This window comes from Oncorhynchus gorbuscha, linkage group LG09 (genome assembly GCF_021184085.1).
Source record: "Oncorhynchus gorbuscha isolate QuinsamMale2020 ecotype Even-year linkage group LG09, OgorEven_v1.0, whole genome shotgun sequence".
Taxonomy (NCBI): domain Eukaryota; kingdom Metazoa; phylum Chordata; class Actinopteri; order Salmoniformes; family Salmonidae; genus Oncorhynchus; species Oncorhynchus gorbuscha.
In genome coordinates this window covers 74,360,193-74,504,371 of record NC_060181.1, presented here as the reverse complement: position 1 = coordinate 74,504,371, position 144,179 = coordinate 74,360,193, and the positions used below count along the sequence as shown (strand labels likewise).

Here is a 144,179-nt window from a genome sequence, read left to right as displayed (position 1 = left end):
TGTGACATGGGGCTGTGCATTATCATGCTGAAACATGAGGTGATGGTGGCTGAATGCACGACAATGGGACTCAGGATTTCGTCACGGTTTCTCTGTGCATTCAAATTGCCATCGATAAAATGCAATTGTATTTGTTGTCCGTAGCTTATGCCTGCCCTTACCATAACCCCACCGCCACCATGGGGCACACTGTTCACAACATTGACATCAGAAACCCGCTCACCCACATGACACCATACACACTGTCTGCCATCTGCCTGGTACAGTTGAAACCGGGATTAATCCAAGAAGAGCACACTTCTCCAGCGTGCCAGTGGCCATCGAAGGTGAGTATTTGCCCACTGAAGTCGGTTACGTCGACGAACTGTAGTCAGTTCAAGACCCTGGTGAAGACGATGCGCATGCAGATGAGCTTCCCTCTTACAGTTCCTGACAGTTTGTGCAGAAATTCTTTGGTTGTGCAAATCCACAGTTTCATCAGCTGTTCAGGTGGCTGGTCTCAGACGATCCCACAAGTGACAAAGTCGGATGTGGAGGTCCTGGGCTGGCGTGATTACACATGGTCTGCGGTTGTGAGGCCAGTTGGACGTACTGCCAAATTCTCTAAACGATCTCTGGTGAACGTTCCTGCAATCAGCATGCTAATTGCATCTGTGGCATTGTGCTGTATAACAAAACTGCACATTTTAGAGTGGCCTTTTTTGTCCACAGCACAAGGTTCAGCTGTGTAATGATCATGCTGTTTAATCAGTTTCTTGATATGCCACACCTGTCAGGTGGATGTATTATCTTGGCAAAGGAGAAATGCTCACTATGTTCTCGTTGTCTCGGATTGGGAACCGTATTTAGGTAGCCTGAGTTTCACTTTGTATTTTGTGGGTGATTGTTCCTGTCTCTGTGTAGTGTTCACCAGATAGGCTGTAATTAGATTTCACGTTCCGTTTGTTGTTTTGTATTGAGTTATTTCATGTATCGTTTCGTTTTCATTCATTAAAGATCATGAGTAACAAACACGCTGCATTTCGGTCCGACTCTCTTCCTTCAACAGACGAACGCCGTTACACACTAAGGGATGTAAGGGATGTAAAGGGATGTAAACAAATTTATGCACAATATTTGACAGAAATAAGCTTTTTGTGCGTGTGGAAAATTTCTGGGATCTTTTATTTCAGCTCATGAAACACAAACTTTACATGCTATGTTGTGTTAACATGTTGTGTTTATATTTTTGTTCAGTGTATTTAGCAGTTGTATAGCTTGGGGGTAATTATAATAATTAGCTGGGTGCTTACATTTGTCCGATTTCATACATGTACTATAGGGGGCATTCGGAAAGTATTCAGATTCCATACATGTACTATAGGGGGCATTCGGAAACTATTCAGATTCCATACATGTACTATAGGGGGCATTCGGAAAGTATTCAGATTCCATACATGTACTATAGGGGCATTCGGAAAGTATTCAGATTCCATACATGTACTATAGGGGGCATTCGGAAAGTATTCAGATTCCATACATGTACTATAGGGGGCATTCGGAAAGTATTCAGATTCCATACATGTACTATAGGGGGCATTCGGAAAGTATTCAGATTCCATACATGTACTATAGGTGTTATGCAGGTGAATGAGGACCCAAAAGCGACTTGGCGAAAACAGAGTCTTTAATCCAGTAAAGTAAATCTACAATCATAAAGCATAATTCCACTCGTAATGACGAGAACCGACTGGAGACTCGATCATAACTGCAGGTTGCCTCGGGAAGGCACGTGAACGTAGCAGACTCAGACACCTGCTCACCACGCAGCATCTGAGGGAAACACGACACGACAGGGCGATACACAGACACAGCACGGTGAACAATAGACAAGGATCCGACAGGGCAGGAACGGAAAACAAGGGGAGAAATAGGGACTCTAATCAGGGAAAAAGATAGGGAACAGGTGTGGGAAGACTAAATGATTGATTAGGGGAATAGGAACAGCTGGGAGCAGGAACGGAACGATAGAGAGAAGAGAGAGAGGAAGGGAGAGAGAAAAAGGGGAACGAACCTAAAAAGACCAGCAGGGGGAAAACGAACAGAGGGAAAAGCAAAATGACAAGACAATATAAGACAATACATGACAATAGGGGGCATTCGGAAAGTATTCAGATTCCATACATGTACTATAGGGGGCATTCGGAAAGTATTCAGATTCCATACATGTACTATAGGGGGCATTCGGAAAGTATTCAGATTCCATACATGTACTATAGGGGGCATTCGGAAAGTATTCAGATTCCATACATGTACTATAGGGGGCATTCGGAAAGTATTCAGATTCCATACATGTACTATAGGGGGCATTCGGAAAGTATTCAGATTTCCACATTTTTGTTAGTTTACAGACTTATTAGAAAATGGATTACATTGTTGACAAAGCAAAGACAGGTTTTTAGAAATGTTTGAAAATTGATCAAATAAAAAAAAGTTAATATTACTCCTCCAGTCTATGACGGGTGGCTGGAGTCCTTGACAATTTTTTGGGCCTTCCTTTGACACCGCCTGGTGTAGAGGTCCTGGATGGCAGGGAGCTCAGCCCCAGTGATGTACTGGGCCATACTCACTACTCTCTGTAGCGCCTTGCGGTCTGATGTCAAACAGTTGCCATACCAAGCGGTAATGCGGCCAGTCAAGATGCTCTCCAATGGTGCAGCTGTAGAATGTTTTGAGGATCTGAGAGCCATGAATGTTTTCAGCCTCCTGAGGGGAAAGCGGCGTTGTCGTGCCCTCTTCAAAACTGTGAGTGGACATCGAGAAACTTGAAGCTCTCGAACTGTTGCACAACAGCCCTATCTATGTTAATGGAGGCCTGTTCGGCCCTCCTTTTCCTATAGTCCACAATCAGCACATTGAGAGAGAGGTGGTTGTCCTGTCACCACACTGCCAGGTCTCTGACCTCCTCTCTATAGTCTGTCTCATCGTTGTCGGTGATCAGGCCTACCACTGTGGTGTCGTCAGCAAACTTAATGATGGTTTTGGAGTCATCGTGGGTGAACAGGGAGTACAGGAGGGGACTAAGCACGCCCCCCTGAGGGTCCTCTGTGTTGAGGATCAGCGTTGCAGATATGTTGTTGCCTACCCTTACCACCTGACGGCCCGTTAGGATGTCCATGATCCAGTTACAGAGGCAGGTGTTTAGTCCCAGGGTCCTTAGCTTAGTGATGCGCTTTGTGGGCACTATGGTGTTGATCGCTGAGCTGAAGTCAATGAACATCATTATTCTTGTCCAGGTGGGAAAGGGCAGTGTGGAGTACGATTGAGATTGCGTCATCTGTGGATCTGTTGGGGTGGTAAACAGATCTGTTGGAGTGGGTCTAGGGTTCCTGGCATTAGGGTGTTGATGTGAGCCATGATCAGCCTCTTCATAGCACTTCATGGCTACCAACGTGAGTTCTACGCGGTAATCATTTTGGCAGGTTACCTTGCTTTCTTGGGCACAGGGACTATGGTGATCTGTTTTAAACATGTAGGTATTACAGATTCAGTCAGGGAGAGGTTAAACATGTAGGTATTACAGACTCTGCCAGGGAGAGGTTGAACATGTAGGTATTACAGACTCTGCCAGGGAGAGGTTGAACATGTAGGTATTACAGACTCTGCCAGGGAGTGGTTAAACATGTAGGTATTACAGACTCTGCCAGGGAGAGGTTGAACATGTAGGTATTACAGATTCGGTCAGGGAGAGGTTGAACATGTAGGTATTACAGACTCTGCCTGTTATGTTTTGTCATTGGTTATCATGTCTTGTCTCTGTGCTTCCCTTCTATTCGTTTCCCTCTGCTGGTCTTATTAGGTTCTTTCCCTCTTTCTATCCCTCTCTCCCCCTCCCTCTCTCCCTCTCTCGCTCTCTCTCTCTATCGTTCCGTTCCTGCTCCCAGCTGTTCCTCATTCTCCTAACTACCTCATTTACTCTTTTCACACCTGTCCCCTATTTTGCCCTCTGATTAGAGTCCCTATTTCTCCCTCTGTTTTCCGCTTCTGTCCTTGTCGGATCCTTGCTTGATGTTCGCTGTTCTGTGTCCTTGTTCCGCCCTGTCGTGTTTTACCTTCTTCAGATGCTGCGTGTGAGCAGGTGTCAATGTCAGCTACGGCCGGTGCCTTCCCGAAGTGACCTGCAGTCTGTGGTCGCGTCTCCAGTCATTCCTCTCTACTGACGAGTGGATTTCAGTTTTTCTGTTTTTGCATTAGGATTATCGCTTTTGTTTAAGACGTGAATAAAGACTCTGTTTCCGTTAAGTCGCTTTTGGGTCCTCATTCACCAGCATAACAGAAGGATCCGACCAAGAATGGACCCAGCGACTACGGATTCTCGCAACACTGCCGTCGAGATCCAGGGAGCAATGCTCGGCAGACACGAGCAGGAATTGTCTGCTGCTCGTCATGCCGTTGAGACCCTGGCCGCTCAGGTTTCCGACCTCTCAGGACAGTTTCAGAGCCTTCGTCTCGTGCCACCAGCTACTTCCTGGTCTTCAGAGTCTCCGGAACCTAGGGTTAATAACCCACCATGTTACTCTGGGCAGCCCACTGAGTGCCGCTCCTTTCTCACCCAGTGTGATATTGTGTTCTCTCTCCAACCCAACACATACTCAAGAGAGAGAGCTCGGATTGCTTACGTCATTTCACTCCTTACTGGTCGGGCTCGGGAGTGGGGCACAGCTATCTGGGAGGCAAGAGCTGAGTGTTCTAACAATTATCTGAACTATAAAGAGGAGATGATACGGGTTTTTGATCGTTCAGTTTTTGGTAAGGAGGCTTCTAGGGCCCTGGCTTCCCTATGTCAAGGTGATCGATCCATAACGGATTACTCTATAGAGTTTCGCACTCTTGCTGCCTCCAGTGACTGGAACGAGCCGGCGTTGCTCGCTCGTTTTCTGGAGGGACTACACGCTGAGGTTAAAGATGAGATTCTCTCAGCGTGGACTCTTTGATTGCACTCGCCATCCGCATAGAACGACGGGTAGATCTTCGTCACCGAGCTTGTGGAAGAGAGCTCGCGTTAACGGTGTTCCCCCTCTCCGCATCTCAACCATCTCCTCCCTCCGGCTCAGAGACTGAGCCCATGCAGCTGGGGGGTATTCGCATCTCGACTAAGGAGAGGGAACGGAGGATCACCAACCGCCTTTGCCTCTATTGCGGTTCTGCTGGACATTTTGTCATTTCATGTCCAGTAAAAGCCAGAGCTCATCAGTAAGCGGAGGGCTACTGGTGAGCGCTACTACTCAGGTCTCTCCATCAAGATCCTGTACTACCTTGTCGGTCCATCTACGCTGGACCGGTTCGGCTGCTTCCTGCAGTGTCTTGATAGACTCTGGGGCTGAGGGTTGTTTTATGGACGAAGCATGGGCTCGGAAACATGACATTCCTCTCAGACAGTTAGGGAAGCCCACGCCCATGTTCGCCTTAGATGGTAGTCTTCTCCCCAGTATCAGATGTGAGACACTACCTTTAACCCTCACAGTATCTGGTAACCACAGTGAGACCATTTCCTTTTTGATTTTTCGTTCACCTTTTACACCTGTTGTTTTGGGTCATCCCTGGCTAGTATGTCATAATCCTTCTATTAATTGGTCTAGTAATTCTATCCTATCCTGGAACGTTTCTTGTCATGTGAAGTGTTTAATGTCTGCTATCCCTCCTGTTTCTTCTGTCCCCTCTTCTCAGGAGGAACCTGGTGATTTGACAGGAGTGCCGGAGGAATATCATGATCTGCGCACGGTCTTCAGTCGGTCCAGAGCCAACTCCCTTCCTCCTCACCGGTCGTATGATTGTTGTATTGATCTCCTTCCGGGGACCACTCCCCTCGGGGTAGACTATACTCTCTGTCGGCTCCCGAACGTAAGGCTCTCGAGGATTATTTGTCTGTTTCTCTCGACGCCGGTACCGTGGTGCCTTCTTCCTCTCCCGCCGGAGCGGGGTTTTTTTTTGTTAAGAAGAAGGACGGTACTCTGCGCCCCTGCGTGGATTATCGAGGGCTGAATGACATAACGGTTAAGAATCGTTATCCGCTTCCCCTTATGTCGTCAGCCTTCGAAATTCTGCAGGGAGCCAGGTTCTTTACTAAGTTGGACCTTCGTAACGCTTACCATCTCGTGCGCATCAGAGAGGGGGACGAGTGGAAAACGGCGTTTAACACTCCGTTAGGGCATTTTGAATACCGGGTTCTGCCGTTCGGTCTCGCTAATGCTCCAGCTGTCTTTCAGGCATTAGTTAATGACGTACTGAGAGACATGCTGAACATCTTTGTTTTCGTCTACCTTGACGATATCCTGATTTTTTCACCGTCACTCGAGATTCATGTTCAGCACGTTCGACGTGTACTCCAGCGCCTTTTAGAGAATTGTCTCTACGTGAAGGCTGAGAAGTGCGCCTTTCATGTCTCCTCTGTCACATTTCTCGGTTCTGTTATTTCCGCTGAAGGCATTCAGATGGATCCCGCTAAGGTCCAGGCTGTCAGTGATTGGCCCGTTCCAAAGTCACGTGTCGAGTTGCAGCGCTTTCTAGGTTTCGCTAATTTCTATCGGCGTTTCATTCGTAATTTCGGTCAAGTTGCTGCCCCTCTCACAGCTCTTACTTCTGTCAAGACGTGCTTTAAGTGGTCCGGTTCCGCCCAGGGAGCTTTTTATCTCCTCAAGAAGCGTTTTACATCCGCTCCTATCCTTGTTACTCCTGACGTCACTAGACAATTCATTGTCGAGGTTGACGCTTCAGAGGTGGGCGTGGGAGCCATTCTATCCCAGCGCTTCCATTCTGACGATAAGGTCCATCCTTGCGCTTATTTTTCTCATCGCCTGTCGCCATCTGAACGCAACTATGATGTGGGTAACCGCGAACTGCTCGCCATCCGCTTAGCCCTAGGCGAATGGCGACAGTGGTTGGAGGGGGCGACCGTTCCTTTTGTCGTTTGGACTGACCATAAGAACCTTGAGTACATCCGTTCTGCCAAACGACTTAATGCTCGTCAAGCTCGTTGGGCGTTATTTTTCGCTCGTTTCGAGTTCGTGATTTCTTATCGCCCGGGTAATAAGAACACCAAGCCTGATGCCTTAACCCGTCTCTTTAGTTCTTCTGTGGCTTCTACCGACCCCGAGGGGATTCTCCCTGAAGGGCGTGTTGTCGGGTTGACTGTCTGGGGATTTGAGAGACAGGTAAAGCAAGCACTCACTCACACTGCGTCGCCGCGCGCTTGTCCTAGTAACCTTCTTTTCGTTCCTGTCTCTACTCGTCTGGCTGTTCTTCAGTGGGCTCACTCTGCCAAGTTAGCTGGTCACCCCGGCGTTCGGGGCACGCTTGCTTCTATTCGCCAGCGGTTTTGGTGGCCTACTCAGGAGCGTGACACGCGCCGTTTCGTGGCTGCTTGTTCGGACTGCGCGCAGACTAAGTCAGGTAACTCTCCTCCTGCCGGTCGTCTCAGACCGCTTCCCATTCCTTCTCGACCATGGTCTCACATCGCCTTAGACTTTATTACCGGTCTTCCTTCGTCTGCGGGGAAGACTGTGATTCTTACGGTTGTCGATAGGTTCTCTAAGGCGGCACATTTCATTCCCCTCGCTAAGCTTCCTTCCGCTAAGGAGACGGCACAAATCATCATTGAGAATGTGTTCAGAATTCATGGCCTCCCGTTAGACGCCGTTTCAGACAGAGGTCCGCAATTCACGTCACAGTTTTGGAGGGAGTTCTGTCGTTTGATTGGTGCTTCCGTCAGTCTCACTTCCGGTTTTCATCCCCAGTCTAACGGTCAAGCAGAAAGGGCCAATCAGACGATTGGTCGCATATTACGCAGCCTTTCTTTTAGAAACCCTGCGTCTTGGGCAGAACAGCTCCCCTGGGCAGAATACGCTCACAACTCGCTTCCTTCGTCTGCTACCGGGCTATCTCCGTTTCAGAGTAGTCTTGGGTACCAGCCTCCTCTGTTCTCGTCCCAACTCGCCGAGTCCAGCGTTCCCTCCGCTCAGGCTTTTGTCCAACGTTGTGAGCGCACCTGGAGGAGGGTCAGGTCTGCACTTTGCCGTTACAGGGCGCAGACTGTGAGAGCCGCCAATAAAAGTAGGATTAAGAGTCCTAGGTATTGTCGCGGTCAGAGAGTGTGGCTTTCCACTCGTAACCTTCCCCTTACGACAGCTTCTCGCAAGTTGACTCCGCGGTTCATTGGTCCGTTCCGTGTCTCTCAGGTCGTCAATCCTGTCGCTGTGCGACTGCTTCTTCTGCGACATCTTCGTCGCGTCCACCCTGTCTTCCATGTCTCCTGTGTCAAGCCTTTTCTTCGCGCCCCCGTTCGTCCCCCCCCCCGTCCTTGTCGAGGGCGCACCTATTTACAAGGTACGGAAGATCATGGACATGCGTTCTCGGGGACGTGGTCACCAGTACTTAGTGGATTGGGAGGGTTACGGTCCTGAGGAGAGGAGTTGGGTTCCATCTCGGGACGTGCTGGACCGTTCGTTGATTGATGATTTCCTCCGTTGCCGACAGGGTTCCTCCTCGAGTGCGCCAGGAGGCGCTCGGTGAGTGGGGGGGTACTGTCATGTTTTGTCATTGGTTATCATGTCTTGTCTCTGTGCTTCCTTTCTATTCGTTTCCCTCTGCTGGTCTTATTAGGTTCTTTCCCTCTTTCTATCCCTCTCTCCCCCTCCCTCTCTCCCTCTCTCGCTCTCTCTCTATCGTTCCGTTCCTGCTCCCAGCTGTTCCTCATTCTCCTAACTACCTCATTTACTCTTTTCACACCTGTCCCCTATTTTGCCCTCTGATTAGAGTCCCTATTTCTCCCTCTGTTTTCCGCTTCTGTCCTTGTCGGATCCTTGCTTGATGTTCGCTGTTCTGTGTCCTTGTTCCGCCCTGTCGTGTTTTACCTTCTTCAGATGCTGCGTGTGAGCAGGTGTCAATGTCAGCTACGGCCGGTGCCTTCCCGAAGCGACCTGCAGTCTGTGGTCGCGTCTCCAGTCATTCCTCTCTACTGACGAGTGGATTTCAGTTTTTCTGTTTTTGTATTAGGATTATCGCTTTTGTTTAAGACGTGAATAAAGACTCTGTTTCCGTTAAGTCGCTTTTGGGTCCTCATTCACCAGCATAACACTGCCAGGGAGAGGTTGAACATGTAGGTATTAGACTGGGTCAGGGAGAGGTTGAACATGTAGGTATTACAGATTCGGTCAGGGAGAGGTTGAACATGTAGGTATTACAGACTCTGCCAGGGAGAGGTTAAACATGTAGGTATTAGACTGGGTCAGGGAGAGGTTGAACATGTAGGTATTACAGATTCGGTCAGGGAGAGGTTGAACATGTAGGTATTAGACTGGGTCAGGGAGAGGTTGAACATGTAGGTATTACAGATTCGGTCAGGGAGAGGTTGAACATGTAGGTATTACAGACTCTGCCAGGGAGAGGTTAAACATGTAGGTATTAGACTGGGTCAGGGAGAGGTTGAACATGTAGGTATTACAGACTCTGCCAGGGAGAGGTTAAACATGTAGGTATTAGACTGGGTCAGGGAGAGGTTGAACATGTAGGTATTACAGATTCGGTCAGGGAGAGGTTGAACAAGCACGCGCAAGCACTAGCGTGCACACAGAAACACACACACACATACGCACACACACAGACACACACACACTCACAGCTTGGAGCTTGATACTAGCTGTAGGTTATCAGTCCTTCAGCGGTCACTGTGAGCTATAGCTCCTCTGGTTTACACAGACGTGTATTTTTTCTCTGAGAGCAGCCGCTTAACATACACACACACACTCACACACACACACACACACTGCTCCAGACACACTACTCCAAAGTGTCATGCACTTATAAATCTGTGTGAGCCGTTTATGTACAAGACTGCTGAATGATATTGACCTGAGTAGCTGCATATATCAACTCTTACTGTATGTGTGCATGTGTGTGTGTGTGTTTATGGTGTGTGTGTGTCTTAATATGAGTTACAGTGCATCATTATTCATAACTCTCCCTCCCTAGGTATCGTGTGGTTGTGCCCTATCCCCCTCAGAGCGAGGCAGAGATCGAGCTGAGAGAGGGAGATGTGGTGTTTGTTCATAAGAAGAGAGAAGATGGCTGGTACAAAGGCACTCTGCAGAGGACTGGACGCACTGGGCTCTTCCCCGGCAGCTTTGTAGAAATCTTCTGAACAGGATCGCCACACACACACACACACACACACACACACACACACACACACACACACACACACACACACACACACACACACACACACACACACACACACACACACACACACACACACACACACACACACACACACACACACACACACACACACACACACACACACACACACACACACACACACACACACACACACACACACACACACACACACACACACACACACACACACACACACACACACACACACACACACACACACACACACACACACACACACACACACACACACACACACACACACACACACACACACACACACAGAGAGCATACAATTGAAGTCGGAAGTTTACATACACTTAGGTTGGAGTCATTAAAACTTGTTTTTGAACCACTCCACAAATGTCTTGTTAACAAACTATAGTCTGTTGTGTCATTTACAAAGTAGATGTCCTGTGTCATTTTTCCAACAATTGTTTACAGACAGATTAATTTCACTTATAATTCACTGTATCACAATTCCAGTGTGTCAGAAGTTTACATACACTACGTTGACTTTGCCTTTAAACAGCTAGGAAAATTCCAGAAAATGATGTCATAGCCGTTAGAAGCTTCTGATGGGCTAATTGACATAATTTGAGTCATTGGAGGTGTACCTGAATGTATTTCAAGGCCTACCTTCAAACTCAGTGCCTCTTTGCTTGACATCATGGGAAAATCAACAAAAATCAGCCAAGACCTCAGAAAATTGTAGACCTCCACAAGTCTGGTTGATACTTGGGAGCAATTTCCAAATGCCTGAATGTACCACATTCATCTGTACAAACAATAGTACGCAAGTATAAACACCATGGGACCACGCAGACGTCATACCACTCAGGAAGGAGACACGTTCTGTCTCCTAGAGATGAACGCACTTTGGTGCGAAAAGTGCAAATCAACCCCAGAACAACAGCAAAGGACCTTGTGAAGGAGGAAACATGTACAAAAGTATCTATATCCACAGTAAAATGAGTCCTATATCAACATGACCTGAAAGGCCACACTGCAAGGAATAAGCCACTGCTCCAAAACCTCCATAAAAAAGCCAGACTACCATTTGCAACTGTACATGGGGACAAAGATCGTACTTTTTGGAGAAATGTCCTCTGGTCTGATGAAACAAAAATAGAACTGTTTGGCCATAATGACCATCGTTATGTTTGGAGGAAAAAGGAGGATGCTTGCAAGCAGAAGAACACCATCCCAACCGTGAAGCACGGTGATGGCAGCATCATGTTGTGGGGGTGCTTTGCTGCAGGAGGGACAGGTGCACTTCACAAAATAGATGGCATAATGAGGAAAATAAAATTATGTGGATATATTGAAGCAACATTTCAAGACATCAGTCAGGAAGTTAAAGCTTGGTCGCAAATGGGTCTTCCAAATGGACAATGACCCCAAGCATACTTCCACATTTGTGGCAAAATGGTTTAAGGACAACAAAGTCAAGGTATTGAAGTGGCCATCACAAAGCACTGAGCTCAATCCTATAGAAAATGTGTGGGCAGAACTGATAAAGCGTGTGCGAGCAAGGAGGCCTACAAACCTGACTCATTTACACCAGCTCTGTCAGGAGGAATGGGACAAAATTCATCCAAGTTATTGTGGGAAGCTTGTGGAAGGCTACCCACAACGTTTGACCCAAGTTAAACAATTTAAAGGCAATGCTACCAAATAGTAATTGAGTGTATGTAAACTTCTGACCCACTGGGAATGTGATGAAAGAAATAAAAGCTGAAATAAATCATTCTCTCCACTATCATTCTGACATTTCACATTCTTAATATGAAGTGGTGATCTAATTGACCTAAGACAGGGATTTTTTACTAGGATTAAATGTCAGGGATTGTGAAAAACTGAGTTTAAATGTATTTGGCTAAGGTGTATGTAAACTTCTGACATCAACTGTATGTTTTACTATCCTTGTGGGGACCTAAAATTGATTTCCATTCAAAATCCTACTTTCCCTAAACCTATTTTCCATAACCCTAACACTAAACCTAACCCTTACCCTAACCTTAACCCCTAACCCTAACCCTGATTGTAACCTTAACCCTAAACCTAACCTCTACGCCTAAAATAGCCTTTGTCTTCATAAGGACCTGGGAAATGTCCCCATGGGGGATAATTTTCCTTTTTTACTATCCTTGTGAAGATTTTCGGTACCCACAAGGATAGTAATACCCACACACACATAACACAACACACACCGCCACCCCAGCTCCAACCAGCCTCAAAGGAGCAGGGGCCTTTATCCACGCAGGCACTCCCAGGACAGCTATGGGATGGGTCCTTCATCAACCTCATCAATGACTTATGATGTTGACATCATCAGGCGGTGCATAGTATTTTTCTACTGCTTCAATGTGTATATGCTCTAAACATGAGTGTCCATATGAATGTGTGGTATGGCTAGAGACAGGCCGGACTGGTTACAGAAGCACCTAAAGACCCTGGCTTACCTTATACTTGTTCCTTCTGGTCGGTGTGTGTGTGTCTGTGTGGGTATGTGTGTGTTTATGTGTGTTTATAAGGTGAATGCACCAATTTGTAAGTCGCTCTGGATAAGAGCGTCTGCTAAATGACTTAAATGTAAAATGTAAATGTGTGTGTGTGCGCACGTGTGTGTGTGAGTGCATGCGCGTGTGACCAGCAGTGGTTAATACCAGCCATGTGGCAGCTCAACAACGGGACAGAAAGCACACCAATGGTCTCAAATGGTCTTAAACATACCTCACGTCTGGCAAGCTACATCAAACCTCCTATTTCACTGGCGAAGCACACAACAGTACTCCTCTTTCATTGGCTAAGCACACAATGGTGGTCCTTTTTTATTGGCTAAGCACACAACAGTACTCCTCTTTCATTGGCTAAGCACACAATGGTGGTCCTTTTTTATTGGCTAAGCACACAGCAGTATTCCTCTCTCATTGGTTAAGCACACAACAGTGGTCCACTCCTATCTATGCACACAACTACTGTTTCCTTGACTCAGCAAAAAACAGCTGTTCAACAACAGAAGTAGGATCAACTGGTTTAGAAGAGTAAAGCAGATAAGTCTACAGGTCAGGAAGACATAGTGAAACAGAAGCACACAGAGTTAGGAAGACCAGAACAAGTTGGCTACAGCACAGATGAGACTAGATCTACAATAGACAGACAGCACACTCCGTCTCAGCACAAAGCACACCCTTGTGTGAGACCATCTGGTTCTGATTCGAGTAGCAGCAGCCGGGGAGTCTGGGTAATCCCCGAGTTGGGTGACAGACAGATGACTTTAAACACCCAAAGATTCAGATGAGATTAGAGTCTTTCCATCAAGCCCTGATACACACACACATACACACCAACACACACACTGTGATGTGAAAGGACTGGATGGGTCCCAGTCCCTCCCCTCCTCCTCCTCCCCCTCAGAGAGAGAATAGAGTGAAACCCGGTCCAGAAGCAACCCTTAGCCCCAGATGAACCAGCTGTAACCCTGTTTCTACTGAACCCAAAATGCCAGCCTGTTTGTCTGTTTCTACTATTTGTCTGTGGATCTAAATCACCTCCTTGTTGGAAATGCAGCACTTCCACATGATTCAGTCACCACACAGCACCCATCTTGCTATTCCTGCTCCCCAGTGTTCCCATGAGTCAGTGTGTTCAGGTCAACTGTCTTTCTGGTTTGTCTGACAAAACATTACAGATTGTCTGGTGTGAGTGCTGTACCACTGATAAGACTTTACATATTGTCTGGTGTGAGTGCTGTACCACTGACAAGACTTTACATATTGTCTGGTGTGAGTGCTGTACCACTGACAAGACTTTACATATTGTCTGGTGTGAGTGCTGTACCACTGACAAGACTTTACATATTGTCTGGTGTGAGTGCTGTACCACTGACAAGACTTTACAGATTGTCTGGTGTGAGTGCTGTACCACTGACAAAACATTACAGATTGTCTGGTGTGAGTGCTGTACCACTGACAAGACTTTACAGATTGTCTGGTGTGAGTGCTGTACCACTGACAAAACATTACAGATTGTCTTGTGTGAGTGCTGTACCACTGACAAGACTTTACATATTGTCTGGTGTGAGTGCTGTACCACTGACAAGACTTTACAGATTGTCTGGTGTGAGTGCTGTACCACTGACAAGACTTTACATATTGTCTGGTGTGAGTGCTGTATCACTGATAAGACTTTACATATTGTCTGGTGTGAGTGCTGTACCACTGACAAGACTTTACATATTGTCTGGTGTGAGTGCTGTACCACTGACAAGACTTTACAGATTGTCTGGTGTGAGTGCTGTACCATTGACAAGACTTTACAGATTGTCTGGTGTGAGTGCTATACCACTGACAAGACTTTACAGATTGTCTGGTGTGAGTGCTGTACCACTGACAAGACTTTACAGATTGTCTGGTGTGAGTGCTGTACCACTGACAAGACTTTACATATTGTCTGGTGTGAGTGCTATACCACTGACAAGACTTTACAGATTGTCTGGTGTGAGTGCTGTACCACTGACAAGACTTTACAGATTGTCTGGTGTGAGTGCTTTACCACTGACAAGACTTTACAGATTGTCTGGTGTGAGTGCTGTACCACTGACAAGACTTTACAGATTGTCTGGTGTGAGTGCTTTACCACTGACAAGACTTTACAGATTGTCTGGTGTGAGTGCTGTACCACTGACAAGACTTTACAGATTGTCTGGTGTGAGTGCTGTACCACTGACAAGACTTTACAGATTGTCTGGTGTGAGTGCTGTACCAATGACAAGACTTTACAGATTGTCTGGTGTGAGTGCTGTACCACTGACAAGACTTTACAGATTGTCTGGTGTGAGTGCTGTACCACTGACAAGACTTTACAGATTGTCTGGTGTGAGTGCTGTACCACTGACAAGACTTTATAGATTGTCTGGTGTGAGTGCTGTACCACTGACAAGACTTTACAGATTGTCTGGTGTGAGTGCTGTACCACTGACAAGACTTTACAGATTGTCTGGTGTGAGTGCTGTACCACTGACAAGACTTTACAGATTGTCTGGTGTGAGTGCTGTACCACTGACAAGACTTTACAGATTGTCTGGTGTGAGTGCTGTACCACTGACAAGACTTTACAGATTGTCTGGTGTGAGTACTGTACCACTGACTTCTCATGCTGAATCTAATGCTGTCTAACTATGAGAGAAGTGTTACAAGAGAAGTGTTACATTACTGCAACAGAAAATAAAGAATATATATATATATTTATACAGTACCAGTCAAAGGTTTAGAACACCTACTCATTCCAGGCTTTTTCTTTATTTGGACTATTTTATACATTGTAGCATAATAGGGAAGACATCAAAACTATGAAATAACACATATGGAATCATGTAGTAAGCAAAAAGGTGTTAAACAAATCAAAATATATGTTATATTTTACATTCTTCAGAGTAGCCACCCTTTGCCTTGATGACAGCTTTGCACACTCTTGGCATTCTCTCAACCAGCTTCAACTGGAATGCTTTTCCAACAGTCTTGAAGGAGTTCCCACTTGTTGCTGAGCACTTGTTGGTTTGTTTTCCTTCACTCTGCGGTCCATCTCGTCCCAAAACATCTCAATTGGGTTGAGGTCGGGTGATTGTGGAGGCAAGGTCATCTGATGCAGCACTCCATCACTCTCCTTCTTGGTCAAATAGCCCTTACACAGCCTAGAGGTGTGTTTTGGGTCATTTTCCTGTAAAAAAAATAAATAAAAACGATAGTCCCACTAAGCACAAAACAGATGGGGTGGCGTATCGATGCAGAATGCTGTGGTAGCCATGCTGGTTGAGTGTGCCTTCAATTCTAAATAAATCACCAACAGTGTCACCAGCAAAGCACCCCATCACACCTCCTCCATGCTTCATGGTGGGAACCACACATGTGGAGATTAGCAGTCTCCTATGAACAGTTGATGTTGAGATGTGTCTGTTACTTGAATTCTGTGGAGCATTTATTTGGGCTGCAATTTCTGAGGCTGGTAAACTAATGAACTTATCCTTTGCAGCAGAGGTAACTTTGGGTCTTCCTTTCCTGTGGCGGTCCTCATGAGAGACAGTTTTGTCATAGCTCTTGACGGTTTCTGAAACTACACTTGAAGAAATTTTCAAAGTTCTTGAAATGTTTCCAAATTAACTGACCTTCATGTCTTAAAAGTATTGATAGACTATTGTTTATATTTGCTTATCTGAGCTGTTCTTGCCATAATATAGACTTGGTCTTTTACCAAATTGGGCTATTTTCTGTATACCACCCCCTATCTTGTCACAACACAATGCATTAAGAAGGAAAACATTTCCACAAATTAACTTTTAACAAGGCACATCTGTTAATTGAAATGCATTCCAGGTGACATGATTCTGGTTGAGAGAATGCTATGAGTGTGCAAAGCTGTCATCAAGGCAAAGAGTGGCTACTTTGAAGAATGTGAAATATAAAATATTTTTTGATTTGTTTAACACTTTTATGGTTACTACATTATTCCATATGTGTTATTTCATAGTTTTGATGCCTTCACTATTATTATACAATGTAGAAAATAGTAAAAAATCAAGAAAAACCCTTGAATGAGTAGCTGTGTCCAAACTTTTGACTGATACTGTATATTGTCCAGATTATTTATATTTTGTGGGTGCCAGAGTGCCCTCCGCTGGTGACCAGCATTCTACCATGTGATCATGTGATCATTAAACATTGTCTCGTAATGATGACCTCGTGGTTTGGTTGGTTTTTCATGTCAAGTGCATTTTTGCAATAAATGCCTTTGTTTTAATACAACCTGTCTCGCCTCGTGCCTGTTGACAAACATGCTATCTCACTACTACCTCCTCTCCATCACTTCCTTCCTCCCTCTCTCTGTCCCGGTGGAGGTAGGTGACAGCAAGGCTGTCAGGAATAATCACCTCACACCTATTTGCATTTAGAGTGAAGCTAAGGCCTGGCTGACACACATGCTATATAGGTGGAGAGGTGTGTGTGTGTGTGTGTGTGTGTGTGTGTTTGACACTGTGTGTGTGTGTGTCATCACAGGGTAGAGAGGTGTGTGTGTGTGTGACACTGTGTGTGTGACACTGTGTGTGTGTGTGTGTGTGTGTGTGTGTGTGTGTGTGTGTGTGTGTGTGTGTGTGTGTGTGTGTGTGTGTGTGTGTGTGTGTGTGTGTGTGTGTGTGTGTGTGTGTGTGTGTGTGTGTGTGTGTGTGTGTGTGTGTGTGTGTGTTTGACACTGTGTGTGTGTGTGTGTCATCACAGGGTAGAGAGGTGTGTGTGTGTTTGACACTGTGTGTGTGTCATCACGGGGTAGAGAGGTGTGTGTGTGTCACCACAGGGTAGAGAGGTGTATGTTTGACACTGTGTGTGTGTCATCATAGGGTAGAGAGGTGTGTGTGTGTGTGTGTGTGTGTGTGTGTGTGTGTGTGTGTGTGTGTGTGTGTGTGTGTGTGTGTGTGTGTGTGTGTGTGTGTGTGTGTGTGTGTGTGTGTGTGTGTGTGTGTGTGTGTGTGTGTGTGTGTCATCACATGGTAGAGAGGTGTGTGTGTGACACTGTGTGTGTGTGTGTCATCACAGGACAGAGAGGTGTGTGTGTGACTCTGTGTGTGTGTGTGTCATCACAGGGTAGAGAGATGTGTGTGTGACACTGTGTGTGTGTGTCATCACAGGGTTGAGAGATGTGTGTGTGACACTGTGTGTGTGTGTGTGTGTGTGTGTGTGTGTGTGTGTGTGTGTGTGTGTGTGTGTGTGTGTGTGTGTGTGTGTGTGTGTGTGTGTGTGTGTGTGTGTGTGTGTGTGTGTGTGTGTGTGTGTGTGTGTGTGTGTGTGTGTGTGTGTGTGTCATCACAGGGTAGAGAGGTGTGTGTGTTTAGGAAACTGGGCTGTAAGGACACTGATCACCATTCTAGTCAACCCTTCTCTGATGCCAATAGCACTTCTACATGCCAGGTTCTGTGTTGGTGTGTTTCTATTCAGGATACATGTCACCCCAACCCAGATATCCCATCCTCCTCAACAAGGTCAACCCAGCCCACGACCCACTCCAACCCACTACCCACGCACATGCTTCATCCACTGTTTCCACGCACACACACACAAACACCCCTGGTCCGGTACAAGATAGGTTTGACCTCATTCAGTCCCTCAACAAGCCTAAAACCTCTATATACAAACAAACACTCACAGCTCAGCTGCTGCAGATACTGTATTTATGTAGATTCCACAGCATCAACTGGCCACATTCCAGATCTGTGTGTGTGGCAGTCAGCCAGGCAGCACAGCAGGGTGTCAGGAGAAGGTGAGAAGGGCATAGAGCTTCATGAAGAGAACACTGAAGATCATAGATAATCTCAATAGGGCAGTAAACACCCTTTAAATAGTCTACAGACCACTAGAAACATAGCTGAAAAGAATAAAGCATACATTCTTCAGAGATTGATGAAAATATCTAGACTTCTTTGTTGATATTCTGAGTGTTCTATTGGTCGTTATTTAATATATAAATTATATAATGAGAATGAGAAATAATTTTGAATCATTTAATTTGTATCATAGCAGTTTCTCTATAGTTTAAAGCAGTTGTTTCGCGCCCTCTAGTGTCTCAGTACTACACTGCAACCACAAATATTTCCATGAGGACAATGGCCAGGGCCACGTTCATTTGCCAAACGTTGCAGATAGAAATGCCAACAGTAATGCCAAATTAATAGAGAAGAAATTATTCCTTGTCGGAGAAGCATGTTTGTTCAAGCTCCATTATATAGTTATATCTGAACATTCCAAAACATTGTATCCTGCTGAATGCGCACCAGGACACAGCAGAGGAAATGTAGAAAAATATCTAATTATTATGATTATGATGATTATTATTATTGATCAGCATAACAATAACACAATAGTTTAGTTGTCCGTGTTTATTATGATTTTAATGGCAAAGCAACATTTAAAATCCAAATATGAGGTAATCTCCCAGCACAGCCCCAAGTCCAATGGTTACATCACCTTGCATGTTGATGTTGATTTTGGTGTGGCAGGGTAGCCTAGTGGTTAGAGCGTTGGACTAGAAACCGAAAGGTTGCAAGTTCAAACCCCCCAGCTGACAAGAGTGTTAACTGAACAGGCAGTTAACACACTGTTCCTAGGCCGTCATTGAAAATAAGAAATTGTTCATAACTGCCTTGCCTATTTACATAAAGGTATAAAAAAAGTTAGTGTGTTGAATGTACTCTGTATGCTATCCATAGCCAGAATCCTTTCGCAGTGCATGGTGATCAAACAGGTTTCCTGTTATATTCATCAGAGGTGTAGGGAGGATGAAGTTTGTGAGTACAGACAATTATAATTATACAGATGATTAACAAAACCTACACATGACAGTATTCATACCTTGGTTTTTGTGGTCAAAAAAAGTATTCACTTTTGACAATGGTTTTCATACACATGACCTTGTCCATAATGTAGAGTCCTTTGGGATCTTCATTGAAGAGTCCTACAAGGTTGTAGAGAAACCTATTACAATTAACTGTAGATGATACACATGATCTGCATAACATTATGCAGCAAACCAATACCAATTGCACATACATTTGTGTGCCTCCTCGTCAGTATACCTGTAGACATAGACACACACAAATAAGGGAGCAGTTTAGTCATCTGCGCCCAATGCAGCAATAGTCTTTATCATATTCTAACTTATACCATGCATTGTTGAATACTCCTTTCAGATAGCCTTGAAGGGCATTCTAAAGCGTGCATTATTTCCCTTTATAAACTGGGTGGTTTGAGCCCTGAATTCTGATTGGCTGAAAGACGTGGTATATCAGACCACCAAGGGTATGACAAAACATTTAGTTTTACTGCTCTAATTACGTTGGTAACCAGTTTATAATAGCAATAAGGCTATTAGACATTTGTAATGTCTTTATTGTTTTGAAACTTCTGTATGTGTAATGTTTACTGTTAATTTTGATTGTTTATTTCACTTTAGTATATTATCTACCCCACTTGCTTTGTGCAATGTTAACACATGTTTCCCATGCCAATAAAGCCCCTTGAATTGAATTGAATATATGGCCAATATCTCACGGCTAAGGGCTGTTCTTAGGCACGGCGCAAGCAAGAATTCGATTTTCATAATAACAAGCAAGCTAGGACTGTTCTTGGAAGAACCTTTTGGAGGCATTTTTCGGTGTCAAGAACCCCAAGGTTCTTCAAGGAACTTTGAGGATCTTAGAAGAACCCTTGTTGAACCCCTATTTTTTTCAACTCTGCAATTCACATAAGTAAAACGCAATTTTAGGCTACATTTCGGGAATTTTTCACTTTCTTTGTGAACAGCAGCGGTTTGTATGATTGCGGATAACGTTGCATTTACATAAATGATTTGTAACCCCTTCTTTAAACACAATGGTATCATCCAAATGAAAACCTCCCACAGCTACCATGGTGGCTCTATCAGGGATGGAACCCCTGTTCATTTCAAACAGAACTTTGGATCCAAAATGGCCAAACAAGTATGCCAGTTTCACTGATCTGTAATCACGTTACTATGGGAGGGGATTATGTTTTGATGCTACTGCGACCCCTGTCTGTCACACACGGTTTGTCTCTCGGAGGAGAGAATCGGAGAGTAGGGATTAGGATGATGGTGATAATGAATATGCTGTTATCGGCGTACTTCATAGACCTGTCAGTGATGCGCGGATGAAACGATGCAACGTGGGAAAGAAACATTTTAAATCGTTATTATTGTGTTGGCTATTTCCACAATTTATTCTAAATGGCGACCGAATGCTCAGAACAAGCCGTCCTGGAGTTCCTAACGGAGAGAGGAGGGTTGGTCAGACATATGGACCTGATTGATCATTTTGAATCCGTGTGGAAAAGTGATGGGTCAAAGAAAACACTGTTCAGTGAAAGGTTGAACCGTCACGTTGACAGCGTTGCTTTCATAAAACTGGAGGATGGAGTGAAATGCGTGTGTTTGAAGGAAAACAGCACAAGCTCGGTGAAGCACACAGACCCTGGCAACGATGGAGAGAGTAACGGCAACGGGGTGTGTGGTAGGGACCGCCCACTATCTGAATCTGGAGAACGGGATGGGAGCAGCAATGTCAGCCGAGATGGAAACGGACATTCTAGTGATAAATGTGATCCACCTGAAAAACACTCAAATGCACCCGAAGCCCTATCTTGGCTTGATAATGGCATGGAATCAAACGGTGATCTTCATCATCCATGCTGCCTAGAGGAAGGTAAAGTTAGTGATGTTACCTCAGGTGGAGTCACAGAGGTGAAGCTTAGAGAAGTTAGTGATGATACCTTCTCAGGTGGAGAGGTGAAGCTAAGAGAAGTTAGTGATGATACCTTCTCAGGTGGAGAGGTGAAGCTAAGAGAAGTTAGTGATGATACCTTCTCAGGTGGAGAGGTGAAGCTAAGAGAAGTTAGTGATGATACCTTCTCAGGTGGAGAGGTGAAGCTAAGAGACAGGAGGAGGAGAGAGTCAGCCCCAGCACTGGGGACAGACTCAATTGTTTTGGCTGGACAGGTGCAGGTGAGGGGAAGTAGGAGGACCTCCCGGGGCTCCCAGAAGGCTCTGCTGACCAGCGCTCTGTCAGAGGACGGTGGGTGGGAGGGACTGGATGGAGACTGGAACACCCCCAAGAGCAGCCGCAGGAACTTCATAGAGCTGATGATGAGCAGTTCCCCACAGGTAGACTACTCACACTTTTATTTTATTCTATTGTATGTACAGATTTGCCACACTGGTTCTGGTCTAAGGTTGTTTAGGCTGCCATTTCTGAGATGTAGCCTACTAATTGTTTTTTTCTGTCTTTGCCTGTCTCCAGGTACGTCGGTCTCTGATCAACCGCGGCTCTCGTCTCAGAGACTCTGTCAGGAGCGACGGTGACTCCACCTCTCTCCTGTCGTCTGCAGACGGGGACTGTGTCTCAGTGGCCCTGGACCCCCTGGAGCACGAGTGGATGCTGTGTGCCTCGGACGGCCAGTGGGACAGTCTGTATCCGCTGCTAATCCTGGACCCCAGCCTGCTGACCAAGAGGGACTTTGTGACGGGCTTCTCCTGCCTCCACTGGGCTGCCAAGCAGGGCAACGAGGAGCTGTTGACACAGCTACTGGAGCATGCCAAGCAGAACAATGTCCCTGTGGATGTTAATGTACGCTCTAGTGCTGGGTACACTCCCCTTCACCTGGCTGCTATGCATGGACACACACAGGTAGGTGCTCTCCTCCTGCTCTGCCCTCCACCCTGCCCTGCCCTGTCCACTGATATTGTTTTCTGTGGAGTGCTTGTTAGGTGGTTTAAATCAAGTTTTCTGTGCTGTGATTGTCAGGTGGTGCATGTGCTGGTAGACCAGTGGTCTGTAGACCCAGAGGCCAGAGACTACAGCGGGAGGAGAGCTGGCCAGTACCTTCCCCCTGGAGCCCCCTCTACTGCAGCCCTGGAGCCAGGGGGTGGGACCAGCCCTGTAGGAGGAGGAGAATCAGACACGGAGAACGCAGACAGTGGGGCACAAGGGCGGTGGAGATTACCCAGAGTTCTCCAGTCCAACCTGAACCCACTGAGGCTGCTGAACGGATCAGGGGAGGGGGGAGAGGTGAGGGGAGGGGGGGCAGGAAGGAGCAAGGCTGTTCAGAGGAAGTCATCTCTGAGTCGGATCAACGCACGGCTCCACCGGGGACGCCATAAGACCCAGATCATCCACAGCACCTCCTTCAGAGGGACGGGGGAGGGAGTGGAGGAGGGAGGAAGGGGGGAGACCAGCCCAACCAGCCCCCTCAAAGGCAGACCAATTTCCAATCTGTTTGGATAAGTCACTGCAGTGTTAGAATCGCACATGCAGTAACAGATCAAAAGCGGCCCTAATAACCAGCCTACTGATTATGATACCATTATGACATGGGATCTAGTACTAAGGGCCCAGTTTCCACCCAACACATATTACATTTAGTCGTGGACTAAAAAACATGAGTTTGCTTTTCCATCCAGGTGTAGGCTTAACCTGGGTCTGGGAACTGTAGGCCTACTTTCAACTTTAGATTTGGCACCATTTACTAGTCACTGGGAAATTAATCCCAGAACTAAAATATTGCGTAATTTGGTCAGATGCTCATACCGTTTATGTTTCTGTAATCTGTCCACAAGAGATTACTGAGAAATAGATCTGGGATCATTTTACTGTACGAAAAATGTTTACTCAATAGATCTGAATCCTGTGAGGATTTAAGGTGCTGCTTACAGTAATTACCTCTACATAATTCTTTAATATATTTAACATAATTATTTAACTTCTACAATTATTATAAAGACAAGTCAAAATAACCACTGAACACCTTCAACACGAATCTCGATGTAACTGCACATGTCACTTTGGAGGTTTAACCAGAATGAAATAGGTGAGTCTATAACCTATGGATTGTGTAGATGTTTTACCAGCAGTAAAGTTAGAAAAACTCTGCACATATTAAGTTACATTCGCTAGACTGTGAATGGTCTATTCCTGAAATGGTCAGGAATAGAAAAAGAAAGGGTCAGAACTCCTAAAATTGAGATGGGGGAAAAAGGAGTCCTCATGTCAAAAAGAAAGGGTCAGAACTCCTAGAATTGAGATGGGGGAAAAAGGAGTCCCCATGTCAAAAAGAAAGGGTCAGAACTCCTAGAATTGAGATGGGGGAAAAAGGAGTCCCCATGTCAAAAAGAAAGGGTCAGAACTCTTAGAATTGAGATGGGGGAAAAAGGAGTCCCCATGTCAAAAAGAAAGGGTCAGAACTCCTAGAATTGAGATGGGGGGAAAAGGAGTCCCCATGTCAAAATGAAAGAAAACGTAATCACTTGGTTTTCTTTACAGCAGATCAAATCCATATAGGCAGAACTGTAGCCAATGAGTAGGACATACTGTACATCTATGGCCCATTCCACAGACCCTGCTCTACAAACAGTCATTCATTCAATCACGTTTTTTACTTGTTCATGAATTTACCATAGAATAAATACATGTTTTCATTCTGTGGAACAAATGTCCCTGAATATTTTTACCTATATTTTCTCACAATAAATGACTGTTAATATTTCAAATGTTTTTGGACATACCCTCAAATTCTCCAACATGATCATCGTAGTGTTGAGCTGAAGTTCCTCACTCATATGTTGCAGTTTAGATGTCGTCATTGTCCTTGTATACTATAGATAAATACTGCATATTGTACAGACCAGTCTGACTGCTGGGAACCTGATGTCACTTTTCCTAATGTGGGATGAATGCAAAGATGCTGTGCACTGCCTGTCTATCTGTGTCTGTCTATGTGTTTTCTTGGTCTGTCTGTCTGTCTGTCTGTCTGTCTGTCTGTCTGTCTGTCTGTCTGTCTGTCTGTCTGTCTGTCTGTCTGTCTGTCTGTCTGTCTGTCTGTCTGTCTGTCTGTCTGTCTGTCTGTCTGTCTGTCTGTCTGTCTGTCTGTCTGTCTGTCTGTCTGTCTGTCTGTCTGATTCCACTCCAGTTTTGAGCCATTGTATATGTATTATATACTTGAATGTTTCTCCTCTCTTCCCAGATTCCTTTCATAGTGCCCCTTCTTTTCACTTTGAATCTTATTGGGGAAATAAAGCAATAACTGTTTTCATACATCTGACGCCTGTGTGTTTTTGTAGTCAAATCAGAAGTATACAATTACTTTACACAGAGGTATTGCTATAGATATTGAATGTCTATACGAGACTAATGCTGAAATGTAATGATAGGTCTGCTGTGGTGTGGTTGAATTATTGATGCTCTTTGATTGGCTATAAACAGTTGAGGTTAATCTAGTATTCATTACTCTGCAGGTGTACAGGCTGTTAGATGGAGCTGCTATGCACCTGTTACTCCCAGTCAGCACCTGTTGTGTTCGTGATGTGTCTCTGCTCTCCTCTTTCCTCTCCTCCCTCATCTCTCGTATCCTCCCTCATTTCTCCTCTCATCCCTAATCAGTGCTTGACTTGAAATAGGTTACAGTACTCATTTTATGTGTTGGTACTGTGTATATTTAGGTGTAAGAGCTCCACAATACTTTTGAGCTAATATTCTATGAGAGGAACATGAGCTCAAGCAGTAGAACATTTGAGGTGCCCAAGTCAAGCGCTGTCCCTAATCTGTACTGAAGGGAGTTTAGTACTGAGTTGCCCCCGCAAAGAAGTTGACCAATTTCTCTTCTTGTAAAAAAAATGACTGAAGTTCAGTTTATCTGTGATGATGACAGAGCAGGGTGCACAGCAGAACAGAACCGGGTGAGTGCTGCCAGGGCCTCATGGCTGCTTGCCTGACCTACATACACACTCAGGGGAATAATGTCTATTATGTAAATTCCTCCACATCTTTTCAGGGAAACTGTGCCAACTTTACTGCCCGGGGCTCTAGCTCTCTATAGCACCGCTGAATCAATGAGAGGGATGAGAGAGGGAGGAAAGAGAGAGCGGGGTGCTGCTCACTGTACTTCACTCTATTTGGGTGCTCACTCTACTTCCCCTACTCTCATGCCTACTCCAGCCGTAGGTTTCCATTTGCAGAAATCTTAGAAAGACGAAAGGAAAAGTCTATTTGCCAATATTTTGTCAAAATGTAATCATAACGTTTGCTGCTCTCTAGTGGATACTTTTGATACCATTTTTTGTTGTTGACAATTTGCAATTTATCCGTGCACGATTTTGTATTTAAAAAAAGAAGAAATGTCATATGTTACATATTCAATCAAAATATTTCTTATTTCGTTAGTAAATCATTACGGTATGCACAAATGCGCTTCAGGAATCGTCGCAAGGTGGCGATAAATGTTTAATTCTACAGTAAAAGGATTTCGTATGTCTATGGTAAGTTCAAAGTTCACCCAACTCTAAAGTTTCCGCCAGTAGCTTCATTTGTTGTGTAGATAACTGCAGTTAACTGACGTATTGTGAATATATTCTCGTTTTAACACATACAAACAACATAAAGTACATATATTTAGCTGCTGGTGAAACAGGTTGGTGTATATACGTCACTAACTGTAAATGATTAGTGTTTGTTTTGAGGATAAAAGTGCTGCGGCCGCATTGGTTACCGTTAGCCAGCTAACGTTACTGTAACTGCTGTGCTAGCTATCTGAAACCACTCGGTCGTAACGTTAGCAGCTAGTCGGCTAGCTATCTTTGGTTTTTAGTTTCAGTGCTAACTAGCTACATATCGGATATTTATCTAGTTTACTACCAAATGTGTCACAGTGATGTCTGCTTTCCAGTGACTCGATAAAAGACGCCAAAATCATGGCTAATGTTTGAAATTAAATACTATTAGCTAACGTTACAGTAGCTAGCAAAATAAATACATTCATTGGCAGTTTCTGTATGAATTATAGTTAGTTGGCTGGCCAGCCAGATATCCAGTGATTGTAGGCAATTAGTGTTTGAAAGACACATCACATCTACACATATTCCACACGGATCCCATTGACTATCTCCACTCTCTCTCACCCCCCTCTTTCTCTTCACCCCCCAGCTTTCTGTAGTCAGGTGTCATGATGACCACCATCGTCCATGACACCACTGAGGCGGTGTGTCTGTGTCAGGATTACAACCTGTTCTTGAAACCCATCGCCAAGATGACGGTGAATGATACACATCTATACTGTCACATACACTTGGACGTAAAGTAGTTCAATGAGCATCTCCAACTTAATGTATTTGACTTCCAGGTGAGCATGTATTGTGATATGTATTGTATGATTTCTCTTTCAGGTGAGTGTGGCACTGCCCCAGCTGAAGCTGCCTGGGAAGAGCATCTCTAACTGGGAGGTGATGGAGAGGTTGAAGGCCATGGTAGCTCCTGAGCAGTTCTCTGCCCTCAGGTAGGCATGGGCCCTATGGGCAATTCCACAGTAACAGTCATGCTGACAATATGCTTTTTCACTTTAAAATGTATGTCAAACATAAACCAATGATTGCAAAACAAACCATACAACTATATGCACAAGGATTAATTTTAACAATTTCCAATTAAAATATTGCAATAACATATTTATTTGAAGAACAGTTCAGATGCAAAGTTTGTTAACATAATGACTGTTTGAGCCATCATTCTGTTACCAAAGAGTTCTTCAAATAAAATTGTACTATTTTCTACACTGTAGAAGATATCAAAACTATGAAGTAACATATGGAATCATGTACTAACCAAAACAGTGTTAAAGAAATCAAATATATTTTATATTTGAGATTCTTCAAAGTAGCTACCCTTTGCCTTTGACAGCTTTGCACACTCTTGGCATTCTCTCAACCAGCTTCATCTGGAATGTTTTCCAATAGTCTTGAAAGAGTTCCCACATATTCTGAGCACTTGTTGGCTGCTTTTCCTTCGCTCCACAGTCCAACTCATCCCAAACCATCTCAATTGGGTTGAGATCGGGTGATTGTGGAGGCCAGGTCATCTGATGCAGCACTCCATCACTCCCCTTCTTTGTCAAATAGCAATTACACAGCCTGGAGTTGTGTTGGGTCATTGTCCTGTTGAAAAAAATATTATAGTCCCACTAAGCCCAAACCAGATGGGATGGTGTATCGCTGCAGAATGTTGTGTTAGCCGTGCAGGTTAAGTGGACCTTGAATTATAAATAAATCACAGACAGTCACCAGCAAAGCACCATCAACACATGCGGAGATCATCTGTTCACCAACTCTGCGTCTCACAAAGACATGGCAGATTGGAATCAAAAATCGCAAAGTTGAACTCCTCAGACCAAAGAACAGATTTTCACCTGTCCATTGCTCGTGTTTCTTGGCCCAAGCAAGTATCTTCTTATTGGTGTCCTTTAGTAGTGGTTTCTTTGCAGCAATTTAACCATGAAGGCCTGATTCACGCATTCTCTGAATAGTTGATGTTGAGATGTGTCTGTTACTTGAACTCTGTGAAGCATTTATTTGGGCTGCAATTTCTGAGACTGGTAACTCTAATGAACTTATCTTCTTCAGCAGAGGTAACTCTGGGTCTTCCATTCCTGTGGCGGTCCTCATGAGAGACAGTTTCATCATAGCGCTTGATGGTTTTTGCGATTGCACTTGAAAAAACGTTCAAAATACTTGACATTTTCCGTATTGACTGACCTTAATGTCTTAAAGTAATGATGGACTGTTCTTCTTGCTGTAATATGGAATTGGTCTCTTACCAAATAGGGCTGTCTTCTGTATGCCACCTCTACCTTGTCACAATGTCACAACACAACTGATTGGCTCAAACTCATTAAGAAGGAAAGAAATTCCACAAATTAACTTTTAACAAGACCCACCTGTTAATTGATTTGCATTCCAGGTGACTACCTCATGAAGCTGGTTGAGAGTGTGCAAAGCTGTCATCAAGGCAAAGGGTGGCTACTTTGAGGAATCTCAAATATAAAATCTGTTTTGATTTGTTTAACACTTTTTGTTGGTTACTACATTATTTCATATGTGTTATTTCATAGGTTTGATATCTTCACTATTATTCTTCAATGTAGAAATAAAGAAAACCCCTTGAATGAGAAGGTTGACTGGTACTCTACACTTTAAAGTGAAACATTTGAGTCTCAGCATCACCCTGTCACCATGCAATTGCCCCTATCTATAGGAACATATTCATACTGTTAGTCATAGGCCACATGTTTTCTATGTGTGGTGTTATAGCTATAACCAAGCTAATAACTCTACAATAACCAACATTAACCTGTGACAATACTGATAATATGGCCAATGGGTTGCCTGGTATCAATATTTTCTGGTACTGATATATGTATTGTATGGAGAGGTAAACATCCCACCTCTGTCTCTGCAGGATCTCTAAGAGCACCATGGACTTCATCCGTTTTGAGGGCGAAGTGGAGAACAGAGGGGTGGTGAAGATCCTGCTGGCCAAACTGGATGGGAAGAGCATCAAACTCAGCGGCTTCACTGACATACTCAAGGTAGCGGAGATAATGTTGTGTAGGCTTGAAAATGTATGGGGGAAATGTAAAGTGTAGCAGTCTGTATTTTTGGTCATGGACAGCCTTCCCCAGGTTCTTGCTAAACAGAAGTCTCTTTCTCCCAATCGACTGATAATAATGAATAATTTCTCTGTGGGATGTCTAGGTGCGTGCGGTAGAGAATAAGATGGACTTCCCGACACGTTATGATTGGGACTCGTTCTTCCGTGACGCCAAGGACATGAACGATACTGTTCCAGGAGAGAGGCCAGACACCATCCACCTGGAGGGCCTGCCCTGTCGCTGGTTTATCCTGCCTGACGGACCCCCCGACCGGCCCTCCGAGACCGCCCTGCAGGCTGTCTTCCAGGTACGGAGGGACGCACCATATACCTAGCAATCACTCAATCCATCATCGATCGATCAATCAATCACCCTAACACACACATCCCCACTAACCCTAACGTACACACCCCCTATCTCCTCCCAGGGTTTTGGTCTGGTGCGTCACGTGGACATCCCCATGCTGGACCCGTACAGAGAGGAGACTCTTGATAAGAACTTCAACACCTTCACCTTCGGCGGCCATCTTAACTTTGAGGCGTATGTCCAGTACCAGGATTACGATGGCTTCGCCAAGGCCATGGACACACTGAGAGGCATGAAGCTCATGTACAAAGGAGAGGATGGCAAGGCTGTGGCCTGCAACATCAAGGTACTGAACTACACACACTATCCATGCTACAATTATTTTAATGCATGTTAACATCAGAAGCCTCCTCCCTAAGTTTGTTTTATTCACTGCTTTAGCACACTCTGCCAACCCTGATGTCCTAGCCGTGTCTGAATCCTGGCTTAGGAATGCCACCAAAAACTCTGAAATTTCCATCCCCAACTACAACATTTTCTGACAAGATAGCACTGCCAAAGGGGGCGGAGTTAGCCTGCAGAGTTCTGTCATACTATCCAGGATGGAGAACTAAGAACAGATATAGCCATTGGTTCACGACATCCTGTTTCGTACTGCATTAGCATCGAATAGCCCCTGTGGTATGCAACTTTTCAGGAAAGTCAGGAACCAATATACACAGTCAGTTAGGAAAGCTAAGGCAAGCTTTTTCAAACAGAAATGTGCATCCTGTAGCACTAATTCCAGAACGTTTTGGGGCACTAAAGTTCATGGAGAATAAGAGCACCTCCTCCCAGCTGCCCCCACTGCACTGAGGCTAGGAAACACCGTCACCACCGATAAATCTACGATAATCAATCATTTTAATAAGTATTTTTCTACGGCTGGCCATGCTTTCCACCTTGGCCAACAGCTCTGCACCCCCCGCAAAAACTTGCCCAAGTCCCTTCCGCTTCTCCGTCATTCAAATCCAGACAGCTGATGTTCTGAAACTTCTCCACTATGCAATCTGGTTTCCAAGCTGGTCATGGGTGCACCTCAGCCACGCTCAAGGTCCTAAATGATATCCTAACTGCCATTGATAAAAGACAGTACTGTGCAGCTGTCTTCATCGACCTGGCCAAGGCTTTCGATTCTGTCAATCACTGCATTCTTATCGGCAGACTCGATATCCTTGGTTTCTCAAATGACTGCCTCGCCTGGTTTACCAACTACTTCTCAGACAGAGTTCAGTGTGTCAAATCGGAGGGAATGTTGTCAGGACCTCTGGCAGTCTCTATGGGGGTGCCACAGGGTTCAATTCTTGGGCAGACTTTTCTCTGTATATATCAATGATGTCGCTCTGGCTGCTGATGACTCTCTGATCCACCTCTATGCAGACTACACCATTCTGTATACATCTGGCCTTTCTTTGGACACTATGTTAACAAACCTCCAAACGAGCTACAATGCCATTCAACACTCCTTCCGTGGCCTCCAACTGATTTTAAATGCTAGTAAAACTAAATGCATGCTCTTCAACCGATTGCTGCCTGCACGACTTGCATCACTACTCTGGACAGTTCTGACTTAGAATATGTGGACAACTACAAATACCTAGGTGTTTGGTTAGACTCTCCTTACAAGACCCACATTAAGCATCTCCAATCCAAAATTAAATCTAGAATCGGCATCCTATTTTGCAACAAAGCCTCCTTCACTCATGCTGCCGAACATACCCTCGTAAAACTGAACTATCCTACCGATCCTTGACTTCAGCGATGTCATTTACAAAATAGCCTCCAACACTCTACTCAGCAAATTGGATGTAGTCTATCACAGTGCCATCCGTTTTGTCACCAAAGCCCCATGTACTTCCCACCACTGAGACCTGTATACTCTCGTTGGCTGGCCCTCACTACATATTTGTCTCCAAACTCACTGGCTCCAGATCATCTATAAGTCTTTGCTAGGTAAAGCCCCTCCTTATCTCAGCTCACTGGTCACCATAGCAGCACCCACCCATAACACGTGCTCCAGCAGGTATATTTCACTGGTCATCCCCAAAGCCAACACCTCCTTTGGCTGCCTCCTTCCAGTTCTCTGTTGCCAATGACTGCAACGAATTGCAAAAATAACTGAGGCTGGAGACTTTTATCTCCCTCTCTAACTTTAAGCATCAGCTGTCAGAGCAGCTTACCAATCACTGTACCTTTACACAGCCCATCTGTAAATAGCACACCCAACTACCTCATCCCCATATGGTTACTTATAAAAAAAATGTTTTGCTCTTTTGCACCCCAGTATCTCCACTTGCACATCATCATCTGTGCATCTATCACTCTGTAAAAGCTAAATTGTAATTATTTATTTCCTTACCTTCCTAATCTTACTACATTTTCACACACTGTACATATATTTCTCTATTGTGTTATTGACTGTACGTTTGTTTTCCCATGTGTTACTTTGTGTTTTTTCTTTTTGTCGCACTGCTGTTTTTTGTTGCACTATTTTGGCCAGGTTGCAGTTGTAAATGAGAACTTGTTCTCAAATGGCCTACCTGGTTAAATAAAGGTGAAAAATAAAAAATAAACCAGCACAAACATACAGTGTCCAAAACTTTAAGAACACCTTCCTAATATTGAATTGCATCCCCCCTTTTCCCTCAGAACAGACTCAATTCTTCAGGGCATGGACTACAAGGTGTCGAAAGTGTCCCATAGGGATGCAGGTCCGTGTTGACTCCAATGCTTCTCACAGTTGGCAAGTTGGGTGGTGGACCATTCTTGATACACACGAGAAACTGTTGAGCTTGAAAAACCCAGCAGATTTGTCGTTGTTGACACAAACTGGTGTGCCTGGCACCTACTACCTTACCTTGTTCAAAGGCACTTAAATATTTTGTCTTGCGTATTCATTCACCCTCTGAATGGCACACATGCACAATCCAAGTCTCAATTGTCTCAAGGCTTAAAAATAGTTATTTAACCAGTCTCCTCTCCTTCATGTACATTGATTGAAGTGGATTTAACAGGTGACATCAATAAGGCTTTCATAGCTTTCACAGGGTCAGTGTGTCATGTAAAGAGCAGGTGTTCTTAATGTTTTGTACACTCAGTGTATATAACCACACTAAGAGGGATGAAACATAATTAGAAGAGAGAGGCGGTAAGGCTGGGTTAGATCTGGGCTAGATCTGGGTTAGGGTTGAGGGGATTGTCCTGTTGTGTGTTAGTTAATGAGAAGGGAGGGTTCGAGTCAGTACAGAAAGGCTTGTGTAGGGCAACAGGTTTAAGGCCTTTTAGTGAAATGAAAGTCAGGGCCGTATTATAATTCTAAGGATCACTGGGCTAAACCAGGGACCTGGTCCCTAATCCAAAACTAAGCCGTACTGCCTTAATGAAGAGGATGGAGAGAAAGAGGGCGGGGCAGAGGGAGAAATGAGGAGAGAGATCTGAGTGTCTAATCCACAGGGGTCAAAGCCTCTCAACCCAAATTAAGAGAATGAGGGGAGGAGATGATGAGGAGGAGATGTGGGGGAGGGGGTGGTAGGAGAGTAGCATGTCTGTCTGTCTGTCTGTCTTTTTGTCAGGTGACCTGAGTGTCACTAGTGCACCCTGCAGTCCTACCCAAACTCTAATTAGGACTCACTGTATTTTTCTATTTGTCTGTCAGGTGACCTTTGACACCAGTAAGCACCTGAGTGACGTGGCTCTGAAGAGACGCCAGCAGGAACGACTGAGAATACAGGAGCTGGAGAGACAGAGGGAGGAGCAGAAACGCAGAGAGAAGGAGGAGGAGGAACGCAAGGAGGAGGAGAGGTATAGTGAGAAAAGAGGAAAATAATTCATGTGCTTGGTCTGAAAACACTGACCCCTGTCTATCTAATCCTTTCTTCCTTACTGTCCCTACCGTTTTCCTAGTCCTTGCTGCTTACGTGTCTCTACCGTGATCTTAGTCATGGTGATGGCTCTTAGGCCGGGATTCAGTCCGAATCGCGCAATAGCACAGGTCAATATACAGCCAACAAAGCGTCTTTCAAAGGCATTAGCCCGACGTTTGCAGGGACTACTTTCATGGTAAACACAGCTCAACCATAAATTACCTTTAAAAGTAAATGACTTAGTCTTCAAGTGTGTAGAGGTGCTTCCACCATATTGTGGTCACCCATCCAGTCCAGATCTGCGAACAGAAGGTGGTAGGAACCAGTGGCGGTCGGTGTCGTTTAAGATGAGGGAGGACGGTTCTTTTTTTCTTTTTTTTGAGCGTGGCCTTATTTCTATTACAGCATATTGGATGACTGTCATTCGTATTCCATTCACCCAGCTCAATGTAACATCAATAGGTTTAGGCTACTACATGATACTCTACATGATACTCATGAGGTTGCTTACAACCCAGCCTGTGAATGAAAGTTTACAATGCAGGTGCACAGGTCGAGAGAAATTTAACTAATCATGGTAAGACTTTGTGCAAGGGAGTATTGAATGTATCAATCTTGCCTGCATCTTGCTGATATAGGGTGTAATCATTGGTCCAACAGTTGCAAATTAGTTTCTTTTGGACCAATTCGGGTATGTTTATCCCCATTTCGTTCCATTTGCTTCAGTTTAAGAAAAGTCTTTCAACAGAATACACCCCAGAACAGAGTGAATACACCCCTGATCACACGCAAACAAAGTTCACTTTCATAGCAGCCACACACAAACAGCATGATCCTTTCAATCATTGGATAATTTGCATCTACACGCTCTCCTCACCTTTTCCTTTCGCTTGTGGACTTCTGTACACAACATATCAGCTGTCTGTGATCAGGCGAGAAACTTTTCAAGCCAAACCTTCATATTATAACCGTTAACCACTACACACAGCCTACATTATTCTCACCATATTAGTTAATGTGAAGTTAACATAGCTACTAGAACTAACGTGTTAGTAAACCTGTTACAATCATGCAGTACAGTGTACAGTTAGCAAGCAGTTTAGCAGTTACACCGGCAGGCCCCGGTGGCAATAAATTATTAAAACCAAAAGCTTACCTTGACATGGAAGAGTTCCCGTGTTGGATAGCCAGAGCCAGCTAGGTAACATAGCATCCCCCTCTGTTTGAGCTTAGTGTTTGAATAGGCTAAATTAGCTAGCGACATTGGCTAGCTAAGTGAAATAGGGGGGGGGGGTGAAATAAAGCTAGCTCTCTCTCTCTTTTGCTTCTTCAATGTTTTTTTTTTTTAACTGTTCAACTACTGTCTCAGTAAACTATTCACCACATTGTTTGCACTGCAGTGCTAGCTAGCTGTAGCTTATGCATTCAGTACTAGATTCATTCTTTGATCCTTTGATTGGATGGACAACATGCTGCAAGAGCTCTGATATGTTGGATGACGTCCTCCGGAAGTTGTCATAATTACTGTGTAAGTCTATGGAAGGGGGTGAGATCCACGAGCCTCCTAAGTTTTTTTATTGAAGTCATTTATTGAGGTACAGAAACTAGCTGTCCTCCAGCTACACCATGGTGCTACCCTACATAGTTGAGGCTACTGTAGTGCTTCATTTCAAAACATAGTGTTTTAATTAATTATTTGGTGCCATGAATATATTAAGTATAGGTTTATCCAAAAAGGATAACTTTTAAGTGTTTCACTATTTTTATTTTTATGAAATTCACTGAGGAGAATTGGTCCTGCCCTTCCTCCTATGAGGAGCCTCCACTGGTAGGAACTAGGATACTGGGGCCTGTATTGGTTGACAGTAGCAGAACTATGTATTAGACTAGATGATGTACCATGCTTCTGCTGTGGTTGTAGGAAACACAAAGAGGTGGAGGAGGAGGAAAAGGTGCAGAGGAAAGTGGAGAGGATACGGAAACGAGAGCAGAAGCTGAGAGAGAGGGAAGAGAAGAAGAACATAAAGAAGGTGAAGCGGAGGCAGGAGGTGGAGCAGAAGAAGTTGCAGTTTAAGATTGCGACGGAGGAGAGAAGGCTGTTGTTGGCTCAGCGGAACCTGGAGTCTATACGCCTTATGGCTGAACTACTGGGCAGGGCCAAGGTACACACACAACGACAGACACTTGATATATGGTGCCATTGAACATTCAGTAGGGAAACATGCTGATAGGAACCACTTAATCATTTCTCCCTTCCCTCAGGCTCTGAAACAGCAGCAGCAGGAGAAAGACAGAGCGGAAAGAGAGGAGCAAGAGAAGGAGGAGTTAGTCAGGCAAAAGGAGGAGTTAGCCCGGCAGAAGCAGCTCGAGGCCTGCAGGCGGGAGCAGGAGGCGGAGCTGAGACGTGTGGAGTTAGAGAAGGGGCGTGCCTTGGATCTGCAGCGCAGAGAGAGGGAGCTGAGGGAGAGACTGGTTAGTAACCTGCTGAAGAAGGCTGGAGGAAAGGGAGAGAACCAGACCTCCAACACCCAGCCCTCTGCCCTGACCATGCCCAGGGGAGAGAGCTCCGACCTGGGGAAGACGGCCAGGGCCCTGGGGGTGAACGGGGTTAGACCAAGGGGAGAGGAGAGCCCCAGAGCTACTGTACGATCACACGTCACTGAGAAACAGATAGGAGAGAGGGAGGAGAGGCGAGGGGGCAGAGCGGACAGGGAAGGAGGCATGGAGGAGAGAAGAGGTTATGGGTTGAGAAGCAGAGAGGTAAGGGAGAGGAGTCGGTCCCACAGCCGGGGCAGGAAGTGGTACAGCCGGAGACGCAGCGGTAGCAGGAAAATAAGAAGCTCTAGTAGAAAGAGGAGTGATAGTCACAGGATAAGGAGTAGTGATAGCAGACGGAGGAGAAGTGGTAGTTCTAAGAAGAAGAGAAGCTATAGCAGGGGGAGGAGTGGTAGTTGTATCCACAGGAGACGCAGTCACCATGGACGGGGCTGCAGCAGCAGGAGCACGAGCCGTGATTGGAGCAGAAGCTCTAGTGGGAGGAGCCACAGCAGAGGGAAGAGGACACATAGACATAGAGACAGCAGGCACAGATCTAGTAGCAGCAGCTCTAGGAGTAGAGAGAGGAGCAGCGAGAAAGACAGGAGCAGGGAGAAGGAGAGGAGTGGAGACAGGAGCAGCGATAGAGACAGGGACTCCAGGAAGCATAGTAGTAGTTATTCCAGACGACACTAAACGGTCAACACAGCCAGAGGAGACAGAAGAGGACCCTATGCCTGGGCCTAGTTAAAGTAATGCACAGTCAGGGGGTCTGGTTCTGTATGCTGCTACACATTGTCTCTGGACCATATCAGCTTCTTACAGTCTCCACACACACACACACCTCTTTCTCTCCCTTCCTCCCTCTCTCCACCAATGCTCTTCGTTCATCTGTAGGTTACAGAATGCTACACTGCTATTATGTTCTGTTTGACACATGTAGTGTAGATGCCATATGTACTGTAGTTTGATCACTTGGTTAGTATGTGTCTCCTTTGAGGAAAGATCGAAAAAATACTTAAACTTTTTAGGGTCACAGTGAATGGCCTGTTTTGTGTTTCAGAATAACAATATTACTGGGTTTCTGGGAACTGTAGTTCAGGATTAGAGCACTTCATCAGGGATCTGTAGTCCTATGGCCAGACACCACACCGTCTCAGTAAATAGACAGCTGAAGTCTAAGTCAAGTGTTTTCCCCTTGGATAAAGAGAACGAAGCCAAAGACAATCAGACAAAAAAATGTCCAACAGCTTAAACAGACACACGTTTCCGAATTCCACGTCTAACTACCAGACTAGACAGCAGTTTCAGTTCTAACTTGATATCACTAGAACCTAGAGTGGTTCTGTGAGATTTAATGATGTCTGGTGACTGTTTTGAAGCACCCATCCCAGACTGAAGCCTAGTGTCACCATGTTAACTTTTTGAATGGTGTTCCTGCTAGTTCAAGCCAGGAGCCTGCTTGTCTGCGTACATTTAATTTGCCTTATTGATGAGTGTGTGAACAGAGCAGAGTGAGTGGGTAACGTTGTATATAGGTTGTATTAAGGTTCAGGGTGTCGTCAATCTGCTGTATATGCTCATGTTTCTCTGTTCTGATGGGTGGCTGCATGTCCTCAACACACTGTGTCATTTTATTTGTTGAAATAAAGAAACGACAGAAAAGATGTGATTTATTTTGGATGAATATTCTGAATGGATGGATGAATATTCTGAATGGATGGATGAATATTCTGAATGGATAACTTAATTCCTACTATATCATTCCTTCTAAACATTTCATTATTCTAGCAAATCTGTGGTTCTATTACAAACTTAAAAATTTTTGTGTGTAGTTATAGTAGTGGGTGTTAAAACAGGCCCCAGTGTAATGACAGTATGAAGCAGAATGAGGTGTGTGTGTAGTGTTTATCAGGGACCCAGTGTATTGAGGTCTGAGCCCCTGACTGTAATCTGGGTAATTTGACTAATCTGATTATTCTGCTCTGACTGGGGCTGCACTCACACACACACAAGACCTATGGGCTATCCGATTAAACTTGAGACTGAGGCAGCAGTGGTCATTAATATTACTCCCTCAGTCGTTTGCACTGCCACACATTTACAAGAGCTATTGGCTGTTTCACTACAACACACACGAGGACTAGCAGCAGTAGCAGAACCAGGATCGACTTGGGACCAACTCCTACAGGATACACTACTAAAGGACTCATACCGATCTCCTTTGACAACAGGAGGCCTCGCAGGAACACTCAGTCTCATACAGCGACAGACACAAACCTAAGCTGGTCAAGCAGAAGTGTCTAGTGAGAGGCTGAGGGACCAGGGAAGACTTTTCTAATGGAGCCAGCTGGTACTACTACTACTGTTACTACTGCTGCTGCCTACCCCCGGAAGATTCTGGACTATATGGAAGGCTTCCTGGTCTCTAAGGTAAAACACACACAGGATTCAAGTCCCATTCTCAACCATTGTTTGATGTGTGTGTTTGAGCCTGCCCTCTCTCCCTAGACCCTGTTCACAGCCTGTGAGCTGGGTGTGTTTGACCTGCTGGCCTCGTCACAGCACCCCCTCTCTCTAGAGGAGGTAGCACTGGGAATCAGGGCCAGCCAGGATGGGACTGAGAGGCTCCTGGCAGCCTGCACCGGGCTGGACCTACTCAATACACACACACTGGAAGGACAAGGTAATGCACACACACACACTGGAAGGACAGGGTAATGCACACACACACACACACTGGACGGACAGGGTAATGCACACACACACTGGAAGGACAGGGTAATGCACACACACACACTGGACGGACAGGGTAATAGACACACACACACAATGGACGGACAGAGTAATGCATGCACACACACACACACACTGGACGGACAGGGTAATGCACACACACACACAGGATGGACAGTGTAATGCACACACTGGACGGACAGGGTAATACACACACCACACACACACACTGGATGGACAGGGTAATACACACACACACACACTGGACGGACAGAGTAATACACACACAGGACGGACAGTGTAATGCACACACACACTGGACAGACAAATACACACACACACACACTTACTGGATGGACAGGGTAATGCAAACACACACTGGATGGACAGGATAATGCACACACACACACTGGACAGACAAATGTACACACACACACAGAGACACACACTGGACGGACAGGGTAGTGCACACACACACACACACTGGATGGACAGGGTAGTGCACACACACACACACACTGGACGGACAGGGTAATACACACACACACACACACTGGACGGACAGGGTAATACACACACACACTGGACCGACAGGGTAATACACACACACACACACACACACACACACACACACACACACACACACACACACACACACACACACACACACACACACACACACACACACACACACACACACACACACACACACACACACTGGACGGACAGGGTAATGCACACACGCACAGACAGACTGGATGGACAGGGTAATACACACAGACAGACTGGATGGGCAGTGTAATACACACAGACAGACTGGATGGGCAGGGTAATACACACACACTGGATGGGCAGGGTAATGCACACACACTGGATGGGCAGGGTAATGCACACACACACAGACAGACTGGATGGACACGGTAATTTTTCTTAATTTTTTATTTATTTCACCTTTATTTAACCAGGTAGGCTAGTTGAGAACAAGTTCTCATTTGCAACTGCGACCTGGCCAAGATAAAGCATAGCAGTGTGAACAGACAACACAGAGTTACACATGGAATAAACAATTAACAAGTCAATAACACAGTAGAATGGGCAGTCTATATACAATGTGTGCAAAAGGCATGAGGAGGTAGGCGAATAATACAGTTTTGCAGATTAACACTGGAGTGATAAATGATCAGATGGTCATGTACAGGTAGAGATATTGGTGTGCAAAAGAGCAGAAAAATAAATAAATAAAAACAGTATAAAAAACAGTATGGGAATGAGGTAGGTGAAAATGGGTGGGCTATTTTCCTATAGAATATGTACAGCTGCAGCGATCGGTTAGCTGCTCGGATAGCTGATGTTTGAAGTTGGTGAGGGAGATAAAAGTCTCCAACTTCAGCGATTTTTGCAATTCGTTCCAGTCACAGGCAGCAGAGTACTGGAACGAAAGGCGGCCAAATGATGTGTTGGCTTTAGGGATGATCAGTGAGATACACCTGCTGGAGCGCGTGCTACGGATGGGTGTTGCCATCGTGACCAGTGAACTGAGATAAGGCGGAGCTTTACCTAGCATGGACTTGTAGATGACCTGGAGCCAGTGGGTCTGGCGACGAATATGTAGTGAGGGCCAGCCGACTAGAGCATACAAGTCGCAGTGGTGGGTGGTATAAGGTGCTTTAGTGACAAAACGGATGGCACTGTGATAGACTGCATCCAGTTTGCTGAGTGTTGGAAGCCATTTTGTAGATGACATCGCCGAAGTCGAGGATCGGTAGGATAGTCAGTTTTACTAGGGTAAGCTTGGCAGCGTGAGTGAAGGAGGCTTTGTTGCGGAATAGAAAGCCGACTCTTGATTTGATTTTCGATTGTAGATGTTTGATGTGGGTCTGGAAGGAGAGTTTGCAGTCTAGCCAGACACCTAGGTACTTATAGATGTCCACATATTCAAGGTCGGAACCATCCAGGGTGGTGATGCTAGTCGGACACAGACAGACTGGATGGACAGGGTTATACACACACACTGGATGGGCAGAGTAATGCACACACACACAGACAGACTGGATGGACAGGGTAACTCTCTCTCACACTCACTCACTCTTTCATATACCCCTCTCTGTGTCTCTAGTGACGTACAGTAACACAGAGCAGTCCAGTGTGTATCTGACCCAGTCCAGTCCAGTGTCCCTGACCCAGTCCATCCACTACAGCTCCAAGACCATCTACCTCTGCTGGCATTACCTGACTGACGCTGTGAGGTGAGTCCTCTCACCTGAGTTGTGTTCACCAAGGAGAACAAATTTGGATTTGGATTGAAACAGGAACCTGACCTTTGTCCCCCCAGGGAGGGCAGTAATCAGTATGAGAAGGCGTTCGGTGTCAAATCTGAACATCTGTTTGAAGCCCTGTACAGGTGACACACTCATACACACACAGCTCTTCATCTCTACTCTACTTTTACTCTCTCTCCATATTCTCCTTCTCCACATATTCTCTCTCTCCCTCTGCTTTCCTGCCTGGAGAAAAAGTGTCAGTGGAATGAGAAATGTTGTGGAATGAGAAATGTTGTGGAATGAGAAATGTTGTGGAATGAGAAATGTTGTGGAATGAGAAATGTTGTGGAATGAGAAATGTTGTGGAATGAGAAATGTTGTGGAATGTTTTCATTTCATTTCATTACAGCACAACGGTTTGATTTGTTTGATCGTAGCTAGCTACATAGCTAGCTACATAGCCGTCTGTGTATCAAAGATAATTGTTGTCGTTCTTTTAACGCAACGTAACGTAATCAACACTGCTAGCTAGCCAGCTAGCCCCCGAATAGCAGCACTGTAGAAACTATTACACTCAACGGAACAACTTGATTAGTGTAGTGTCAACAACGCAGCCACTGCCAGCTAGCCTACAAAGTCAACAACGCAGCCACTGCCAGCTAGCCTACTTCAGCAGTACTGTATCATTTTAATCATTTTAGTCAATAAGATTCTTGCTACGTAAGCTTAACTTTCTGAACATTTGAGACGTGTAGTCCACTTGTCATTCCAATCTCCTTGCATTAGCGTAGCCTCTTCTGTAGCCTGTCAACTATGTGTCTGTCTATCCCTGTTCTCTCCTCTCTGCACAGACCATACAAACGCTCCACACCGCGTGGCCGCTGCCACCCTAATCTGGTGATCCCAGCGCGCACGACCCACGTGGAGTTCCAGGTCTCCGGTAGCCTCTGGAACTGCCGATCTGCAGCCAACAAGGCAGAGTTCATCTCAGCCTATGCCTCCCTCCAGTCCCTCGACTTCTTGGCACTGACAGAAACATGGATCACCACAGATAACACTGCTACTCCTACTGCTCTCTCTTCGTCCGCCCACGTGTTCTCGCACACCCCGAGAGCTTCTGGTCAGCGGGGTGGTGGCATCGGGATCCTTATCTCTCCCAAGTGGTCATTCTCTCTTTCTCCCCTTACCCATCTGTCTATCGCCTCCTTTGAATTTCATGCTGTCACAGTTACCAGCCCTTTCAAGCTTAACATCCTTATCATTTATCGCCCTCCAGGTCCCCTCGGAGAGTTCATCAATGAGCTTGATGCCTTGATAAGCTCCTTTCCTGAGGATGGCTCACCTCTCACAGTTCTGGGCGACTTTAACCTCCCCACGTCTACCTTTGACTCATTCCTCTCTGCCTCCTTCTTTCCACTCCTCTCCTCTTTTGACCTCACCCTCTCACCTTCCCCCTACTCACAAGGCAGGCAATACGCTCGACCTCATCTTTACTAGATGCTGTTTTTCCACTAACCTCATTGCAACTCCCCTCCAAGTCTCCGACCACTACCTTGTATCCTTTTCCCTCTCGCTCTCATCCAACACTTCCCACACTGCCCCTACTCGGATGGTATCGCGCCGTCCCAACCTTCGCTCTCTCTCCCCCGCTACTCTCTCCTCTTCCATCCTATCATCTCTTCCCTCTGCTCAAACCTTCTCCAACCTATCTCCTGATTCTGCCTCCTCAACCCTCCTCTCCTCCCTTTCTGCATCCTTTGACTCTCTATGTCCCCTATCTTCCAGGCCGGCTCGGTCCTCCCCTCCCGCTCCGTGGCTTGACGACTCATTGCGAGCTCACAGAACAGGGCTCCGGGCAGCCGAGCGGAAATGGAGGAAAACTCGCCTCCCTGCGGACCTGACATCCTTTCACTCCCTCCTCTCTACATTTTCCTCCTCTGTCTCTGCTGCTAAAGCCACTTTCTACCACTCTAAATTCCAAGCATCTGCCTCTAACCCTAGGAAGCTCTTTGCCACCTTCTCTCCCTCCCCCCCCTCCCTCTCTGCAGATGACTTCGTCAACCATTTTGAAAAGAAGGTCGACGACATCCGATCCTCGTTTGCTAAGTCAAACGACACCGCTGGTTCTGCTCACAGTGCCCTACCCTGTGCTCTGACCTCTTTCTCCCCTCTCTCTCCAGATGAAATCTCGCGTCTTGTGACGGCCGGCCGCCCAACAACCTGCCCGCTTGACCCTATCCCCTCCTCTCTTCTCCAGACCATTTCCGGAGACCTTCTCCCTTACCTCACCTCGCTCATCAACTTATCCCTGACCGCTGGCTACGTCCCTTCCGTCTTCAAGAGAGCGAGAGTTGCACCCCTTCTGAAAAAACCTACACTCGATCCCTCCGATGTCAACAACTACAGACCAGTATCCCTTCTTTCTTTTCTCTCCAAAACTCTTGAACGTGCCGTCCTTGGTCAGCTCTCCCGCTATCTCTCTCAGAATGACCTTCTTGATCCAAATCAGTCAGGTTTCAAGACTAGTCATTCAACTGAGACTGCTCTTCTCTGTATCACAGAGGCGCTCCGCACCGCTAAAGCTAACTCTCTCTCCTCTGCTCTCATCCTTCTAGACCTATCGGCTGCCTTCGATACTGTGAACCATCAGATCCTCCTCTCCACCCTCTCCGAGTTGGGCATCTCCGGCGTGGCCCACGCTTGGATTGCGTCCTACCTGACAGGTCGCTCCTACCAGGTGGCGTGGCGAGAATCTGTCTCCTCACCATGCGCTCTCACCACTGGTGTCCCCCAGGGCTCTGTTCTAGGCCCTCTCCTATTCTCGCTATACACCAAGTCACTTGGCTCTGTCATAACCTCACATGGTCTCTCCTATCATTGCTATGCAGACGACACACAATTAATCTTCTCCTTTCCCCCTTCTGATGACCAGGTGGCGAATCGCATCTCTGCATGTCTGGCAGACATATCAGTGTGGATGACGGATCACCACCTCAAGCTGAACTTCGGCAAGACGGAGCTGCTCTTCCTCCCGGGGAAGGACTGCCCGTTCCATGATCTCGCCATCACGGTTGACAACTCCATTGTGTCCTCCTCCCAGAGCACTAAGAACCTTGGCGTGATCCTGGACAACACCCTGTCGTTCTCAACTAACATCAAGGCGGTGGCCCGTTCCTGTAGGTTCATGCTCTACAACATCCGCAGAGTACGACCCTGCCTCACACAGGAAGCGGCACAGGTCCTAATCCAGGCACTTGTCATCTCCCGTCTGGATTACTGCAACTCGCTGTTGGCTGGGCTCCCTGCCTGTGCCATTAAACCCCTACAACTCATCCAGAACGCCGCAGCCCGTCTGGTGTTCAACCTTCCCAAGTTCTCTCACGTCACCCCGCTCCTCCACTCTCTCCACTGGCTTCCAGTTGAAGCTCGCATCCGCTACAAGACCATGGTGCTTGCCTACGGAGCTGTGAGGGGAACGGCACCTCAGTACCTCCAGGCTCTGATCAGGCCCTACACCCAAATAAGGGCACTGCGTTCATCCACCTCTGGCCTGCTCGCCTCCCTACCACTGAGGAAGTACAGTTCCCGCTCAGCCCAGTCAAAACTGTTCGCTGCTCTGGCTCCCCAATGGTGGAACAAACTCCCTCACGACGCCAGGACAGCGGAATCAATCACCACCTTCCGGAGACACCTGAAACCCCACCTCTTTAAGGAATACCTAGGATAGGATAAAGTAATCCTTCTCACCCCCCTTAAAATATGTAGATGCACTATTGTAAAGTGGCTGTTCCACTGGATGTCATAAGGTGAATGCACCAATTTGTAAGTCGCTCTGGATAAGAGCGTCTGCTAAATGACTTAAATGTAAATGTAAATGAATGAGAAATGTTGTGGAATGAGAAATGTTGTGGAATGAGAAATGTTGTGGAATGAGAAATGTTGTGGAATGAGAAATGTTGTGGAATGAGAAATGTTGTGGAATGAGAAATGTTGTGGAATGAGAAATGTTGTGGAATGAGAAATGTTGTGGAAGGGCCTTGAGCTTCACAGTCAATCTAATGAGAATGGAATGTTTTATGGTTCAGTGATTTTCAAGGATCACATTTATTTTAGAACAAAACACTTTCTCTTCATTATTCTCTGTCTCTCTCACTCTTTATCTGACTCTATCGGTCAGTCGTTGTTGGTGGTGTAAGAGGCGGGGAAGGACAGAAAGGAGGGAGGAGGAAAAGCAGGAGAAGGAATCAGAGTTGTGAATCATTCAGAGAGCAGTTTATATTTGCTGGGCACAGCTGTCTGGTACTGTATCTGTGAAAAGAGTGTGTGTGTGTGTGTGTGTGTGTGTGTGTGTGTGTGTGTGTGTGTGTGTGTGTGTGTGTGTGTGTGTGTGTGTGTGTGTGTGTGTGTGTGTGTGTGTGTGTGTGTGTGTGTGTGTGTGTGTGTGTGTGTGTGTAGGTCTGAGGAGGAGATGGTAAAGTTTATGCAGCTGATGAACTCCATCTGGAACATCTGTGGTCGAGACGTGGTGACGGCCTTCAACCTCTCACCTTTCACAACCATCTACGACCTCGGGGGTGAGGAGTTGTGTGCGTGTGTTTACCATCTTGACATAAGGTGAAAGGTCACTGTGTAGAGTAGAGCTGTGTGTAATAACTCCAAAGACCACAGGGGGTAGCTGTGCAGCTACAAGCTGAGGCTGACACACTTTATTGAAAAGGAAAGAGGGAGAGGCGAGGGAGAGAAAAAGTTCTGTGCGTTTTGTTTCCCTTTCATTCTTTTTTCTTCTTTGATTCCTTCTCTCCCCTGTCCTGTACTATTGAACTGTTTGTGCGTGTGTCTGATATATGAGTGGGTGTGTTCAGAATACAGATTCCACTAAAAAGAGTTCTGATAAAGCACACCCAACCTAAAGACACAACAGTCTTCCAGACAGGCCAGGTTTCTACAAGTGTTCTCTGTAGACACTGTCTGGGTGTAAAACCCACATAGAGATGACACATCACATCACAAACACACACCAGGGCTGGGCGGGCTCTCCTGGGACTCACAGCACCTCATTGGTCAGTTAAGGATTATTGCTCTGCTAATTAGTTAATAGGTTACCATGGCAACATATTCCTGTGATTATAAATACTATATTACATATCACTGCATCTCTCTCTCTCTCTCTTTCTCTAGGTTGTAGTGGAGCGCTGGCTAAGCAGTGTGTGTTGGCGTACCCAGAATGCACTGTGACGATCTTTGACCTCCCCAAGGTGGTGAAGACATCCAGAGAACACTTTGTTACCGATGACAACCAGAGGGTCAGCTTCCATGAAGGTAGACAACTCCTACACCGACAGACAGCCAATCAGTGACCTCAGACAGAGCGATGGGAGGAGCCATTGTCTTTGACTGACAGTATTTGTGTATGTGTGTAGGGGACTTTTTCAAAGATGCGCTGCCAGATGCTGACCTCTATATTCTGGCGAGAATACTTCATGACTGGACAGACGCGCGCAGCATAGAACTACTGACCAAAGTCTACAGGGCCTGCAGACCAGGTACACACACACACACACACACACACACACACACACACACACACACACACACACACACACACACACACACACACACACACACACACACACACACACACACACACACACACACACACACACACACACACACACACACACACACACACACATACATACTCTATCGCTCTCTCTCTCCTTCAGTCATTCTCTCTGGTGAGACAGATCAGATGCGACTTGGCTCTGTCTCTGTGTGTGTGTGCAGCCAGGTCACCTGTGATACAAGTCAGTATTCAACGCCCATCCATGTCTGAGGACTTTCTAGGATGATGTGGAAACTGGCCACTAGAGGCAACAGTGAGCGCTCTCATTCCATTCGAATCCAGCAATATCATTTTTTCAATTTTAGGTTTAAGCCTATCCCAAACCTTAACCCTTATCTTAAACATTCAGAGTTAATGCCTTATCTTAACAATTCGGAGTTAATGCCTAACCTTAGGAATTCAGAGTTAATGCCTTATCTTAACCATTCAGAGTTAATGCCTTATTTAACCATTCAGAGTTAATGCCTTATCTTTACCATTCATAGTTAATACCTAACCTTAAGAATTCGTAGTTAATGCCTAACCTTAAGAATTCGTAGTTAATGCCTAACCTTAAGAATTCATAGTTAATGCCTAACCTTAAGAATTCATAGTTAATGCCTAACCTTAAGAATTCATAGTTAATGCCTAACCTTAAGAATTCATAGTTAATGCCTAACCTTAAGAATTCATAGTTAATGCCTAACCTTAAGAATTCATAGTTAATGCCTAACCTTAAGAATTCGTAGTTAATACCTAACCTTAAGAATTCGTAGTTAATGCCTAACCTTAAGAATTCGTAGTTAATGCCTAACCTTAAGAATTCATAGTTAATGCCTAACCTTAAGAATTCGCAGTTAATGCCTAACCTTAAGAATTCAGAGTTAATGCCTTACCTTAACCATTCAGAGATAACCCCCTAGAGTCGATGTCTGCTCCCCCGCGTAAATCTAAATGGCATAATAAAAAATCCTGATAAAAATCTGTCAGTTTAAGGTATAGATGTTGCACTTCCTCATCTGGTGTGAAAGGTGATAGAGATACAGCAGTGTTTGTCAGACCATGAGACATCCCGCACATTAGTCTTCTCACAAAATCATCTGTAGCCTCCGACGGTTGAGACTGTCACAAACACGATGTGCTCTACGACCCCCACACTGTACTTGGGGCTCATCTGAAGTCGGTACAGCCCATCTGCCAACTTCTATACTAAAGTATTGTATATTGAGACTGTTTAGTGCCCAAAAGAAGGGGTTAAATACAAGTTGAAAAATTATAATAATGTTTCCTGATCTTTCTTATATCTCTCAGATCTTGGACAGACATTTCAGAACAAACTTCCTACCTTTTTTTTGTTATACTTCAAGGGGTCTTAAAATTCTGAATCAAATAGCAAAATGATCCTTGGTATGATCTTCTTTAAACAATTCCATATAGCTTAGTAGGGTTAATGCCTGAACTTAACCTTAAACACTTAGAAATTTGACGTTTCGAACAACCTTGAAATTTGAGGTTCGAGAAACATGAATGAACGCCCTATTCTGACGTGAGACTGTGAGAGCTGGTAGCCAAATTCTGTTTGTTGTCGTCTGTGTGTTTGTGTCCCATAGCTGCACTGTCACAAATACCACCCCTCTCCTTACTCTTCTGCACCCCCTCCCTCGCCTCGGGTGACTGTGTCAAGAACAGCATCCTATCAGACAAGCCCACAAGTAGCCACACACAAACACTATGGTCTTTGAGAGCTCCGCTGTAGCCAGAGGCTTGTTACATAACACAAACACACTCACACAGACTGGCAAGAACATAACACACACACACATTCCGCAGAGGTGCAAATGAGGATATTCTTTTAACCTTCAGCTCAACCTTCTGGTAGAAACTAACAGAGTAAGCAGCAGTCTGGGAAGGACAACTGAGGAAGAATGCACATTGACTGACATCACAGCCAGGCCATCGTAGCCCAGAGCCAAAGAACGCAATCAGCCATTCATTATATGTTTTCAGTGTGTGTGTGTGTGTGTGTGTGTGTGTGTGTGTGTGTGTGTGTGTGTGTGTGTGTGTGTGTGTGTGTGTGTGTGTGTGTGTGTGTGTGTGTGTGTGTGTGTGTGTGTGTGTAGGAGGAGGTGTGTTGGTGGTAGAGGCGTTGCTGTGTGAAGACGGGTCAGGGCCTCTGACAGCCCAGCTGTACTCTCTGAACATGCTGGTGCAGACGGAGGGGAAAGAGCGGACGGCAGCAGAGTACACTGCCCTGCTGACAGCCGCAGGGTTTCAAAACGTACAGGTGGAGAGGACAGGCAAGATTTATGATGCTGTCCTGGGACGCAAGTAGAGAAGTCTCTATATCTACTGTTGATGTTGCTGATGTCCAGATCTGCTATCTTAATTTGATCACTCTGTTGTCGCAGTGTATTCAACGTTTGAAAGGGCTTCTTAAGTTTGTAATTTCCACTACAAAATATCAGACTTGATTAACGGAAAATGAATCAACCCCTACAAAAATATAGATGAATTACAATCTACATAATAATTCACATTTCCCTGTTGCTGGAGGTTTATTATTAACATGGTCAAATTAAATGATAGACCGTTATTATCTCTGTAGACCTGTCTATCTCTGTAGCCTAGGTAGTAAACCTATTGTCTTTGTAATCTTTATCTGTATGTTAAAACCTTTGTTCTTCTCTTATGATAGACTATTTACCCATTAAAACTGTGTTGTTCTACAGTCAATGTTCTACAGCTTCTCTGTTTCTGATTGGTTCTCTGATTGGTTCTCTGGGGAGGTAAAGGGAGGGAGGGTGGAAGTAAAGTAGAGGAGGGGGGTTCAAGGACATTCATCATCCTCTTCTCTCCCCCTCTTCTTCTTCACCAGACTAATCTGGCCTCAGGCTGGTTCACTTCACACCACACTAACACTCTGTGATGATGTCACTGTTCTTTATCCAGAAGCCTTTGCATGACGCTCCTGTAAGACAACTGCTCCAGGGCATACTGAGGATACACTCACAGCCACTGACCATGTGTGTGTGTGTTTATGTGAGTCTTGGTTATTCTTGGCAAAAGTAAACTTTTTTGTAGAGGTTATAGCAAGATTTTCCTACTGTAAATTTTGCCATGAAAACCACATTTTGCTGTAGGAATATTATTTAAATATTAGCTCTGCATGGGCTCCTGAGTGGCGCAGCGGTCTAAGGCACTGCATCTCAGTGCTTGAGGCATCACTACAGACACCCTGGTTTGAATCCAGGCTGTATCACAACCGACTGTGATTTGGAGTCCCATAGGGCGGCGCACAAATTGCCCAGCGTTGTCCAGGTTTGGCTGGTGTAGGCCGTCATTGTAAATAAGAACTTGTTCTTAACTGACTTGCCTAGTTAAATAAAATGATCGGCCCTGGTCAAACAAGGCCTTGTTTGATTATAAATACTCATGTGATAGTGGCCTTGTGGTTGGAGTGTCCTCCTGAGATTGGAAGGTTGTGAGTTTAATCCCTCATACCAAAGACTGTAAAAATGGGACCTGATGCATCTCTGCTTTGCACTCAGCATTAAGGAGATAGATTGGGGGTAAGGCCCTATGATAGACTAGCATCCTGTCCAGTGTGTGTACTTGTACATCAAGCTGCCTCACCCTACAGAAACAATGAGCCAATGAGCCATTCTGGCTTGCACAAGCCAAGATAGGCACACACACAGACAGACACACACTTCTCACAATTCAATAAAACACTTTTTCTGATGTAAGCCTGCTTTTCTCCAGTCTAAACATTCAGTTACTCATGCTGAGGTCTCGATGACAGCAGTATTGAGCTGAGGATGAAGCCTGTCTGCCCTGTAGTCTACACACACACACACAAACTATTTTCACACATTCATTACCAGACACCTGTGGCCAGCAGACATGAATTACTCTCTGAATGATTGCACAACTCTGATTCTTTTTCCTCCTCCCTCCACTTCCTCATCACTCCTCTCCCTCCCTTTCTTCCTTCCTCTTCTTCCTGCCAGAAGTAGACTGGTGTGTTTTAGGTTAGGGCTGTGGGGTTGGAAGGTTAAAGCTGTGTAAAGATGCTTCAATGAATCTCAAATATATTATATCTGTGTTTCTACGGGCTTCTCTTACTAAGTACTCATTCAGGGGTGGGTCTCAGCACGGTGTGTGTCTGTCCATGTGTGTGTAGCTGTCTGTCTCTGAGGACATATCTCAACCCTGATAATCACTTATTCCTCTCCCTCTCTCTCCCTTCATGAGCAGTGAGGTTTATGATAATGAATGTAAAATTGGACAGAGAGACAGGTACTGAGGGGTGAGACAGTGATGTTTGTAATGTAACAAGACAGTGAGACAGGTATTGAGCAGTGAGACAGTGATGTTTAAGGTTAAATGGATGCGGTTGCTGTGGGTGACTGCTGCCAGGGGAAACTGGCCTTTAAAAACATCCGACCACAGTTCAACTCATTAGCGTATTCCCAATGATTATTTTCATTACAGTAAAAATGTAACGGTCCAAGGCCCGTCTCTCACAGCATCAAGCCAGACACACGCACTCAAGCATGTGCATGCAAGCACACACACCACATAGCACACACATACACAGAACGATTGATCAGTTCTGCCACTGTTGATTAAGATCAAGTCTGGCTAAAGTCAGCTGTGTGCAGTCATGTCTGTCAGTGGAGAAATGTTGGTGGCAGAACTGATCAGAACTGATTAGATCATGTGGATAATTAGCCAGCTCCACTCTCATTATCTGTACATGGCAACATAATGAGCTGTAGCAAGGATAGCAAACATTACTATTGTATCTGTCTGTCCGCCCGTCCGTCTGTTCGCTAACTCATCCGGCCCTCAGTGACATTACTACTGTCTGTCTGTCCGTCCGTGTGCCCATCTATCCATCCATCCATCCGGCCCTCAGTGACATTACTACAAACCTCTGACTATCCAAGCATGCTGCACGTTGCTCTACATACGTATACTGTCACTATAAATGCATAGAGACGTTTTATAAATAGATCATCCTCACATTTTAGGAACCAAATGTAGGCTACATTAAATGTATAAAAATTCAGAAATTAGCGACTGGAAATGAGAGGAGCAGAAAGAGAGGACTGGAAATGAGAGGAGCAGAGAGAGAGGACTGGAAATGAGAGGAACAGAGAGAGGACTGAAAATGAGAGGAGCAGAGAGAGGACTGGAAATGAGAGGAGCAGAGAGAGAGGACTGGAAATGAGAGGAACAGAGAGAGGACGGGAAATGAGAGGAGCAGAAAGAGAGGACTGTAAATGAGAGGAGCAGAGAGAGAGGACTGGAAATGAGAGGAACAGAGAGAGAGGACTGGAAATGAGAGGAACAGAGAGAGAGGACTGGAAATGAGAGGAGCAGAGAGAGGACAGGAAATGAGAGGAGCAGAAAGAGAGGACTGGAAATGAGAGGAGCAGAGAGAGAGGACTGGAAATGAGAGGAACAGAGAGAGAGGACTTGAAATGAGAGGAGCAGAGAGAGGACTGGAAATGAGAGGAGCAGAGAGAGAGCACTGGAAATGAGAGGAGCAGAGAGAGAGGACTTGAAATGAGAGGAGCAGACAGAATGGACTGGAAATGAGAGGAGCAGAGAGAGAGGGCTCAAACGGCTGCTAGATTCTCTTCCTCCAAGCTGTCACTGGCTCATCCTAACAAGTTTCAAAATATAGATGATTTAAATGTCTAAACTTTGGGTTTTGATAATATGAATGTCTAATACTGTACCTACTGTACATACATACATACATACATACATACATACATACATACATACATACATACATACATACATACATACATACATACATACATACATACATACATACATACATACATACATACATACATACATACATAATGAAAGTGGTTTGGGTTGGATGAGAAGGAACCTTGCCTGAGACATGAAGGCTCCCTGAGCTAATGCCTAGTCTTTAAATCAGTAATACAGTCTCCAGAGAGTCCTGGTTAGTATTATGTTTGTTCCAGCATGTGTTTCCTGTGTGTAGCAGAGAGAACCAATCATTATGGTAATGCATCAGACAACTATCAGATGGGCATCCCCTGCTGCTGCTGCTGCTGCATGGGAATAAACTGCTCATATCTTATTCTGACACTGGAGGTGTGTGTGCATGTGCCTCTTTTGCTGAAAACATGTCATGGTTGTATGTAGAAGGTATAAGGATAGTATTGCTAATTTTCTGTGTTTCTGTGTGCGCGCACATGTGTGTGCTTGTGTGTGTGATTACGGAGAGAAAGGCAGTGTGTGATAGCTGCCGCATTCAGAGAGGCTGTAAAGCTCAGAGCTGATGATGACCGGAGAGACGAATAGCTACAGTTGAAGTCGGAAGTTTACATACACTTAGGTTGGAGTCAATAAAACTCGTTTTTCAACCACTCCACAAATTTATTGTTAACAAACTATAGTTTTGGCAAGTTGGTTAGGACATCTACTTTGTGCATGACACAAGTCATTTTTCCAACAATTGTTTACAGACAGATTATTTCACTTATAATTCACTGTATCACAATTTCAGTGGGTCAGAAGTTTACATACACTAAGTTGACTGTGCCTTTAAACAGCTTGGAAAATTCCATAAAATGTCATGGCTTTAGAAGCGTCTGATTGACATCATTTGAGTCAATTGAAGGTGTACCTGTGGATGTATTTCAAGGCCTACCTTCAAACTCAGTGCCTCTTTGCTTGACATCATGGGAAAATCAAAAGAAATCAGCCAAGACCTCAGAAAAAAATGGTAGACCTCCACAAGTCTGGTTCATCCTTGGGAGCAATTTCCAAACGCCTGAAGGTACCACGTTCATTTATACTTGTGTACAAACAATAGTACACAAGTATAAACACCATGGGACCACGCAGCCGTCATACCGCTCAGGAAGGAGACACGTTCTGTCTCCTAGAGATGAACGTGCTTTGGTGTGAAAAGTGTCATCCCAGAACAACAGCAAATGACCTTGTGAAGATGCTGGAGGACACAGGTACAAAAGTATCTATATCCACAGTAAAACGAGTCCTATATCAACATGACCTGAAAGGCCACATAGCAAGGAAGAAGCCACTGCTCCAAAACCTCCATAAAAAGCAAGACTACCGTTTGCAACTGTACATGGGGATAAAGTTCAGACTTTTTAGAGAAATGTCCTCTACTCTGATGAAACAAAAATAGAACCGTTTGACCATTGTTATGTTTGGAGGAAAAAGGGGGAGGCTTGCAAGCCAAAGAACACCCTCCCAACCGTGAAGCACGTGGGTGGCAGCATCATGTTGTGGGGGTGCTTTGCTGCAGGAGCGACTGGTGCACTTCACAAAACAGATGGCATCATGAGGAAAGGAAAATGATGCGGATATATTGAAGCAACATCTCAAGTCATCAGTCAGGAAGTTGAAGCTTGGTCGCAAATGGGTCTTCCAAATGGACAATGACCCCAAGCAAACTTCTGAAGTTGTGGCAAAATGGCTTAAGGACAACAAAGTCAAGGTATTGGAGTGGCCATCACAAAGCCCTGACCACAGCTTAGGATTTGAACTTGTATGTGGGTGCCTAAGAAAATACAGAAGAACAATTCAACAGCTTGAACCGACCTGACAGGAACTCTGAGGAACCTATGAGAGCATAGGGAGTACTTCTCAAGGTTTCCCTAATCTCGGGGGAATGGAACTATCGGCTGGGCAGTAATACACAGTGGTGAGAACTATAGAGATAAAACTCTCCTACTGTTTGTGAGGAAGTATGTGCGTATGATACCTACCGTTTGTGTGGAAGTATGTGCACAGCAATAAAATGGATGTCTTTGTATAATGGACTTTAGAACTGTCTCTGAATAAACTGTCCTAGCCTTTTGCATAAGCTGAATCTTTGACTAATTATTATTAAACCCATGGTCTTACAAACCTCAGGGGTTGGTCAAAGTTATTGATTTATTGATAGTTACTATCATTGGGATTGAAAATTCTCGTGACACTAAGGCCAAGTATTTATTATGTTTATAAGGTTTATTTAGTTATTCGTTTTCCATGTTTGTCATGCTACTTTTAGCCTGCTAGCCAAGATGTTAGCCAGTCATGGCAGCTTGTAATGATGTGTACCATATGCCTCGTTTAGGATAGCCTATACAGTGGGGAGAACAAGTATTTGACACACTGACGATTTTGCAGGTGTTCCTACTTACAAAGCATGTAGAGGTCTGTAATTTTTATTATAGGTACACTTCAACTGTGAGAGACGGAATCTAAAACAATAATACGGAAAATCACATTGTATGATTTTTAAGTAATTAATTTGCATTTTATTGCATGACATAAGTATTTGATACATCAGAAAAGCAGAACTTAATATTTGGTACAGAAACCTTTGTTTGCAATTACAGAGATCATAAGTTTCCTGTAGTTCTTGCACACACTGCAGCAGGGATTTTGGCCCACTCCCACATACAGACCTTCTCCAGATCTTTCAGGTTTCGTGGCTGTCACTGGGTAATACGGACTTTCAGCTTTATTTAACTAGGCATGTCAGTTAAGAACTAATTCTTATTTTCAATGACGGCCTAGGAACAGTGGGTTAACTGCCTGTTCAGGGGCAGAACGGCAGATTTGTACCTTGTCAGCTCGGGGATTTGAACTTGTAACCTTCCAGTTACTAGTCCAACACTCTAAAATGGCACGTGGGCACCTGCTTCTATAAACCAATGAGGAGATGGAAGAGGCAGGAATTTCAGCGCGATCTGCTTCAGAAATAGGAATGACTTCTATTTTAGCCCTTGGCAACACAGTCGCTCGTTGACGCGCGTGAGCAGTGTGGGTGCAATAATTGAATAGCATGGATTTCGACATTTATTTTGCTACACTCGCGCATGCGAGTGTCCGGTCTGGCTAGCATGTTAGTATTTTTCACTGTGAGTAATCAGTCTTGTGGATATTGAGGCAGGAAGAAAACTTTCCTATTGTGATGCTGTATATGCATATAACACATGCACGCACACACACTCCAACACAAACACACACACACAAATTGAAGGTGTGAATAGCCTGCTGTACTGTATGATGTGTTTCAGCTCTGTGTTGCCTGCAGGCCAACACTCTCCCTCTTATATCTGACAGGCCTTTTATTCCTACAGTTTGTCTTTGAGAACCCAAAGTCCATAGATCACTGACACACAAGCATACAGATACGCGCACTCATGTATGCACATGCACACACACACACATTCTCCTTTCTCTCCTCTTTTCTTCCTTTCTTCTTCTCTCCTCTTCTCTGTCCTCGCCTCTCATTCTGTCCTTAAAACATACAGCTTGTTAAGTCACTCATTCTCAACAGATGAGTCATTCCAGCCTGCAGTCTAGCCAGAGTCCTAGTAAACACACGTTTATTTCCAGCCTGAAACACACACAGCCTGAAACACAAACTACATTTTCTTATCTGAAGCCTCTGCTAAACCGTTCCTTCCCCAGGGTGCGTCCTTCCATTCATCCGTCTGTCTGTCTGCTGGATTTGACTCATTACTGCAATACAGGGGGCTGGACACACACACACGGCTGTCACATCTATCAGGGTGGCATCTCTCACATCCATCAGGGTGGCATCTCTCACATCGATCAGGGTGGCAGCTCTCACATCCATCAGGGTGGCATCTCGCACATCCATCAGGGTGGCATCTCTCACATCCATCAGGGGGGCATCTCTCACATCCATCAGGGTGGCATCTCTCACATCCATCAGGGTAGCAGCTCTCACATCCATCAGGGGGCATCTCTCACATCCATCAGGGTGGCATCTCGCACATCTATCAGGGTGGCATCTCTCACATCCGTCAGGGTGGCATCTCTCACATCCATCAGGGTGGCATCTCTCACATCTATCAGGGTGGCAGCTCTCACATCTATCAGGGTGGCAGCTCTCACATCTATAAGGGGTGGCAGCTCTCACATCCATCAGGGTGGCAGCTTTCACATCTATCAGGGTGGCAGCTCTCACATCTATCAGGGTGGCAGCTCTCACATCTATCAGGGTGGCAGCTCTCACATCTATAAGGGGTGGCAGCTCTCACATCTATCAGGGTGGCAGCTCTCACACCTATCAGGGTGGCAGCTCTCACATCCATCAGGGGGGCATCTCTCACATCCATCAGGGTGGCAGCTCTCACATCTATCAGGGTGGCAGCTCTCACATCTATCAGGGTGGCAGCTCTCACATCCATCAGGGGGGCATCTCTCACATCCATCAGGGTGGCATCTCTCACATCGATCAGGGTGGCATCTCGCACATCCATCAGGGTGGCATCTCTCACATCCATCAGGGTGGCATCTCTCACATCTATCAGGGTGGCAGCTCTCACATCCATCAGGGTGGCATCTCTCACATCCATCAGGGTGGCAGCTCTCACATCCATCAGGATGGCATCTCTCACATCCATCAGGGTGGCATCTCTCACATCCATCAGGGTAGCAGCTCTCACATACATCAGGGTGGCATCTCGCACATCTATCAGGGTGGCATCTCTCACATCCATCAGGGTGGCATCTCTCACATCTATCAGTGTGGCAGCTCTCACATCTATCAGGGTGGCAGCTCTCACATCCATCAGGGTGGCAGCTCTCACATCTATCAGGGTGGCAGCTCTCACATCTATCAGGGTGGCAGCTCTCACATCTATCAGGGTGGCAGCTCTCACATCTATCGGGGTGGCAGCTCTCACATCTATCGGGGTGGAAGCTCTCACATCCATCAGGGTGGCAGCTCTCACATCTATCAGGGTGGCAGCTCTCACATCTATAAGGGGTGGCAGCTCTCACATCTATCAGGGTGGCAGCTCTCACATCTATCAGGGTGGCAGCTCTCACATCCATCAGGGGGGCATCTCTCACATCCATCAGGGTGGCAGCTCTCACATCCATCAGGGTGGCAGCTCTCACATCTATCAGGGTGGCGTCTCTCACATCCATCAGGGGGGCATCTCTCACATCCATCAGGGTGGCAGCTCTCACATCCATCAGGGTGGCATCTCTCACATCCATCAGGGTGGCAGCTCTCACATCTATCAGGGTGGCGTCTCTCACATCCATCAGGGGGGCATCTCTCACATCCATCAGGGTGGCATCTCTCACATCCATCAGGGAGGCGTCTCTCACATCCATCAGGGGGGCATCTCTCACATCCATCAGGGTGGCAGCTCTCACATCCATCAGGGTGGCAGCTCTCACATCCATCAGGGTGGCAGCTCTCACATCCTTCAGGGTGGCAGCTCTCACATCCATCAGGGGGGAATCTCTCACATCCATCAGGGGGGCATCTCTCACATCCATCAGGGTGGCAGCTCTCACATCCATCAGGGTGGCATCTCTCACATCCATCAGGGTGGCAGCTCTCACATCTATCAGGGTGGCGTCTCTCACATCCATCAGGGTGGCAGCTCTCACATCCATCAGGGTGGTAGCTCTCACATCCATCAGGGGGGCATCACTCACATCCATCAGGGTGGCAGCTCTCACATCCATCAGGGTGGCATCTCTCACATCCATCAGGGTGGCAGCTCTCACATCCATCAGGGTGGCAGCTCTCACATCCATCAGGGTGGCAGCTCTCACATCCATCAGGGTGGCAGCTCTCACATCCATCAGGGGGGCATCACTCACATCCATCAGGGTGGCAGCTCTCACATCCATCAGGGTGGCATCTCTCACATCCATCAGGGTGGCAGCTCTCACATCTATCAGGGTGGCGTCTCTCACATCCATCAGGGGGGCAGCTCTCACATCCATCAGGGTGGCAGCTCTCACATCCATCAGGGTGGCAGCTCTCACATCCATCAGGGTGGCAGCTCTCACATCCATCAGGGTGGCAGCTCTCACATCCATCAGGGGGGCATCACTCACATCCATCAGGGTGGCAGATCTCACATCCATCAGGGTGGCAGCTCTCACATCCATCAGGGTGGCAGCTCGTGGCCAGCAGGCTAAAAAGAGCTGAGGCCCGTGACATAAACAGCCTCTGTTTTATCCTGTGCATGCGTGTGTGTGTCTGTGTCAGACAGCAGCAGATCCACTGATCCACAGTGACAACAGAGGGACAGTAGAACCAGATATAACGCGGACTGTCATGATGATCCATAGATGCTGTCTGCTTAAACCATCTATAGCTCTATAGAATGACATTCATGCATGAGTGTGTGATATATTCATCTTATAGGGTGCAGTCTAGAGAGATGATTCCCTCAGTACTACAGCAGAATTAGCAGACATGTAAAGTGACTTACCAGGAAGACTATGGAGTAATGGGGGCTTCAATATGGCTCCCTTTGACTGTTTTACACTAGTGAGAAATAACCGCAGGAATCTGTAACTGAAGCTGTGATAACAATATGTGTATTGAAACATGATTTTGAAAGGATTTAAAAACAATATTAAAACAAAATGTCGCTGGAAGCCATCTTGGAAGGGCTCTAAAGTAAATAAACTATCAACTATCAATGGCAATCTGAGATTCAGCACCACAGACAGCGGGATCAGAATTTTGTGATCTGACATTTGGGAACCAGAGGACTGTGGACAGCGACCATCAGGTGCAGCCATCCCTGAATCCCTGAAATAGGCTACAGGAGAGCCTAGTAAGCAGCAGGAAGTGTGAAGGTCAAGACTCCCCACAGACTCTGTTTTCATAGACCTTTCACAAACAAGCAATTTTCCAGGATAAAAACATTTGATGAATCTTGTGTGGGTGTGTATATTGGCATTCAGCAGTGGGGCTGATAGTGGAAAGTGGTGTGTGTGTATGTGTGTGTTAATGGAGGACTCCCATCTCCCCCCACTCCACTACAGAGAAACCCATTACATACTGTATCTCTGATCCCCTCCCCCTTCCCTCTCTCCTCCCCCGTCTCTCAGGAGGACTGTCTCGCCATTCTATCTGAGATGGAGTGTCTTGATGCTGTTATGGGTGAAACGAAGGAGACAGGGGCGATGTGTGTGCATGTGTGTATTTATGCCTGTGTCAAGAGGATGGTTTTGCTCACTGATGTGTTTTAGAGGCTGTGCCGATATGTATTTCTCCCAGCAGTCTGAACATAGATAGATAGATGAAGTCTTAACTCTGTAGAAGTGAAGAGGTGTGGAGAGATAAAGTCAGACAGACAGTGATCAGAACAGAGCTGGAGAGCCACAGCCTTTAGATCTCTGCCATCTCAGCTCCTCCTCGAAGCCACTTCTCTAGTGCTTGTCTCTTGGTAAGCCCATTGTAGGGGGTGGGTGCACTCTAGTGCATTTATTTTTATATTTGTGTTTGTATAAGCAGATTTTCAGGGGTGCTGCAGCACCATCAGATCCCCTACTTCCTGTGGCTATGGGTAAGACTGTTAAACAGGCAGGCCTGAGTGTCATTGAGAAACATTATTTTGAGGGCTCTGATCAGAAAGAGACATTTCTGCAGGTCTTCAAGACGTGCCAAAGCCCAGTTGATGCCTGGCACACACACACGTGTGAAGATGAAGAGAACATAGCGATGTGCGGGTGAAAGAGAGGGTGGAAGGAACGTAGAGTGGAGAAAAGAGAGGATGGCGGTATGACGCAACCGGAATGAGTGGGCAGAGGGAACCATATGCCCCGGGGGTTGAGAGAGAGAGAGAGAGAGAGAGAGAGAGAGAGAGAGAGAGAGAGAGAGAGAGAGAGAGAGAGAGAGAGAGAGAGAGAGAGAGAGAGAGAGAGAGAGAGAGAGAGAGAGAGAGAGAGAGAGAGAGAGAGAGAGAGAGAGAGAGAGAGAGAGAGAGAGAGAGAGAGAGAGAGAGAGAGAGAGAGAGAGAGAGAGAGAGAATCACAAATTATCTTAAATAACACAAATGATCTGTCTCCCATTGCCAAGGAGGAATAGCGATGTCTGATAACGTTCCTCCACGCAAACACACACACTGCTGTAAACCTGAAATTACTTTTTGAAAAGTAATTTGCGTTTTGTCGGTCAGTATTGTTAGTAATTCTAGGAGAATATCTGGCCTATCCAATATGTTGGAGGCTTTACACAACTGGCTCTGCTGGGACATATACAATAGGATGAATCAGCTAATGAAACGATCAATTACTGATTTAATAATTAGAAATGTGACTCCTGCTGTGTGCTGTTCCTCCACAGTGAGTTGTTTCTTATTCTCTTCCGTTTTATTCTGTCAATTTTCAGAACATATTTGTTGTTGTCTAATTGGAGCATTTGGAGGAAGCAGCTTATATGGGAGAGAGATGACTCATAGCAGGAGGGAATGGGATTGTAAGTGTGTGTGCGTGTGAGCGTGAATGTGTGGCTGCTCGTATCGCAGATGTCCTCTACTACTTTCAGCTTCTTCCCTCTGCTTCCAACACACACCAGCAGTCTGTGTCATTGAGATGGAGTGGCTCTAGTGATTTTGAAAGTGGCATTGGGTATTGTTGACGGCAGAGGGGAGATGGTTGTTCATTCGAGGGGAAAGGTAATGACTGTGTGTGTCTGAGGGCAGCGTAATGACTGCTGCCAATACTCTGGTATGAGAGCCACTAGGAGATTAACTATGATGAATAGCTATTAACAGCTCTCAATATGCTAATGGTAGTAAGAGATCTCACTATAGTTACCCATTTGAAACCTTTTAGCCCTTTACACTCATGCCAATTGGCCTATAAGGAAAGGGTCAATTATAAAACATGCCTGACCATGTTAGCAATTGAAGGAGAAAACTTTGGAGATTTAGGTGGAAATTGTCAGACCAAAGATGAGGACACAACAGTTCACCTGACACAAGACTGAATCCAAACATTACACCGTTGATTTGTCAATAACGAAATCTGACAATACTCTGGATACATTCAGTAACATAATAAAACTATTCATGGAAATGTTGAGGTAGGTGCAACATAAGTAAAAACGATTACAAGGGTTTGAGTCTGAGGTCTAACTGGTGTCTCCAAGTGGACAGTCATTTAGTGGCACAATAATGTTTATTGAGGCTTTGCCTGGTAGAAAAGGAGGAGGTGGAGAACATCACAACAACATAAACACACTGTTCATATTGACACAATGACCTCCATATTGAACCTAACCACAGTCTTCATAGTGAACAGGAGTCTTTCTCCTCCAGAGGTATATAAGCGCTAGATGTCTTCATATTGCTCAAACAGCTAACAAAGGTTTTTACAGAAATATGACAATAACAAGACAAGACAGTTCACAATTTAACTATAGTTCAACTCTACATGGAAATTCACAGTCACATTCTATATCTGAGGGAGTTCGGGCACAGCACAGCAAAATATATTTTGCACATCGCAAATCAATACTGCCTGTATCTTGTCTGTTCTCCTGTAGCAGTCTCTGGGTGTCGACAGGCTGGAATTCAAACCCGTCATGGTGACTTTTATATAGTGTCTTTATTTACTAATTACTTCAAACACACACTTTCTATTCTGAAAACTGGATGTACCAGTAAAGGTCTGTTTTTGAAACCAAAACCCTACCCATAATAACCAACCCAAACAGCATCCAGTCTGACAGCTACAGTAACACACTCACCCCCTCATGTCTGGAAGACAGGAACCCTGTGCTCAGTAGCAGAATGAGAGCTTAAACTAAAGGAAGGTTACACACAGGGTCTGTACTTATCCCCAGTCCCGATTTACTAGTCTCTGTGGGCGTATGTGTGTTATGTCAATTTAGTTAGTTTCATAGAAGCCTGAAAATCTGAGGACTGATGGTAGATACAACTACTTGAGAAAGTTTTCACCCCCCCTTGGCATTTTTCCTATTTTGTTGCCTGACAACCTGAAATTAAAATGTATTTTGGGGGGATTTGTATCATTTGATTTACACAACATGCCTACCACTTTGAAATGGTAGGCATGTTGTGCAAAATATCTTTTCTTGTGAAACAAACAAGAAACAAGACAAAAAAACGGAAAACTTGAGAGTGTTCTATTCACCCCCCAAAGCCAATACCCCCCCCCCCCCAAGACACCTTTTGAAGCAATTACAGCTGTCTCCTGGTGTACAGCAATCTTCAAGTCATACCACAGATTCTCAATTGGGTTGAGGTCTGGGCTTTAGTCTGGGCCATTCCAAGATATTTAAATTTCCCCCCTTAAACCACTCGAGTGTTGCTTTAGCAGTATGTTTAGGGTCTTCTTCCACATGCCTTTTTTGCTTATTTTTTCTTTAAGCAATGGCTTTTTTTTTTGGCCACTCTTCCGTAGACCAGCTCTGTGGAGTGTACGGCTTAAAATGGTTCCATGGACAGATACTCCAATCTCCGCTGTGGAGCATTTCAGTTCCTTCAGGGTTATCTTTGGTCTCTTTGTTGTAGTGCCATAATCTTTCAATGTTTTAAATAATGGATTTAATGGTGCTCCGTGGGATGTTCAACGTTTCAGATATTATTTTATAACCCAACCCTGATCTGTACTTCTCCAGAACTTTGTCCGTGGCCTGTGTGGAGAGCTCCTTGGTCTTTATGGTGCCGCTTGCTTGGTGGTGCCCCCTGTAAATACAGTGGTTTTACTCTTACTTGTGTCCTGCCCCTGACTCCTTTGCTATCCTCTAGATAGACTCTGACACCTTTTGTATGATATGTTACGAATTATAATTCGTACGATATGTTTCAGAATTCAAATTTGTTGTGGCTAACATTAGCTAAGGTTAGGAGTTAGGTTAAAGGGTTAAGTTTAGGGGAAGGGTTAGTTAACATGCTAAATAGTTGTTAATTAGCTAAAATGCTAAAGTCATCCATTATGAGATACGAACACACAACCTTTGTGTTGCTAAATGTAACATATCATACTGATTTGAGCGTCCGGATTTTAATTTACTATGGTACGTCTAGTTTATGAGACCAGCCTGGGCCATGATAGTATGAGTTGATTGTTTAGATAAGCATGTGTGTGATTGGATGCACAGTTGAATATATATATGTGTGTTTTTTTTGTTTTTTTCTTCACAGGGGTAGACTTGCCAGATAGGCTGGTCCAGCCTACTGGGCCTGTCTAACTTAGGTTTTAACTCAAAATTATAATCATCTGGCTAATAATGAGGTCCTCAAGGAACAAAATGGCCAGTGTGTTAGAAATGACAGGGCCCATTTTTGGTCACAGTCTGCCTCTGTGTGTGTGACTGTTTGTCTTTGTCTTAATTTAGCAGAATTTTCACTGGGATATCTCCCTCCCACAATGAATGCACTGGGAGCAAAGCCAAACAAGGTAGCAGCAGAGAGAGTAGATGAAGAATCTCCCTGTCTCCTTTTCCTTTACTCACTGTCTTTCTCTCCTTCTGCCACAAATATTAGTACTGGTTTCAGTTGTGCTGCCTTTTTATGGATGCATACAAACCAATGACTGGAAGAAACGCACAAACAGCGCACACACAAATACACATACTGTGCACAGAAACACACACAACGACTGGACTTGAGAGAGGTGATATGTGCATATTGATAAACCATCGCTCAGCTCTAACAGTAGAAGAGAAATACCATGAGACAGGTGTGTGTGTGACTCACAGCCCAGGAGGCGGGACACAATTTAAAGACTTTCTCTCAGATGATTTCTGCCCCCTGGAGAGGAAACCAGCAGCTTTGGCAAGAATTCCACAAAATACCCTTTGCTTTCACAAGAACTGAAAATATCAGTTTCAGGCTGTGATTCACTGATGTTACCATGCTGGCTTGTTCATTGGTCCTGGACCCTCCACTCGGGCAGGGGTCAGTATATGCTTCACAGATGGATCAGAACACCAGATGCTCCTGGATGCTTCTAACATCATAATAAGCACACACACACACATGCTGATGACAAGTACACACAGACACATGCACACATACACTGATGACACTTGTTTATGACAAAAGTAAGTTCTCCCATTGAGGGAAGGTGCTTTCTGTTCTGGAAGATCTGATCTGTCAACCAACAGTCATAAGGTTGCTATGAACACTTATAAGGTCACTATTAACACTCATAGTGGCGCTACAGACACTCATAGCAGCACAATGAATACCCTTAACATAGTGTATGTGTGTGTATGATCACAGTGCCAGAGGGAGAAGGTTGCTTCATTCCCATTAGCACATTCATTTGAACAGCATGGGAAGGGACTTAACTCTTTACTAACCAATCAAAGTCTAGCCATGGTTGTCATCAGTCCAATCACAGTCTGGTGGTGAGGAGATTGTCAAAACAAAGACAACACCAGTCAGACAGACTAAGTGTTGGGTCTCAGCCATCCAGTCCCATGTTGGGGGTCAGGGTCAGGGGTTGAAAGTCAGGGGTCATGGCAGGCCAACTTGTCTGCAGCTGGAGTCCCAGAGGCCGCGATGGAGCTGTGGGTCGTAGGTGTTTGGTGATGTCATCTCTGTGCACCCATTGCTCCAGTAGGCTCCTTCCTCCCCCTCCAGAGACGGAGACAGAGCAGTGTAGAGGACCGTGGACGTTCCCTGGGACGGGCTCTGGGGGCACAACACAAACTGTCAGACTGTTATACATAACGCATGCACCCAGGCACGCACACACGGACACACACACACGCACACAACGAGGCTGTTATATAAACACACACAACCAGCAGAGCTTCACTGGCATAAAGATACAGCTAGATCTACACCCTAACAACAAAAGCCTACAGTATTTCTACAACAACATGACTTTTCAACCTATTTCTACATGAGACTGACTTCAACCTATTTCTACGTGAGACTCTGATAAACAGTGTGTGTGTGTGTGTGTGTGTGTGTGTGTGTGTGTGTGTGTGTGTGTGTGTGTGTGTGTGTGTGTGTGTGTGTGTGTGTGTGTGTGTGTGTGTGTGTGTGTGTGTGTGTGTGTGTGTGTGTGTGTGTGTGTGTGTGTGTGTGTGTGTGTGTGTGTGTGTATTAATGTGATAGTGCTGAGGAGCCTGTTATTAATGGTGCATTTGTAGTTGCATGGCAGAGGCTCCCTAAAGGTCATTTACTTAGGCAACTGCCTGTAGTGATTACACTCTCTAACACCCACTCAGCACAAAAAGGGCTGTCTCCTTCCATCCCATCCTCCAGACACACACAGGACTGTCTCCTTCCATCCCATCCTCCAGACACACACAGGGCTGTCTCCTTCCATCCCATCCTCCAGACACACACAGGGCTGTCTCCTTCCATCCCATCCTCCAGACACACACAGGGCTGTCTCCTTCCATCCCATCCTCCAGACACACACAGGACTGTCTCCTTCCATGCCATCCTCCAGACACACACAGGACTGTCTCCTTCCATCCCATCCTCCAGACACACACAGGGCTGTCTCCTTCCATCCCATCCTCCAGACACACACAGGACTGTCTCCTTCCATGCCATCCTCCAGACACACACAGGGCTGTCTCCTTCCATCCCATCCTCCAGACACACACAGGACTGTCTCCTTCCATGCCATCCTCCAGACACACACAGGACTGTCTCCTTCCATGCCATCCTCCAGACACACACAGGACTGTCTCCTTCCATCCCATCCTGCAGACATTAACAGGGCTGTCTCCTTCCATCCCATCCTGCAGACACACACAGGGCTGTCTCCTTCCATGCCATCCTCCAGACACACACAGGACTGTCTCCTTCCATCCCATCCTCCAGACACACACAGGACTGTCTCCTTCCATGCCATCCTCCAGACACACACAGGACTGTCTCCTTCCATCCCATCCTCCAGACACACACAGGGCTGTCTCCTTCCATCCCATCCTGCAGACATTAACAGGGCCTCCAGGCCAATGCTTTAAGATACCAAAATGTACCAAAATGTATGCACTCACAACTGCAAGTAACTCTGGATAAGAATGTCTGCTAAATGCCTCAACTGTAAAAGACAGAGTCATTGATTCATGCATATCTTATGGAGATTCTGAACATTCTCATCTTTCTTAAACTTGGCAAGTTTTCCCTCTTCATCTCTCTTTCCCTTTACTTCTCTCTCTTTCTCTCTCTCTGCCTAAAAATACACTCTGAAGTCAGTATGGTACTGAAATGCCACATTTTAAGATACTTATTCTGTAATTAACTTCTTGAATAAATCATTCCGATTTATTCTGAAAACTTTGACAGTAGTCAGATACAGGAAATTCAATGGTAGCCTTTTAACAATTCCACAGAACAGTTTACAAAAACACATTTACATGAAGAACAGTGAATATGCAAAGTTTGGTCACAGAAAGATGGCACAAATAGCACAAACAGTCATTTTGCATCTGCACTGTTCAGTAAATGTGCAGTGGAATGTTCAGTGGAAATTGTTAAAAGGAGTCCTTGTGCATAGAGTTGTAGGTTTGTTTAACTTTACAATCATTGGTTTTTGTTTGGCATAAATGTATAAAGTGAAAAATCTGAGTCTCAGCATCATTCTGTTACTGTGTAATTGACAATACTCGATTAGCACTGTGTGTGTGTGTGTGTGTGTGTGTGTGTGTGTGTGTGTGTGTGTGTGTGTGTGTGTGTGTGTGTGTGTGTGTGTGTGTGTGTGTGTGTGTGTGTGTGTGTGTGTGTGTGTGTGTGTGTGTGTGTGTGTGTGTGTGTGTGTGTGTGTACCCTAAAGAGCAGGCGTGCGATGGCTGTCCGTGCGAGGCGGGCGGTGGTGAAGAGGTGGCAGTAGAGTGAAGTGTCGACCATCCCAGGGTCCACTGCCCATGAGCTCACTGGAAACCCTCCTCTATCCAGCCTCTGTTGCAGGTGGGAGGAAAATAACAGTAGTGCCAGCTTACTCTGGGAGTACGCCGCATGGGCCGAATAACACTGCCTGAAGACTGAAAGAGAGGGGGGAGAAAGATGTTGAAAAAAGGTCTGGAGTGGGAGGAAATTAGGAGAGGAAGGTGTGTGTGTATGTGATGCGTGGGTTGACTCATAACCTGTAGTCCCCACGGTTATATCCGCTGGGCGTGTGGGTTTAGGGTCATGAAATATTATGTGGATGAAGGGTGGCTGGATTGAATATACAGAGAAAACACTACCTTAAAAATTCTATAAATATATAATTATTGTGCAATTTAAATCTATAGGTATTTCTATCATTATTTTAGGCTATCTGGTATTAGTGCATAAGCCTAAGCTTTAGGGCCTAACTGTACGCACGCCAAATAGCCTACACACCAATCGCCAAATGCATTTGGGAAAGGGCAGAAAAAGTTCATGTCAATCCACGGAAACAAGAAGGACAATGTCAGAGTTTAATTCAGTAAGAGAAAAGCTGCAAAATGGAGTGGAAGATCAAGAGACAGGAGGGCCGGAAAAGTCATGTTTGGGATAGATTTGGTGAAGTGGTGAAAGAGGATGACACCAGGCTATGTTATGTGTGATGATTGTGATGATTTCTTCCCGGTCCCTAAACGTCTTTACTCTGTGAAAGAAGCAGAGATGACAGAGAAAACTTTACCGATGTCAACTATATTGAAGCATTCATGAAGATTTATGACATTCTGGTGACCAAGCGTTTATTTAGTCTTCTAGGGCAACATAATGAGTGAAGAGAAGCTGCATGTATCTAATTATAAATGGGGCGGCAGGTAGCCTAGTGGTTAGAGCGTTGGACTAGTAACCGAAAGGTTGCCAGATCGAATCCTCGAGCTGACAAGGTAAAAATCTGTAGTTTTGCCCCTGAACAAGGCAGTTAACCTACTGTTCCTAGGCCGTCATTGAAAATAAGAATTTGTTCTTAATTGACATGCTTAGTTAAATAAAGGTTAAAAAAATAAATAAATAGACAAGTTGATTAACAAATAGCCTACTGAAATGGCAGAAATTATAAGCAGAAACATCTCTACAATCAGGCAGAAAGATTGTCCCAAAAAATTGTTATGCCTGCAGCGCATGTTCTATATTAGTGGGTTAGGGACGGGTGCGTGCCTCAGATGTTCACTTTATCACATATACTCGGGCAGTTGCGGATGGGTAATTAGTAATTGCGGGCAGGTGCAGGTGAACAAACAGGTGCCCCACTAGTGTGTGTGTGTGTGTGTGCCTGTTTAGCAGGCTGTCTAGTTGTATCTCTCCAGCACCATGAGCGGACGAGGAGAGGGTGACAACACGTGAGCAGGAACCACGTTTCCCAGAATGCTTTAATGTGTCTAACAGCAGCAAGGTCAACAGGAAGTGACCTAGGTAGTTGACCCCAAAGTGACGCTCAAAGCCCTCCTCTGTACGACCCTCAGGGACCAACATGACCGCCGCTGCACGTGTGCACAAACACAAATAGTTAAGACACAGTTCATTTAAGCGTATAGATTGGCAGATTGATTGGTTGATTGTGTGTCACTCACCATTGTTGACTAAGATGTGCAGCGGTAGGCCTCGTCTCTTGATACTCTGGACAAATTGCCTGACTGACTGCAAAGATGCCAGATTCAACTGATCAAACTCCACTGAAAACACAAAACACACACACACCATTCATTTAAATACAATACACAGTACAGATATAAGATCTTAATTTGATTACCCTGTTGCGGGAGAACTTTCCTGCAATACAGAACATGTTAAATGTGTAATGTAGTTTAGGTTTAAAAAGGCTTCTGAAGTTTGTCATTTCCACTTAGAAATTTCAGACTTGGTTTTCCCTTGTGAAAAATGTATCAACCCTTACAAAAATCACTATTAATTATAATCCATTTAATCATTCCCATTACTTGTTGCTGCAGGATTAATCTCCTGCTGTAGCAAACTGGCTCAAATTAAGATCCTACATCTGTAAATACACATATACGGGTAGAAGGTCCTATAGGCCGATCATTTGAGCACACAGAAACAAACAAACACACACAGCATAATCAGCACTCTTGTAAAAAATAAAAAAATTCTACTAACTGTGTCTGTAGTGGAAAATCAAAGCAGCATTAATGTATTAATCTAATACAGTAGGCTCTTCTCTAATAGAGAACACAAACTGCTGCTAGCTTCATACACATTATGCTACATGATACCAATACCTCCTCCTAACATCTCATACAGTAAGTATTCTGCAGCAGCAACGCAGGCAGGACTTGCTGTAGGACCTCTGCTCTGTGTGTGTTGTGTGTGTGTCTGCCTGTGTGACTTTCAGAGTCAAAAATAGCCTTTCACAATGGATGATTTTTAGTCCAGGGCTAAACTTATCCTGGGTTAAAAGTAGCCTAGGGCTACCCTTGTTTCACACTAGCATTAGTTTACCCAGGGTGAAACCAAAATGTCCAGCTTGAAAAGCCCTAGTCCTCTGGCTATGTGCGTGTGAGGACTATTTGTGTTTGTGTGTGTGTGTTTGTGTGTTTCATACACAGGCTAAGCCAGGGTTTGATACTGATATGAGAATAATTTAACTAATGCCAAATTCCAGTCCTAACCTTGTGTGCTTATAGCTAGCTTTGATCCTGTCTGAATGCCTGCCTGCCTTTCTGTCCCTCTCGGTCCCCATGTCCCCAACCTGTCATCCTGTCTTTCTGAGTATGTGCAGATTTTGCTATAAACGGGTGGTGTTTTGATTGGCTCTGGCAAAACATAAGAAGCCTTTGGTGTACATGTGCTTTGCTATTTTCCTCTCAACAATTGGGCATTTAGGGCACCCTCCACTCCTTTCCTCCTATCCTTTCCACCCCTCCTCTTCATCTCTCCCTTCCACTCCACCTTTTCTACCTGTGATAATTACAACGAGGATCTGGGCTCCATGCCAGAGAGATAAGCACATTTTACACCTACAAGCTTTTCATTCTGTTAATGTACCCAGTGCTACTCCACTCTGACCCAATACACTACTGCACCACTGCTTCAGTCCATATCAAATGCACTGTTAACACACTACTGTCTATCAAATGTAGTCTAGCTACTGCAGTGTTACATTTAATATAGTGTCCAGTCATGACTCACAAAAGTAGGTGGGTAAATTCTGAGCACCTATCAAGATGACGGTAGGCAGATAACTAAACTTTAATACAACAAAACGCTAATAGGTGGTTAAACACTTTTCACGATTCAGTGCTCTGCTTGCTTACATTTATCCTCCATTACACCACTGGTTAACACACTGCTCCCTTTCAGTCAATGACTCTGTATACAATACTATGGGGAGTCACTGACCAATCAACAGCCCGAGGGATGCCAAGCCCGCCCCCAGAAGCATCCATTTCCTAAATTATTTTGCTTTTCAGCTCGCCTGATGGAAGAATGTGTCACGCAATTTACAAACTTTTCAAGCACACGAAAACTACGAGATTCGGCACTAACTAAAGTGTCTGTTAGTGGGGAGAGAGTACTCGCCCCCCTAGATGTAGCGAGTTTTGGGTCTTGGTATATGTTTTTGTGTTTGCTAAAAGCTAACTACTTTCTGCTCTGTTTGTGTAGCTAATATTTCCTGGCTTGGGTAGGATTTATGTTAGCTAAAAACCAACTACTTTGTTCTCTGCTTGTGTAGCCAGTGCTTCCTTGCTTGAGTAACATGGCTAGTGGTAAGAGTACGTTTAAAAAAAAGGCTAACCATCCGAGTTTGAACCTCCTACCGTGCCCTTGGGCATGTGGTTTCACAATGAAAATGAAAGATACTCACGAGTGCTGTCCTGTTGGCCTGGGGTGATAACATGCTCAGGAGGCTTTGGCTCGGACCAATTTGTGTGACCATTGTCTCCGACTGGGCTCAACTTTCATTGGGCGTCGGGCTGAATTAGTGAGAAAGATTGGGGCTGCTGGTGAAGGGTCAACCGGTGATTTGACCTTAATAATGGGGTTGTCTGAAGCTGGGAGAGAGCGGCAGTGGTGGTCGGAGTTGATAGGAGTGTCATCCCAGCCGTGTGAGGCTCATTCCAGTTTCTCTGGCAGTGTTCAGAGTCCGGATTCCGGGATGATATAGAATCCCTGGTTGGCTCTGGAGGGATTTCAATCCGAGGCAGCCTACATCCCCAGCTTTGGATTCTACGGGGCAGAGTGAACCATTAGTGGTTAATGCACCTTTGATGGAGCTATATCGTAGGGCGACAAATCACCTGGGGGTGGATTGGGCGTCTTCTCCCCACAAGAGTTTCAAATCAAATTTAATTTGTCACATGCTTACTTACGGGCCCTTCCCAACAATGCAGAGAGAAATATAAAAGTAAAATAATAGAAAAATAAAACACGTAATAATAAAACACAATGAGTATATATATACAGTGGCAAGAAAGGTATGTGAACCCTTTGGAATTATCTGGATTTCTATATAAATGAGTCATAAGTCTACAATAGACAAACACCATCTGCTTAAACTAATAACACAAACAATTATACGTTAAACCGTATAAACATCAAAGAGTGCAGGCTGGAAAAAGTATGTGAACACTTGGATTTAACAACTGGTTGACCCTCCTTTGGCAGCAATAACCTCAACCAAACATTTTCTATAGTTGCAGATCAGACCTCCACAACGGTCAGGAGGAATTTTGGACCATTCATATTTACAAAACGGTTTCAGTTCAGCAATATTCTTAGGATGTCTGGTGTGAACCGCTCGAGGTCATGCCACAGCGTCTCAATCGGGTTGAGGTCAGGACTCTGACTGGGCCACTCCAGAAAGCGTATTTTCTTCTGTTGAAGCCATTCTGTTGCTGATTTACTTCTGTGTTTGGGTCGTGGTCCTGTTGCATCACCCAACTTCTGTTAATCTTCATATAGCCTTACATTCTCCTGCAAAATGTCTTGATAAACTTGGGAAAGTCATGAACATCAAGGTTTTTGGAGATACTTTTGTAACCCTTTCCAGCGTTATGCAACAACGCAACAACAAAATCTTCTGAGATCTCTTTTGTTCGAGGCATCAAATCAGGCAATGCTTCTTGTGAATAGCAAACTCAAATGTTATGAGTGCTTTTCATAGGGCAGGGCAGCTCTAACCAACATCTCCAATCTCGTCTCAATGATTGGTTAGCTGACTCCTGACTCCAATTAGCTTTTGGAGAAGTCATTAGCCTAAGGGTTCACGTATTTTTCCCAACCTACACTGTGAATGTTTAAATGATGCATTCAATGTAGACAAAAACATTTTAAGCAGACTGTGTTTGTCTGTTGTTGTGAAGATGAAGATCAGATCAAATTTTATGACCAATTTATGCAGAAATCCAGATAATTCCAAAGGGTTCACATACTTTTTCTTGAGACTGTATACGGGGTACCAGTGCTGAGTTGATGTGCAGAGGTACGAGGTAATTGAGTTAGACACTGTATGTATATATAACTGGGAATAAAGTGACAGATAGTAAACAGTAGCAGCAGCGTATGTGATGAGTCAAAAAAAGTAATTCCAAATGGGGCAATGCAGATAGTCCTGGTAGCTGTTTGGTTAACTATTTAGCAAACAATTTAGCAATCTTATTGCTTGGAGGTAGAAGCAATTCTGGGTCCTGTTTGTTTCAGACTTGGAGCATCAGTACCACCTGCCATGTGGTAGCAGAGAGAACAGTCTATGACTTTGGTGGCAGAAGTCTTTGACAATTTCTAGGGCCTTTCTTTGACACCGCCTGGTATAAAGGTCCTAGACGGCAGGGAGCTTGGCCACAGTAATGTACTGGGATGTACACACTACCCTCTGTAGTGCCTTGCAGACAGATGCAAAGCAGTAGCCATACCAAGCAGTGATGCAGCCAGTCACGATGCTTTCAATGGTGCAGCTTTAGAACTTTTTGAGGATCTGAGGGCCATGTTAAATCTTTTCAGCCTCCTGAGAGGCTATGTTCACAACTGTGCTGGTGTGTGTCACCATGATAGATCCTTAGTGATGTGGACACTGAGGACCTTGAAGCTTTCGACTCACTCTACTACAGCCCGTTGATGTGAATGGGGGCATGCTCGGCCCTCTGTTTCCTGTAGTCTATGAGCAGCTCCTTTGTCTTGCTGAAATAGATGGAGACGTTGTTGTTCTGGCACCACACTGCCAGGTCTCTGACTTCCTCCCTATAGGCTGTCTCATCATAGTCAGTGATCAGGCCTACCACCGTCGTATTGTCGGCAAACTTAATGATGGTATTGGAGTCGTGTGCTGCCACTCCAGGTCAGAGGCAGGTTTCCCCGGGCCACGTTTTTTGACCATTTTGGTGCTTCTGAGCAGCTTTGAACATCTTGGATCAGATGCCATGCTGGGTCAAAGAAGAAAGGAACGGGGGATACCTAGTCAGTACCAGTGAATGCATTCAACTGAAAGCTTGGTTACTGGCCCAACGCTCCTACCCAAAGAGCGGGATGGAGGCTGATTTTTCCACAGGGCAGAAGGAGGAGACCTTGTGACCCTAGCTGGATGCCGGGGAGGGGGTGTGTTCTCGGGCCCTCCTTCCCGACCATTTACTGTGGCAACAGTGTTTACAAGTGGCTCGGTCAATGGGGGCAAGTTACTGGTTGCCGATGTCCCCGAACGCATTGTGAGCCAGGTATCAGAACGGCAGTACCACGAAAGCACATTGTTTCTACCCAAGGTTCCTTGGTGTTCAGCGGTGGCATACATCAACAAGCAGGGGGGAACGTGGTCTATCTCTCTCCTAAACCTTGTCTGTTATCTGCTTGTATGGAGCAGAGCACATTTCCTGTCACTCAGGGCAATGTATCTTCCCGGATCTCTCAACGTGGGTGCACCCCCTGGGACCGGTTTGGCAGGGCTGATGTAGATCTTTATGCATCGCGAGAAAATGCAAATTTTTGTCTGTTCTTCTCAATGTTGTTGATTCTGGTGGCTCCCGGTTCGGCCAGATAACCCTAATTTCCGGAGATCATCCGCCAGTTGGGCGGGGCCACTTGGAGGGCTCTGTGTCATCGGGATCTATTGTCCCAGGCACACAGGAAAATCTGCTGCCCACGACCGCAAATATGGATCTGTGGGTTTGATTATGATGACTATACAGTCAACGCGTGCGCCTTCTACAAGAGGGTTGTACATATATATACTGTGTGTCTTACAGGTCCCTGGCTTTATAGATGTTCCCTGTCTCACCTCCACTGTTAGCTTCCAGTAAACAACGAAGGTTGCATGGCGTGAGTCCGGTGCGCACTTTTTGTCCAGTGCGCGCTTTAGGTCCAAGGATATCCACGTTTGTGACCAGATTTCTGTTTGTTTCGCTAATCCAGCGCGGGATTGTGGAGGCTATCTCCCTGGCATATGTCAGCAAAGGACAAGGGTTGCCTAGTGGTGTGCGTGCTCACTCCACTAGGGGTGTGGATGCTTCTTGGGCATTGTTCAGGGGCATAAAGATTGGAGATGCCTATGCTGCAGCGAGTTGGGGTTCCCGAAAAATGCAGTGAGCGTGTGCACTTTACCAAGTCACGACAGGTTATCTGCTGTTTTGGGTTCCTTGTATCAATTCTGACATTTCAGGCTTGCAAGGTATGTATTTTTCATGGAACCGTTGGGTCTATGGACTTGGGCTGCAGTGGAAGTGTGTCAGTGTGCATAGCCAAGTTGCAGTAGGTTCTGGTTCCCTGTATGGGGCTCTGACAGTTCAGGCTTCAAGGGGTAAGTATTAGGGGAAAAGGTGACTTCTGTAACCCCTTTTTGGAGCCAGTGAAACCAGTGTGTGCGTGCTTGGGCTGCTGTGGGCCTCCTAGTCTGGCACCCTCTGAGGCGGCTTGGGGTGTGATTTATATCTCCATTGTATGTTATACTGAGTGACCGACTGAAAGGGAATGTACAGTTATGAATTTAACTACTGTTCCCTGAAGGATGTAATGAGGTATAACTAAATTTGGGGATTTGGGCTCGCTGAAGAGTGGTACTGACTTGAGGAAATAGATGCGAGCCCCGGTATTATACCCAGGAAGGCGGGCTCCTGAGGGCAGGCTTGACATCCATTGGCCCGTTGGGCGTGTAGTCTTTCTTCTAATCTCCTCTCTCATGCGCTGTCTCCTATGCTCTGTACACACAGACAAACATGCACACGAAGAGCCAGAGGACGTTTGGTGAGAAGCACCTGCCTCACATACTAATGACGTTCCGTTACATTGTCATTCAGTCACACGCTCACACGCACCCCTCCCTACCCCCACCTCATCGCCCCATCGGCACATTGTCATTCAGAGGACAGAACTACATGACCCTCACCACCCCCCCACTTCCTTCATCTCCCAACTCACCCCCGTCATTCAGAGCACCGTCATTCAGACCACCCGGTCATTCAGAGCATGCTTCCCTCCCCTGCCCCCGCCCCCACTCCCTAACACCCCTCAATGCCATACCTCTTAATCTTCACAAAGAGAAATAGATCATGCAACAGTCCCAGAGAGGAAACCTACTCCAATGAAGCCGTCTCTAATTTTAACTGACGTGACGCACTAGAGCAGAGATGCACAGCTCCAGTTCTTAACAGTCATTCTGCTTTTTAACTAGAAGCTGATTTCTACCTGCAAAAAGGTGTGTTCACTCACACCCCAATCAGTAGAGCCATGGACGCACGAAAGCAAACAGGACTGTGTGGACTGTGTGTTACCTTTGGCCTCTCTGTTCTCCTCACAAATCCTCTTCACAGCAGACACACCCTTCAGCTCATTCTGTCCAGCTAGAGAGGGAGAGAGAAGGGAGAAGAGAGGAGGGGAGGAGAAGAGAGGAGACTGATCTAATTAATTTCCTAAGTAAACACACCCAGTAAACACTCAGAGAGAAAGAGAGAGCGAGAGACGCATACCCACACGCACATCCAGACACACACACACACAAACACAGTCCCTTGCCACGGCAGGCCTATATGCACACATTGCTAAATTCCACAACACACAACTACCCACATACCCTCCAGGAGAAGCTGCCTATCTGAACAGATAATTAAAAACCTACCCTGAGGAAATAATTTGCCTACTAAATATTTCTGTCCGTGGGTATTAAACATATAATTAAGAGATTATATTAACTAAGTATATTAATCAGTTCATGGTACTGTTGAACGGTATAACACATTCACATTGGTAGGGACGTGGTGTACAGTATGGTGTCTTTATGGGGCGGCAGGGTAGCCTAGTGGTTAGAGAGTTGGACTAGTAACCGAAAGGTTGCAAGTTCAAATCCCCCGAGCTGACAAGGTACAAATCTGTCGTTCTGCCCCTGAACAGGCAGTTAACCCACTGTTCCTAGGCCGTCATTGAAAATAAGAATTTGTTCTTAACTGACTTGCCTAGTAAAAAAAAAATTATAAAAAAATGTAGGCCTACCTATGATAATGTGGGCCCCCAGGCTGGCCATATGTCTTGAGGTCTCATAGCCAATTCCCCTGGTGCCTCCCGTCACTATAGCAACTTTGCCATGTTGTAAGGCCAGCTCTGGAGAAAGGAAATGAATACAATGACAAATGGAATGGGGTAATAAACATGGTGCAGACATTACCCTATCCCCTAGTGTTATTCTTTAGGCCAGGACAACTCTCCTTCCGTACATGGCCATGCAGTTTATGAAGTTTGTATGGCATGTTTACAGGTTTATGAAGTTTGTGTGGCATGTTTACAGGTTTATGAAGTTTGTGTGGCATGTTTACAGGTTTATGAAGTTTGTGTGGCATATTTACAGGTTTATGAAGTTTGCGTGGCATCTTTACAGGTTTATCAAGTTTGTGTGGCATGTTTACAGGTTTGTGAAGTTTGTGTGACATGTTTACAGGTTTATGAAGTTTGTATGGCATTTTTACAGGTTTATGAAGTTTGTGTGGCATGTTTACAGGTTTATGAAGTTTGTGTGACATGTTTACAGGTTTATGAAGTTTGTGTGGCATGTTTACAGGTTTATGAAGTTTGTGTGGCATATTTACAGGAGAAATATGTGGTGGTGAGCAGGTCAGTGGTAAATGTCATGTTGAGGTGTGTGTGTGTTTTAAGATTAATAATTAGAATGAGTGAACAATAATGCATTCTAATTCTATGGTTGGGCAGTAGTTTACAACATGTTTGACATAGTTTAGTATGTGTGTAACAGGCCTAAGCATTCCCTTTACAATATTCTTCCCTCCTGGTCCAGTAGACAACGATGTTGTGCAGGCTTTAGATCCAGACCAGCTCTAACATAGCCTGCTTCGGCTGTTGAGCGGCTGCGCAAGTAGCCAGCAGATAGAACCCTCGTGACTGCTCTGTTTATATGGATACACTGATGAGCAAATGAGGGCATCTGAGACTGTCTGCTAAACATTTGTTTTGTGTTCACTTCAAATGGTTAGAAAGGACCGGCAAAGCAATACTTAACAAAGTCAGTCTATGTTCTAGTTGGGGTGAACAGCAGCTCTTTCATCACAGCCTTCAGCTGCTCTTACTCGTAGCGAAACTGGCTAATTAGCCTTGTTATACACTAACCTGGCAACGTGAAGGGACGGCAGATCAATTGATTCATTAGAACTCTCAACCCAAGCAGGTACAGCCTAAGAGTGGGTAAATAACAATCCAGAAACCCATTAGCCTGGAGGTTGTGTTTGCAAGCACTTCTCTGGTCTCTTTATAATGACCGGCATACGCACGAATCCTTCACTCCACCATGTGTCAGAAAGAGGCCCGTCCCAACACTAAGTGTCATACGTCTACTTGTCTCTTCTCTTCCTCGTCTCCTTCCTTCATCATGCGGGCTAGACAGCATAACAGAAGTTTAGGCCTACAGTGAGAACCTGGGGTCTGTTCAGTTGGGTGAAACGTTTCAGAACTTTTAGTTTAAATTGTGTAGAACATATATGACTGTCACGTAGAATAGACTAGAGAAGCATGTCAGCTCTATTAGAGTGAGTGAGTTTCTAGGTTGAGGGTCAGTGACGTGGGCCATCCTTTGTATTGTTTGTGGGAATCGCATCTCACACATGACTGGGATTATTTAAGATGATGGGACAGTATTGTGACAGCTTTGTGCATACACACGCAGACAAACACATACACATGCATATGTACACAACCACATTCTCACACCTTCACACAAATGAACACAAACACACACATCCTTCCTGATTGTGATTGTTATTCAGCAGTGTGTCCAAATTTGTAAGTCGCTCTGGATAAGAGCGTCTGCTAAATGACTTAAATGTAAATGTAAATGCAATAAGATCATAGACTTTGATCACAGCTTTGTTTTGTTGTTGTTGCTGGTAGTGTGTGTGTGTGTGTGTGTGTGTGTGTGTGTGTGTGTGTGTGTGTGTGTGTGTGTGTGTGTGTGTGTGTGTGTGTGTGTGTGTGTGTGTGTGTGTGTGTGTGTGTGTGTGTGTGTGTGTGTGTGTGTGTGTGTGTGTGTGTGTGTGTGTGTGTGTGTGTGTGTGTGTGTGTGTGTGTGTGTGTGTGCTTCATGTTGCATAACTAGGAGATAAGTACAGTGGACATAGAATATGACAGGACTTGAGGGTGTGTGTGCTAACCAGCACAGAGAATAAATTCAGCCTAACCCAGAGCTCAGAACTTCCCATGGTTAAGGATAGCCAGGATAAGTAGAGGTGCTGCAGCACCCCCTGATAAATTGATCCTCCACCAGATTTCACAGTGGGTGCGAAACACTGTAGCTTGTAGGCCTCTCCAGATCTGTGACATTTGATGGAGGATCGGTGATGATCTGGGGGTGCTTCAGCAAGGCTGGAATCGGGCAGATTGGTCATTGTGAAGGACACATGAATCAAGCCATGTTCAAGGTTGTCCTGGAAGAAAACTTGCTTCTTTCTGCTTTGACAATGTTCCCCAACTCTGAGGATTGTTTTTTCCAGCAGGACAATGATCCAAGCCACACAGCCAGGTCAATCAAGGTGTGGATGGAGGACCACCAGAATGTTTATCCCTAGGTTAACATTTATCCCTAGGTTAATGTTTATCCCTAGGTTAATGTTTATCCCTAGGTTAATGTTTATCCCTAGGTTAATGTTTATCCCTAGGTTAATGTTTATCCCTAGGTTAATGTTTATCCCTAGGTTAATGTTTATCCCTAGGTTAATGTTTATCCCTAGGTTAATGTTTATCCCTAGGTTAATGTTTATCCCTAGGTTAATGTTTATCCCTAGGTTAATGTTTATCCCTGGGTTAATGTTTATCCCTAGGTTAATGTTTATCCCTAGGTTAATGTTTATCCCTGGGTTAATGTTTATCCCTGGGTTAATGTTTATCCCTAGGTTAATGTTTATCCCTGGGTGAACCTTTATCCCTGGGTGAACATTTATCCCTGGGTGAACATTTATCCCTAAGTTAATGTTTATCCCTGGGTGAACCTTTATCCCTGGGTTAATGTTTATCCCTGGGTTAATGTTTATCCCTGGGTTAATGTTTATCCCTGGGTGAACCTTTATCCCTGGGTGAACCTTTATCCCTAGGTTAATGTTTATCCCTAGGTTAATGTTTATCCCTAGGTTAATGTTTATCCCTGGGTGAACCTTTATCCCTAGGTTAATGTTTATCCCTAGGTTAATGTTTATCCCTAGGTTAATGTTTATCCCTGGGTGACCTTTATCCCTAGGTTAATGTTTATCCCTAAGTTAATGTTTATCCCTGGGTTAATGAACCTGGGTTAATGTTTATCCCTAAGTTAATGTTTATCCCTGGGTGAACCTTTATCCCTAGGTTAATGTTTATCCCTGGGTGAACCTTTATCCCCCTAGGTTAATGTTTATCCCTAGGTTAATGTTTATCCCTGGGTTAATGTTTATCCCTGGGTGAACCTTTATCCCTAGGTTAATGTTTATCCCTAGGTTAATGTTTATCCCTGGGTGAACCTTTATCCCTGGGTGAACATTTATCCCTGGGTGAACATTTATCCCTAAGTTAATGTTTATCCCTGGGTGAACCTTTATCCCTGGGTTAATGTTTATCCCTGGGTTAATGTTTATCCCTGGGTTAATGTTTATCCCTGGGTGAACCTTTATCCCTGGGTGAACCTTTATCCCTAGGTTAATGTTTATCCCTAGGTTAATGTTTATCCCTAGGTTAATGTTTATCCCTGGGTGAACCTTTATCCCTAGGTTAATGTTTATCCCTAGGTTAATGTTTATCCCTAGGTTAATGTTTATCCCTGGGTGAACCTTTATCCCTAAGTTAATGTTTATCCCTGGGTGAACCTTTATCCCTAAGTTAATGTTTATCCCTGGGTGAACCTTTATCCCTAAGTTAATGTTTATCCCTGGGTGAACCTTTATCCCTAGGTTAATGTTTATCCCTAGGTTAATGTTTATCCCTGGGTTAATGTTTATCCCTGGGTGAACCTTTATCCCTAGGTTAATGTTTATCCCTAGGTTAATGTTTATCCCTGGGTGAACCTTTATCCCTGGGTGAACATTTATCCCTGGGTGAACATTTATCCCTAAGTTAATGTTTATCCCTGGGTGAACCTTTATCCCTGGGTTAATGTTTATCCCTGGGTTAATGTTTATCCCTGGGTTAATGTTTATCCCTGGGTGAACCTTTATCCCTGGGTGAACCTTTATCCCTAGGTTAATGTTTATCCCTAGGTTAATGTTTATCCCTAGGTTAATGTTTATCCCTGGGTGAACCTTTATCCCTAGGTTAATGTTTATCCCTAGGTTAATGTTTATCCTGGGTGAACATTTATAGGTTAATGTTTATCCCTGGGTGAACCTTTATCCCTAAGTTAATGTTTATCCCTGGGTGAACCTTTATCCCTAAGTTAATGTTTATCCCTGGGTGAACCTTTATCCCTAAGTTAATGTTTATCCCTGGGTGAACCTTTATCCCTAGGTTAATGTTTATCCCTAGGTTAATGTTTATCCCTGGGTTAATGTTTATCCCTGGGTGAACCTTTATCCCTAGGTTAATGTTTATCCCTAGGTTAATGTTTATCCCTGGGTGAACCTTTATCCCTGGGTGAACATTTATCCCTGGGTGAACATTTATCCCTAAGTTAATGTTTATCCCTGGGTGAACCTTTATCCCTGGGTTAATGTTTATCCCTGGGTTAATGTTTATCCCTGGGTTAATGTTTATCCCTGGGTGAACCTTTATCCCTGGGTGAACCTTTATCCCTAGGTTAATGTTTATCCCTAGGTTAATGTTTATCCCTAGGTTAATGTTTATCCCTGGGTGAACCTTTATCCCTAGGTTAATGTTTATCCCTAGGTTAATGTTTATCCCTAGGTTAATGTTTATCCCTGGGTTAATGTTTATCCCTGGGTTAATGTTTATCCCTGGGTGAACCTTTATCCCTAGGTTAATGTTTATCCCTAGGTTAATGTTTATCCCTAGGTTAATGTTTATCCCTGGGTGAACCTTTATCCCTAGGTTAATGTTTATCCCTGGGTTAATGTTTATCCCTGGGTTAATGTTTATCCCTGGGTGAACCTTTATCCCTGGGTGAACCTTTATCCCTGGTTGAACCTTTATCCCTGGGTGAACATTTATCCCTGGGTGAACATTTATCCCTAAGTTAATGTTTATCCCTGGGTGAACCTTTATCCCTGGGTGAACCTTTATCCCTGGGTGAACATTTATCCCTGGGTGAACATTTATCCCTGGGTGAACCTTTATCCCTGGGTGAACCTTTATCCCTAAGTTAATGTTTATCCCTGGGTGAACCTTTATCCCTAAGTTAATGTTTATTCCTGGGTGACCCTTTATCCCTGGGTTAATGTTTATCCCTGGGTGAACCTTTATCCCTGGGTGAACCTTTATCCCTAGGTTAATGTTTATCCCTGGGTGACCCTTTATCCCTGGGTGAACCTTTATCCCTAGGTTAATGTTTATCCCTGGGTGAACCTTTATCCCTAGGTTAATGTTTATCCCTGGGTGAACCTTTATCCCTAGGTTAATGTTTATCCCTGGGTGAACCTTTATCCCTGGGTTAATGTTTATCCCTGGGTGAACATTTATCCCTAGGTTAATGTTTATCCCTGGGTGAACATTTATCCCTAGGTTAATGTTTATCCCTGGGTGAACCTTTATCCCTGGGTGAACCTTTATCCCTGGGTGAACATTTATCCCTAGGTTAATGTTTATCCCTGGGTGAACCTTTATCCCTGGGTGAACATTTATCCCTAGGTTAATGTTTATCCCTGGGTGAACCTTTATCCCTGGGTGAACATTTATCCCTAGGTTAATGTTTATCCCTGGGTTAATGTGAACCTTTATCCCTGGGTGAATCCCCTTTATCCCTGGGTGAACCTTTATCCCTGGGTGAACATTTATCCCTAGGTTAATGTTTATCCCTGGGTGAACCTTTATCCCTAGGTTAATGTTTATCCCTGGGTGAACCTTTATCCCTGGGTGAACCTTTATCCCTGGGTGAACATTTATCCCTAGGTTAATGTTTATCCCTGGGTGAACCTTTATCCCTAGGTTAATGTTTATCCCTGGGTGAACCTTTATCCCTAGGTTAATGTTTATCCCTGGGTGAACATTTATCCCTAGGTTAATGTTTATCCCTGGGTGAACCTTTATCCCTGGGTGAACATTTATCCCTAGGTTAATGTTTATCCCTGGGTGAACATTTATCCCTAGGTTAATGTTTATCCCTGGGTGAACCTTTATCCCTGGGTGAACCTTTATCCCTGGGTGAACATTTATCCCTAGGTTAATGTTTATCCCTGGGTGAACCTTTATCCCTGGGTGAACATTTATCCCTAGGTTAATGTTTATCCCTGGGTGAACCTTTATCCCTCGGTGAACATTTATCCCTAGGTTAATGTTTATCCCTGGGTGAACCTTTATCCCTGGGTGAACCTTTATCCCTGGGTGAACATTTATCCCTAGGTTAATGTTTATCCCTGGGTGAACATTTATCCCTAGGTTAATGTTTATCCCTGGGTGAACATTTATCCCTAGGTTAATGTTTATCCCTGGGTGAACATTTATCCCTAGGTGAACAAATGCCTGTGTGCAAGGAGGGTAAGCTAGCTCTAGGACAGTTTTAGCCTGGGTTAAAGAGAGGGCTAAGGAGTTGCAGTCAGAAAAGCCCTAGAGGCAGAGAGAGAAGAAAGAGAGAGAGACGGAGAGAGCGAGAGAGAGGAGCACCACAGCAGTCGCTCTGTGCAGCGAGTCTCCGTCAGTAGCCAACTCTAATGAAAAGATGTGCGTGTGTGTAATACCTCTGGTCACGTGTCTTTCTTACAGTTCTCAATGATCTGGTGTTTCCATTAGTGATGCCAAACAGGAGGAGGAGCACCTCACACACCATTGTCATTGTACACACAACGTGGTGTGTGTGTGTGTGTGTGTGTGCAGGGCCGGCTCCAGGCATAAGTGACCTAAGCGGTGGCTTAGGGTCCAAGGCCGCTAGGCACCCCTTGACCCAGAATGTTTAACAGTTACATTTTTATTTGTATTTTTAGAACTCTGTCAGGACCCTAACTTACTGCTGAGAGTTAGAATAGTAGAATACACAATGTGCAACTTCAATATTTGGTTGTGCATCAGCAATTTTTCTCTTGTTAGCCATGTCAGCTAACAATTTTTAGATTGGTAAGTTAGTCTACCGATCAGTCACACAGGACACGTGACCAGGTGCCCTAACCTCCAAGGGTCCCCCTTTCATTTTGTTAGTCACTCTCACTCAGATATCATTAACATGGCATAAGTCATGGCAAAATATGTAGAATTGCAGGAAATTAGCTTTAAAACTACCAATAAAATCTGCCCCATGGCAAAATGAGTAGAATTGCATGACATTTGTTATAAACTTACTAAAATGTTTCTATGCCTCATGGCAAAATGTGTAGAACTGCAGAAATAAAATACATTTTTAAAAATGTGGTCAGTGAGACATATGGGTTAACATTTATCCCTGGGTGAAGAAATGCCTTTTAGTCTGGGTTAAAGAGAGGTCTAGGGAGGTGCAGTCTTTATCATTAACATGGTATAAGTCATGGCAAAATGTTTGGAATTGCAGGAAATTAGCTGCAAAACTGCCCCATGGAAAAAATAGTAAAATTGGGATGGGAGAAAGGGATGGGAAAGAAGCAGGGATGGACAGAAGGAGTGGGAGGGAGGGAGGATAATGACACCTCACAACACAATTCCCTGGGCTCATAGCCCAGACACAGAGGAGAAGTGGCCTTGGGCTCATAGCCCAGACACAGAGGAAACAGTAACATAGGCTCATAGCACAGACACAGAGGAAACAGTGACCCTGGGCTCATAGCACATACACAGAGGAAACAGTGCATAGGCTCATAGCACAGACACAGAGGAAACAGTGACCCTGGGCTCATAGCACAGACACAGAGGAAACAGTGACATAGGCTCATAGCACAGAGGAAACAGTAGTGTAGGCTCATAGCACAGACACAGAGGAAACAGTGACATAGGCTCATAGCACAGAGGAAACAGTAGTGTAGGCTCATAGCACAGACACAGAGGAAACAGTGAACCTGGGCTCATAGCACAGACACAGAGGAAACAGTAAACCTGGGCTCATAGCACAGACACAGAGGAAACCGTACCCTGGGCTTATAGCCCAGACACAGAGGAAACAGTGACCCTGGGCTCATAGCACAGACACAGAGGAAACAGTGACCCTGGGCTTATAGCACAGACACAGAGGAAACAGTGACCCTGGGCTTATAGCACAGACACAGAGGAAACAGTGCCCCTGGGCTTATAGTACAGACACAGAGGAAACAGTGACCCTGGGCTTATAGCACAGACACAGGGGAAACAGTGACCCTGGGCTCATAGCACAGACACAGAGGAAACAGTGACCCTGGGCTCATAGCACAGACACAGAGGAAACAGTGACCCTGGGCTTATAGCACAGACACAGAGGAAACAGTGACCCTGGGGGGACTTTATACTGGCATCTAAAAAAATGATATCCTTATGACTCACACACAGGACAAGACTGAGTGTTCGATAATGAAACATCTGAATAAGAATATGATTTAAAAAAAGACAATGTGTGTGTGTTTGTTAGTTAGAAATACACAAAAATTGTCCCCAATTTTTATTTGCTTTAATTCAGCACCACTAGAGCAATTCAGCACAGCTGGAGCGACCGTAACACAAAAAAAATGTTGAAGTTTAGCACCACATGACAGTGGGGAGCGACTTTCTGGTGCGCAACAAGAGCAGCTATGGGTGCAGCCACTCCCAGGTACTGAGAATTCCTGAAGATAAATCCAGGAGAGTCAGAAAGTAATTAGCCTCCCCTACGAATTTGCTCACTTGCTAGCTTGATTCAGCCATATTGACTTTTTCAATTCAAACTTCAGATTTAAATGGACAATTAAAGGAAATAGACCTCTCCATTGTTTTTCTGCCTCATGTGTAGCATAAGCGGTGCGAGGACAGAGCAGACACACATCACATCAGCATTAAGGGTTAGTCGCACTGCAGCGTGATGTGTGTGTATCTGGGTTGGACTAACAGTTAGCCTAAGGCAGTCCTATCAGAGATGGACTTTATACAACAGCTGAGTCACACAGGATCTGCTTTTTTATGTTCTGAGGTGTGTGTGTGTGTGTGTGTGTGTGTGTGTGTGTGTGTGTGTGTGTGTGTGTGTGTGTGTGTGTGTGTGTGTGTGTGTGTGTGTGTGTGTGTGTGTGTGTGTGTGTGTGTGTGTGTGTGTGTGTGTGTGTGTGTGTGTGTGTGTGTGTGTGTGTGTGAAATGAGGAGGGAGATGGGATGGATGGCCTGTGTATGTGTGTGGCACTGAGTCCCACTGAGCCTTTTCCTGCTCTACTTTCTCAGACTGTCACTAGAGCAACACACTCACCTGTCTTACACAAGGCAATCATGGACAAAGATTTGAACAGGCCACAGAGCCATCAATGTATCACTGGCTGTTCTCTCCTCTCCCTGTCAGACACAGGGGAAATGCAGCTTCAGAAGTGTCTCAGACAAAGTTTTTTCTCTGTCTGAAAGAATACACTACGGAGGTTTGTCTGTCTGAAAAGGTTTACTAAGGTCTCCTTGTGTCTCCTCCTACCATTTAAAATAACTGATTTACAGAAGTTTGAAACTTTTTCGCATTTGTAATGAAGATTTTGTGGAACACATCTCCCAATGTGCAGACTGGATGGATTACCATCCATTATAAGATACATATAGTCAATCCATGACATACCGCTTGATTAGAGTATTGGTCACGTTAGATACACTACATGGCCAAAAGTATGTGGACACCAGCACGCCAAACATCTCATTCCAAAATCATGGGCCTCAATATGGAGTTGTGAGGACTTGTTTCCATTTAGCCACAAGAGCATTAGTGAGGTCGGGCACTGATGTTGGGCGATTAGGCCTGTCTCGCAGTCGGCATTCCAATTCATCCCAAAGGTGTATAAAGGGGTGTTCAGGGCTATGTGCAGACCAGTCAAGTTCTTCCACACCTATCTTGACAAACCATTTCTGTATGGACCTCGCTTTGTGCACAGAGGCATTGTCATGCTAAAACAGGAAAGGGCCTTCCCCAAAATGTTGCCACAATATTGGAAGCACAGAATCATCCAGAATATAATTGTATGCTGTAGCGTTAAGATTTCCCTTCACTGGAACTAAGGGGCCTAGCCCGAACCATGAAAAACAGTCCCGTACCATTATTCCTCCTCCACCAAACTTTACATTTGCCACTATGCATTGGGGCAGGTAGAATTTTCCTGGCATCCGCCAAACCCAGATTTGTCTGTCGGACTGCCAGATGGGAAGCGTGATTTATTACTCCAGAGAACACATTTCCACTGCTCCAGAGTCCAATGGCAGCGAGCTTTAAGCCACTCAAGCCGATGCTTGGCAATACACATGGTGATCTTAGGCTTGTGTGCAGCTGCTCGGCCATGGAAACCCATTTCATGAAAATCGCAACGAACAAGCTGATGTTACTTCCAGAGGCAGTTTGGAACTCTGTAGTGAGTTTTACAACCAAGGACATATGATTTTTACTCACTACACGCTTCAGCACTCGGCGGTCCCGTTCTGTGAGCTTGTGTGGCCTACCACTTCGTGGCTGAGCCGTTGTTGCTCCTAGACGTTTCCACATCACAATAACAGCACTTATAGTTGACCAGGGCAGCTCTACCTGGGCAGAAATCTGACAAACTGACTTGTTGGAAAGGTGGCATCCTATGTCTTGGCCACATTGAAAGTCACTGAGCTCTTCAGTAAGTCCATTTGTCAACCAATGTTTGTCTATGGAGATTGCATGGTTGTGTACTCGATTTTATACACCTGTCAGCAATGGGTGTGGTTGAAATAGCCAAATCCACTCATTTAAAGGGGTGTCCACATACTTTTGTACATATAGTGTATACAGGCTTTAATAATTAAGCTGACATGAATGTCTAAGTAGCTTTCCTCTCTCTTCTCATGAGTACTGTGGAAAATATTCCCAGAGGAGGAAAGGAGGAGTTGCTTGGCAGGAAAAGGGGGAGGAAGACAGAGAACCTTTTAAAACAAGGATTATTTTATGGGATGTGTTTGACACGTGTGTGACAGAGGAGTCATTTGGTCTTCAGGTCTGGGACACTTCTCCTGTCAGTCTGCTCTCCATCTGTTTCTCTCTCTCTCATTGTATGTGTGTGTGTGTGTGTGTGTGTGTGTGTGTGTGTGTGTGTGTGTGTGTGTGTGTGTGTGTGTGTGTGTGTGTGTGTGTGTGTGTGTGTGTGTGTGTGTGTGTGTGTGTGTGTGTGTGTGTGTGTGTAAGATAGTGTGTTTCTAGGTTGTGTGACCCATCCTTGTGTGTGTGTAGTAAGATAGTGTGTTTCTAGGTTGAGGGGCAGTGATGTGTCACCCAGTTTGATGACATTATGTGTAGATCATATGGACTAACAGTTTAGGTTATGGTGTCACACAGTTTATGCATTAGATGATGTCTTCCACATAGACAGTGCTATGACTGGGCATCCACATAGACCAATTTTTTTTCTCATTTTGTCTGTCATAGTTGAAGTGTACCTATGATGAAAATTACAGGCTTCTTCTTTTTAAGTGGGAGAACTTGCACAATTGGTGGCTGACTAAATACTTTTTTGCCCCACTGTAGACCATGTTCTGACTGGGCTTCCACATAGACAGTGTTCTGACTAGACTTCCACATAGACAGTGTTCTGACTGGGCTTCCACATAGACAGTGTTCTGACTGGGCTTCCACATAGACAGTGTTCTGTCTGGGCTTCCACATAGACAGTGCTCTGACTAGACTTCCACATAGACAGTGTTCTGACTAGACTTCCACATAGACAGTGTTCTGACTGGGCTTCCACATAGACAGTGCTCTGACTGGGCTTCCACATAGCCAGTGCTCTGTCCGGGCTTCCACATAGACAGTGTTCTGACTGAGCTTCCACATAGACAGTGCTCTGTCTGGGCTTCCACATAGACAGTGTTCTGACTGGGCTTCCACATAGACAGTGTTCTGACTGGGCTTCCACATAGCCAGTGCTCTGTCCGGGCTTCCTCATAAACAGTGTTCTGACTGGGCTTCCACATAGACAGTGCTCTGTCTGGGCTTCCACATAGACAGTGCTCTGTCTGGGCTTCCACATAGACAGTGTTCTGATTGGGCTTCCACATAGACAGTGCTCTGACTGGGCTTCCACATAGCCAGTGCTCTGTCCGGGCTTCCTCATAGACAGAGTTCTGACTGGGCTTCCACATAGACAGTGCTCTGTCTGGGCTTCCACATAGCCAGTGCTCTGTCCGGGCTTCCTCATAGACAGTGTTCTGACTGGGCTTCCACATAGACAGTGTTCTGACTGGGCTTCCACATAGACAGTGCTCTGTCTGGGCTTCCACATAGACAGTGTTCTGACTGGGCTTCCACATAGACAGTGCTCTGACTGGGCTTCCACATAGACAGTGTTCTGACTGGGCTTCCACATAGACAGTGTTCTGACTGGGCTTCCACATAGACAGGGCTCTGACTGGGCTTCCACATAGACAGTGTTCTGACTGGACTTCCACATAGACAGTGTTCTGACCGGGCTTCCACATAGACAGTGTTCTGACTGGGCTTCCACATAGACAGGGCTCTGACTGGGCTTCCACATAGACAGGGCTCTAACTGGGCTTCCACATAGACAGTGTTCTGACTGGGCTTCCACATAGACAGTGTTCTGACTGGGCTTCCACATAGACAGGGCTCTGACTGGGCTTCCACATAGACAGGGCTATAACTGGGCTTCCACATAGACAGTGTTCTGACTGGGCTTCCACATAGACAGGGCTCTGACTGGGCTATGAGTGAAGTGATTGTTGTTGGATGTTTGGAAAATGCTTCTGGACTCAGGCCAGTCAACCTTTCATGGCCAACTATATATTGTCTAGATAAGGATGAATATTTTCCCAGTATTTTAGAAAATGTTCCATCCCAAGAATAAATAACTTTTCTCCCAGGTAACCCGCTATTTGTTACGGTTTTCTTCTGGTGAGAGAGAGGAGGACCAAATGCAGCGTGGTTATTCATAAACATCTTTAATGAAGGTTTTGAAAAAGTCAAACCTGATGAAAAGTCAAACCTGATGTTACCTGAGTCTGATGATATATATTAAATACATATTATGATCCCAAACCCCAAAAAGCCCAAATGATTGTTCTTCCAGTACATACAGTGGGGAGAACAAGTATTTTCAGATTTTCCTACTTACAAAGCATATAGAGGTCTGTCATTTATATCATAGGTACATTTCAACTGTGAGAGATGGAATCTAAAACAAAAATCCAGAAAATCACATTGTATGATTTTTAAGTAATTAATTTGCATTTTATTGCATGAAATAAGTATTAGATACATCAGAAAAGCAGAACTTAATATTTGGTACAGAAACATCTGTTTGCAATTACAGATATCAAACGTTACCAGTAGTTCTTGACCAGGTTTGCACACAATGCAGCAAGGATGTTTGCCCACTCCTCCATTCAGACCTTCTCCAGATTCTTCAGGTTTCAGGGCTGTCGCTGGGCAATAAGGACTTTCAGCTCCCTCCAAAGATTTTCTATTGGGTTCAGGTCTGGAGACTGGCTAGGCCACTACAGGACCTTGAGATGCTTCTTACGGAGCCACTCCTTAGTTGCCCTGGCTGTGTGGTTTGGGTCGTTGTCATGCTTGAAGACCCAGCCACGACCCATCTTCAATGCTCTTACTGAGAGAAGGAGGTTGTTGGCCAAGATCTCGCGATACATGGCCCCAACCATCCTCCCCTCAATACGGTGCAGTCGTCCTGTCCCCTTTTCAGAAAAGCATCCACAAAGCATGGTGTTTCCACCTCCATGCTTCACGGTTGGGATGGTGTTCTTGGGGTTGTACTCATCCTTCTTCTTCCTCCAAACACGGCGAGTGGAGTTTAGACCAAAAAGCTCTATTTTTGTCTCATCAGACCACTTGACCTTCTCCCATTCCTCCTCTGGATCATTCAGATGGTCATTGGCAAACTTCAGACGGGCCTGGACATGCGCTGGCTTGAGCAGGGGGACCTTGCGTGCACTGCAGAATTTTAATCCATGACGGCGTACTGTGTTACTAATGTTTTTCTTTGAGACTGTGGTCCCAGCTCTCTTCAGGTCATTGACCAGGTCCTGCCGTGTAGTTCTGGGCTGATCCCTCACCTTCCTCATGATCATTGATGCCCCACATGGTGAGATATTGCATGGAGCCCCAGACTGAGGGTGATTGACCGTCATCTTGAACTTCTTCCATTTTCTAATAATTGCGCCAACAGTTGTTGCCTTCTCACCAAGCTGCTTGCCTATTGTCCTGTAGCCCATCCCAGCCTTGTGCAGGTCTACAATTTTATCCCTGATGTCCTTACACAACTCTCTGGTCTTGGCCATTGTGGAGAGGTTGGAGTCTGTTTGATTGAGTGTCTTTTATACAGATAACAATTTCAAACAGGTGCAGTTAATACAGGTAATTAGTGGAGAGCACGAGGGCTTCTTAAAGAAAAACGAACAGGTCTGTGTGAGCCAGAAGTCTTATTGGTTGGTAGGTGATCAAATACTTATGTCATGCAATAAAATGCAAATGAATTACTTAAAAATCATACAATGTGATTTTCTGGATTTTTGTTTTAGATTCCATCTCTCACAGTTGAAGTGTACCTGTGATAAAAATTACAGACCTCTACAGGCTTTGTAAGTTGGAAAACCTGCCAAATCGGCAGTGTACAAATACTTGTTCTCCCCACTGTATATGATAGGCTACTGCATATTACACACGACAGAAAAACGTAAATGCACCTAGATGCAGCTAGCTAAACTCAGCAAAAAAATACACTTCCTCCCACTGTCAACTGCATTTATTTTTAGCAAACTTAACATGTGTAAATATATGTATGAACATAGGATTCAACAACTGAGACATAAACGGAACAAGTTCCACAGACATGTGACTAACAGAAATTGAATAATGTGTCCCTGAACAAAGGGGGGTCTAAATAAAAAATAACAGTCAGTATCTGGTGTGGCCATCAGCTGCATTAAGTACTGCAGTGCATCTCCTCCTCGTGGACTGCACCAGATTTGCCAGTTCTTGCTGTGAAATGTTACCCCACTCTTCCACCAAGGCTCCTGCAAGTCCCCGGACATTTCTGGGGGGAATGGCCCCAGCCCTCACCCTCCGATCCAACAGGTCCCAAACGTGCTCAATGGGTTTGAGATCCGGGCTCTTCGCTGGCCATGGCAGAACACTGATATTCCTGTCTTGCAGGAAATCATGCACAGAACGAGCAGTATGGCTGGTGGCATTGTCATGCTGGAGGGTCATGTCAGGATGAACCTGCAAGAAGGGTACCACATGAGGGAGGAGGAAGTATTCCCTGTAACGCACAGCGTTGTGACACACGGCCCAGACCATGATAGACCCTCCACCTCCAAATCGATCCCGCTCCAGAGGACAAGCCATGTTGTAGCGCTCATTCCTTCGACGATAAACACGAATTCAACCATCACCTCTGGTGAGACAAAACCGTGACTCGCCAGTGAAGAGCATTTTTTGCCAGTCCTGTCTGTTCCAGCAACGGTGGGTTTGTGCCCACAGGCGACATTGTTGCCGGTGATGTCTGGTGAGGACCTGCCTTACAACAGGCCTACAAGCCTCCAGTCCAGCCTCTCTCTCAGCCTATTGCGAAGAGTCTGAGCACTGATGGAGGGATTGTGTGTTCCTGGTGTAACTTGGGCATTTGTTGTTGCCATCCTGTACCTGTCCCACAGGTGTGATGTTCAGATGTACCAATCCTGTGCAGGTGTTGTTACACGTGGTCTGCCACTGCAAGGATGATCAGCTGTCCATCCTGTCTCCCTGTAGCGCTGTCTTAGGCATCTCACAGTACGGACAATTTTTTGCCCTAGCCACATCTGCAGTCCTCATGCCTCCTTACAGCATACCTAAAGCACGTTCACACAGATGAGCAGGAACACTGGGCATCTGTCACGGCAGATTTCCTCCTCTTCCTCTGAAGAGGTGAAACAAGGATCGGTCCAATATGCAGCGTGGTAGGAGTCCATGGTTTTTAATAAGAAAAACTGAACATGAACACATACAGATTGAGAACCAATCTAGGCAACCATAGACATACAATTTACCTAGACAGGGCCCAGCCCCATAAACATACAAATCCCTAGACAAGACAAAACACATACAACCCCCATGTCACACCCTGACCTAACCAAAATAATAAAGAAAACAAAGATAACTAAGGCCAGGGCGTGACAGTACCCCCCCCCCAAAGGTGCGGACTCCCAGCCACACACCTAAACCCATAGGGGAGGGTCTGGGTGGGCGTCTGTCCAAGGTGGCGGCTCTGGCGTGGGACGTGGACCCCACTCCACCATAGTCTTAGTCCGCTTTTGTGGCATCCTAGGAACGGCGACCCTTCGCCGCCTACCTAGGATTGGCAACCCTACTAAATGGCCCCACTGGACTGAGGGGCAGCTCGGGACTGAGGGGCAGCTCCGGACTAAGGGGAAACTCCGGATTGAAGGGCACCTCTGGACTGAAGGGCAGCTCCGGGCTGGCTGACGACTCTGGCAGATCCTGGCTGACTGGCGGCTCTGGCGGATCCTGGCTGACTGGCGGCTCTGGCGGATCCTGGATTAATGGCGGCTCTGGCGAATCCTGGCTGAATGGCAGCTCTGGGGGATCCTGGCTGAATGGCGGCTCTGGGGGATCATGGCTGAATGGCGGCTCTGTCGGATCCTGGCTGAAAGGCGGGAGAGACTCTAGCAGCTCTGGACAGGCGGGAGACTCTAGCAGCTCTGGACAGGTTGGAGACTCTAGCAGCTCTGGACAGGCGGGAGACTCTAGCAGCTCTGGACAGGCGGGAGACTCTAGCAGCTCTGGACAGGCGGGAGACTCTAGCAGCTCTGGACAGGTTGGAGACTCTAGCAGCTCTGGACAGGCGGGAGACTCTAGCAGCTCTGGACAGGCGGGAGACTCTAGCAGCTCTGGACAGGCGGGAGACTCTAGCAGCTCTGGACAGGCGAGGCCCATTGTAGGCCTGGTGCGTGGTGCCGGCGCTGGTGGTACTGGGTCGAGGACACGCACCACAGGGTGAGTGCGGGGAGGAGGAACAGGGAGTACTGGGCTCTGGACACGCATAGGAAGCCTGGTGCCACCGGAGGGCTGGTGCGTGGAGGTGGCACTGGATAGACCGGACCGTGCAGGTGCACTGGAGCTCTTGAGCACTGAGCCTGCCCAACCTTACCTGGCTTGATGCCCACTCTAGCCCTGCCGATCCGAGGAGCTGGAATGTACCGCACCGGGCTATGCACCCGCACTGGAGACACCGTGCGCTCCACAGCATAACACGGTGCCTGCCCGGTCTCTCTCGCTCTTTGGTAAGCACAGGAAGTTGGCGCAGGTCTCCGACCTGGCTTCGCCATACTCCCTGTGTGCCCCCCCAAGAAATTTTAGGGGCTGACTCTCGGGCTTCCTACCGCGCCGCCGTACTCGTTTCTCCAACTCCATTTTCCTGTAACCCTCCTCGCACTGATCCAGCGAATCCCAGGCGGGCTCCGGCACTCTCCCTGGGTCGACCGCCCACCTGTCTATCTCGTCTCAAGTTGTATAGTCCAGATTCTGCTCCCAAATCCAATAATCCTGACATCGCTGCTCCTCCTGCCGCTGCCTGTCACCACGCTGCTTGGTCCTGTTTTAGTGGGTGATTCTGTCACGGCAGATTTCCTCCTCATCCTCTGAAGAGGTGAAACAAGGCTCGGACCAATATGCAGCATGGTAGGTGTCCATGGTTTTAAATAACAAAAACTGAACATGAACACATATACAAAACAATAAACTTGAACTAACCGAAACAGTCCCGTGTGGCACAAACACTGACACAGGAAACAATCACCCACAAAATACCCAAAGAATATGGCTGCCTAAATATAGTTCCCAATCAGAGACAACGATAGACAGCTGCCTCTAATTGAGAACCAATCTAGGCAACCATAGACATACAATTTACCTAGACAGGAAACAGCCCCATAAACATACAAAGCCCTAGACAATACAAAACACATAAAACCCCCATGTCACACCCTGACCCAACCAAAATAATAAAGAAAACAAAGATAACTAAGGCCAGGACGTGACAGCATCTTTCTTTTGGTGTTTTTCAGAGTCAGTAGAAAGGCCTCTTTAGTGTCCTAAATTTTCACAACTGTGACCTTAATTGCTTACCGTCTGTAAGCTGTTAGCATCTTAACGACCGTTCCACAGGTGCATGTCCATTCATTGTTTATGGTTCATTGAACAAGCATGGGAAACAGTGTTTAAACCCTTTACAATCTGTTTAAACCCTTTGAAGATCTGTGAAGTTATTTGGATTTTTACGAATGATCTTTGAAAGACAGGGTTCTGAAAAAGGGAGGTTTCTTTTTTTGCTGAGATTATATGCTCTCTTGGGTAAATACATTTAACTAGCTCCAGTAGGCTTATATTTTTAAGTGTGAACTGTATTACTGTATTGTAGTATACTGTATATGTATATGGACTGGAATTATGCACATCATTCAATTCTTGATAAAGCAGCAGAGAACATGTGATTCTGGTGCAGCACATGCGTACTAGTTACAGTTACAAGTATAGACTAGCGAATTACATTACATTTTTTTTTATAAAAGAGGGCCTATTTGTACAATGTGTATTTCCCCTAATGTTATTAGCCTACCTCTTCTTCCTCTATCTATTGTTTCTTCATTGCTTCCTCGCTTTCAACAGTTCAATGAAATAAGTGTCATTGTCCTTCTCTTCCTCATTCTAATGACATCATTGAATAATATAGGACTAGAATCAGATGCAGAAGGATTTCATTTATCTTCACAGAAGATTGATTGAATGGTTATGAGTCTGAATAAATAACTGTTATAGCGCACCCCCATCCTCGTTCGCTCTTCTTTCAAACTAACTGTGAGTTCTATTGGCTGCTGTATTTAACATTCAGCAAAAAACAGCTTGCATCCCTCTTCGAATAATCTATTGGTATAAGAAATGCAAAAACAACATAATAATTCAAGCCAGCTATTCTAGTCTAGTTTTTCCGGGAAGGGACTCCTAGAGCTAAGGAGCGCGTTTTACAGATAGGTCAGCAAAGAACAGGTGCTTGCATATTCCGCAAGAGACAGAGGCTATACATTAGATGCTTATTAAGCATAAACCATCATTAATTAGCTAAATTGAAGGCTAATACTGCATTGAATATATTACCTGAAAGAGGTAGGCTAGAACATCTCTATATAGGGATATATATAAATCTAGAACTAGATTATCTATCTTGTATGCAATTTGAATGGAGTTGATGGAGAGAGAGAAAGACTGAGAGTGCTCCTGTGTGCACTGATTTAAAGCAACGATATTCGAGTGGTAGGCTGTTTCAAAACTCTGCAGCTGCGATTTAAAAAAAAATATTATTTTTACAATTAATTCAGAAGTTGACCCCCGAAAGCCAGATGGAGATGGGTAAATTAGACGTGCATTCTGTCTTTATATTACTGTAGCATAGGCTATGCTGCAGCAATTGTAGGCCATACCTGTCACAAGAAAAAAAGTAACTACGCTGAGATGATAGGTCTGCATGCTTTGTGAACTGCGCTCCATACTGAGATGGGATGTCTGTCTGAGCGTTGATTCATCATGCAGAGGTGGTAGAGAAGCCAGATTTAGACATCGCCAATAATTGAACAGTTCCGTTCCACGCCATGCTGTTCAAATAAATAATGTATTACAATTGACCGGTTTCGCGCAATTACTTATCATCGGAAAAGGTTAAGGGTGGTAATTCCCAGTAAATCTCTGTAACCGGGCTCACGCCATTAACCCCCCACACAACACATAAACACACATGGTGTCCTTGATGTGTCCTTCAGCCCCTCATGTTGGATGGTTTATTTGCTTCCACCAGGCAGGAGAGAAGCTGTTATTCTGTCAGTCGGCTTCTACAGGTTCAGCTGGATCTGAACACTGTAGGATTGTTGATCTGCTGATCAGGTGATCCTTTATTTAAGTATAGGGACAAATACAATGGATTTTATACAGTCACATTCATTTAACAACAGTTAGTTATATTGCACCATCACACTTTATCTTGCGGCTTATTTAATGTTTCCCCTGAACCACAACAGACAAGGTTCGGGTTTTCGACATGGTTACCATTAGGTCAACCGCAGTGGTAACGCAGAGGGATAATGTCATTCACTAAAACTCTCTCTCTCTCTCTCTCTCTCTCTCTCTCTCTCTCTCTCTCTCTCTCTCTCTCTCTCTCTCTCTCTCTCTCTCTCTCTCTCTCTCTCTCTCTCACATTCTCTCTCCCTCTCTCATTCTCTCTCTCTCTCATTCTCTTTCTCTCTCTTCTCTTTCTTTATCTGTCTCTCTCTCTCATACATGCACGCAAAGAGCGCCAAAAGTCAGCTGAAGTCAAGGACGCCTATGCGTAAAAAGCAACATTGACTCGGCATGGCTATGATGATTAGCGGAATAAAGGGCAGAATAAATGGCACACATCGTTATTCTTGGTACAAAGTCTTTGGGTGCAGGGTTGTAAAAGCATATTTGACATCTTTAGATGTTTTAATTGAGCAGCAGCCGAGGTCACAAACGAACGCGTATCGGCAAAAGGAATACAGTACCAGCGACAAAACGTCAAATGATTGCTGCATGGCACAAGAAGACATGGAATTCTATAGGGGGAAGAATAATCCTGTTTGTTTGATCGTGTTAAATGATAATGCCATTGCCAATGTCAGATTTTAGGCGACGAGATGAACTGAACATGAACTATGAAGCTCACACGCACACCCACACGCGCACGCGCGCACGCACACACGCACGAACACACACACGCACACACACACACACACACACACACACACACACACACACACACACACACACACACACACACACACACACACACACACACACACACACACACACACACACTGTGATTATAGATCAGTAATGCTAATGCATGTCTTACATCCAAACGCCGGTTCCCGCGCAGCCAACCTCTCCACTCAGACTGGAGAAGATTACATAACATTCCTGTAGGTGATGACATTGTGTCACCTTTTCTGATGGTGATGACACTATGGTCACAACGACACTACTGTTACTGTTATTGGGGGGAGATTGCATGAATAAGACCCCAAAAACTCTAAATGAAGACAAACGTATGCTCCTCGAATTGGATTGTGATTGGCCTAAAATGATTTTTCTTTCTTGCTCGGTCTCTCACAAAAAGAGGTTCTCAGCCTTAAGACATTTCTGGCAAATAAAGGTTAGGTAAAAACGACCTTTCATAACGGACTGGAGGTGCCATCGGGAACCAGGTTATGCACGGCACTGTTTCTGTTTTTCTCATGATACTGATGCTGTTAGAGGAAACACTTGTTTTGTCACTTGAGCCACACACACACACATACGCGCGCGCGCGAGCACGTAGAGCAGAGGAGGCATGCTGACTTACCAGGGTGACCCTCTGTCAGACGCGTCTCCGTTTTTCGGTGGTGTTCCCGGTGTTAATCAGATCAGATGCCGTGGTCGCAGTCCACGTCTCTACAAATGTACCAGAGGATCACATAGAGGATGAGGAGGATGGCGAAGATGAACAGAGCTACTAGAATAGCCTTGTTCACTGGAGAGAGGAACGACTGCATGACAGCTCATCGGCAGACAGTGTGTGACAGCACACTGTGTGTGCGCGCGCGCCTATGTGTGTGTGTGCGGGCGTCGGGGTTTCTGTGTGTGTGTGTGTGTGTGTGTGTGTGTGTGTGTGTGTGTGTGTGTGTGTGTGTGTGTGTGTGTGTGTGTGTGTGTGTGTGTGTGTGTGTGTGTGTGTGTGTGTGTGTGTGTGTGTGTGTGTGTGTGTGTGTGTGTGTGTGTGTGTGTGTGTGTGTGTGTGTGTCGGAGTCCGCGCTGAGCTACGCAGTGAAGGACCACGTCTCAATAACACACTTCTCTGATCTCTGTCAGCATCAACTGTTGAGGATGAACGTGTGGACACACACACTCACACACTCACCTAAACACACACTCACACACTCACCTAAACACACACTCACACACTCACCTAAACACTCACTCACACACTCACCTAAACACACACTCACACACTCACCTAAACACTCACTCACACACTCACCTAAACACTCACTCACACACTCACCTAAACACACACACTCACCTAAACACTCACTCACACACTCACCTAAACACACACACTCACCTAAACACACACACTCACTCACCTAAACACTCACTCACACCTAAACACACTCACCTAAACACACACTCACACACTCACCTAAACACTCACTCACACACTCACCTAAACACACACTCACCTAAACACTCACACTCACCTAAACACTCACTCACACACTCACCTAAACACACACTCACACACTCACCTAAACACACACTCACACACTCACCTAAACACACACTCACACACTCACCTAAACACACACTCACACACTCACCTAAACACACACTCACACACTCACCTAAACACACACTCACACACTCACCTAAACACACACTCACACACTCACCTAAACACACACTCACACACTCACCTAAACACACACTCACACACACTCACACTAAACACACACTCACACACTCACCTAAACACACACTCACACACTCACCTAAACACACACTCACACACTCACCTAAACACACACTCACACACTCACCTAAACACACACTCACACACTCACCTAAAACACACACTCACACACTCACCTCACCTAAACACACACTCACACACTCACCTAAACACACACTCACACACTCACCTAAACACACACTCACACACTCACCTAAACACACTCACTCACACACTCACCTAAACACACACTCACACACTCACCTAAACACACACACTCACACACTCACTTAAACACACACACTCACACATGCAAACAGCTCAGGGCTTCCCTCCAAATGGAACATCAATTCCTGAGGGCTATTAAACCAAACGGTATCTCCACGTATGAAATCCACAGTCAACAATACTAATACAGCTTAATAAATCATGAAAATAGTGAAGGAGATAGCCTAAATAATACATCTAATAAAATCCATCAAAACCCAGTTGAATCGGGGGATCTCCAAGTTGCGCGCTGTAGCTGCCTGCTGCGAGTCTCGAGAGAAAACCGTTGATTATTATTCCTCTCGGTGAGGCGTGTGGTCAATCCGGTTAAAGGCGCTCGAGGGCGACCAGCAGGCAGCACATGCTGTGAGGGGCTTGGTAATAATGATAATAATAACACGTCCTGTCTCGACTCGAGGCTATACCACATCATTATCGTGGCTATACATTCTCTCTGTTAGTAGTAAATCTATATGTATTATATCATATTGTATTATAAGAAATCACAATGAGGATACCTTTTTCATGCCAGCAATACGATTCGTTAATTTGAACATCATTGAGGTTTATTTCATAGAGCTATGTTATTCATTAGTATAAGTCTAAATTTCTATATTTATTTGTATCATCATCATCATCTTGGTCATCAACATTAGTCTATTAATTTAATTGGAACATAAGATGGTACCCTAACGGTTAACATGCAACAATTTCAAAGATTGTAAAGAGTTACAGTTCATATAAGGAAATCCGTCAATTTAAATGAATTCATTGGGCCCAAATCTATGGATTTCACATGACTGTGAATCTGTTGGTCACAGATACCTTTAAAAAATGTAGGGCTGTTGATCAGAAAACTTGTCAGTATCTGGTGAGACCACAATTTGCCTTATGCAGTGGGACACATAGAGTTTGTTGATCGGGATGTTATATTGTGGCCTGTGGAATGTTGCCCACTCCTCTTCAATGGCTGTGTTAAATTGCTGGATATTCGAGGGAACTGGAACACGCTAGCCTACATCTCGATTCAGAGCATCCCAAACAGCCTTTGAAAAGTCTGGTGAGTATGCAGGCTACGGAATAACTGGGACATTTTCAGTTTCCAGGAATTGTGTACAGGTCCTTGCAACATGGGGCCGTGCATTATCATGCTGAAACATGAGGTGATGGTGGCGGACGAATGGCACGACAATGGATCTCAGAATCTCATCAGGTATCTCGGTGCTTTCTAATTGCCCCTGATAAAATGCAATTGTGTTCATTGTCCGTTGCTTATACCTGCCCATACCATAACCTCACCACCACCATGGGGCTCTCTGGTCACAACGTTGACAGCAGCAAACCGCTCGCCCACACAACGCGGTCTGCCATTTGCCGCATCCAGTTGAAATTAGGATTAATCCATGAAGAGCACACATCTCCAGGGTGCCAGTGGTCGTCGAATGTGAACATTTGCCCACTGAATTCGGTTACGACGCCGAACTGCTGTCTGGTCAAGACCCTGGTGAGGACTACAAGAACACAGATGAGCTCCCCAGAAAGGTTTCTGACAGTTTGCGCATAAATTATTTGGTTGTGCAAACCCACAATTTCATCAGCTGTCTGGGTGGCTGGTCACAGATGATCCTGCAGCTGAAGAATCCGAATGTGGAGGTCCCGGGCTGGCACGTGGTCTGCGGTTGTGAGGCTGGTTGGATGTGCTGCCAAATTCTCAAAAACAGTGTTGGAGGCAGTTTATGGTAGAGAAATGAACATTCAGTTATCTGGCAACAGATCTTGTGGACATTCCTGCAGTCAGCATGCCAACTGCACGCTACATCAAAACTTGAGACATCTGTGGTATTGTGTTGTGTGCACATTTTAGAGTGGCTTTTTATTGTCCCCTGCACAAGGTGCACCTATGATAATGCTGTTTAATCAGCTTCTTGATATGCCACACCTGTCAGGTGGATGGATTATCTTGGAAAAGAAGAAATGCTCACTAAAAGGGATGTAGACAAATTTGTGCACAACATTTGAGAGAAATAATCATTTTGTGCATATGGAACATTTCTGTGATCTTTTATTTCAGCGAATGAAACATGAGACCAAAACTTTACATGTGTTTATATTTTTGTTCCATGTACATATGATTTTCTATTTTCTATACATAGAATATATAGAAAATCCATATAAATAAAACGCAATGATCAGCATGGTGTCAGTTTGGGCTTCGTTAATGACCATATTATAAGAGCACGTACTAATTCAGCGTATTAATTAATCCCAGTACCATTGTGAATTACTAGATGGCGACAATAGACCATCCATTTGCACTGGTCTAGCTCTCATATTGGTATCGTCACTACACAGGTAGGCGACGTAGAGTTGGGCCACTAAACTACAGGTTTGTCTGCGATTATTTGTTCTGTGTCTATGATTCGGTGTCATATTGTCTGTACTTTTCTCAGAAGTCACTGTACAGGTACAGTTCGATAGTACTTTCTTCCCCATGGGCCGAAATGTCATATCTCTACACACAAATAACATGACATCGTATAAAGATTTCAGTCCATACTATGGTTAGTGCAGGCTTATGAAAACAGATTTTCAATTAGTCAATCGCCTTCCATTCCCATAGAAATGTACACGACGCCTTCGCAGCCAGGCAAGTGTTCGCAGCGCACGGTGTCTGATGGAACAATACAGCTTATGTCTAGGGTGTGGCTGGGAGAAAGACACGCCCGTTAAAGTTGGTTCCATGCAGTGAAAAAGAAGGTGTAAGAAGATTGCTGCAGCAGAGGAGGCAACATTAAACTATAATCACATCACACACATAGCCATGAAACTATAATCAGATCACACACATACCCATTCTACATTACCAGAAACATAATCATTACTACTTGTATTATTTTCACTATTCAACAGAGAAGTCTAAAACTCCAGCTTTGTAATTCAGCACACTGTGTTCCCATGATGTCATACCTGTGGATTCTCCTGCTGGGCAGTTTGGTGATTGGAGCCAAGACACAGGGTAAGCACTTTTACATCCACTAATGTACTTTTGGTAAGCACTTTTACAACTCATTTTATGGTGCTTTATGTTTCTGTTTCTACTTTGACAAGTTAATCAAGTACTGACACCTTGCACACCCACTACTTCTATGACCTACACCCTCAATCCTTCTCTGTCTCTCTCTACCTGAGGCTGATATACAGAACAAAAATAATGTTGATTAACCTGCTCTGATGTATCATTATGTATCACACTGTAGGCTATGTGCCAGATAGCATCATTCTTTCAGTCTGATATGATGTTGGTGTGTAGATATGCATTATATTGTATGTATGTAGTCAGTTGTACAACTGAATGCATTCAACTGAAATTTGTCTTCCGCATTTAATCGACATCCACGTCCTCAGGTACTACCTTGCTCAGGGGCAGAACGACAGATTTTTACCTTGTTAGCTCGGGGATTCGATCCAACAACCTTTTGGTTACTGGCCCAAAGCTTCATAGTCCTATAAGGTGTGGCCTACCGCATGTACAGTATAGTCGTACTGGATGTATCTATAATGTGTGTACACTGGTAAACGTGTGTTTAATAAAGCATTTTGTGACAAATGCTGATGTAAAAAGGTATTTATAAAATTCATTTGATTGAGTGTCCTATAGGGTATGTCCTACTGGACATGTAGTCATGTGGGTTGTGGACAATGTGATCGATCCCTTTACTGTCTGTGTCCATGTTCTGTTCCTTTCTTTCTTTCTTTCTTTCTTTCTTTCTTTCTCTCTACTCCTGTAGAGTGATTCCATGCCAGCAGATCTGAAGATATTTTTGGTATCTTAGATTGTTCTAGCAATTCTCACATGGAAACATTGGGAGGAAGGATATTTGAAATGCTTTTTAGATTTGTACCACAAACCATTATTATTATTTTTAATCATGATGAAAGTGGCCATTTTAGGCCCCTTTTAGACCTATACGTACCTCCTGTAAGACCCTATGATCTGTGAACCGTACATGATACAGACAACATCTTGGTGCCATTATACTCCTTATAGTGTGCTCTAAAATATGGAGTGTCTTGATCCTGAAATACCATTTTTCACATTAATTTATTCAACATTAAACATATTAATATTAATATCTCAAAACGACCCTTTTTTATTTAGTTAATTTGAAGACATATTGTTTGGAACAATATACTCTACAAGTACATGACATTTCCAGTGGGCTCTCTGCTAATTCTGAAGGTATGACACATTATATGAGCACCACCAACACAGTGAATGGGAAAATGGTTTCAAAGGACACTCCCTCCCTGCCGCTGACTTGCTGAATGTGAAATCCTAAAGGAGTGCTATGATTGGACCTATAATCAATGGTGCAAAGTATTTAAGTACAAATACTTTAAAGGACTACTTAAGTAGTTTTTTGGGGTATCTGTACTTTACTATTTATATTTTTGACAACTTTATACTTTTACTTCACTACATTCCTAAAGAAAATTCTGTGCTTTTTACTCTATGCATTTTCCATGACACCCAAAATACTTGTCACATTTTGAATGCTTAGCAGGACAGAAAATGGCCCAATTTGCACACTTATCAAGGGAACATCCCTAGTCATCCCTACTGCCTCTGATCTGACGGACTCACTAAACACAAATGCTTTGTTTTTAAATGATGTCTGAATGTTTGAGTGTGACCCTGGCTATCCGTAAATAACAAAAGAACCTAGAAAATTGTGCCGTCTGGTTTGTTTAATATAAGGAATTATTAATTATTTGTACTTTTACTTTTGATACTTAAGTATATTTAAAACCAAATACTTTTAGACTTTTACTCAAGTTGTATTTTACTGGGTGACTTTCACTTTTACTTGAGTCATTTTCTAGTAATAGATTAATAATAATAAGAGATTAATAATATATTATTAAGGTATCTTTACTTTAACTCAAGTATGACAATGTATTACTTTTTCCACCACTGCCTATAATGTTAATTCCTCTGTATAAAATGGGTCATATCAATTAAAATAGCAGAGAGACCACTCTGGAAATGTGATGTTTTTGAAGAGTATATTGTCATAAGCAAAATCAAAATCATTCATATTCATATTTTTTATGTTAAATATAAGAATGTGAAAATATATATTTCAGAATCTATACACTCCATATTTGAGAGATCACCATAAGGAGTATAATGACACCAAGATGTTGTCTGTACCATGTATAGTGCAAGGATCATAGGATCACAGGAGTCATGTATAGGTCTAAAAGGGCCTAAAATGGCCACTTCTATCATGGTTGTCTAGAAAATGGTTTGTGATACAAATGTAAAAAGCATGTCAAACATACTTCCTCCCAATTAAGTTTGTATGTGAGAATTGACAAAACAATCTGAGATACCAAACACGTGTCCATGTTCTGTCACCCTTCCTCTATTTCACACATTTCCCCTCTCTTCCCCCACTCTCTCTTTTCTCTCTGTCTGTCTCCCTCTACCCCTGTACCCATATATCCTTTACTATCTCTTACCAATAGGCCTGTGTGTTGTCCTTGGACCAATCTCTATTCCACAACTAGCAGGGCTACAGGCACCTGGCTTTAACAATGATTGTGACCTGGTATTAATGTGATATAAGAGTTATTACAGTCTCATCTGGCCTAAGTCATGTTGGTTAATGTCGTGAAATAATAGTTTATGTTTTCCACAGACAGAGTCTGAGTCCTGGCTGCCACACCTCCTTCCCATCAGGAGACTGATCTGAAGCCAGTTCATTAATGAAAACTTCACATTATACTGTGATCTCATTGTGCCAACATATTGCTGGAACACAGCTTTACTGTATATCACACATGAGATGAGTTCTGGTCTGTCACAGTGTCATGGTGCTCTAGGCTCTGTTTGGGTGTAGGTGGGTTTGTGTGTACATGATGAATGGGTTGTGTGCGTGTGTCTGTGTGTGTGTGTGTGTGTGTGTGTGTGTGTGTGTGTGTGTGTGTGTGTGTGTGTGTGTGTGTGTGTGTGTGTGTGTGTGTGTGTGTGTGTGTGTGTGTGTGTGTGTGTGTGTGTGTGTGTGTGTGTGTGTGTGTGTGTGTGTGTGTGTGTGTGTGTGTGCGTATGTATGTCAGTACTAAAGGGCTGGGCGCTGCCTCAGTAACCCAATCCAGCCCAGCTGCAGACTACACCCTACACTCAGAACCAGTCTCAGCCTCTCTCATTCCCCCAGGGTTAAGTCTATGTGTGTGTGTGAGTGGGTGGGTGAGTGAGTGTGTAGGAGTGTGTGTGTATTATTGAGAGTGTGTATGAGTGTGTGAGAGAGATGATTCCCCACTGTATGTGTGTTTATACCTTTCAAATGCAAACACAGATTAAACAACACACACACACACAGCTCAGAGCCAGACCAGATGACTTTGTGGCCTTGCCCGAAATCTGTCTTGCCTACTACTTACGAAAACGACATACAGTGTACTAATTGTCCTGCATACTATTTAGAACGTACTGTTTAGTAAAAAACAAATTCAGTAAGAAACGAATAACAGCACACTAGGCTCATCCTGCTGAGAATGTGACATCTAATGCACAGTTATGTTGTTTCCTGCCATTTGTTCATTTTGCTACATTCCGTCCCATTCTTTGATTATCAGTTGTTGTCAAACACACATGGGTCTGAAAAGACGATTATCTTCCTCAATAGTGTGCAGAGAATTCTACTAGATGAGAGGCTGAAATTAGTATGACATCATTGCATTTAAATCATACTCAATTTAAAAAAAAAATAGATCCTATAAACATTCTATTTTCGCATTCCCAAAATGGCTAATATTTAGAGCGCAAGTACAGGTATTTGGAGATGGCCTTACACCCAGCTCAGAGCCAGACCAGGTCTACATGTAGAGACAGTAGCAGCAGTATATGTTCTAGATCAGTGGTTCCGTAGAATGTTCTAGATCAGTGGTTCTCTGCTGTGAGCCACCTGGATTCTACTGTGACCCTCCAGATACTCAAAACAACTGGTACATCTGAAATGGCAGCCTATTCCCCATAGTGACCTATACTTTTGTCCATTGGGTTCTGTGTGGCCAAAAGTAGTGCATTTATTCCACAGGGTCAGCTGAAACAGGGAAAACAACAACAGGGTCCCTCCACACCACCACACAATAGAAATACCTGAGAACACAATGTTCTAACTAACTGGAACATATCACCTGTCAACCACCTCATACTGAGTACCTGCTGTTACCAGAGAGGGCAAGGTTACCCACGCATGCAGGCATGCAGGCACGCACACACACACACACACACACACACACACACACACACACACACACACACACACACACACACACACACACACACACACACACACACACACACACACACACACACACACACACACACACACACACACACACACACACACACACACACACACACTTACTCATTAACCATCACTCAAAGCGTAGTGTACTGTACAGTATAGATTCCCTGACATTATAGGCGTCCCAGTGTTTTAAAATGTTTCAGGTTTTTAGCATTATGCCCGGGCTGCGCTGCGTATGTGAAATGGTGCCCATGTTTTGTATTCTCTTTAGGTTCCTATGGGAATGATAAGAGTAATCATTCCTGTACATTACATAACATAATATTACATTACATTACAGTATATGTTACAGTATGTTGCTGAATGTCAGAGTTGGAGCTGCCCATGTCGTGATTTTCTCTTTTCTGTAGTAAAACTTTCCTTGAGTTGCAGTTTGCCTTGTTTTTATTATAGCACTATGTGTAAGGGAGTTTTAGTGTGTGTTTGTGTGGGGTATACCTGCCTCATCTATCGTTCCAATTGATGAGGACCAGCCCTCGCGCTGTAATGTTGCGGAACTCCCAAATATGAACATTATGTTCTCTCCCCTCCCTTCTGTTCCAAACTTCCTGTTAACACACACATGTAATACAGGGGAAGCTGTCTTTATTAAAGACACACACACGCACGCATGCATGCGCGCACGCACACACACACACACACACACACACACACACACACACACACACACACACACACACACACACACACACACACACACACACACACACACACACACACACACACACACACACACACACACACACACACACACACACACACACACACACACACACGTAATACAGGGGAAGCTGTCTGCCGGGGTGGCAGGGTAGCCTAGTGGTTAGAGCGTTGGACTAGTAACCAGAAGGTTGCGAGTTCAAACCCCCGAGCTGACAAGGTACAAATCTGTCGTTCTGCCCCTGAACAGGCAGTTAACCCACTGTTCCCAGGCCGTCATTGAAAATAAGAATTTGTTCTTAACTGACTTGCCTGGTTAAATAAAGGTCAAATAAATAAAAAAAATTAAAGACACTCACGCACACACATAACATGCGTCTCTGGGACTAGGGGAAAGGCATCAGTCTCAGGATAGGGTCTCTCTCATGTACATGAGTCATATAGCTTTAGAAAATGTCTAATATCACATGAGAACAGCAACACGTATCATTTTTATGTGGTTCCCCCACACACACGTATGTACAGTATGTTTAAGGTACAGTAGTCTAAAGTCCCTGTCTTTCGTTTCCTGACGAAACTCTCACATACAGGACAGTACACACATAAGATGACAAGCCAGTCGGTCTGCCTTTGTCATTGTTGATGTTGGATTGTGTTTGACTATTGATTCTGTTCTCTAGAACAGGGAAGGGCAACTCCAGTCTCTGAGGGCTGCAGGGTGTTCAGGATTTTGTTCCAACCCAGCTTGAACACCTTCAACTGATCAGCTATTCAGTGTAGACCAGTTGAATCAGGAGGTGGATCAGAAGCAGGGCTTGAACAAGTCTGCATACACTGTGTCTCTCCTGGACCAGCTGGCCATGCCTGGTTTAGAGAAGTAAGAGGGTTGACGTGAGAAGGTTGTCTGCTGTTTCGCTGTTACACTCTCTGGCACATTGCTGCACCTTACAGACAATAGGGGAATGTCACAGCCCCCTCTGACTGCAACACACACATGCCCATTAGAGTACACCTGTCATATTTATCTGTGATGTCATAAAATGTGATGAGGTACACTGCTGCTGGCTAAAGGAAAAGTATGTTCCTCTCTCCAGAAGACCCTGCTACTGAGCCAGAAGCGAAGGAACCAGAGGCAGAAGCAGCAGAGCCCGAGGCCCCTGCAGAAGAAGTAGCTGCCGAGGAGGCCCTGGTCGCTGAGGAGGCTCCGGCAGAAGAAGAAACTCCGGCAGAAGAAGAAGCTCCGGCGGAAGAAGAGGAGGAGGCTACAGAGGAGGAGGAAGTTCCAGCTACAGAGGAAAAGGCTCCGACAGTCGAGGATGCTCTGGCAGAAGAAGACGCTCTTGCAGAGGAGGCTCCAGCCACAGAGGAAGAGGAGGCTCCAGCCACAGAGGAAGAGGACGCAGAAGTCGTAGACGAACCAGCAGTAAAAGCAGAGGCAGCCCCTGAAGCTGAGGCTGAACCAGGTGAGCCAGACACACACACAAACACACACACACACACACACACACACACACACACACACACACACACACACACACACACACACACACACACACACACACACACACACACACACACACACACACACACACACACACACACACACACATGCACATACAGCAGGTCAAACACCCCATACACCTACAGTACATTCATGATCTTTGCATATAAGTGTATAGGACCAGTTTCAATTCATTGAGCTGTATAGCTTCAGGTTTGAGTTCTTGGATCCTTACTTGTTCGAAAACTGAATTGGAGGGGATGGAGTTACAGGTGAAGTGGGTGGGGAGGGTCAAGTACAATTTAGTTGGCCTTCTGAGGAATCTGATCGACACAGAGTCAACAGCCAGCCACAGTAACATATTCGGACATTCTTGCCGATGAACTTCTCGTAGGACACTGTACAAATTCTATTCTAGACAGACAGAAGACACAGAATCATTTTAGAAGGTGTGTTGGAAGGCCAGAGAAAGTGCTCTGAACGCAGTCTGAAACTGTAAATCCAAACACTTTAACACTGTGATTCTGCCAGTGTGTAGACCTCAAGGCACTATTCTGTAACGCAGTGGTTCCCCAACTTTTTATAGTCCCATACCCCTTCAAACATTCAACTTCCAGCTGTGTACTCCCTCTAGCACCAGGGTCGGCGCACTGTCAAATGTTGTTTTTTGCCATCATTGTAAGCCTGACACACACACACACGAAACGATACATTTATTAAACAGAAGAATGAGTGTGAGTTTTTGTCACAACCCGGCTCATGGGAAGTGACAAAGAGCTCTTATAGGACCAGGGCACAAATAATAATATAATAATAATCAATACTTTTGCTCTTTATTTAGCCATTTGCTCTTTATTTAGAACCTTATGTGTTCATCAAAAATTGTGAATAACTCACCACAGGTTAATGGGAAGGTTGTGCTTGAAAGGAAGCACATAACTCTGCAATGTTGGGTTGTATTGGAGAGAGTCTCAGTTTAAATAATTTTCCACACGCAGTCTGTGCCTGTATTTACTTTTCAAGCTAGTGAGGGCCGAGAATCCACTCTCACATAGGTACGTGGTTGCAAAGGGCATCAGTGTCTTAACAGCGCTATTTGCCAAGGCAAGAAACTCTGAGCGCAGCCCAATCCAGAAATCTGGCAGTGGCTTCTGATTAAATTCAATTTTCATAGAACCGCTTGTTGAAATTTCGATGAGGTTCTCTTGTTCAGATATCAGTAAGTGGACTGGAGGCAGGGCATGAAAGGGATAATGAATCCAGTTGTTTGTGTCTTCCGTTTCGGGATTGTACTTGCTTAATTGTGCACCTAGCTCACTCAGGTGGTTCGCTAGATCAGATTTGACATTGTCCGTAAGCTTGAGTTCATTTGCATGCAAAATATCATACGTTGATGAAAAGACCTGTGTGTCGTCCTTGTTAATGCAGACAGAGAAGAGGTCCAACTTCTTCATCATAGCCTCAATTTTGTCTCGCACATTGACTACAGTTACGGAGAGTTCCTGTAATCCTAGAATCAGATCATTCAGGCGAGAAAAAACATCACCCAGATAGGCCAGTCGTGTGAGAAACTCGTCATCATGCAAGTGGTCAGACAAGTGAAAATTATGGTCAGTAAAGAAAACTTTAAGCTCGTGTCAATACTTTGCCCCTTGATAACTAGCGATAACTAGCGATAACTAGCAATAACTAGCGATAACTAGCGTATGTTGTAAAAGCCTTACATCGTTGCTGCCCATATCATTGCATAATGTAGAAAATACACGAGAGTTCAGGGGCCTTGCTTTAAACATTTTCACTGTATTGTCCAAAATGTCTTTCAAGCTGTCAGGCATTACCTTGGCTGCAAGAGCCTCTCGGTGGATGCTGCAGTGTACCCAAGATCATCTTGGTGGATGCTGCAGTGTACCCAAGAGCTTCTTGGTGGATGCTGCAGTGTACCCAAGAGCTTCTTGGTGGATGCTGCAGTGTACCCAAGAGCTTCTTGGTGGATGCTGCAGTGTACCCAAGCGGTATCGAGAGCAACTGCTTACATGCACATTACCACACCACTATGTCTCCCTGTCATGGCTTTTGCGCCATCAGTACAGATATCAACACATCTTAAACACCAAAGTCCATTTGATGTCACAAAGCTGTCCAGTACTTTAAACATATCCTCTCATGTTGTCCTGGTTTCCAGTGGTTTGCAGAAGAGGATGTCTTCCTTAATTGACCCTCCATAAACGTAACGGACAAATAACAGCAGCTGTGCCAGGCCCGCCACGTCTGTTGACTCATCCAACTGTAACATAGAATTCACTGTCTTGTATGCGAAACAGTAATTGTTTCAAAACATCTCCTGCCATTTCACTGATGCATTGTGAAACAGTGATGTTTGATGAGGGCGTTGTCTGTATTGTTTTTGCTGGCCTTTCCCCCAGCATTGTCCCAGCCATATCCGTGGCAGCAGGAAGATTTAAGTCCTTCACAGTAGCATGGGGCTCACCTGTCCTAGCCACTTGGTAGCTCACCATATAAGACGCTTCTAGCCCCTTGTTATTGGTATCTGTTGAATTTATACATGTCTTACTACTTTTATTTATTTATTTTTCTTTTTAAAAATCAGAATCACATTTTTATTTGGCGTACCCCCCGACGGCATTGCGTGTACCCCCATACCCCAGTTTGGGAATAAATGCACTGACGGATTAAATGTGTACCCCTAACAACATACACACCCACACACCCGTCTCTCTCTCTCCACCCTGGCCTCAGACTAGATGTAACATGGTAAAAGTACATCTGTGAAGCTTAAATTAGTCTGATATGTTATGTTTGTTATGGTTACATAAGACAGAAGGTTACTTAAGCCAAAAAATCGAAAGGAGGGAGGTTGGTCAGGGAGGATGGGTGGGCGTTTAACGTAAATGTCTTGCAACCCAAAGGTTGAGTGTTCGAATAACATCACAGACAACTTTAGCATTTTAGCTAATTTGCAACTATTTAAAAAATATTTTACTGCTTTGCCACTACTTAGCATGTTAGCTACCCTTCCCTTAACCCTAACCATAACCTTAACCCTAACCTTAACCCCAGTTCCTAACCTTAACCCCTAATCTTAACCAGACACCTAGCCACCTAGCTAACGTTAGCTACAACAAATTGTAATTTGTAACGTATCAGACGAAATGGATGATAATTTATAGCGGCTGTGTAGTAGTGAGTGATAGATGAAGGTAAAACACAACATCAACACATTAACACCCCTTATCCCTTAACCCTCACCTCTCACCTGACCATATTTACAGTTAGACATTGACATCTGGGCCCAAAAAACACTTTTGAAATGGAAAAACTGAAATATAGCATTCTTTGACAAGTTCAGGTAGTACCTGCTCATTTTTAAAGAGTTTTCCCCCATTTGCTCCAACTGAACAAACAACTCTGGCCTCTCAGACAGTCATAAATCAGCTTGAAGGTGCTGCTCATATTTCTTTGTGTTTATGTCTGTTTCTATGTGTCTGTTTTTTTTGTGCAGATGAACTAGATCTGTCTGAAGCTGTTGAACCAGGTAAGAATGGACTGTCAGTACCAAACATTTCCGCTTGCCCCCCTACATTTACAAGACTGCAGTTTTCTGGTGAACCAGTAAAGTTAGTTTACTATAGAAGTAGAGACAGTTTGACTGTGTTTGAGAAGCTCTGATGTCAGACTTTAGTGAGCTGGTTTTTATTCATTTCAGGTCTAGCTCACCTGCCACTGCTGCTCTTAAAGCTAGGCCTACAACCCTGGAGTCACAGATACCACATGTCTATACAGTGTGCAATGCTACTTTAGTCCTGTAGTCCTTTATTCACCTCTCCTCCCTCTTCCCTGACAACACATGTCTCACCTCCCCTCCCCCTTCCCTGACAACACCTGTCTCACCTCTCCTCCCTGTCCCTGACAACACCTGTCTCACCTCCCCTCCCTCTTCCCTGACAACACCTGTCTCACCTCTCCTCCATCTTCCCTGAAAACACCTGTCTCATCTCCCCTCCCTCTTCCCTGACAACACCTGTCTCACCTCTCCTCCCTCTTCCCTGACAACACCTGTCTCCCCTCCCTCTTCCCTAACAACACCTGTCTCACGTCCCTTTCCTCTTCCCTGACAACACCTGTCTCACCTCTCCTCCCTCTTCCCTGACAACACCTGTCTCACCTCCCCTCCCTCTTCCCTGACAACACCTGTCTCACCTCCCCTCCCTCTTCCCTAACAACACCTGTCTCACCTCCCCTCCCTCTTCCCTGACAACACCTGTCTCACCTCTCCTCCCTCTTCCCTGAAAACACCTGTCTCACCTCCCCTCCCTCTTCCCTGACAACACCTGTCCCACCTCTCCTCCCTCTTCCCTGACAACACCTGTCTCACCTCTCCTCCCTGTCCCTGACAACACCTGTTCCACCTCTCCTCCCTCTTCCCTGACAACACCTGTCTCACCTCTCCTCCCTCTTCCCTGACAACACCTGTCTCCCCTCCCTCTTCCCTAACAACACCTGTCTCACGTCCCTTCCCTCTTCCCTGACAACACCTGTCTCACCTCCCCTCCCTCTTCCCTGACAACACCTGTCTCACCTCTCCTCCCTGTCCCTGACAACACCTGTCCCACCTCTCCTCCCTCTTCCCTGACAACACCTGTCTCACCTCCCCTCCCTCTTCCCTGAAAACACCTGTCTCACCTCCCCTCCCTCTTCCCTGACAACACCTGTCTCACCTCTCCTCCCTGTCCCTGACAACACCTGTCTCACCTCCCCTCCCTCTTTCCTGACAACACCTGTCTCACCTCCCCTCCCTCTTCCCCAACAACACCTGTCTCACCTCTCCTCCCTTTCCCCTGACAAAACCTGTCTCACCTCTCCTCAGTCCTTCCTTTTACAGAGGCGGAGCCTGAAACACCAGCAGAGAGCGAGCCCAGGGAGGAGAAGACAGGTGAGAGTCTCAACGGCCTGTGTGACTAAGCACGTGTTTTTATGTGTGTGTGTGTGTGTTTCAGGGGGAAGGGCTAGTTTGGCTTTACATGCCACACTAAAGTTGACACCACATTGTTGATAAATGAAAAGTCATTGTTTTAATGAACTGAAACAGGGGGAGATTTGGATCTGGAGGACGCCATAGCTGAGAATGAGGAAGACATACCCGCGGGAGGGAAGAGGCGCAGCGGGGGCTCAGTTGGTTAGTATCTTATACTGCTGCTGCTAGGGGATACAACACATGTGGTATGGAACTGGGCAAGAACAGTTGGCTCCAGCAGAGTATAGAACCAGACAAATGTCTGTTAACTGAAACTGACACTTGAAATAATAATGGGAACATTTCTACATCATTAAGCTTTGTCCGATTGATTACATTCTGATATACAGTTAGATACGGAGCCTCTATGGATGAGTCAGAAAACAGCTTTTACAATATATTAACTGCTCAGGGCTCATTGTGGTCTATGACCAATAAAGTGACTAATATAGACTAATGAGTCACATGCAGGAGGTTTATCATGCTCCAACATGAGACCGGCCTTCAGGTGCTGCAGCTTACAGACAGACATTTCCAGTCATGAATGACTCACATTCACTATGATCCATATGCAAATATACACTTGGTTAAGTACAGTACGTGTGTGTGAGTGTTTGCATGTAGATTTGTCCTTTCCAACCGGTTAGAGCAGAAACTCTATAGCAGTAAATACCTTCAGGGCATCAACTAGATTACCGACTGGATTTGAATAATGCCTCCCCCTTCTCTTTTTCCAGCCCATGCAGCAGAAGCAGAAGGTAAAGGCCTTGCTTCCCCTAATGATATATTATGTCAATAATCGGGAGGTGTACATGTGTGTTTTATTTGTGTGTGTGTTATGTGAATAATTGTCTGTTTCTTTGATTTTATTTCTTCTAATCAGGCACAGCTGAAACTCAAGGTGAGTCCTGCTCCGTCACTCTCTGTCTCTCTCTCCAATGTGTGTGTTCTGGATGTTTCCATACTGTGGAATAGTTTCTAGTTTCCATACTGTGGAATAGTTTCTAGTTTCCATACTGTGGAATAGTTTCTAGTTTCCATACTGTGGAATAGTTTCTAGTTTCCATACTGTGGAATAGTTTGGTTTCCATACTGTGGAATAGTTTATAGTTTCCATACTGTGGAATAGTTTCTAGTTTCCATACTGTGGAATACTTTCTAGTTTCCATACTGTGGAAAAGTTTCTAGTTTCCATATTGTCGAATAGGTCCTAGTTTCCAAACTGTGGAATAGTTTCTAGTGTTCATACTGTGGAATAGTTTAGAGTTTCCATACTGTAGAGTAGTTTCCAGTTTCCATACTGTAGAGTACTTTCTAATTGTAATACTGTAGAATAGTTTCCAGTTTCTATACTGTGGAATAGTTTGGTTTCCATACTGTGGAATAATTTCTAGATTCCATATTGTGGAATAGTTTGGTTTCCATACTGTGGAATAGTTTCTAGTTTCCATACTGTGGAATAGTTTCTAGTTTCCATACTGTGGAATAGTTTCTAGTTTCCATACTGTGGAATAGTTTCTAGTTTCCATACTGTGGAATAGTTTCTAGTTTCCATACTGTGGAATAGTTTGGTTTCCATACTGTGGAATAGTTTATAGTTTCCATACTGTGGAATAGTTTATAGTTTCCATACTGTGGAATACTTTCTAGTTTCCATACTGTGGAATAGTTTCTGGTTTCCATACTGTGGAATAGTTTGGTTTCCATACTGTAGAATAGTTTCTAGTTTCCATACTGTAGAATAGTTTCTAGTTTCCATACTGTGGAATAGTTTATAGTTTCCATACTGTAGAATAGTTTCTAGTTTCCATACTGTGGAATAGTTTCTAGTTTCCATATTGTCGAATAGGTCCTAGTTTCCAAACTGTGGAATAGTTTCTAGTGTTCATACTGTGGAATAGTTTAGAGTTTCCATACTGTAGAGTAGTTTCTGGTTTCCATACTGTAGAGTACTTTCTAATTGTAATACTGTAGAATAGTTTCCAGTTTCTATACTGTGGAATAGTTTGGTTTCCATACTGTGGAATAATTTCTAGATTCCATATTGTGGAATAGTTTGGTTTCCATACTGTGGAATAGTTTCTAGTTTCCATACTGTGGAATAGTTTCTAGTTTACATACTGTGGAATAGTTTCTAGTTTCCATACTGTGGAATAGTTTCTAGTTTCCATACTGTGGAATAGTTTGGTTTCAATACTGTGGAATAGTTTGGTTTTCATACTGTGGAATAGTTTCTAGTTTCCGTACTGTAGAATAGTTTCTAGTTTCCATACAGTGGAATAGATTCTAGTTTCCATACTGTAGAATAGTTTGGTTTCCATACTGTGGAATAGTTTCTAGTTTCCATACTGTAGAGTAGTTTCTAGTTTCCACACTGTGGAATAGTTTCTAGTTTCCATACTGTGGAATAGTTTCTAGTTTCCATACTGTGGAATAGTTTCTAGTTTCCATACTGTAGACTAGTTTCTAGTTTCCATACTGTAGAATAGTTTCTAGTTTCCATACTGTAGAATAGTTCCTAGTTTCCATACTGTAGACTAGTTTCTAGTTTCCATACTGTAGAATAGTTTCGAGTTTCCATACTGTAGACTAGTTTCTAGTTTCCGTACTGTAGAATAGTTTTTAGTTTCCATACTGTAGAATAGTTTCTAGTTTCCATACTGTAGAATAGTTTGGTTTCCATACTGTAGAATAGTTTCTAGTTTCCATACTGTAGACTAGTTTCTAGTTTCCATACTGTAGAATAGTTTCTAGTTTCCATACTGTAGAATAGTTTCTAGTTTCCATACTGTAGAATAGTTTGGTTTCCATACTGTAGAATAGTTTCTAGTTTCCATACTGTAGAATAGTTTCTAGTTTTCATACTGTAGAATAGTTTCTAGTTTCCATACTGTAGAATAGTTTCTAGTTTCCATACTGTAGAATAGTTTTGTTTCCATACTGTAGAACAGTTTCTAGTTTCCATACTGTAGACTAGTTGTGGTCCTTCTGTAGCTCAGTTGGTAAGAGCATGGCGCTTGTAACGCCAGGGTAGTGGGTTCGATCCCCGGGACCACCCATACGTAGAATGTATGCACACATGACTGTAAGTCGCTTTGGATAAAAGCGTCTGCTAAATGGCATATATTATTATTATTATAGTTTCTAGTTTCTATTCTGTAGAATAGTTCAGAGTTTCCATACTGTGATATGTGGGGCTCAGTGTCTTAACAGTCCCTCTTGTCTCAGAGAGTTCTCTCCCCCACATTTAATTTGCGTGTGTGATAGCCAAGGTTATTATAGTTTTGTGAGGTGTTTTCTATCCGTTTTTTAAATATTATTTCAAATTCTGTTTAGTTTCAGTTATTTTTCAGATCTGATTGCTAGTTTTTATTTAGTTTTAGTTTTATACATGATTTACATTTGTTTTTTAATATTATTTAGTTTGGGTTTTAGTGTTAGTGTTAGAGACAGAAACATGCTTGCACTTTTAGGAAAAATATTATATCTAGAGCCTAAAAGGGTTCTTTACGATCCCCATAGGAGAGCCCTTCCATGTAGAACCCTCAGAGGGTTCAACATGGAACCCAAAAGGGTTCTACCTGGCACCAAAAGAGGTTCTCCTATGGGGACAGACAAAGAATAGTTTTGGAACCTTTTTTCCACAAGTGTGGGAGTCTAGGAGCCATTCGTGTTGTATAGTTTTTGGGGGTTATGCCACTTCCTGCAACTGGGAGCAGTAATACATACGTTAACGGGTCAGGCTATAGGTTAGGTTAAAAAAATAGCTTAAATATATTTATACCAAACAAAAATATAAATGCCACATGTAAGGCTTTGGTCCCATGTTTCACGAGCTGAAATCAAAGATCCTAGACATTTTCCATGCACACAAAAAGCGTATTTCTCATTTGTTAACATTCCTGTTCGTGAGCATTTCTCCTTTGCTGAGATAATCCACCCACCTGACAGGTGTGGCACATCAAGAAGCTGATTAAACAGCATGATCATTACACAGGTGCACCTATTGCTGGGGATAATAAAAGGCCACTCAAAAATATGCAGTTTTGTAGCACAACACAATGCAATTGGCATGCTGACTGCAGGAATGTCCACCAGAGCTGTTGCCAGAGAACTGAAAGTTAATTTCTACCATAAGCCGCCTCCAACGTCGTTTTAGAGAATTTGGCAGTACATCCAACCGGCCTCACAACCGCAGACCATGTGTATGGGCAAGGAGTTTGCTGATGGCAACGTTGTGAACAGAGTGCCCCATGGTGGAGGTGGGGTTATGGTATGGGCAAGCATAAGCTACAGACAACAAACAAAATTGCATTTTATCGATGGCAATTTGAATGCACAGAGCTATCGTGACGAGATCCCGAGGCCCGTTGTCGTGCCATTCATCTGCCGCCATCACATCGTGTTTCAGCATGATAATGCTCAGCCCTATGTCGCAACGATCTGTCTCATTGTGCATATCTAGACTCTTGTTCCTGTAAATACAAATGTGAATCTGCAAGAAAATCATATTTAAATGTATATCAAACCATAAATTTTTTTGATGTCACGCATTATAGAAATACATATATACTGTTGTAAATAAAACAAATTAATATCTATTAGAAAAGTGTAATAATGGTCAACGTTCAGAATCAAATTAATGTAATGAAAAAACAAAAACATTAAAGTAATAATAATATTAAAATATATATATATATAAGAGAAAAATGAAAAATATTGTTGGTATTTATATAGTCTATACACTATAATTATAATATATGGAGAAGATAGTACATTTTATATTTCCTCCCTTAACTTGTGGCAAGCTGTGACATATCGTGCTGCCAACTCTATCACCACATACCTTGTTTGATTGTTGTTTGATTGTTCTGTCCAATTTTTTGACATTTTCATTATGAATTTGGGGGAAAAGGACTCTCTAGGTAATCTATATTTGGGACAGAAGATTAGAAAGTGTTCTTCACTTTCTATCTCTCCTGACCCACAGTTATGACATACTGTAGTCAGTCTTCTCTGGCCAGCCATGTTTTTTGATGGCGTCCTGTTTCAATTGCCAGGCTATCATCACTAATTCTGTATTTGGTTTATGTTTTTCTTTGTTTGGGGTCTTTTACACGTGTTAAGTATTCTGCTTAAGTGAAGTCTTTCTCTGAACTTCAACCTCACTTTGCCAATAGTCGATGTATGCATTCTTATTATTCACTTCCAGCTGTTTAAGTTTTGCCCTTGGGGACAGATTATTTGTGTTCATGTCGATCTTGTGTATTTGGGCCAGTTTTGTTAACGTGCCACTCTTTGGGCAAAGACTGTTGACTATAAATGCTCTGTACTTACATGAACCTTCCAAGTTCTGCCCTGCACTCATGGTTTGTGGAATTTCTTTGTACATTTTGGATGTTTTAGCAACATTCTTTCTGTGGATTTTCTGTGGGTGTTTTGTCCAATGATGTATCTCTCTTTCTCTCTCTCTCTCTCTCTCTCTCTCTCTCTCTCTCTCTCTCTCTCTCTCTCTCTCTCTCTCTCTCTCTCTCTCTCTCTCTCTCTCTCTCTCTCTCTCTCTCTCTCTTCTCTCTCTCTCTCTCTCTTGCTCTCTCTCTCTCTCTCTCTCGCTCTCTCTCTCTCTCTCTCTTTATATCCCCCCCCCTCTCTCTCAAATTTAATTCAATTTTAGGGCTTTATTGGATTGGGAAACATGTTTACAAAGCAAGTGAAATAGATAATAAACAAAAGTGAAATAACACTATTTTCTTTTACAGTAAACATTACACTCACAAAATTTCCAAAATAATAAAGACATTTCAAATGTCATATTATGAGTAAATAGTTCAAATACAAAAGTGAAAATAAATAAACATAAATATAGGTTCTATTTACAATGGTGTTTGTTCTTCACTGGTTGCACTTTTCTTGTCACAGGTCACAAATCTTGCTGCTGTGATGGCACACTGTTGTATTTTACCCAATAGATATGGGAGTTGATCAAAATTGGGTTTGTGGGTCTGTTTGTGTTTGTGAACAGAGCCCCAGGACCATTTTGCTGGGCCCAGGTCTGACAGAATCTGTGCAAAAGATCTAGGTGCTGCTGTAGGCCCTCCTTGGTTAGTGACAGAAGCACCCGATCATCAGCAAACAGTAAACATTTGACATTTGATTCTAACAGCGTGAGGCCGGGTGCTGCAGACTTTTCTAGTGCCCTCGCCAATTAGTTGATATATATGTTGAAGAGGCTGGGGCTTAAGCTGCATCCCTGTCTAATGTCGTATGTTTTTCCCCCAACACCACTTTCCATCAATTTGTATAGCAGACCCTCATGCCCAATTGAGTCAAAAGCTTTTTTGAAATCAACAAAGCATGAGAAGACTTTGTCTTTGTTTTGTTTTGTTTCTTTGAAAATTAGGGTGTGTAGGGCGAATACATGGTCTGTTGTACGTTAGTTTGGTAAAAAGCCAATTTGGCATTTGCTCAGTACATTGTTTTCACAGAGGAAATGTATGAGTCTGCTGTTAATGATAATGCTGAGGATTTTCCCAAGGTGGCTGTTGACGCCTAGGTAGTTATTGGGGTCAAATTTGTCTCCACTTTTGTGGATTGGGGTCATCAGTTCTTGATTCCAAATATTGGGGAAGATGCCAGAGCTGAGGATGATGTTACATAGTTTAAGTATAGACAATTGGAATTTGTGGCCTGTATATTTTATCATTTCATTTAGGATACCATCAATACCACGTCTTTTTCGGTTGGAGGGTTTATATTTTGTCAAGTTCAAACCCCCAAACTTATTAAAACAAGCAAACACTGAAACAAAACAATAAACGACACGTGAAATAACCAACCGAAACAGTTCCGTGTTGAACACACAGACACAGAAAATAAACACCCACAAAACACAAGTGGGAAAGGGCTACCTAAGTGTGATTCTCAATCAGAGACAACTAACGACACCTGCCTCTGATTGAGAACCATACCAGACCAAACGCAAAAACACAACATAGAAAACAGAACATAGACAAACCCACCCAACTCACACCCTGACCATACTAAATAAAGACATAACAAAGGAACTAAGGTCAGAACATGACAGTCTGTGTTTATATGGGGCAGCATGGTAGGGGAGGCATGGTAGCCTAGTGGTTAGATTAGTGGTTTGATTAGTAAGCGGAAGGTTGCAAGTTCAAACCCCTGAGCTGACAAGGTACAAATCTGTCGTTTTGCCCCTGAACAGGCAGTTAACCCACTGTTCCTAGGCCATCATTGAAAATAAGAATTTGTTCTTAACTGACTTGCCTAGTTAAATAAAGGTAAAATAAAATTGTTTTAGTGATTCACCGTAGCGAAGGAGTAGGCTCAGGTTTTCTGGGTCTCTATGTTTTTGGTTGGATAGGTTTCTCAATTTCTTTCTTAGGTTTCTGCATTCTTCATCAAACCATTTGTCATTGTTGTTAATTTTCTTACTTGACATGTTTTTATTTGACAGGGAAGCTGAGAGGTCAAATATACTGTTCAGATGAAGTTTTCACTTTCACTATTACAGTGAAATGTTTTATCCAGGAAGTTGTCTAAAAGGGATTGCATTTGTTGTTGCCTAATTGTTTTTTGGTAGGTTTCCACACTGCTTTCCTTCCCTCTATAGCATTTCTTAATATTATTTAGTTCCTTTGGCTTTGATGCCTCATGACTGAGTATTGCTCTGTTCAAGTAGACTGTGATTTTTCTGTGATCTGACAGGGGTGTCAGTGGGCTGACTGTGAACGCTCTGAGAGTCTCTGGGTTGAGGTTAGTGATAAAGTAGTCTGCAGTACAGTCGTGGCCAAAAGTTTTGAGAATTACACAAATATACATTTTCACAAAATGTGCTGCTTCAGTGTCTTTAGATATTTTTGCCAGATGTTACTATGTAATACTGAAGTATAATTACAAGCATTTCATAAGTGTCAAAGGTTTTTATTGACAATTACATGAAGTTGATGCAAAGAGTCAATATTTGCAGTGTTGACCCTTCTTTTTCAAGACCTCTGCAATCTGCCCTGGCATGCTGTCAATCATCTTCTGGCCCACTGATGGCAGCCCATTCCTGCATAATCAATGCTTGGAGTTTGTCAGAATTTGTGGGTTTTTGTTTATCCACCCGCCTATCGAGGATTGACCACAAATTCTCAATGGGATTAAGGTCTGGGGAGTTTCCTGGCCATGGACCCAAAATATCGATGTTTTGTTCCCCGAGCCACATAGTTATCACTTTTGCCTTATGTCATGCTGTTCCTGAATGGTTGGGAGAAGTTGCTCTCGGAGGATGTGTTGGTACCATTCTTTATTCATGGCTGTGTTCTTAGGCAAAGTTGTGAGTGAGCCCACTCCCTTGGCTGAGAAGCAACCCCACACATGAATTGTCTCAGGATGCTTTACTGTTGGCATGACACAGGACTGATGGTAGCGCTCACCTTGTCTTCTCTGGACAAGCTTTTTTCCGGATGCTCCAAACAATCAGAAAAGGATTCATCAGAGAAAATGATCTTACCCCACTCAGCTGAATCAACTTTAGGAGATGGTCCTGGCGCTTGCTGGACTTTCTTGGGCGCCCTGAAGCCTTCTTCACAACAATTTAACCACTCTCCTTGAAGTTCTTGACGATCCAATGAATGGTTGATTTAGATGCAATCTTACTGGCAGCAATATCCTTGCCTGTGAAGCCCGTTTTGTGCAAAGCAATGATGACGGCAGGCGTTTCCTTGCAGGTAACCGTGTTTGACAGAGGAAGAACAATGATTCCAAGCATCACCCTCCTTTTGAAGCTTCCAGTCTGTTATTCAAACTCAATCAGCATGACAGAGTGATCTCCAGCCCTGTCCTCGTCAACACTCACACCTGTGTTAACAAGATAATCACTGACATGATGTCAGCTGGTCCTTTTGTGGCAGGGCTGAAATGCAGTGGAAATGTTTTTGGGGGATTCAGTTCATTTTCATGGCAACGAGGGACTTTGCAATTATTTGCAATTCATCTGATCACTCTTCATAACATTCTGGAGTATATGCAAATTGCCATCATACAAACTGAGGCAGCAAACGTTGTGACAATTAATATTTGTGTCATTCTGAAAACTTTTGGCCACGACTGTACTACTGTTAAGAGATGAGTTATAGGTGTACCTACTGTAGGAGTCTCCTCGAAGCCTACCATTGACTATGTACATACCCAGCGTCCGGCAGAGCTGCAAGAGTTGGGACCCTTTGTTGTTGGTTATGTTGTCATAGTTGTGCCTAGGGGGGCATATGGGTGAGGGAATGCTGTCACCTCCAGGTAGGTGTTTATCCCTTGTGTGTTGGGGGTGTCAGGTTCTTGTCCGGTTCTTGTCCAGTTCTGGCATTTAGGTCACCACAGACTAGTACATGTCCCTGGGACTAGAAATGATTGACTTCCCCTCCAGGATGGAGAAGCTGTCTTCATTAAAGTATGATGATTCTAGTTGGGGGATATAGGTAGCACACAGGAAGACATTTTTCTCTGTTGAGATCATTTCCTTTTTGAATTTGTAAAATGTTCCTGTTTTGATTTATTTAATAGAGTGAGTTAGTTCTGCTCTATACCAAATTAACATACCCCCTGAGTCCCTTCCCTGTTTTACACCTGGTAGTTTGGTGGCTGGGACTACCAGCTCTTTTAACCTAGAGGGCAATCACTGGGTCCATCTCCTCTATACCATATTTATTGTAGGATGACAATGTCTGTATTTCTGATATTCCAGGATGAGATAGTGAAGGCTTTGTGTTCCATAAAGTGTGCAATGTTGTTAGTCGTGTGGTTTGGCCTCAAACCATTGGCTTGGTCTAGTGCTCTCTTTCTCTCTCTGTCTGTATTACAGGGTGGTGACTGATACAGCTCCAGGCTCTATATGAACCCTAGTATTAAAAGTCCAATAGAACAGAGAGGCAGTTTTCCCACTTAATGATTAAGCTATGTTCATCCATACACAGATACAAGCCATGTAGGTCTACACACAACACATTAAACCTGAAAGTACACTACAGTGCAGTTTTTGTTGCTGCCCCTGCACATCAAACATAATATGACAATTCATAAATTACTCTTATAAATAAATACATTGGATAAATAAACATATTTTTTATGTGTGTACAAAAAGGGTTCCAACGGGGTCCTTCGGCTGTCATCATAAGATAACCCTTTTTGGTTCCAGTTAGAACTCTTCTGGGGTCTATGTAGAACCCTCTGGGAAACGTGTGGTATCTCTACTGTGTGGTTGGTTGGTATTTACAGGTGCATTGGGAGATTCAAAAGAAAATAAACTTCCTCACAGCTTACTCTGAAAGTATCCCTTGTTTATTGCACTAATGTATTGGGGAAAGTGGAAAAGGGATACTTAGCAAGTGAAGTGTGAGGGGGGGGGGGGGTTCTATTCATTTGAACTATGGTTGTTATTTCTTGTATGTAGTGACTCGGTTGTGATAGTATTCTGTCGTGTTACATTGTCTTATGTAGAAGAAGTCAGATTGACGTGGTGACAGAGTTAACAGCTGTTGACATAGTGAGTTAATAGCTGTATCTGCTGACAGTTGTGTGGAAGGTAACGTATTGTAATTATTGGATGTATGTTTCAGAATAATCTCTGCTGTAGCTGGTGTTACAGACACACACCTCACACACACTCGTCACACACACTCAGCACATGTCATAGGGAACGCCACTGCTCTGGACACAAGCAGAGCCCAACAGTGTATATACGTATGGTTATGGATGCAACAGCATCACGCTGCATCTTTGTTGCGAAATACACTATTGCATATCTACTGTGAAAATACTGTATATAACCACCTAACAGAACCTTTCAACAAGCTGCATTATAAGCAGTGTTATAACCACTTTTGTCTCTATAGGGTCTAGCTCTGGCTCGGTGGTGGGCATTCTGTGTGCTATCGGCGTGGCGATCGTTGGAGCTGCCACCGGATACTTCACCTATCACAAGAAGAAGCTCTGTTTCAAGAACAGTGGAGGTGAGATATACCATCAACTACATACTGTCTGCTGCTGTAGCTGGCTTGTTCCACGGAAAGAGTACCTTTTGCGTCCCTTTGATATTTTAAGTAAAATTGTGCAGCAATATTTATTCAATGAAGTGTCCTTTGATATAGACCACATGGAAAATTCAATAAATCTGATTTTCTATATGAATAAAGACTTGCTTAGGTGCCAAAATTCATCATTTTAACATATCCCTCTGTGACCTCTAGAAAGATTTTAATCCACTGAATCCCAACATTTCTCAATGTTTTCACCAGTATTGTAAAGCCCTAGTCATTTCTTTGCTTTGACAGAGTCATTTCTGAAGATGATTATTTATGTCATGTGATTAGTGATTAATTTAATAGTCAGATTATTCTATCCCTCATTTTAAGGTCTACCCTGTTACATGAACTGAACTCTCTTTTTAATATGGTGAAACTATTCATAATTAGTATGTGTTTTTTACATCTAATAGTGAAATCCTAGTGTAAAAGCAGGTGAGCTGGTTCTACTCTTTTTGGCCATGTGGTAGAAAACTGAACGGGTCGAGCATAACATTTCAACTCTGTTACCCATAGATAGACAGGCTAGAAATGTTTTAACAATTCAGACCTGGACTCACTAAGAATCAGAGTGTAAAAGCGATAGCCAACATAACGATAACCACATAGTTGATGTTTTGTTGGTGGTGGAACTGCATTGGAGCTGTCAAATTGGTGAGCAGCTGCTTTTGTGATCATAGTCTCGAAGCCACACCCACCCAATGGCATTAGAAGTTCAGAACGAGAAAGTGTAGGCTATATAGAAATAATGACGCTCAAATTCAAAATCATTAAACAAAATCATTAGGATTTCTTTCGGCCTTCCAGTGTTCGAACTTGTAAACAAGGCTGCATGGGATTTCTCTTAATGCGACTTCGTGCAGCCAATAGCAGTGTCTGCTTTAGGTATAATGCCGGGATCCGCTTGTGGATTTGACAGTGCTCACGCAGTTCCACCTCCAACACCGTCAAAATATCAGCTATGAGAATTTCGGCTGAAGCAGATCTGATCAAATCGGGCCCTAAAAATGTTGGTGAGCTTGAATTCAATTGCACCTCCCTGTTGCACACAACCAGCTTCCTTCCCCCCTGTCATAAAAAGGGATTATGGCTGATTTAAGATGAAATTGTCAACCCTGTTATTTTAATTGTCACTTTATAGGCACTTACTATCTTCTTTTTAAAATTTAACCTCTTGAAATGGGAAAAAAAAATTCTCACCAAGATACACTACCTAATGACACAGCTACATTGAGAGAAATAGTAATGAATTCCCTGTCTCTCCATCAGGGGATGTAGAGAGTGCCCGTAAGGAGGAGGCTGAGACCCAGTCGAATCCCCAGGGTACGTAGTATCTTAATAAGTCAAACACATCAACCACCTGTCTGCCGGTGTTGTGATTGTCCGTTGTTAACCCAGCGTGTCCTTTTCTGGTTGCAGTTCTCAGCAACTTGCTGACTAAATCCTCCTAGATCGTCTGAGATTCCAATGGAGAAGAACCAGAACCAGCAGATTACCATAACACACACGCACACACTCATACACAGATCCATCCCAATCATTAGGCCTTAAACTGATTATAGTTGTAAAACTGTGAGATAGTGGTTTGGAGGTTATTAACTTTCAGCACCACGTTAGAGTGAGACCAATCAGTAGTATCTCAGTGTCTTCTAAAGATCACATTTGTAATCTGTTAAAAAAGGGGCGATATTTTCCATCCACTTAACAGCACCGAGACAATGTAGGCCTATTTCTCTGTATACAAGTACTGGGAAGTTCACCTGGGTTCCTGTCATTTTAGCTAACATTCCACTCCTTGCCACTCCTGTCATTTGCCAAAGAGACTGGCTTATCTGGCTTACGTTCCTAAAGTTCAAAATGTAAACCGGATTTACAATTACATTGTGATTGGAGGATAACTGTGACGGTTATCGAATCAGGATCAAATCCTCTGATCTTCTCAAGCTCATAATGATAGAATGTTCATATTTGAAGATTGGCAAAAGACAATGAATACAAGGAGTGGCATGTAATTGGCTGAACAGCAACCAGGCTACAGTTCCCAGATTATTTAGGATAAAATGGACCCTCCATTATTTGAAATGTTACCGTTGTTTGGTTCTTTACAATGATTGAGGGTTTGATTTAATCCGTATTGCTGAACATCCATGATATAATGCTGATCTTCAGTGCTACAGATTGAATCAAGCCCTTACTGTGTGTGCTGTAGCCAACTCTTCTAGCCTGGTTTCATACTGTAGCCAACTCTTCTAGCCTGGTTTCATACTGTAGCCAACTCTTCTAGCCTGGTTTCATACTGTAGCCAACTCATCTAGCCTGGTTTCATACTGTAGCCAACTCTTCTAGCCTGGTTTCATACTGTAGCCAACTCTTACATTTTAGTCAGTTATCAGATGCTCTTACCTAGGGTAACTTACAGGAGCAATTAGGGTTATGTGCCTTGCTCAAAGACACATTGAGAGACTTTTCACCTAGTCAGCTCACCTAGTCAGGGATTTGAACCAGAGACCAATCAGTTACTGGCCCAATGCTCCTAACCGCTAGGCTACCTGCCACCTCTGGCTACTATTCTTCTAGTCTGGTTTCATACTGTATGTGCTGTAGTCAACTCTTCTAGCCTTCTCCCATAATTAATGTAGCCAACTTCTCTATCATTGTCAAGCCATACATGTTTTGTGTGACAATGAAGGACCTCAGAGAGGAGTTGGCCAAAGCACCAAAAGACTGGAACACCAGGCTAGTAGTGTTGTTCTGTGAAAGCTGGTTAGAGGAAGCTATGTGAGAGCTGGTACGAGGACCGAAGATATCACCCCTGTTGTGTGTTTGCTGGGTATTCGAGGGGCTTGGGGACCTTGTCTAAAATACAACAACATATGAGAACATTTAGCTCTATTGAAATGTTCAAATAGTATGTGTTATAATATAATGCTGTACTGCTCTGTAAGTGCCTTACATTAGATGTTTCACCTGGGAAGCCTTTTTAAGATTCTATCTCACTACTAAGGCCAGTCTTCGGAAATGGCTCCCTACTCTCTCTATAGTGGAATACTTTTGAAGCCCTGCTATAAAGGAATAGGGAACCATTTCAGACACAGCTCTAGACTCAGGCACGGGTCTCCAACTGCCCACCCAGCAGCCTTCCAGGACCAGAGTTGGAGAACCCAGTGCCTGCTTAACGCCACAGGGTTCACCCAAACAGTACTGTGCTGGCCAGCATATTTTCTTTTCACATTATTCTTTCCAACATGGGTCCAGCAACTATGGGAGATGTGTAACTGGGCAAGCCCAGTACAGCTTGGTTTGGCGTAGTAGTGTGAAAAGGGTATACGACTGTATGCAGTATAACCCTGGGCAGGAGTCAGCCTGGGAGGAGCTCACCACTGAACACACAGTAAGAATGTTCCAGTTCACAGTGAAAGACTGTGAGACTCTTGGAGAAGCAATTTCTGATTAGCCTGTTCTCATGATCTGTGTGTGTTTTAGCCAACTAACTCCTCTGAATATCATTGTCTTGACAATACTTCTTTTGGAGAATAACTTTCCTCTCCAAAAGAGTTCTATGGTAAGTGTAATGATGATACGGTGGTACACAGAGTACTCCACTCTTATATTTAATGAATCTGTCTTTGTTGTTGTGTGTTTGAGAATTGTGTGATTTTAATCCTTTAGCACATATTTCTTTTTGAATTGTGTAAATAATGCTGGAGAAAGAAATAAAGAAGCTGTCCAGGGGGAACTATGTGTCATGTGTCATGTGTCTGTTGTGTGTGATGGGCGTGACAAACAGTGTCTTGTGGCATGCAGGTGACCAGGGTTGAAACCCAGTCAGTAACATATGGATCAGTGCTGCTAGAGACACAGCTGCCTGTATGAATCAGACATGACCAGAACAGCTTGATATGCCAGGTATTCATCATCATAGGGCGGCCACACACACACACACAGACACACACACACACACACACACAGACACACACACACACACACACACACACACACACACACACACACACACACACACACACACACACACACACACACACACACACACACACACACACACACACACACACACACACACACACACACACACACACACACACACACACACACACACACACACACACACACACACACACACACACACACACACACACACACACACACACACACACACACACACACACACACACACACACACACACACACACACACACACAGAACACACACACACACACACACACACACACACACACACACACACACACACACACACACAGAGAGAGAGAGAGAGAGAGAGATAGAGAGAGCAGTGTGTATACTTGGTAGTGATCGATAGTGACAGGCCCATAAAGCAAGGCCTGGGGCGTCAGGTTCATTACTGCAGGTATATGTGGGAACCTGCTGGGAAATTCTTCTCAACACACATATCATCATGGCATCCATAAACCATCACTAGCTAATTAGATCAGCAAGTAAGGGCTTGGTTTTGTTGAATATTTGATTGGAAGTTAAAAGGATTGCTTCACAAGAGACTATTCAACTTCAGTAGTTCAAAGCAAGACAAGTGATAGTAATGAATATTGAAAAGTCTAGTACCTAGGCTATTGTATTGAAGTGAGCCAAGACATAAATGTATTAAAGCTGAAATGTCAGAATGCGCTGTTGGCTAGACTCACATGCATTTAAATATATAGTATGTGTGTTGAACATGGATATTTATATTCAGCTTTCCTATCCTAACTTATCCTCAACTCTAATCCATCTGTTGCACCTGGCATTGACCTCGGTGCTGGAGGAAGGTCTTCTCTAGAACTGATAAGATTCCCTATTCTACATGACATGTGTGTCTGTGAAGGAGTGCCAAACTACATATTCTGTGAAGGATGCCAAACACTTCCCTGGTTTTGATGCTAATGATTCCCTTGGTTTGATCAATCAAGGGGGGCATCTAGTGGCACAGATTTGGTATTGCATACACTTTGATATTTCTGTAGGTAGTCGAGCAACTGCCCCTGGAGTTTTACAAGCAATTGAGCACCCACAGCTGCGCATTTAATACCAACATATTAGCTCATATGCCTGTAACTACGGTAAACGGGGGAAGTAGAGTTGTAAAGTAGTGTTTAGATTTTGGAACTTGAATCAACGCGTTATTGTGGTTCAGAATTACTGTAAGTAAGAAATGGTGATGTGGCAGACAGTATGACTCTCAATGATCCCAATAGCACAGGCTGTTATTTTACTGTATGGTTTGACCTTCTCAACCAGTGGTCACCAACCATTCCTAGTCGGTCACCTAACATTTCTGTAAAAAACCTGGATTCAGCAGCACTAGTTATGGGAAGGCAACGTTTTCCGATTTTGAACCATTTCATGTGTCTGAATTAGTGATGGGTCGTTCGGGAACGAGTCGGCTCTAAGAGCTGGCTCTTGTTGGTGAACGTTGGGAGCCGACTCGCATATCAGAAGAGCCGAATCTATTTATACAAATATAAACAAATTAACATATGCATAATCAAAATATTTAAATGAATAGAATTAACTAATTCAAAGAATTAAAAAATAAATAAAATAATGCTCATGTGCACACACATTCGTTCTGACTGTCTGCTCAGACTAACAGCCTCACCTGTTCCTGTCAATCAGACACACAGTGTCAACCAATGAACCAAAGATGCGTGAGGGAGGGCCGAGCCAACTCACTCAGTCACACACTTAGCAGCCGAGGAGATAGAGGAAGGACAGCTGTGAAAACAACAGCTTGAAAATGAGGGAAAGCAGAGTAGCATTTGGATGCATTTTAATAATGTAGACAATGTTAGAGCACAGTGTAGAATTTGTCAAAACAAAATCTCATATAAAGCCGGTTCTACGCACAACCTACACCGGCATATGCGAACTGTGCACCTAACTGTGAAGCTAGCTGTAGTGGAGCTTCGAGAATCTAGCGGGTCTGCTAGTGATAGTGGTGGAGCCAGGTAACCACTCAGTCAAGTAGGCCTACTCCGAGACCCACAGCAATGCAGTCTTCTATGGACCAGTCTATGTCTGTAGCAAAATAAGGCCAAATTGATATTGCATTGGATAAAATGATTGCCACCGATTTCCAGCCATTTTCGATCGTGGAGGACAGAGGTTTTAGAAATTATAGCAATAGTCTAAATCCAACGTACACTATTCCAAGCAGGAAAACCCTTTCAAAATCACTTATTCCACAACTGTACGAGAGCACACGGGCTTCAGTGTGGGAAAGAGTCCAAAAAGCTACTGCAGTTTGACTTACCACTGACTGCTGGACATCAAGGGTAAACACTTCTTACATGTCACTTCATTGAAGATTTTCCGATGTCTAGCTGTCTTCTGGACTGCTTTGAGTTCAGCTACAGACACACCTCAGATAACTTAGCAGAGGAACTGTTGAGAGTGGCCAGAGAATGGCAAGTAGATTCAAAAGTTGTATGTTGTGTTAGCGATAATGCAGCTAACATAACATAACCATGAACATTTTAAAATGGACCCTACATCCATGTCTTGCCCACACACTCACAACCTGATTGTATGAGATGCTCTGAAGGCGATGAAGCCCGCTGTGGACAAAGTGAAAGCAGCTGTGGAATACTTCCACAGGAGCACAGTAGGTGCTGAAAAACTAAAGTCTACACAACGCCAGATGGGGATGCCTGAGCTGAGGCCTAAACAGGACTGCACTACAAGGTGGAATTCAACATTTTATATGTTGAAGTGGTTTCTTGAGTCAAAGGATGTCATCATCTCTACCCTGGCCATTGTCAATGCACCTGTTGATGCTCTGACCCAAGAGGAATGGGAGGTGATGGAGGAGGTGTGCAGATCCTCTGAGCTGGTGGAAGAACAAGACCTCTGTCTACCAACGGCGTACTAAAGTCATGACAGGGAGACTCTACATAGTGGCCACATCCGTTCCCTCTGGGAGGGTCTTCTCGAAAACTAAACAAATAATTACTGAGAGAAGAAACCGCATCAGCCCCTCGAAAGTGAGGCAGCTCGCAATTCTGAATGCAAATCTCTCATAAAAGCTAAATCTGGTCAGCATTGCTGTGTGCTGCTGGTTATAACATGGCAATAAAGAAGAGAAAAGAGGGACCAGTTTAATGTTTTAAGTGGGATGCTGCAGTTTTGCACAGTGTTATTTATTTTTCTTTGATATGGTGCAATATTCTATTATTATGTTGCTCAGATTGTATTCGTTTTGAATTGTTACATTCATGTTCACTTTGTTTATATACATTAAAAAAGTTATACTGTCACGGTTTTCATATGGTGAAGGAGAGTCGGACCAAACTGCAGCGTGTCGATTGCGATCCATGTTTATTTAAACAAACGTAAACACGACTAAACACGAACACTACAAAACAATAAACGAAACCCGAAAACAGCCTATACTTGTGTCAACTAACATCGAACAAGGACATCAAGACACTCAGGACAATCACCCACAATACAACCAAAGAATATGGCTGCCTAAATATGGTTCCCAATCAGAGACACCCCACTAAGCTACAATCCCACTAAGCTACACACCACATACAAAAACCCATGTCACACCCTGGCCTGACCAAATACATGAAGAAAAACACAAGATACTTCGACCAGGGCGTGACAGAACCCCCCCCCCCCTAAGGTGCGGACTCCCGAACGCACCTTAAATCAATAGGGAGGGTCCGGGTGGGTGTCTGTCCATGGTGGCGGCTCCGGCGCGGGACGTGGACCCCACTCAGTAAATGTCTTAGTCCCCTCTCCATGCGTCCCTAGATAGTCCACCCTCGCCGCCAACCATGGCCTAGTATTCCTCACCCAGAACCCCACTAGACTGAGGAGCAGATCGGGACTGAGGTGAAGCTCGGGAGTGAAAGGAAGCTCAGGAGTGAAAGGAAGCTCAGGAGTGAAAGGAAGCTCAGGAGTGAAAGGAAGCTCAGGAGTGAGAGGAAGCTCAGGAGTGAGAGGAAGCTCGGGCAGGTTGATGAATCCACCAGATCCTGGCTGACTGGCAGATCCTGGCCGACTGGCAGATCCTGGCTGACTGGCAGATCCCGGCTGACTGGCAGATCTGGAAGAGTCTGGCTGACTGGCAGATCTGGAAGAATCTGGCTGACTGACAGATCTGGAAGAATCTTGCTGCTCCTTGCAGACTGGCAGCTCCTTGCAGACTGGCAGCTCCTTGCAGACTGGCAGCTCCTTGCAGACTGGCAGCTCTGGCTGCTTCATGCAGACTGACAGCTCTGGCTGCTTCATGCAGACAGACAGCTCTGGCTGCTCCATGCAGACAGACAGCTCTGGCTGCTCCATGCAGACTGACAGCTCTGACTGCTCCATGCAGGCTGGCAGCTCTGACTGCTCCATCCAGACTGGCAGCTCCTTGCAGACTGACAGCTCTTTGCAGACTGACATCTCTGGCTGCTTCATGCAGACTGACAGCTCTGACTGCTCCATGCAGACTGACAGCTCTGACTGCTTCATGCAGACTGACAGCTCTGACTGCTCCATGCAGGCTGGCAGCTCTGACTGCTCCACGCAGGCTGGCAGCTCTGACTGCTTCATGCAGGCTGGCAGCTCTGACTGCGCTAAACGGACAGGAGACACCGGTAGCGCAGGAGAGGAGAAAGGCTCCGACAGCGCTGGAGAGGCGGGAGACTCCGACAGCGCAGGAGAGGCGAGACGCACTGTAGGCCTGATGCGTGGTGCTGGCACTGGTGGTACTGGGCCGAGGACACGCACAGGAAGCCTGGTGGGGGGAGCTGCTACCGGAGGGCTGGGGTGTGGAGGTGGTACTGGATAGACCGGACCGTGCAGGCGCACTGGAGCTCTTGAGCACCGAGCCTGCCCAACCTTACCTGGTTGAATACTCTCGGTCGCCCTGCCAGTGCGGCAAGGTGGAATAGCCCGCACTGGGCTATGTAGGCGAACCGGAGACACTGAGTGCAAGGCTGGTGCCATGTAAGCCGGCCCAAGGAGACGCACTGGGGACCAGATGCGTAGAGCCGGCTTCATGGCATTTGGCTCGGCGCTCAATCTAGCCCGGCCGTCATTGAAAATAAGAACATGTTCTTAACTGACTTGCCTGGTTAAATAAAGGTAAAATAAAAATGATATAAGAATAAACATTTATTGAACATAAATGTAATAATGGCTGTGTATAGTTCTAAAGTCAAAACTAATTTTGGCATTTGTTATTATTGAATGAGAATGTGGTTCTTATCCACAAGGAGTCAGTAGTAACTACATTTGCCATATCAGCTATGGTTTTTAAATAGGCAGTAAATGAGGCTGAATGAACTGTTTCGCTGCCAGACAAGGCTCTGCTGGTAGCCAGGTGTAGCAGTGGTAAGGATTCACTCCATGGTGCTGAAAGTAAAGTTTTGCTGTTGGGACAGCTTTATGTTTGTAGCCCCCGTTTGTCACCGTTGTAGTGCAAATAATGTACTGTTTATTGTTGTGTTGTGTAGTGGCTTTGCTGGCATGCATCTAAAAAATAAATGTTGAGTTTTCCCCATCAAGATTGACATGCTAAAATCGCCACTGGTGCGAGTTAAGTTTTGCCATCTGCTTGAAGACTGTTTCCCCTTTTCTCAGCGGAGGGAGAGAGAGAGAAGGGACGGTGAGTTGGGTGACAGGCAGCTTCACTGCTGCTCCCTCCCTCCAATCAGACTGACCATCAGATGCAGGTCATCAGACCAGTAAAAAAAGCACTGCCTCACAAGTAATCAAATGATCTATTGACAATGTGATTATGCATAGTCACTTCAACTATACATTAATGTACATATTACCTCAATTGGCCCCGCACATTGGCTAACCGGGTTATCTGCATTGTGTCCCACCCACCACCCGCCAACCCCCTCTTCTACGTTTCTGCTACTCTCTGTTTATCATATATGCATCGTCACTTTAACCATATCTACATGTACATACTACCTCAATCAGCCCGACTAACAGGTGTTTGTATATAGCCTCACTACTGTTATAGCCCGTACTACTGTATATAGTCTCGCTACAGTTATTTTTCATTGTCTTTTTACTGTTGTTTTTATTTATTTACTTACCTATTGTTCACCTAATACCTTGTATTCACTATTGGTTAGAGCCTGTAAGTAAGCATTTCACTGTAAGGTCTACACCTGTTGTATTCGGCGCACGTGACAAATACACTTTTTGATTTGATATGCCTAACATGTTTAAATATAATTTCAAAATGAACAACATTGGCAGGGCAATTCAAGCGTAGCCAATACGCAGTGATAATGTATTGGGCCTATAGCCAACGGCACAAACCTCATTGCTACAGAACTGGTTTTAATTGGTTCATGTTGCATAGGCTGTTTTTTAAGTCATGTTTTTAAAAAATTGAGTGGTAGATCTCGGCATGCATTTTGACTCAAAAAGTGATCTTGAATCCGAAAAAGTTGGTGACCACTGTTCTGGAGTGTCATAATAAATGTTCATCCATCCCCACGCTCTTATACATTACGCAACACTGTCATTAATGAGTGACTTGTTTCCTGACACAAAAAAAACTGTACATTTTGCAGAAATGGCCTGTTGTTGAGTTCAGAGTACAGGCCATAGTCTACGTTGTGCCTTTACCTGAATGGAGCTACGGAGAGACAAGCTTGAGGATGTATCAGTAAGTCGGCTGTGTAGAGCAGAGGAAGATAAGAGAGACAATTGTATCTGTTGTTCACAAAACTAACTATGTCCCTTTAACTGAACGTTCTACAACGTTTCACCATCCTGAACAGTCCGACGCTATAGATCACTGAGATAAGTCAGTGCTGACTTCACACCCCCCAGAATAACAGAATAACGTTCATCCATCGATTGGTGTCAATAGGAATGGAAAGGTTATGGAGCACCATTTGTCTCTAAGGTATGATCTATTTCTCCCGTGGTGTTCCATGAGATGAAGTGTTCAGAACCGTTAGACAGAAACACAATTAATTTACCTGACAGACAGAGGATCACATATATTCTACATTATACATACATCTTTATGTGAACGTTCTGTAAAACTGATCCCTTCTAACCCCTAACCCCTAGGTTCTGCCTGCTTGCCGTGCTGCTGCTCCTGGCCACAGGAAGTGATGTAACAGTGTCAGAGGAGGACAGGAAGCCCAACTTTGTCCTGATAATGGTGGACGATCTCGGCATTGAGAACATTGGTTGTTATGGAAATGACACCATCATGTAACAACGGCAACCAGGAAATCTGCAGTTGTCCCAAACACCTGCAGTCTGCATTTGGAACACTTGCTTCCTCTTCCTCTTTTATCCCATGAGCCAGGCCCCCAAATTTGTGTCGTTGGGCTCACTTAGAGTAACAATATCTCATAGTGGCCTATGTCCCCAAAGTTGTAAAACGTGTGATAGCAGTGCAGCAATTGGAGCGAGGAGCATCATGTACCCCTAAAATCTGAGTGTGTGGAACCACAGGGTGCGGATAACACTAGAGGGACAGCCAGCCAGTGAAATGGGAACCAGAAAGGGTTTGGTGGAAAACGATGATAACGTAATATTCACACCTATCCTGGGAGACGGAAGGTCACGGGCCGCCCCTCTGCTCTAGTAGACCTCGTGTTGGGACCAGACACCTTCACCGCTGAAGCTGGTGCCCCTCCTGGCCGCAATAGGGACAGAGCCCCAGCTGTCTCCAGCGACGGAGTGGAGAGGTGTGTGGCCTCTAACCTCCATGGGTTAAGACTCTGCTTCAGGACAGTAAAAGGAGGGAGGTGAGTGGTGAGGTGGACACCGGCACTCCCAAAGAAGGTTATCCAGACGAATGGCCATCGCGATGAAAGTGTCCAAGGATATGTTGTCATCCCGACTCTGTCTGGACCTCCTGGCGCAGTCCACTGCGGAATAGAGTGTGGAGCGCCGGGGAATTAATCAAGGGGAAGTAAACAAAGGGGAAGTCCAGGTGTGCATAACGATGGGAAATAGATGTGCGTAATGATGGTTGTCAGGTGTGCGTAACGTGAGTTGCCAGGACCGGTGGTTAGTAGACGGGTGACGTCGAGTGCAGGAGAGAGGGAACAGGAGTAGGCAGGAGAGAGGGAACAGGAGTAGGCATGACAGGAAGGATATGCACTTTATTCAGTACTGCTGTAATTGCTAAATCATTGCAATAGATGGCAACACAAGGTCACATTACTTTTTTGAAGATTCGTTTTCACCCTGGCTACACCATTTCCTCACAGGAAAACTCCCGCATGTGCTTTTCTTCTGTCCCATAACACACTTCTAACACAAGAGGAGGACTGAAAAAGCATTTCAAAGATTACTGTGAATTAATATAATGTTTATTATGAACTGTTTTTATGCTCATGTTTTGAAATGATGCTTGATTACTATTTCAACATTAATTCACTGTGTTTTCCTAGTACATTCATTGTCAATTCATCAACCAGCATGACTTCTCCGCAAGTAGCCAACTCAACAAGCCCTCCCACAAACTGGTGCTGTCAGCAGCAGCGAGCACTCTGAGGGCATGTTGAGGTCATTTGCTAACCCCAGGGTTGCACGATTTCTTGGCGGGCACTGTCATATATTAACATATTTCATCATGCATGCATACTAACTAAGGTTGAGGTTAGCGCATCTGACGAGTACTTATTTTTTTTTAAATATGGCTCTCCCAAAAGCAACGCAGGACTAATTTAAATCGAGTTGATGGAGAGAGAGAAAGACTGTGAGAGTGCTTGCACGTGCACTGATTTATGTTTGTATTTAACCTTTATTTTATCAGGGCATCATACTGAGACCAAGGTCTCTTTTACAGATGAGCACTGAAAATGTGAAAGCAACGACATTTCAGTGAGGCTGTTTTAAAACTCTGCAGCTGCAAATAAATGTTAAAAAATACAATTAGAAAACAAGGTGACCCCTGAAAGCCAGATGGAGATGGGTCAATTAGACGTGCATTCTGTCTTTATATTACTGTAGCATAGGCTATGCTGCAGCAAATGTAGGCCATACCTGTCACAAGAGAAAAAGTGACCATGATAAGATGACAGGTCTACATGCATTGTGAACTGTGCTCCATACTGAGATGGGATGTCTGTCCCCACCCTGAGCGTTAATTCATCATGCGGAGGTCGTAGAGAAGCCACATTTAGACACATAATTAAACAGTTCCATTTCACGCCATGCTGTTCATATAAATAGGGGTAAAGGGAGTGGTTAGTTGTGGAAAAGGGAGTGGTTAGTTGTGGTAAAGGGAGTGGTTAGTTGTGGTAAAGGGAGTGGTTAGTTGTGGTAAAGGGAGTGGTTAGTTGTGGTAAAGGGATGGGTTAGTTGTGGTAAAGGGAGTGGTTAGTTGTGGTAAAGGGAGTGGTTAGTTGTGGTAAAGGGATGGGTTAGTTGTGGTAAAGGGAGTGGTTAGTTGTGGTAAAGGGAGTGGTTAGTTGTGGTAAAGGGAGTGGTTAGTTGTGGTAAAGGGAGTGGTTAGTTGTGGTAAAGGGAGTGGTTAGTTGTGGTAAAGGGATGGGTTAGTTGTGGTAAAGGGAGTGGTTAGTTGTGGTAAAGGGAGTGGTTAGTTGTGGTAAAGGGAGTGGTTAGTTGTGGTAAAGGGAGTGGTTAGTTGTGGTAAAGGGAGTGGTTAGTTGTGGTAAAGGGAGTGGTTAGTTGTGGTAAAGGGAGTGGTTAGTTGTGGTAAAGGAGTGGTTAGTTGTGGTAAAGGGAGTGGTTAGTTGTGGTAAAGGGAGTGGTTAGTTGTGGTAAAGGGAGTGGTTAGTTGTGGTAAAGGGAGTGGTTAGTTGTGGTAAAGGGAGTGGTTAGTTGTGGTAAAGGGAGTGGTTAGTTGTGGTAAAGGGAGTGGTTAGTTGTGGTAAAGGGAGTGGTTAGTTGTGGTAAAGGGAGTGGTTAGTTGTGGTAAAGGGAGTGGTTAGTTGTGGTAAAGGGATGGGTTAGTTGTGGTAAAGGGAGTGGTTAGTTGTGGTAAAGGGAGTGGTTATTGTGGTAAAGGGATGGGTTAGTTGTGGTAAAGGGATGTGGTTAGTTGTGGTAAAGGGAGTGGTTAGTTGTGGTAAAGGGAGTGGTTAGTTGTGGTAAAGGGAGTGGTTAGTTGTGGTAAAGGGAGTGGTTAGTTGTGGTAAAGGGAGTGGTTAGTTGTGGTAAAGGGATGGGTTAGTTGTGGTAAAGGGAGTGGTTAGTTGTGGTAAAGGGAGTGGTTAGTTGTGGTAAAGGGAGTGGTTAGTTGTGGTAAAGGGAGTGGTTAGTTGTGGTAAAGGGAGTGGTTAGTTGTAAAGGGAGTGGTTAGTTGTGGTAAAGGGAGTGGTTAGTTGTGGTAAAGGGATGGGTTAGTTGTGGTAAAGGGAGTGGTTAGTTGTGGTAAAGGGAGGGTTAGTTGTGGTAAAGGGAGTGGTTAGTTGTGGTAAAGGGATGGGTTAGTTGTGGTAAAGGGAGTGGTTAGTTGTGGTAAAGGGAGTGGTTAGTTGTGGTAAAGGGAGTGGTTAGTTGTGGTAAAGGGAGTGGTTAGTTGTGGTAAAGGGAGTGGTTAGTTGTGGTAAAGGGATGGGTTAGTTGTGGTAAAGGGAGTGGTTAGTTGTGGTAAAGGGAGTGGTTAGTTGTGGTAAAGGGAGTGGTTAGTTGTGGTAAAGGGAGTGGTTAGTTGTGGTAAAGGGATGGGTTAGTTGTGGTAAAGGGAGTGGTTAGTTGTGGTAAAGGGAGTGGTTAGTTGTGGTAAAGGGAGTGGTTAGTTGTGGTAAAGGGAGTGGTTAGTTGTGGTAAAGGGAGTGGCTAGTTGTGGTAAAGGGAGTGGCTAGTTGTGGTAAATCTTGGTACAATCTCAGATACACCATTGGACAAGTAGGAAAGACTCACACACACTAACACACTTCTGAGTACACGTAATGTAGGTAAATGGCACCTGCATGTGAACTGTGAGCATCGAGGGGACCACCTACATCTAACCTGGTCTAACACACTCTTCCATGGCAGAGAAATGTGAAGAGAAATATTAAGAAAAGAGAAATGTGAAGGGAAATATGAAGATATGTGAATGGATCAACTGCCTTTAAAATTATAATATTTTTCAGACTATCATTTTGCAATTATGTCTGGACAGTTGTACATGTCTATATAAAATATGATAAAAATGAGCTGAAAGATAATGTATCTGTTTTGATATCTGAACCCATCCTGTCAGTTACTGCTCTTCACCACAGGCTGGAAAACACATTCCTTTCTGCTGCAGTATATGTATGCTGTCTCCTGTTCTATCTAGTTCAACTGCATCAATGTTGACGCTGTGCTGGATTAGCTCCCAGCGGTCTGGGACACTCAATTGAATCACAGTTACTTTGCTAGTACAGGCCAGGATTACTGACTCGTTTGTGGTAAATCTGAGCAGAGAGCTGTGTTCTGAGTGTGGTAGGCGGCTCATAGTACCACCTGGTGGCACTGCAGCCATAAGTATAAGAGACAGACAGCCCCATGGAAGTAAGTACAATGTGCAGGCTGTACAATACACCCAGGGTCAGTAGGATTAATATTTAATCTGTGGTACTGTGGACCCACTGAATTCAAACCGATCAAGGTTCTGTGTTGCTTATAAAAGTGATGGATGCAGGCCAAATGATTTGTTCTGTACTGTCAATTACCCAGAAGAGAACTGATGGGCACTGGACTGGAGGGCTGGAATGTGTGGAAGCAGTAAAAATACTCCACTAAACTGAAACTCAATTCTGTCTGGATTAATTTTCATGACCTGGGAACATGAGCTGAACATGGATAAAACAGTAATGAACTTTAATGAACTTTAAATTAAAAAAAAAAAAAATGCCAACTGTCACTGACCCAAACCCAGTCACTGTCGTATTCTGCTCCAATAACTCAACAACTGGCTTACCTGGTCAGATATAGATATTTTTCCATTGCACCTTCATTTAACCAGGTAGGCCAGTTGAGAACAAGTTCTCATTTACAACTGCAAACTGGTAAAGCCAAGGTAAAGCAAACAAACAACACAAACAACAATACAGACTTACACATGGAATAAACAAACATACAGTCTATATATAGTGCACAGTGTAGTTTTGGCATCAAGACCAAAATGAGAATTTAGCAAGATGTTCTTCTGACAGGATTAAAAACCTCATCTATCTTCTGTTAATTCTTCAAGATATTATCTGTTCTGTATTCAATGGTTATTTACGGATAATATGTCCGGGTTCTTTAAGTGATATACATCACACTGGCATGAATAGCTCTCTACCTCAGTCATGGGCCATGACTGCTATTCTCTGAATAGACAAGACATCAGTCACTGTGAACCTATACTAGAAGACATGGGTAGAGTTAAGAGAGTGTAGGCTTCCTGTAGAATTTTATGAGAATTTTGTTATCAATGTTCATAAACTTCAATTAATCTACTCAGTCTGCAACCCGGAGTTTGTAAGATTCTGGTTGAATGAAACAGACAAGAGTCCAAGCTTACAAAAGTCAAAGTGTTTATTCACGAGAACATTCTAACATCAAAAATGCAAACCCAGTCCTTATAACACACACAAACACATTCAAATCTTAAACTACGCCTTGCTTAAACAGTCTGTGTTTTTCCACTACACAGATACATTGTTTAATCTGCAATATGTTTCATAATTTTCTGCATGCCTAACAGGTTTTCCCCTCCACGGGTGGAAACAGAATGTCCTGTAAGGAACACAGTAGTCCAGCTTGTCTGTCGATAGCTCCGCTTATCATTTGTTTCACACTTGCACCGTACTTACATACTGAAAAGGAACAAAAGGTCCTTGTTCTAATTCTGACTAAAACTACACACATCATCGGATTAATGTTTTATGATTCTAATAAATGTCATACAATTATGTGGTTTTAGAGTGGAATTATTGAATAATTTTCTTTAGACATATAAATTATTTTATCAATCCACCCTTAATGACTAAATAATACACACTGATATATCAAACACTATATGGAAACATAAATGTTATACAAGAATATACCAAACCAATACCGGTATTTACATTCAATACTCATCAATGACTGTTCTGGGCCTACGTCCAATTATGACCCTTCTTATCAGGATTTTCATCATCATTTTCATGAAAGGAACAGTCTGTCTAAACATTGAAAATAGTCTCATCTAACATTGGCTCGTCGTGGTTAAAAGAAACAGAGCCATCTCCTAGGCCTGGAGACCTGTATTCGTCCTCCCACTGGTCGGAGCTCGGAATCGGTCCGTATCTCACCATCTGTTGCGTCATCCATCTCTCTAGAGTCCTGGTGATCAAACCTCTCACACATGGGACCAAACAGCATCCACACAAAAACCAACACACTCATACAGGTGAAGGTTGCCCACAACACAGTGATTATGACATTTCCCAAACATACTGTCAAACCAATTTGTTAGAGAATTATCGTGAGGTAATGTGCTTAAACCGGCCAGGGCCTTGGTCACTGATCCGTCTGGAGCTGTGTTATTTAAAAATAAACGTACAGCAATGAACCCCTGTCATTCTACATACCCTGCCCTTTTCTGCCAATAACATATCGAGAGCCAGTCTATTTTACCAGGTCATGAGGGAGGTGGCGGATAATTGGTCAGAGAACCCCTTTACTGCATCCCCGGTTTCATTCATGAATCTATGTTAATTATAATAGATGTAATTAATCCAATCCACATTTTTATTTATTGTCAAACACCAAAATAAGGTAGTGGTAAAGCCTTCACCTATTTGATTCTTCTGGAACTTCCCTGAGGATGCCAATAGCATCCATCTAGGCTCCCATCCTGGTCAAAACTCCTCCTGTGCCTATTTTAGCCTCCTATAACTGACTAACTCAAACTGGTTGGACCAATAACGCCGGGGCACAAGTTCCTAACCACCCTTGTTGGTAGTTTCTGTCGTATGCGTCCTTTGCTGGTACGAGTCCACCCTACATCAGTTATAGGTGCTGTTAGGTTAAGCACTTTCTCCTGTACTTCCAAACCTAAGTTAGTCCCATTAACGATTACCTTTCAGCCATTAAAATCATCTAAGTTCTCGGTGCCATTCTTGTATCTATAACACTGGTACTCATCAGGAGTTAAAGTGAACCGAGGTGGGTTGGCTGAGTACTTCAATCTTGCCAACCCACTCCCTGTAAAGTTATTTAATCCTACATCTTGATCTTCTTTGATTCCTTATTCTGTAAGTCACTCATCAGTGTATTATATAGTTTATCTTTTACTTCTTATCAATGAGAATGGCGTCATATAATTAGTACCGGAAGGTGGTGGATCTGGATGTATCAGAAAGGTTACCAAGACTATGATGCAGCTCAGAGTCCCTACTCTTCCCAAAACCCGCCAACCCTCTCCTGCCCCTAGTCTGTCTGCTAGGTACCACCCCATACTCACACTTCTAGGAGCACCCACAGTGATGAACAGTCGGGATAGGGAATCTTCGTTAAGGAGGTAACCCCCAGACCCTGTTGGTACTCGGTTCTTCTCCCAACTCTGTGTGTGATCAGCCGTGCTCATATGTGTACATACCTTCTTGCAGTGGGTAACGTGGACTCAAGTGACAAAGGCGATGGTTTAACACAACCTGGTATGAGCCTTCCCAACGGGGCTGCTTGACAGTCTGTTCTCCTCAAGGACTGGATCCACACCCAGTCTCCTGGTTGGATTGAGTGAATGACCTCCTGGTTGGATTGAGTGAATGACCTTCTCCTGGTTGGATTGAGTGAATGACCTTCTCCTGG

General features: G+C 44.4%; 6 protein-coding genes across 11 annotated transcripts in view; 5 read left to right on the top strand and 1 right to left on the bottom strand.

The window, feature by feature from the left end:
* The window catches only part of LOC124044059 (E3 ubiquitin-protein ligase SH3RF3-like), a 95,026-nt gene extending 84,819 nt beyond the window's left edge, over nt 1-10,207 (top strand). Inside the window, exon 9 of the mRNA XM_046363427.1 lies at nt 10,006-10,207. Within this exon, the coding sequence (XP_046219383.1) occupies nt 10,006-10,174 (169 nt within the window). The 3' untranslated portion in view covers nt 10,175-10,207. The remainder of the gene's footprint in view (nt 1-10,005) is intronic.
* Nucleotides 10,208-20,792: 10,585 nt separating this feature from the next.
* On the top strand, nt 20,793-24,840 carry LOC124042955 (ankyrin repeat domain-containing protein SOWAHC-like). 2 transcript variants are annotated; one of them, XM_046361107.1, is made up of 4 exons: nt 20,793-21,651; nt 21,697-21,936; nt 22,073-22,459; nt 22,577-24,840. In XM_046361107.1, the coding sequence occupies exons 1-4, from the start codon at nt 21,004-21,006 to the stop codon at nt 23,054-23,056; spliced, it is 1,755 nt and encodes a 584-aa protein (XP_046217063.1). In that variant the 5' UTR covers nt 20,793-21,003; the 3' UTR covers nt 23,057-24,840. The 2 variants fall into 2 exon arrangements, with proteins under 2 accessions (XP_046217063.1, XP_046217062.1); XM_046361106.1 differs by having other exon boundaries at nt 20,793-21,936.
* Nucleotides 24,841-26,101: 1,261 nt separating this feature from the next.
* On the top strand, nt 26,102-37,651 carry LOC124044058 (A-kinase anchor protein 17A-like). Its single transcript, XM_046363426.1, has 9 exons — nt 26,102-26,234; nt 26,747-26,855; nt 26,986-27,095; nt 29,051-29,180; nt 29,347-29,550; nt 29,671-29,895; nt 33,244-33,389; nt 35,373-35,613; nt 35,714-37,651. The coding sequence occupies exons 2-9, from the start codon at nt 26,766-26,768 to the stop codon at nt 36,680-36,682; spliced, it is 2,115 nt and encodes a 704-aa protein (XP_046219382.1). The 5' UTR covers nt 26,102-26,234; nt 26,747-26,765; the 3' UTR covers nt 36,683-37,651.
* Nucleotides 37,652-37,909: 258 nt separating this feature from the next.
* asmt (acetylserotonin O-methyltransferase) lies at nt 37,910-49,313 on the top strand. 4 transcript variants are annotated; one of them, XM_046363422.1, is made up of 8 exons: nt 37,923-38,419; nt 38,498-38,672; nt 40,839-40,968; nt 41,055-41,123; nt 45,439-45,569; nt 46,162-46,302; nt 46,404-46,526; nt 48,706-49,313. In XM_046363422.1, exons 1-8 carry the CDS (start codon nt 38,327-38,329, stop codon nt 48,915-48,917), a joined length of 1,074 nt encoding a protein of 357 aa, XP_046219378.1. In that variant the 5' UTR covers nt 37,923-38,326; the 3' UTR covers nt 48,918-49,313. The 4 variants fall into 4 exon arrangements, with proteins under 4 accessions (XP_046219380.1, XP_046219378.1, XP_046219381.1 ...); XM_046363423.1 differs by having other exon boundaries at nt 37,946-38,419; nt 45,439-45,557; XM_046363424.1 differs by lacking the exon at nt 41,055-41,123 and having other exon boundaries at nt 37,910-38,419.
* Nucleotides 49,314-62,598: 13,285 nt separating this feature from the next.
* On the bottom strand, nt 62,599-98,645 carry LOC124042954 (dehydrogenase/reductase SDR family member on chromosome X-like). The gene is made up of 6 exons (XM_046361105.1): nt 98,367-98,645; nt 76,744-76,851; nt 76,029-76,097; nt 68,889-68,990; nt 67,165-67,379; nt 62,599-65,064 (listed from the first exon to the last, which is right to left on the bottom strand). Exons 2-6 carry the CDS (start codon nt 76,772-76,774, stop codon nt 64,888-64,890), a joined length of 594 nt encoding a protein of 197 aa, XP_046217061.1. The 5' UTR covers nt 76,775-76,851; nt 98,367-98,645; the 3' UTR covers nt 62,599-64,887.
* A 3,875-nt stretch (nt 98,646-102,520) lies between these two features.
* On the top strand, nt 102,521-129,173 carry si:ch211-39i22.1 (fibrous sheath CABYR-binding protein). Of its 2 annotated transcripts, none has more exons than XM_046363421.1 (10): nt 102,521-102,795; nt 108,913-109,281; nt 112,840-112,872; nt 114,220-114,270; nt 114,427-114,513; nt 115,089-115,109; nt 115,235-115,252; nt 125,244-125,360; nt 126,702-126,755; nt 126,852-129,173. In XM_046363421.1, exons 1-10 carry the CDS (start codon nt 102,735-102,737, stop codon nt 126,881-126,883), a joined length of 843 nt encoding a protein of 280 aa, XP_046219377.1. In that variant the 5' UTR covers nt 102,521-102,734; the 3' UTR covers nt 126,884-129,173. The 2 variants fall into 2 exon arrangements, with proteins under 2 accessions (XP_046219377.1, XP_046219376.1); XM_046363420.1 differs by having other exon boundaries at nt 102,522-102,795; nt 114,205-114,270.
* Nucleotides 129,174-144,179: the final 15,006 nt, after the last annotated feature.

Bases quoted from the DNA above. Each gene is read 5' to 3' on its own strand.
- LOC124044058 (XM_046363426.1), top strand. From the start codon at position 26,766: ATGATGACCACCATCGTCCATGACACCACTGAGGCGGTGTGTCTGTGT. The intron at 26,856-26,985 runs GTGAATGATACA...TTTCTCTTTCAG, and splicing joins AACCCATCGCCAAGATGACG to GTGAGTGTGGCACTGCCCCA. The intron at 29,181-29,346 runs GTAGCGGAGATA...TGGGATGTCTAG, and splicing joins GCTTCACTGACATACTCAAG to GTGCGTGCGGTAGAGAATAA.
- LOC124042954 (XM_046361105.1), bottom strand. From the start codon at position 76,774: ATGGCCAGCCTGGGGGCCCACATTATCATAG. The intron at 67,380-68,888 runs GTGAGTGACACA...CCTCTCTTTCAG, and splicing joins GCACATCTTAGTCAACAATG to TCTTCAGGCAGTGTTATTCG. The intron at 65,065-67,164 runs GTACACACACAC...TTGTGCCCCCAG, and splicing joins TCGCACGCCTGCTCTTTAGG to AGCCCGTCCCAGGGAACGTC.
- asmt (XM_046363422.1), top strand. From the start codon at position 38,327: ATGGAGCCAGCTGGTACTACTACTACTGTTACTACTGCTGCTGCCTAC. The intron at 41,124-45,438 runs GTGACACACTCA...GTGTGTGTGTAG, and splicing joins CTGTTTGAAGCCCTGTACAG to GTCTGAGGAGGAGATGGTAA. The intron at 45,570-46,161 runs GTGCGTGTGTTT...CTCTTTCTCTAG, and splicing joins CCTCGGGGGTGAGGAGTTGT to GTTGTAGTGGAGCGCTGGCT.
- LOC124042955 (XM_046361106.1), top strand. From the start codon at position 21,004: ATGGCGACCGAATGCTCAGAACAAGCCGTCCTGGAGTTCCTAACGGAG. The intron at 21,937-22,072 runs GTAGACTACTCA...GCCTGTCTCCAG, and splicing joins TGATGAGCAGTTCCCCACAG to GTACGTCGGTCTCTGATCAA. The intron at 22,460-22,576 runs GTAGGTGCTCTC...TGTGATTGTCAG, and splicing joins CTATGCATGGACACACACAG to GTGGTGCATGTGCTGGTAGA.
- si:ch211-39i22.1 (XM_046363420.1), top strand. From the start codon at position 102,735: ATGATGTCATACCTGTGGATTCTCCTGCTGGGCAGTTTGGTGATTGGA. The intron at 109,282-112,839 runs GTGAGCCAGACA...TTTTTTGTGCAG, and splicing joins TGAAGCTGAGGCTGAACCAG to ATGAACTAGATCTGTCTGAA. The intron at 125,361-126,701 runs GTGAGATATACC...TCTCTCCATCAG, and splicing joins CTGTTTCAAGAACAGTGGAG to GGGATGTAGAGAGTGCCCGT.